The sequence below is a fragment of the Diabrotica virgifera genome, chromosome 9, assembly GCF_917563875.1.
Source record: "Diabrotica virgifera virgifera chromosome 9, PGI_DIABVI_V3a".
Taxonomy (NCBI): Eukaryota; Metazoa; Arthropoda; class Insecta; order Coleoptera; family Chrysomelidae; genus Diabrotica; species Diabrotica virgifera.
Window position 1 is genome coordinate 223,413,750 of NC_065451.1, and position 144,179 is coordinate 223,557,928.

The window sequence follows — 144,179 nt, forward strand, 5'->3', positions numbered from 1 at the left end:
AGCTCTTATACAGTATGTCTGCGTAACTTGGAACCTATTGATAACTTTTTTATTGTCAGTTTTACGAAAAAAAGTTATTCCTTATAAAATACTCTGCATGGTATATTATCTAAGATGCAATCATCAAATATCAAATTTAATGAATTTTATACGAGGTATGTCAAAAAATATGAATTTCACTCAAGAGTAAAGTATCGTTAAAATTCACAATATCGAAAATTGTTATTAAGAAAAGTTGTTTGGAATTAAAAAATTTGTTTTAGTGTTCAATTACATCCTTCTAATTAAAATATTGTGAATAATAAAGCCACTTAACTCTTAAGAAAAATTCATATTTTTTACATACCTCGTATAAAATTAAAAAAGTTTAATATCTGATGTTTGTGTCTTAGATTTCAGACCAGGGAGAGCATTTTATGAAGAATAACTTTTCTTCGTAAAAGTGATAAAAAATAGTTATCATAATTATAATAAAATGGTGATGAGTATCCGTAATTTGAGAAAAATTTGAAAACAAAATTTCGATTAGAATAATGTAATTGTATACATACATAGTTTTTAATTTCAAACAACTTTTCATAATAGCATTTTTTGATATTCTGAAATATAAAGGTACTTTACTCTTTAACGAAATTCATATTTTTGACATAACTCGTATAAAATTGATAAAATTTGATATTTGATGGTTGAGTTTTAGATTTTTGTCTATCCAGAGCATTTTATGAAGAATAACTTTTTTCGTAAAATTGATAATAAAAAAGTTTTCCATGTGGTTCCTAGCTACGCAGACGTACTGTAAAAGAGCTTCTGTATAAGAATTTTCAAATTGCAATGCCATATTCGGATTCAGTATAATCAAAAACAAAATAGAATCATATTTGATCAAAGTAAAATGATGAATTTAACGATATTTTTAAAATTATTAATACAAAACAATTGTTATTGTTTAAACAATTAATAAACAATTAGCGGCCAAATCCGCGAATAGAACTTTTAACTTTAACAAGTATATAAACTAACAAAAAAAGTTTTAGAAAAATATAAGCTTGAATTTTTCCGAAACAATGCATGTTTTCGTTCTAATTGCACTCCCCTAATAGCTCTTTCCAGTTTCTCACTTTCAGGATTCTATATCTTATGACCTGCTTATCCAATCTCTCTCTGGGTCTTCCCCTTTGTCTTTTAGGTTCGAGCTTTTTTTTACCTTGTTTCTTTTGTCCCAGTTATTTCAGTTTCTGCACTTTAGTAAATGTAATTATATCTTTTCCCTTCATTAAGTCTCTTATTTCATGGTTAGTTCTTCTTCTTCTCATTTCTAAGTTTTCCATTCTTATCGGGTCCATAATTCTTGTGAGGATTTTCCTTTCGAATATTCTTAATTTTTCATCTTCTTTATCTGTGAGACACATTGTTTCAGCTGTGTATGTAAATACTGGTCTCTGTATATTTTCAGTTTTGTATTCCTGGATAAGTTCTTGTCCTTAATTAGCCCTTTGTATCTCCATCTCATGTTTTGTTGCGTGTTACGTCTCCATTACTTGTTACTCGTATTTTTGTCATTCAAAATTACTCCCCCAAGTAAGTAAACTGTTGAACTCTTTCAAAATGTAGATTTCTATATTGATTTCTCTCGTCGTGTTATTTTCTCTTCTGGAGCAGATTATTAGCAGATATTTTGTTTTTTCTTCTTTAATTTAACACCTCTTTTCCTTGGTTCATTTGCCAGGATTGTTAATGCTTCTTTTAATCTGTCCTTGTCTATTCCCACAAGAACTATGTCATGTCAACTTCATTTTTTTTAGGAAATCCCGGAAAAAGCGGAAAAACTCCCAGAAGCCCAACAATAAATTGAATTCCAACAAAATAAGTCGCAAGAGATCGTCAGTACTTCCAGTGAAGCTAGAAATACCTTTATCCTGCTCAAATTGCGACCTCAAGTTCCACACTAACATAGACTACGCTCTACATTCCATAAAACACAGTACCGATAATAAGTACTCGTGCCATTTCTGCGATTACACCAACATCTCGAAGTACCGAACAGAGGCCCATGTACGGGTGCACGAAGGGTCGTGCAAGTACCGATGTGATATTTGCCACAAGCCGTTTAATATTAGTACCCACGCGATTGAGCACAAGTACTATCACACTGGAGAGAAGCCCTTTCAATGTGAGATATGCGGGAACCATTTTATGTTTTCCAGGATTTTGACTAAGCACAGGAGGTCGGCGCACTATGAGGTTTTGTTTGGGAAGCCTTTAGCCAAGTACGATTGCAAGGTAAGCAGGTTTTACATTGTTTTTAAGTATTCTCCTTTTCATGAACATTTTTCAGTGCGTCACAAATTATAGAAAAAAAGGTAAGTCCGTGATAATACACATTTATGACATTTATTCTAACGTGACATTTTAGTTAAATCTGACAGTTGTCAAATTTTATTTTCAATTTGGAATAAAACCAAATCAATTGTGTCTATTGCATTTATAAAATGGTATTTTCTTTCATTTGTATAGTCTTATAAATTGTACAGATTATATTGATAATATTATTATTTTATTTAATAAATAATTCTTTTTTGATTATGGCGCCATCTATCGACAACTAGAATAATCACCGAACTAGAATAATTACCGAAGTATTCCCAGACGTGCCTTTTTTTCTGTCACATACAATTTAATGCGTTAGAGAGAAATCGAAAAACTGTGACGCACTGAAAGATGATCATGAGAAAAAGAATACCATTCTTTTTCTTCTTCCTTCTTGTATGTAGGCTTTAAAGCCTGTTTCTTCTTCAATATTAGCCTCCTAAATTGTTTAAATTATCGCACCATCTTTTTCTTGGTCTGCCAATACTTCTCCGTCCATTGGTGACTTATCTCGTGCTATTCGTACTATCCTATCCTCTGCCATTCTACTAATGTGTTCGTTCCACTCCTGTTTCCGTTTTGTCACCCATACATGTCTTTTACATTGCATGCTCTTCTTATGTTTTCGCTTCTCTCCCTATCCAACAGACTTTTCCCTGATATTCGTCGAAGTATTTTCATCTCTGTTGTTTCTAGTAGTCGTCTCGTTTTAGATGTGTCAGGTCTTGTCTCCGCCGTGTATGTCAATATAGGTCTAATTGCATGCTTTATAGATTCTTGCTTTTGTGTCTTGTCTTAGGTGTTTGTTCTTCCAGATTGTGTCATTAAGAGATCCGGCCGCTTTACTTGCTTTTAAGCTTTGTTGTCGTACTTTCTCTTCAACATCTCCGTAACTGGTTATATCTATTCCCAGATATCTAAACCTTGCTTCCTGCTTTATTCTTTTCCCATCAATTTCGATTTTACATCGTAGTGGGTATTTAGATGTTGTCATACATTTCGTTTTTTCTGCTGATATCATATTTTATTTCTTGGCTGTTGTATTGAAGATGTGTGTTAATCTTTGGAGATAGTCTTCTGTCCCCGCGATTAATGCGGCGCCGTCTGCATAACATAATATTTGGATTTCTTTGTTCCCCATTCTGTAACCATGACCTTTACGTACTGCTTCTATTATTTCGTCCATTATTATATTAAAGAACAGTGGGCTTAACGAGTCACCTTGTCTTACTCCGCTTTGTACTATGTAGTAGGTATAAACTGTGTTAGTTTTCCATTTATCTTTGCCAGTATTCGATTATGTAAGTAGATGTTTTCGATGGTTTGTATAATCTTGATTGTTATGTTTCTTCTATACAGTAAGTGTAAGATGTATCCGACTTGGATGCGATCGAAAGCCTTTGTTAGGTCTATAAAACATAGATTTAAGTACCTTAGACAGTATATTTATGATTATAGCTTTCCCATTTGCGTGACATGACAAGCAGAAGAAGGATATAGGCTCATCATCACAACTCGTTATGAGCCAAAGACTTCTTCAGAACAATCCTCCAATTACCCCTGCCTCTGGTAACTCTTTCTTCATGCTCTAACTCCAAAAGATTTTAGATCGTCCTCAAAGTTGTCTTGATACTACCTAAGTCTCGGTCTTTCTCTTGCTCGTTGTCCTATCGGCCTCTTCAGTCAATAACTTTTCTGACTGTTGCACATTATTTAAATGAAGAATATACGCTGTTAGGCAGGCCGCACATCAAAGAAACATGAAACGTACATCAGGTTTCATGGAAATAAAACACTGCTAAACAAATAGACGTCCGGCCATTTATGAAACTTTCCGAAAATATAAATGTGTTATGAGCATGAATCATACTCATTTCATTGGTAGGCGTACTTCAAGATTTGTTTAGCCGTATTTAATTTTCATGAAACGTGTTTTACGTTTCATGTTTCATGTTTTTCGTTTCATGTTTCGTTGGTGTGCGGCTTGCCTAAGGGATAGGAAAAACAAGATAATACATCTAAAGAAGAAATGTGAGAATATAACAAATAAACTCAGAGAGATGGGAAAATAAATAAACCCACAAAATTCAGAAAACTCTATCAAAAACTCAATAAAAGTAAAAAAAATTAAATTAAGAACAACGTGCAGAGTCAAAGAAGAAGGCATAATATGACAACAAAGAGAAATATTCACCAAATGGAGAGAAATCTTCAAAGAAAAGTCTGAAGAAAACAGGGAGATGCATTGATATGATGCACATCTGATCTATTTGCCAGAGAGATTCCATAAAATGTCATCAATCCTATCGTTTTTCATTTTTTTCTTATTTACTAAATTCGCTTTCCAGACTCCATTCCTATTTAAACCAGATATATAATTGTCTCTATATTCACGAATGCGTCTTGTTATATTTGGGTTTGTTTATGGTTCCCATTTCAGACTATTTCTCTCTTCTTCTTTTCTTTCAGTCCCTGTCCGATTATCGTACCTTGACGATTAGATTGGCAATAAATACTTGGTTTACGGCAACTGGAAACAGATTAGTGAATATCTCTTAATAGCAATCTTGGTGATTTCGTAGCCAGGATGTTCTTCTTCTGCCTGGGCCACTTCTTCCGGCGATGTTGCCATATACAGGGTCTAACAAAAATACAGGTCATAAATGAAAGTACATATTCTGGGACCAAAAATAGTTCGAATGAACCTGACTTACCTTAATAAAAAAAGTTACAGCCCTTTGAAGTTACAAAATGAAAATCGATTTTTTCGAATATATCGAAAACTATTAGAGATTTTTTATTAAAAATGGACATGTGGCATTTTTATGGCAGCAAAATCTTAAAGTAAAATTATAGTGAAATTTGTGAACCCCATAAAAATTTTATGGGGGTGTTGTTCCCTTAAACCCCCCAAACTTTTGTGCACGCCTCAATTAAATTATTATTGTGGTACCGTTAGTTAAATTCAATATTCTTAAAACTTTTTTGCCTCCTAGTATTTTTTCGATAAGGCAGTTTTTATCGAGTTAAGGCTTACTTTTTGATATGTTTACATAAAAATTTTATGGGGTTTTGTTCTTTTAAACCCCCCAAATGTTTGTGTACGTTCCAATTAAAATATTTCTGCGGTACCATTAGTTAAACACAGTGTTTTAAAACTTTTTTGCCTCTTTGTATTTTTTCGAGAAAGCACCTTTTATCGAGATGTGGCTTCTTTTTTAATATGGTTCAAAATATACCTAAAAATGTAAATCTAACATAAATTTTCATATTTATTACCAAGTCTCCATAATCGTACTTAACCATATACAAATATGTGGTGGATTTGACAAATATTCAAAATATCTCGAAAAAAATTGACTTTTCGAAATAGTACTAAGAGCCAAAAAAGTTTTAAAAACAATGTGTTTAACAATAATAATTTAATTGAAACGTACAAAAAAGTTTGGGGGGGTTTAAAGGAACAAAACTCCCATAAAATTTCTATGGGGTGTCCAAATTTCACTATAATTTTTTCTTAAGATGCTACTGCCATAAGAATGCCACATGTCCATTTTCAATAAAAAATCTCTAATAGTTTTCGAAATATTGAAAAAAATCGATTTTCATTTTGTAACTTCAAAGGGTTGTAACTTTTTTATATGCACATTTGTACTAAGGTAAGTTAGGTTCAATCAAACTATTTTTGGTCCCAGAATATGTGATTAAATTTATGACCTGTATTTTTGTTACACCCTGTATTATTAGGTATAGAAGGTGCTAACTCTCTGGATGTCTCACTATATGGCCGAAATACTCGTATTTCAAACTTTCGAATTTTGTCGAACCCAACTTGTCGGTAGATGCACATCTCAAAGGTCTCATATTTTTTCATTAGTGTCTTTGTAATGGTCCATGGCTTCTCCATGCAATACAACAATGTGGAGAATATTTAGCAGTGTATTAATCTAATTTTAAGGTTTAATATTTATAATATCTCTTTTAATGAGAATTTCTTTAGTTTATAGAGGGCGGCTCTGTCTTTTTCAATGCATATTCTTATTTCTTTATTCATATCCCAGTTATCGTTAACGTTGAAGCCCAAATAGATGATATTATTGACTATTACAGTAAAACCTGCCATATCCGGATCAATGTGGCGACAGACCGATCCGGATATGAAAAAATCCGGATATCAAGACCACTACTTCTTTTACAGTCTGAAACGTTTTCTTCTTCATACATTCCAGTAATCAACGCCGTCGATAACTTTCGTCGATAGACACGTTTTATAGATTCTATAATACATTATTTCGCCATCTTTTAGTGCGTTATTTAACAGCAGGACTGCCTTTCTCGGTAGATTTCGGTAGATCCGGACGGCGCAGAACCGTCCGGATATGGGGAGGTCCGCATATGGCAGGTCCGGATATGGCAGGTTGTACTGTACTAACTTTTTTTCCATACGCTCTGATGTTCTTTGTTTTGTTTACGTTTTGCTGATAACCAGTTTGCTAAGTTTTGTCTTAAAAGTATTAAGTTTTAGCCCACATTTAACTAATGTTTCAGTCACCCTGTCTATAAATCGTTTTAAATATTTTTCATTGGAAACAATTAGTACCGTGTCGTCTGCGTATGTGATATTGTTTACATTAATTCCGTTTGTTTTAATGCCTGCATATTTATCTAAAGTTTCTTTTAAAATCAGTTCGGAGTAGATATTAAAAATAAGAGGCGATAAAATACACCCTTGAATCACTTCTCGTCGTATTTCCGTGCTTCCGTAGTATTTTGACCAATTCGTCTGTTTGTACATTGATGCCATACAAATATTTGATAATACGGAGGTATATCTCTCTATGTATTTCTAATATAGGTACCTACAACACTTACAACAGTTGAATTATTCCTGGCTAAATTTTATAGTATAGTAGCCCTACTACGCCACTGGCACTTCCAGTCTTCAAAGCATTACAATATTCATATTTTGACCATTTTTATGGTTAAAATCCTATACAGTATATGTTATAGTCAGTATTTGTTACAATATTATGTTAGAGTTAGAATCCTTTAATCAATCAAAACATTACAACCCAGAAAATATCTTTGTGTAAAAACTGTCCTGCATCTTTCATATTGACTTCTCATATTCAGAGTTAAATAGAAATAAGTAGGTATGTAAAAAAGTAAAAAAAATATGACATTGTTGTCGATAACTAGATATATGCCTGTATATATGTCGAAAACAAATAATTTTCCAACAATTTTTCCATAATTTCACAACATATTTAACATAATATTGATTTTATTTCTAACCTCTGCTTCTGTCCCTTTTAGGTATGCAACAAACATTACGAATCACTCCCGGGCCTGCAGCGTCACATGTACAGCCAGCACAACGATTCTGGGGAGGATTGGTCCGTCATTTGTGACATTTGTGGTAAAAAAATCGCTTCAAAGGAAAAACTGAAGTACCATTTACGAACCCACACAGGAGACAGGCCTTTCGCATGTGTTTCCTGTCCGAGAAGATTCCCCAAGAAGGACCAGCTCAAGGAACACGAGAGAGTTCATACCGGGGAGAAACCCTTTAATTGTACTTATTGTGGGAAGAGTTTTGCACATAGGGCTCCGTTTAGGTACCATATCAAAACGCACACCGGAGAGAGACCCTATAGTTGTCCCATTTGTGGAAAGGGGTTCATTTCGAAGGCTGCACTATCTGGACATGCCTTAGTTTGTTCAAAAAAGTAGGTTAAATAGGCGAGGCAATGAATCATAGCATATTCGAATCCGGAAAGTGTCAGGAAAGTTTGTGAACAAAATTCTTGGTGGTAGTAAAATGAAAATTACAATTTGTGCATGAGGAAAATGCATTTCCAAAGTGCATAGAAAATGAAAAATTTGCAACTCGGAAGTATCGACAAAAATAACATAAAACTCTAGGAAACGAGATCCACCCTGGGCCCCAGGTAGCTAGAAGACCATCGATGTAATCCCCCTTGCCCCAGCCCTTTTAAAATCCATTTGCCTTATGCACCAGGGCCGGATTTAAGGGGGGCAGGCTGGGCAGGCTGGGCAGCTGACCGGGGCCCCCACAAAGCCCCAAACTTAAAAAAATCAGCACATTATTCACATAAAATAATTTGTCAATCAATTAACTGTAATATTTCGTTATATGGAAGGTTTCTCTCCTATTAAAAATGTATTTTTGGCAAATTACGGTCATAAAGCAGAAGATATATTTAATGTTTTAATGACATTCTTGCAAGAAGATGATATCGATTTGAAAAGCTGCAGGGGACAGTCCTACGACAATGCGTCAGTTATGAGTGGAAAATACAATGGTGTTCAGCTAAAATTTAGATAACATAATATCTTGACGTTGTAGATTCCATGTGTCGCCCACTCTCTAAATTTAGTTGCTAAAGCTGCAGCTAAGTGTTGTCCTGCTGCCATAGAATTATTTGATTTCTTGGAAGGACTGTATGAATGCTATGTATTTTTCACTTCCTCTATATATAGATACAACTTGTTAATCGAATGTTTAAAAACGTCTTTAAACGAGAGCAACGCCGACCGTGGCAGAAATATTATTGTTTTAAAAAAAAGAGTAAATACTACTAGATGGTCGTCTAGAAGTGATGCCGCAAAAGAACTAGTTAAAGGTTATAATCAGATTAAAGGAGTATTATCCAAAATTTCAAAAGACGATGAGCAACCATTTGAAACTCGTAGCGATACAAATGGTTTGTATAATCGAGTGTGTTTACTGAAAACAGGGATATTTGCAATATTTTGGAATGAAATCTTAGAAAGGACAAACAGCACAAGTCGTATTCTCCAAGATCCAAATATTGACCTTAATTCAGGAGTGGCGACACTAAAATCAATTAAAAAATTTATATTCTTTTAAGGAATATTTCAGAGACTGAAATGACAAAATCAGAGAAATTTAGGACTCAAAATTTTATAGCTATTATAGATCACTTCATTTCCTCTTCAAGTCATAGGCATTTCCAAAGTGCATAGAAAATGAAAAATTTGCAACTCGGAAATATCGACAAAAATAACATGAAATTCTAGGAAACGAGATCCACCCTGGGCCCCAGGTAGCTAGAAGACCTTCAGGTAATCCCTTTTGCCCCAGCCCTTTGGAAATCCATTTGCCTTATGCACATATGCACAAAATGCATGTTTCATTTTACTACAATGAATTTTGTTCGCAAACTTTCCTGACACTTTCCAGAATCGAATGCAAAAAATTGATTTAGTGCTGCATTGCCTCGCCAACAGAAGTGTTGGGTTTTAAATTATATCCACTTAAAAAAAAAAGTGTAAACGAAATTTTTCTAACGCTTAGAATGTAAATTCTGTTTCATTTCCGAGTTAGCTCATTGAAAGTGTTCGTTCTTTTCACTCTTTTATTATTACTAGGTTTTTTCTTATCAATAATATATCATTAAGAATGCTTTTTTCATCTAGCCTCATAATCAGAATTATCTTTACTTATATTTGGACCATCTATGATAAAGGCAGAAATTAATTTGATCTTTCTCTTTCTTGGTTTGTTGGTGACTGACTAAAAGTACTTATGCAAATGACGACAGAGCAGTCAGCTGCTGTAGAAAGTCTTATGTAAACTGATATTTACCTTCTTCATTCCAAAAACATATATGACGATAAAATGTCTGGATAAAAAAAATTGATAAAACTAATGTCAGAACCTATCGCGAGGCGAACTCTGACTCAGATCACTATCTTCTCAAGATAGTGATCAACAAATGTATCAAAGAAATGATTACCTAATAATATTAGGTATGGACCAAGGAACAGATGACAGAGGAATGGGCATTTGGCCTTATACAGCCCATATATTAGAAAGGGAGATAAGAGGGAATGCCAGAATTACAGGCAAATTACATTGCTAAATGTAGTATACAAAATTATTTCTGGTACTATCTATAATAGATGGTACACGACAATTAGACCGAAATCATTAGACCGAAAGCAGTAGACCGAACTTATTAGGCCGAAAAGCACTTTACCGAAAGCTCACTAGACCGAACAGCATTAGACCGAAATGGTAAATAAATTTAAAAAGTTTGCAGTAAATTATGCTAAGATTTTGTATATCTGTCTTTTTGTTTATTGTATTTTTTGTATTATTTTATATATAGCCTGTGTAAATTGTTACTATGTACAGTCTGATATAAAATAATTTTCATCCGTTAAACAAATTAGTGAAGGTAATAGTCCAGAGAAATAAGATTTTTCTCGTGACACATCCCCCTCCAGCCGAAACCAAATTTTTTGAGTAGTATGGACATCTATATTAACAACCTTTATGTTTCCTGCAGCCGATTTTGGTGATATACATAATTATAAACAAATGAAAATCAAAAAACGGTAAATTTTCGCTTTTTTCGTCTATAACCAAAAAGTTAAGCATTTTCAACAAATTTGAGAGTAAAAAACTCATAAATCGTCTAAAAAATTTCAATATGGCGTTCGCTGAATATGTCTATCCTTATTGGTTGCTTAGAAAATTGCAAAATAAATAATAAATTTTGAGTTTTTATAAATATTCATAACTTATGTAAAAATTAACTTAGAACCTTCTTATTACACGGAATGCTGAGACTTCTTGTGCTTAAATTATATTTTAAATTTCAAAGCAATTGGTCAAATAGTTAAAAAGTTATTTAATTTGTTTATCCCAAATTCATTTTTTTTGCAACACTATAAGTCAGAAAATTATGAGGCTACAGTAAGACTTCTGACAGTTTATGGAAGAAAAACATTTATACTATTGACTGAATTAAAAAAAATGACAAAACTAATTTTAAACGGTGTAAAATTATTTTGCAAAAACACGTCGATTTTTTGCTTACTTATAAACAATTAGAATAACTTTTTAACCCTTACCCGTAAAAAAATTATTTTTTCATATTTGGAAAGACTGAATTATTATACACATTTAGAAAGAAAAACAATTGTCATAGGACAATTAATAACGAAGTTAGCCCCCCTTTTTTTAATTTACATGTTTTTGAAAAATAATTTTGCGGTATTTAGAATTATTTTTTGGTATTTTTTTTTAATAAAATTAATAGTATAAATCCTCTTCTTTCATAAACTATCCAAAGTATTAGTGTAACTTCATCATTTTCTGACTTATAGCGTTGCAAAAAAAATTAATTTGGGATAAACAAATTAAATACCTATTAAACTATTTGACCAATTGCTTTGCAATTTAGTGTATGATTTAAGTACAAGGTCTCAGCATTATGTGAAATAAGAACGTTCTAAGTTAATTTTTACATAAGTTATGAATATTTATAAAAACTCAAAATTTATGATTTATTTTGCAATTTTCTAAGCAACCAATAAGGATAGACATATTCAGCGAACGCATATTAAAGTTTTTTTTATACGATTTAAGAGTTTCTCACTCTTAAATTTGTTTAAAATACTTAACTTTTTAGTTATAGACGAAAAAAAGCGAAAATTTACCGTTTTTTGATCTTCATTTGTTTATAACTATGTATATCATCAAAATCGGCTGCAGGAAACATAGGGTAGGTGGGGGCAAAGGTACGCACGGGGCAAAGGTACGCACTTACATTTTTCAGTAACTGCTTATATGTTAGCGACAGCATCTTGTGGCATATGTTGGTACTACTCAGTAGCATTGGATGAGAAACTTTGGCGCAACCAGGGAGAATACAACAACAAAAATGAGGTAAAAATTATTTTTGTACCTTTTGATCTAATTTTTCTTAAAAGTTGATTGATTCTAATTCTTAATCTTTCAAACTCAGATTATTATTGGTTAGGCATGTTGAAAGTTTATTGTTAGAAGACTTCTTCCACATGACAGTTTGAAGTTCACATGTGCATAGTTTTATATTGAGGTTCGATATATTATTAGTTGCCGGATGGGGCAAAAGTACTCCCACAAAATGCACACAAATGGGGCAAACGTCCGCAGTGCGTACCTTTGCCCCCAGTGGGGTAGACTTGGTAAATGCACGTTTCAAGTCGATCTTCAAAATGAATATCAAGTTGAGCTTGATATTCTATCAGCTACTTTCCTCTTAATTTCAAAATGTCTCAAATCCGCAAAAGTACGCGCATGCGTACTTTTGCCCCATTGAGTGGGGCAAAGGTGCGCATTTACATTTTTTTTCAAAAAGTTATCAACACTACTAAAATTATATTGAAGAATTTCCATTTGCCTAATATGATTACAAAATGTATCAATTTCACTTTTATCTATACTGTGTGCCAATTCAAGCATTAGGAGATTCACTAGAGATGAAAATTTAGAAAATGCGTACCTTTGCCCCCACCTACCGTATAGGTTATTATTATAGATGTCCATACTACTAAAAAAATTTGGTTTCGGTCTGGAGGGGGTTGTGTCACCAACAGGATATTTTTTTTCCTTATTTCTCTGAACTATAACAATAAATTAAGGGTAGAGTGACGTTAACACCATTTTAACTGTTTATAATAACCATCCAAATAACATTTAGTTGTAATTACATTAGTCTTTCTCTTTTACTGCGACAAGTAAAAAGAACTGCTTTTCGGTCTTCTGCTGTTCGGTCTAGTGAGGTTTCGGTAAAGTGCTTTTCGGTCTAATGAGTTCGGTCTACTGCTTTCGGTCTAATGATTTCGGTCTCTTTACAGTAAACCATAATAGATTGTTATAATACTCTAATCGGTCATTATCAAAATGTATTCAGCTCTATTTGGTCTGCAGACAATACTTATAATCATACTAAAAACAATTCAAGAAATAGCTTATGAATTCGACATCATCATCATCATGGCATCCACACTCCTAGCGGAGTGATTGCCGCCCTCTTTGGGCTTTTCCGATTCGTTTGTCGCGGTGAATCAATCCGCATTAATATTTTTGTTTTGCAATTGGTTGTATGACTCAGTTTGGGTTGAGGCAAGGTTCAGGAACAAGAGAAGCAATAGTAGCAACACAGGTGTTGGTCCAAAATTATTACGATCAGAGAAAGGACGTATTCCTGTGCTTTTTAGATTCCGAGAAAGCGTTTGATCGTGTCCAACATCACAAGTTAATGCAGATCCTCAAGAAGCTTGATATAGACCAAAAAAACATAAGATGCATTGAAAACTTGTACCAGGCAGCACAATTAAAAATAGACAATTCTATATCCAAACCCATACATATAAGAAGGGGTGTTCGGTAGGGATGTGTGCTTTCTCCTTTTTTATTTAACATTAATAGTCCATTCTTTCACGGTTTTTGCTCTAAATTTTAAAGAACCGCTTGGATTGACATGAAATTTGGCATACGTATAGCTTACATGTCAAAGAAAAAAAGTGATATTGTGTCGATGTGTGCTTTTTCCCTGGGGGTGACTTTCACCCCCTCTTGGGGGTGAAAAAATATATGTCCAAAATAAGTGCGGAAATGGGTAAACTGACTAATTTGAAGTAACTTTTGTTCTATAGAGCTTTTTCGTCAAGTCAACACTTTTCGAGTTATTTGCGAGTGAGTATGTTCATTTTTCAACAAAATAAACACGTTTTTAGACGGTTTTTCGCAAATAACTCAAAAAGTAAGTATTTTGTCGAAAAAAAAAAACGTTCTTAGCAAAAATATAGCCTATAAAAAAGTAAAAAAAATGATGTACGCGTTAGGTCTCTGGATCTCGTAGAACCAGAGTTATAGCCAATGAAAAATAGATTCATATTCACCAAATTTCAAATAGAATATTTCGACGTAAAATATCCAAAAAATTAAGAACTTTTTGGGAAAAACCCATTATAACTTTTTTAAAATGTTTAAAAAAGCTTTATTTCTGTTTTTGTAAAAAGTTTGTAGCTTTAAATTTAAGCAAGTTACGCTCAAAATAAAGAAGGTCCCTTTTGTTTTTGCAAAAAAAAAAATCGGGAAGACCACCCCCTAATTAGCAACTTAAATGAAATTAATCGTTACCGCTCCACAAATTATTTTACTTATGTTGTGTTTATATGATCTGTAAGTTTCATCGATTTAAAGTGCTTATTTTTGAAAAAATTTGGTTTCAAAGTAAAATGTTTAAAAATTTAAATTTTGAAAAATATCCTTTTTTTCAAAATAACTTAAAAATTGTTAGAGATACCAAAAATCTCGAAAAACAAAAAAAGTCAGATTTGCTTTTCTGAATATCATGTATTTTTTTGTTTTTCTGTTAGACAAAAATTGATTAAGATTTGGTGTTTCTAAATTTGCATACATTCGTGATCAGTGACTCGTTCAACCCTTTTAACTACAGCCCTTTCAATAATAAGGTCTTTGAACCGATGAAACTTACAGATCATATAAACAATATACAACACGAGTCAAGAAACTTGTGAAGTTTTAACGATTAAGTTCATTTAAGATACTAATTAGGGGGTGATTTTCTCGATTTTTTTACCAAAACCGACTAACTTTATTTTGAGCGTAACTTGTTTAATTTTGATGCTAGAATTTTTTTTTTATAAAACAAAAATGAAGCTTTTTTTAAATACTTTAAATAAGTTGTAATGAGTTTTCCCCGAAATGTGCTTCATTTTTGGTTATTTCACGTTAAAGTATTCCATTTGGAATTTGACGAATATGAACCTATTTTTCATTAGCTATAACTCTGCTTCTACTAGGTGTAGAGACGTGATATATACACCATTTTTTTAAATTTTTTACACGCTATATTTTTGCTAAGAAAGTTTTTTCGACAAAATACTTACTATTTGAGTTATTTGCGAAAAGCCGTCTAAAAGCGTGGTTATTTTGTTGAAAAAATGAACATATTAACTGCCAAATAACTCGAAAAGTATTGACTTAGTGAAAAAACTCTATAGAGCAAAAGTTACTTAAAATTAGCCAGTTAATCGATTTCCTGACTTTCTTTGGACGAATATTTTTTCACCCACAAGAGCGGGTGAAAACCACCCCCAGGGCAAAAGCACATATCGGCACAATATCACTTTTTTTCTCTGACTTATTAGCTATGTGTATGCCAAATTTCATGTCAATCCAAGTGGTTCTTTAAAATTTAGAGGTTTTGCAATATTCTACCGTTAAAGAACGGACTATAATTCGGAAGCCATATTTCAAGAGTATTTGGAAGATGCAGAGATGGGAATCAAAGTGAATGGAGTATTGATCAACAACATACGATATGCTGATGGTGCTGTCTTAATTTGTGACAACATAGCAGATCTTCAACAACTTGTCACTATAATCGGAGAATACAGTAAGCGAATGGGATTAGAGATTAATACCAAAAAGACCAAATTCATGATCATCTCCAGAAACTTGGATGCATTTGAAAACTCCACCATAACACTGAATACTAAGTCCATTGAAAGAGTGAGCAAATTTAAATACCTGGGAACGAGGTTTTTTGAAGACTGGGCATCGGACAGGGAAGTAAAATGTCGCATTGAGTAAGCTCGACAAGCTTTCGTAAAATTCAGGAAGGTATATACTGACCTGCTCAGAGTTCGACTTTACACTGAGACTAAGGTTTACTAAATGCTACGTGTGGTCGGTGCTGCTATATAGCATAGAGGGCTGGCCACTCAAAACGAGGGATATAAACAGATTAGAAGCCTTCGAAATGTGGCTTTATCGCCGTATCCTAAAGATACCATGGACGGCGAAAGTCACAAATATAGATGTCCTTAAAAGAATCAACCAAGAACGCCAGCTTTTCGAAAACATCAAGAAAAGAAAAACGGTGTACTTGGATCACATCATGCGAAACGAAAAATACCAGTTCCTTCAACTTATAATCCAGGGTAAAATTGAAGGCAAGAGAGGAATAGGACGCAAGAAAATGTCCTGGCTCCGAAACATAAGGCAATGGACAGGGATTAACGACATACAATCTCTGACACGCATTGCAAGAAACAGAGTTAATGGAAAATGTGATCGCTAACATCCATTAGTAAATTTGCATTTGAAGAAGAAGAAGTGTGACTTGGCATCTTCTACAATTTTCCTCCATTCGTTCCTGTTTTTGCTTGTGGTTACCTATTCTCTGACTCTCATCTACTTAAGGCCCTCGACTATCTGGTTCTCCCATCTAGTTTTGAATACAACATGAATTCGACATAATTTGAATACAACAAAAATTATTCGAATATAAAATGTCGGCCCTCGAGAATTTTGTCAATATCTTCCGTCATAAAGATACATGACCACCTCTATCTTCTATTGCTGTATACAAAATTCTTAGTCCTTTTAAACACACTTCAGACCTTTTCACAATTACCTCTAACATAATACTTTAAAAACACCGCTTAGGGCAGGGCACTTTGTAACAAAACTCAAAATCCTTGACAATACACAAACTGATTACATTTTTGTAATCAGTATGTGATTTTCTGCCAAACACATCACGTTTTCTATACTCTTGTAAATCTTTGAACGTCTTCTCATGCTCAAACTCCGTGAAATTAGCTGCTTAAAGATTCAAAATTAGCGGTTTGCCTCTCTTTTAGGACATGCGCAATTATTGCAGCATAATATCACCAAAGAAAAGATCTTAAACGTACTAGCGCCTTAATTTAGGCAACGCACACTGTCACTTATATACACTTCAATTTCAAAAAGTTTTTAGCTCAAAATTAGAAAAAGTATCTCAACTATGGTATCTATAGTTTCCTCTCATTTTTAACTTGTATATTTGTGTGGTACTTTTCTGTTTTTAATTTATTTTTATAAATTTCTATTTTTGCAATACAATACAATGACCAAGTCTATATGTATAGGTATTTAAAATATAATATTTTTGTATGTTTTATATTAAACAATTTGAAAACAAAATATGATCTTATTATTAATTGTTTTTGTAAGTCTATCCATGATTTGAATGTTTTAATATTTAATGACGGGGCGTGTACGGCACGGGTCGTGGTGCGCAATAGACAGCGCACGTCCCCATTGTCGCTCCGTCCCGTTGTACTATAAACTAGCCAATGTCTTGCATATCACACGATCCTTCAACTTGCCCCGCAAGAAAACCGTGACATCCACGCCCCGTCCACATCCCTTCCTAAGATAAATCAGTCTTAATAGGGCTTTTCATCGATTGTCATTTCTTTCGAGCTTCTGTCATATGTTGTATAATCTGTGTATAATATTAATATACACGGGTTATACGACACATGGCAGAAGCTCGAAACAAATGACTGTGAATGAAAAGCCCTATACAGTAAGGTGACGTGATTTAAAGTGAGGTAAGAGGTAAGTATGACCATCGTTTCATTTAAATCACTAACATAAACACTTTTTAGAGTAACAACCAAGCCAGACGAAGCAAAATGTGAAATGGAAGAGTACGACTTCGAATCCGAAACTGAGTGGATCCCAGAAGAAGAAAAACTAAAGAAAAGCAAATTACTAAAAGAAAAACTGAGAAGAGAACGAAAAGAACTTAAAGAGAAGTTAAAGAAAGAGAAGAGAATCACAAAAGACGGAACAAAAATCAAAAAGTTGAAGAAAGAAAAGAAGGAGAAGAAAGAGAAGAGAGAGAAGAAGGAGAAGAAACGCAAAAAACGGAACACGGACAATCATCCACCGCCTGCTGAACTAGACGAGCCTATTATATGTGACATATGTGACCAAACTTATAAAAATAATGTTGCCTTTGCCTTACATTCCATTGTTCATAGCGAAGATGGTAAATATCACTGCCATTTGTGCTCTTATCGAAACGCTTCAAAGTACCATCTCGAGATGCACGTGCGTGCTCACGAGGGAGCCACCAAATACAAATGTGAGATTTGTAACAAAGCTTTCACAGTTAGCACGCATGCGCTAGAGCATAAGTATTTTCACACAGGGGAAAAACCATTTCAATGTGAAATATGTGGTAAGCATTTCATGTTCTCGTGGTTTTTGGCTTCACATAGACGCACTTCACATTACGAAATTCTCACAGGCAGCCCTTTGGTCAAATTCGACTGTACTATTTGTAATAAGCACTATGCTTCAGCTTCAGGCCTCAGACGGCATAACCTTAAAAATCACAACGAAACAGGCGTAGATCTTTCTGTCCTTTGCGATATATGTGGAAAACAGTTATCCAGTAGGGAGAAACTTAAGTTTCACCATCGTACACACACAGGTTACAAACCGTATGGTTGCCAAACCTGCCCCAAACATTTTTCTAAAAAAGAGCAGCTTATTGAGCACACTAGGGTCCATACGGGAGAAAAGCCTTACGTTTGTAAATACTGTGGTAAAGCCTTTACTCAAAGAACTCCCCTAAGAATCCACGAAAGAACACACACAGGAGAGCGACCAAATATTTGCCCGATTTGCAGCAAAGGATTCATTTCCAAAACTGCTCTGGAAAGCCATATTAGGAGTTGTTACAACAACTCGCAGATTATTATACCTGAAGTCATGCAATTGCCGTATCATTCGTTTTATGGATCAAACTCTACTCCTATGACTCCGATGACTCCTATGACCCCTTCTTCGGAAGTTTCGGAGTTGGAGCATAAGTTTTCTCTTTCAGATGCTTTTCTTGATCCTCGACAACATATCGATGTAATTGGACACATGACTCCCATGTAAATTTACGAACAAAATGGCAACTAGACGATTTTTGACAGACTTTGTTAAGTTTTCATATGTTAAGTTGCAACTGCTTAGTCATAAGTTGGAGCTTAACATCTATCCAAGTTAAGTTGTTGTGAAACATGTTTTGTGAAGTAAATACAGTGAAAAGTTTTCAAAGTACTTATTTGCTTCCATATATTACCATTATTCACCCAGTACAACACACAAGCATCCGGTATGTCTTCATTCCTTGTTTGTTTCGGGTTATATTGATCTACCTTGGGCTTAAGGGTTTTTTGAGATCATCTGCTCATCTCATTTTTGGTTTTACGTATGTCCTACAAATGTCCTTTCAGCATCTATGGCTTTAGTTTCCCTTGTTTTCTTCTATCATATTTCTTCTATCTGAAAACACGTGTCCTATAAAAACAATTCAGCCTTAGTTTTACATTCCATAGTCCATAGCGATGATGCTAAATATCACTGCCATTTGTGCTCTTATCGAAACGCTTCAAAGTACCATCTCGAGATGCACGTGCGTGCTCACGAGGGAGCCACCAAATACAAATTTGAGATTTGCAACAAAGCTTTCACAGTTAGCACGCATGCGCTAGAGCATAAGTATTTTCACACAGGGGAAAAACCGTTTCAATGTGAAATATGTGGTAAGCATTTCATGTTTTCGTGGTTTTTGGCTTCACATAGACGCACTTCACATTACGAAATTCTCACAATTTAGTCAAATTCGACTGTACTATTTGTAATAAGCACTATGCTTCAGCTTCAGGCCTCAGACGACATAACCTTAAAAATCACAACGAAACAGGCGTAGATCTTTCTGTCCTATGCGATATATGTGGGAAGCAATTATCCAGTAGGGAAAAACTTAAGTTTTACCACCGAACACACACAGTTTACTAATCGTATGGTTGCCAAACCTGCCCCAAACACTTTTCCAAAAAAGAGCAGCTTATTGAGCACACTAGGGTCCATACGGGAGAAAAACCCTTCGTTTGTAAATACTGTGGTAAAGCCTTTACTCAAAGAACTCCCCTAAGAATCCACGAAAGAACACACACAGGAGAGCGACCAAATATTTGCCTTATTTGCAGCAAAGGGTTCATTTCCAAAACTGCTCTGGAAAGCCATATTAGGAGTTGTTACAACAACTCGCAGATTATTATACCAGAGCTCGTGCAATTGCCGTATCATTCGTTTTATGGATCAAACTCTATTCCTATGACTCCGATGACTCCTATGACCCCTTCTTCGGAAGTTTCGGAGTTGGAACATAAGTTTTCTCTTTCAGATGCTTTTCTTGATCCTCGACAACATGTCGATGTGATTGGACACATGACTCCCATGTAAATTTACGAACAAAATGGCAACTAGACGATTTTTGACAGACTTATGTTAAGTTTTCATATGTTAAGTTGCAACTGCTTAGTCATAAGTTGGAGCTTAACATCTATCCAAGTTAAGTTGTTGTGAAACATGTTTTGTGAAGTAAATACAGTGAAAAGTTTTCAAAAGTACTTATTTGCTTCCATATATTACCATTATTCACCCAGTACAACACACAAGCATCCGGTATGTCTTCATTCCTTGTTTGTTTCGGGTTATATTGATCTACCTTGGCCTTGAGGGTTTTTTGATATCGTCTGCTCATCTCATTTTTGGTTTTACGTATGTCCTACAAATGTCCTTTCAGCATCTATGGCTTTAGTTTCTCTTGTTTTCTTCTATCATCTTTCTTCTATCTAAAAACACGTGTCCTATAAAAACAATGCAGCCTTAGTTTTACATTCCATAGTCCATAGCGATGATGGTAAATATCACTGCCATTTGTGCTCTTATCGAAACGCTTCGAAGTACCATCTCGAGATGCACGTGCGCGCAGGAGCCACCAAATAAAAATGTGATATCCGCAATAAAGCTTTCACAGTTAGCACTCACGCGCTAGAGCATAAGTACTCTCACACAGGGGAAAAACCATTTCAATGTGAAATATGTGGTACGCATTTCATGTTCTCGTGGTTCTTGGCTTCACATAGACTCACGTCACATTATGAGATCCTTACAGGCAGCCCTTTAGTCAAATTCGACTGTACCATTTGTAATAAGCACTATGATTCAGCTTCAGGTCTGAAGAGGCATAACCTTAAAAACCACAACGAAACAGGCGTGAATCTTTCTGTCCTATACGATATATGTGGAAAGCAATATTATCTAGCAGAGAGGAACGTAAGCTTCTCCACCGAACATACACAGGTTACAAACCGTATGGTTGTCAAACCTGCCCCAAACACTTTCCTAAGAAAGAGCAGCTTATTGAGCATATTAGTGTCAATACGGGAGAAAAGCCATACGTGTGCAAATACTGTGGTAAAGCCTTTACTCAAAGAACTCCCCTAAGAATCCACGAAAGAACACACACAGGAGAGCGACCAAATATTTGCCCGATTTGCAGCAAAGGATTCATTTCCAAAACTGCTTTGGAAAGCCATATTAGGAGTTGTTACAACAACTCGCAGATTATTATACCTGAAGCCATGCAATTGCCGTATCATTCGTTTTATGGATCAAACTCTATTCCTATGACTCCGATGACTCCTATGACCCCTTCTTCGGAAGTTTCGGAGTTGGAGCATAAGTTTTCTCTTTCAGATGCTTTTCTTGATCCTCGACAACACATCGATGTGATTGGACACATGACTCCCATGTAAATTTACGAACAAAATGGCAACTAGACGATTTTTGACAGACTTATGTTAAGTTTTCATTTGTTAAGTTGCAACTGCTTAGTCATAAGTTGGAGCTTAACATCTATCCAAGTTAAGTTGTTGTGAAACATGTTTTGTGAAGTAAATACAGTGAAAAGTTTTCTAAAGTACGTATTTGCTTCCATATATTACCTTTATTCACCCAGCACAACACACAAGCATCCGGTATGTCTTCATTCCTTGTTTGTTTCGGGCTAGATTCATCTATCTTGGGCTTACGGATTTTTTGAGATCGTCTGCTCATCTCATTTTTGGTTTTACGTATGTCCTACAAATGTCCCTTGGCTTCTTGGTTCTTGGCTTCACATAGACGCACGTCACATTATGAGATCCTTACAGGCAGCCCTTTAGTCAAATTCGACTGTACCATTTGTAATAAGCACTATGCTTCAGCTTCAGGTCTGAAGCGGCATAACATTAAAAACCACAACGAAACAGGCGTGGATCGTTTTGTCCTATACGATATATTATGTGGAAAGCGATTATCTAGCAGGGAGAAACTTAAGTTTCACCACCGAACACACACAGGTTACAAACCGTATGTTAGCCAAACCTGCCCTAAACGCTTTTCTAAGAAAGAGCAGCTTATTGAGGATACTATAGGGTCCATACGGGAGAAAAGCCATACGTGTGTAAATAGATAATATCCTAAATCGCCAGCTACGACAAAGATCAGGAGTGGCTGATGCAGTAGAGAGAATAGCAACACTGAACTGTAACTGGGCAGGTCACGTGGATCGAATGACAGATAACAGATGGACAAAGCGGACACTGGAAAGGGTACCAAGGGATGATGCCTACCGATGAAGAGGTCGTCCACCAACAAGTTGGACTCATGATCTAAAACGTTGTCATAGGAATTGGATGCAAAAGGCATAATATCGCGACAGATAGAAAATTATGAGGGAGATCTATGTCCAGCAGTAGACAAGTGACGATTGAATGATGATTTGCATCTATATTATCCCCTTTATACCCAATATAGCACATAAGCATCCTTAATATCTTCTCCCCTTGTCTCCCCTTGTTTCTTGCAATCTAGTTGCTTCTATAAAATCCAGATTGCACTAGTCTGTGAATGACTGCATTGTTGTGAATTAACAATCGATATACGAAAAAGATATTCTCTCTGTCTCGTCTTTCAACTAAAGAAGAGCTTATGACCTGAAGAGCTTAAAATGGTGAAACACGTTTCGCAGGATGGCGGGTTATACGAGGCTTCAAAAGTGTTTCATTTACGATTTTATATACAACGAAGTTCATAATAAACAAACAATAGATAAAACTGGTTGCAAAAATCGTCTAGATTATCACATAACTACTAAGATATCTGTATATACTTGAAAATATTTTTTATATATATATTTTTTGGTTTTAAATTTAAGCAAACTATATAATTTTACATACAAGTTTGGGTAGAGCACTGTGATTTTATAACAATTATATACCTAGATAAATGACCACAATTGTTCAAAACTGTTGTGCAGCTATATGGGCCAAGAAGTTTAAGGGTATTGAATCAAAAAATGTTGAATCAAATTCTATGTTTGTAGAAATTTAAATAGCGATGAAATCTTTAATAGGTTCTAGCTGGGTAATAATATTACCAATTCACGTTTCTTTTTTTAATATTTCACATCTCTTTTTGAACATATTCGTCTTGTTCATTTCTTCTATGTACTTTAAAACTGTGAAGGCACCCAAGTCCAACAGTTAATGAATAGGATCAAAGAAGTCAATTAGAGATATGGACTTTTACTAAACGCTAAGAAAACAAAATGTATGATGATCTCTAAAAAACAGCAATTTGGACGAATCAGTGTGAATGGCCAACTAATAGAAAGAGCAAAAACATACATGTACTTTGGTACGAACGTCAATTAAAATTGGGACCATTTCTTAGAAATCAAATAGTCCAGGGCGCATCTGTTTTGAGATGGACGTTGAGAGGTGACTCAAATTTTTTTGCAGAAATTGCTTGAAAATAAATCAGATAATAATATTTGAGTTATCCTCCCTCTCAAAAAGGTCCGGAACATTATTTAAATAATCAAAATGTCAAAAAATGAAGGAAAAATTCGATTTTTGTCTTTGTTTTTTGATTATAACTTTAAAACTATTCATTTCTGAGAAAAGTTGTACTGGCATAAAAGTTGCGTAATTAAATTTTCTACAATATAGAATTGGTTAAAAATTTAAATAATAGTCACCCTAGTTGCAAAATAGCAATAATTGCGAAAAAACCATACAAAAACAAGTATTCGTATTTTACGTTTTTCAACCATTTATGCTACACTTAGGACCTTCACATTTCACCCAGAAAAACTTTATGATACAGTAAAACAATACTATAAATTTCATTAAGATCGGTTTAATAGATTTTGCAAAATAAATTTTGCAATCCAGCTTTCGCAAAAAAAATTCATTTTTTCAAAATGTTACAGGACTGAAAATAAAGCAGATAGCAAGTTGAATTTTTTTTGCTTATAGAAGTGTACTGTACCTTTCATTTGCAATTTACAAAATTAAAACCGATTAATTACCACGGCGTCAGAAAATTTTTTAAATAAACATTAGTTTTTGGAGCTACGCGCAAGACAGCGGTGTTCGATTCACACAAGTTGATTTCCACCAAAATTTCTTCCAATCTTTATCTAATATATTATTTTCTTACTCTATATTTTATTGTATTTTAATATTTTAATTCCACAAAAATCAAACTAATTTTATTATTGTTTGTGAAATATTGTTTAAACAATTGCATATTATGTTTAAAAATAATAAACTTTTATTCTCTTAGTTAAAATATATGAACAAAGAAAGTTTTTGCTAATTAAAGTGTTATTTCAAAGGATAGAGTATGTGTTTTTATTTTGCAATAAACAAATTTATTTATTTATATCGAAATGTAATAAAAATTAAAATGTATTAATCATTATCAAAGGTCATTGGAATCTTCAATCAGAGCAAACTATCCGCTGTCCTGCGCGTAGCACCAATATTTAATGTTTATTTAAAAAAAATCCTGACGCCGTGGCCTTGATCGATTTAAATTTTGAAAAATTGCAGATGAAAAGTACAGTACACTTCTATAGGCAAAAAAATTTCAACTTGCTATCTGCTTTATTTTCAGTCCTGTAACATTTTGAATTTTTTTTGCGAAAGCTGGATTGGAAAATTTATTTTGCAAAATCTATGAAACCGATCTTAACGAAATTTACAATTTTGTTTTACTGTATCATAAAGTTTTTCTGGGTGAAATATGAAGGTCCTAAGTGTAGCATAAATGGTTGAAAAACGTAAAATGCGAATACTTGTTTTTGTATGGATTTTTCGCAATTATTGCTATTTTGCAAAAAGAGTGACTATTTTTTAAATTTTTAACCAACTCTATATTGTAGGAAATTTAATTACGCAACTTTTATGTTTATACAACTTTTCTCGAAAATGAATATTCAAAAATGAATGAAGTTATAATTAAAAAACCAAGATAAAAATCGAATTTTTCCTTCGTTTTTTAACAATTTGATTATTTAAACAATGTTCCGGACCTTTTTGAGAGGGAGGATAACTCAAATATTATTATTTGATTTATTTTTAAGCAATTTCTGCAAAAAGTCACCTCTCAACGTCCAAATGTACTAATATTTTTATAAATGCGCCTTGGTCTAAAATGTAGGATAGAAAAAGTAAGATCTGCATTTCAAAAAATGGCTAAGCTATTCAAATGTTATGATTTATCAATACCCATAAAAATCAGGTTACTACAATGTTGTATCTTCCATATACGGTTGTACGGAGTTGGGTAGTGGATTCTCACAGACGCTACCTGCAAGAAAGTTGAGGCTTTCGAAATGTGGCTTTTTCGTCGAATCCTGAAGATATCATATACCGACCACGTTACTAATCAGAACGTCTTATTAGCCCGGGAGCAGTTGCGCCCTTAGAAAAAATCTAACATTGTATCCTTTTCCGTGATAACTCGATGAAAAATTTTGCAACATAACTTTCCATTCGTAAGTGCGTCGAAGAAGGGTGTAGTAATGCAATTTCTTCTTCTTCTTCTTTTTTTTTTGTGGGATTTATGGCTTTGGTGTGAACCAATTAGCTTTAATAATTGTTAGAAATAATATTTCTAACATAACAAGTAAATAAAAATACTATAAAATAAAAATGTGTTGTAAAATCGTATTTAAATTCATATTGTTAGATAAAATCTGTGTTGAATCGAGATAACCCTCACGACATTTTTAAAAATGAGGTCATTTTTCTGTAATGATAACTTGCAACTTCAACTTCGAAAGCGCATGATTAAATGTTACATTTGGTCAGTCCTCTTGTATGGTATCGAAGCATGGACATTAAAAATATCCACCATTAATCGTTTGGAGGCCTTTGAAATGTGACTACACAGACGTACACTGAAAATACCAAGTACGGCTATGCTGACAAATGTGGCAGTCCTTAAGAGGGCAAGTGCTGCAACTAATTTTACAAGGAAAAGCAGAAGGAAAACGCGGACCAGGAAGGCGAAGGATTTCCCGGCTGAAAAATCTACGAACTTGGTTCAACCGAACAACCATAAATCTTTTCAGAGCAGTAGTATGCAAAGTACAGATTGCATTGATGGTCGCCAATATCCCAAAAGGATAGGCACTACAAGAAGAACAAGAAATGCTACAGTATCTGAAGTTTCTTTATTTGCACTAAGTCTTTTTGAACGTTTCATTATGTTTCTCTCTTCATATTATCATCTATATCATGATACTTTCTTATTTTATGTCATACAATGGTTTAAATTTTTCCAGCTAGAACACTAAAGATACAAGTTTGTCGAGAAACTCAAGCGGTACGAAAGCTTGCGCAGTTTTTTAAGTAAAATATTTTGACCAATATACATATGTTATTGTTCGGTATATTAAAGTATAGATCAACGTCTGAGACGTTTGTTAAAGAGTTATATTTTAAGCTGTATGTTTGTGTTGTTTACATATGTTTGTTAAACATATCCGTTAGTTGCTAGTTCAGAAGAAGAGGACATTTTGCTTCATCAAAAACGCCATTATTGAGCAGTGGCGTAATCAGGAGGGGTTTGGGAGTTATAACCCCCTATTGGGATGCACTTTGTGCTCTATACGCTTGATATCATACCTGTAGATCCCCAGAGACTCTCCAACAGTTGAACCCCCCCTTTAACTTTAGTTACTCCTTTATTGAGTAAAGATAACGAAAACTAAATCATGTCCATTGAACACTATGTGCCATTGGAGTCTGTGTTGTATATATTTCTGAGATGCTCCTTTGATGTGGAGAGATCGATGTTGTGCCTATTTTGGTTTTGTTTAGATTGTTTTAGACTGAACACAATCCAGTGGTTGCTCAATGAATTCAGCAACGACTTGAAAGCTGGTTAAAGCAAGAGCACTTTAAAGAGCAGTCCTTTAAAATGTGGTGTTACAGAGGGATGCTTAGAATAGCATGGACACAGAAGAAAACAAACACGGAAGTAAGTATTGTGAGAAATGAGCAAAGAATACGAAATAATAAATAGAATAAACATAAGAAAGTTGCAATATGTGGGACACGTAATGAGGGGACTGCGATATGAACTGCTAAGACTAATAATAAGGGAAAGATTAGAGGAGGAAGGAGTATAGGAAGAAGGAGAGTGTCATGGTTGAAGAATTTAAGAGACTGGTTTAAATGCAGTTCCATATAACTCTTCAGAGCAGCGGTAGATAGAGTAAAGATAGTGATGATGATATCCAACCTCCGATTGGGAGACGGCACACAAAGAAGACTATGTATCACGAAAAAAAGGAAACCTTTTAATGCATACATACATGTAATGCATATATGTAATAGGTCTGGATCCCGCGTATAAAAAAAAAGTTGATTAATAGCAAGCTGAAAATTTGTTAATAGCTTAAGGGTGTCTAGTCGAATAAACTTTGATATGTGTGAACACTGGAACAGGGGTAGTTTTAATTGTGGAACAGGTTAAAAATTTTGAACGGTCACAGCACGAAAACGGCACATTTATTTTGTCCGACAGAACAGACTTAAACTCTTCGAACAGAGATTAAACTCTCATGCAAAAATCAGACTGCTATTTATCACCAAATGGGCGCTTTAATGAGTGGAACATGTAGAATATGTCAAATGACAGGAATTATGACAGGTAATAAATAGCAGTCTGATTTTTTCATGAGAGTTTAATCTCTGTTCGGAGAGTTTAAGTCTGTTCTGTCGGACAAAATAAATGTGCCGTTTTCGTGCTGTGACCGTTCCAAATTTTTAACCTGTTCCACAATTAAAACTACCCCTGTTTCAGTGTTCCCATATATCAAAGTTTATTCGACTAGACACCCTTAAGCTATTAACAAATTTTCAGCTTGCTATTAATCAACTTTTTTTTTTTCATACGCGGGATCCAGACCTATAATGCATATACTTGTACAGAATATTTTCCCATTTATTTAAATCAAATATTATACTGAAAGAGTAAAAAGTAATTTTTGATGAAGCAAAAATGGACGATTTTATATATTTAAACAAATTTTTTGCCTATTGTTCTAAAAATTCTAATACAGATTTTACTATTTTGTTGTATTGCATTACTATTTGAAATACACATATTATAAAGTTACTTATTTTACTATAGATAGATATAAATGGAAATATTTTAAACATATCTGAAAATAAAGAAATTTTATTAAAATTGTAGTGTTTTTTAAAATATACAGTATGGTGCAAATGTTTGGGATAAATTCGTTATTTCGCAAGCCAGCGACTTTAAGGAAAAATACTGAAACAGGTCAATTTTTATTTTTGAATTATGATTTCTTGACATACCTATATATCATACTAGTGACGTCATCCATCTGGGCTTGATAACGTAATCGATGATTTTTTTAAATGAGAGTCGTGTTGTAGCTCATTTGAAAGGTTATTCAATTCTTTACTCAGAAATATACATTGACATAATTATTTATACAGGGTGTCCAAGAAAAATTATTTTAAATTAAATTAATTGACTGACACAAAAAGAATACTGTATGCAATTTATTTAATTCAAAATACATTCTACTGCTGTCAGAAAGCAGAAAAAATGTTTACTTCATAAATAAACATTGCTTTTCGCTTAAATTCAATGTTTAAACAGCCAGGAGGCAGATGGGTGGCAGCTTGAACATTAAAATTGAGCGAAAAGCAATGTTTATTTATCAAGTAAACATTTTTTTCTTTTTTCTGACAGCAGTAGAATGTATTTTGAATTAAATAAATTACATACAGTCTTCTTTTTGTGTCAATTAATTTAATTCAAAAAAATTGTTCTTCTGTACATAATAATTATGTTAATGTTTATATTACTAAATAGATAAGTGAATAACCTTTCAAATGAGCTAGCACACGACCCCTATTCTCATTAAAAAAAATCTTCGATTACGTCATCACGCCCAGATGGATGACGTCACTAGTAGGTTTGATTTATACTTCAAAAAATCATATTTCAAAAATAAAAATCAACCTGGTTTCAGTATTATTCCTTAAAGACACTGGCCTACGAAATAATGAATTTATTCCAAACATTTGCACCATACTGTATATTCTCCTACCACCAATACTCTGCCACTGAATCTCTAAAAATCGTAGAAACAAGCTGACTTTTGCTGAGAATGTTAAGGGTTAATCGTAGGTTATCAAGAATATGTACGCCGTAGAAAAAAATGTACAAACAAGAAATGTAGCTGAGATAATTTTGAATAAAAATGTTTATCAGAACTTTTTGTGTAGAATGAACCGTTCTCTCAGAAATAATGCTTGAAGTTACCGGCGATTTTGAATGTCAATTTTTTAAATAAAATTTGTATTACCTCGGCGGTAAAAATTCGAATTTTTGATCAAAGTGTTCTATCGATAAAAATCGAGATGCGTTTTAAAGAAAGAATGTAGCAATTTTTATATTTTGCCGTTATTTAGGATCTGCCGTTTAGATTTTTAAATTGTTGACAATTATAACATTTATTCCAGTTGTCAATAGATGGCGCTATAATCGAAAAAATATTATTTACTAATTATACAGGGTGTCTGCGTAACTTGGAACCATATGGGAAACTTTTTTAATATCAATTTTACGAAAAAAGTCATTCTTTATAAAGTGCTCTGCATAGTCTAAAACCTAAGATGCAATCATCAGATATCAAATTTTGTCAACAGTATACGAGGTATGTCAAAAAATATGAATTTCGCTCAAGAGCAAACTACCTTTATATTTCAAAATATCAAAAAATTTTATTATAAAAAGTTATTTGTAATTAAAAACCATATTCAAATATGCAATAACAGCCTTCCACTTGAAAAAAAAAAATTCTGAAATTTTCCTAAATTACCGATTCCGAACATCATTTTTATTTATTAGACATGTAATAACTCTTTTATTAATAATTTTAGGAAAAAAAGTTATTCTTCATAAAAATCTGTGCATGGTCTAAACCTCGAGATGCAACCATCAGTTATCCAAGTTTGTTAAGGTGTGTCAAATAATATGAATTTAGGAAGAATTCTAATAAATAAAAATGATGTTCGGAATCGGTAATTTAGGAAAATTTCAGAATTTTTTTTTTTCAAGTAGAAGGCTGTTATTGCATATTTGAATATGGTTTTAAATTACAAATAACTTTTCATAATAAAATTTTTTGATATTTTGAAATATAAAGGTAGTTTGCTCTTGAGCGAAATTCATATTTTTTGACATACCTCGTATACTGTTGACAAAATTTGATATCTGATTATTGCATCTTAGGTTTTAGACTATGCAGAGCACTTTATAAAAAATGACGTTTTTTCGTAAAATTGATATTAAAAATGTTTCCCATATGGTTCCAAGTTACGCGAGTTACGCAGACACCCTGTATAATTATTTAATTAAATAATTAATAAGTAAATAATTTTTTTTCGATTATAGCGCCATCTATTGACAACTGGAATAAATGTTATAAATGTCACCGACGGAAGTTAATCACCAACGTGCGTTTTTTTCTGTCACATGCAATTTAATGCGTTAGAAAGAAATCGAAAAACTGTTGACGCACTGAAAGATCCTCATGAGAAAAAGCATACCTATAATATTAATATACACGAATTATACGACATATGACAGAAGCTCGAAACAAATGACTGTGAATGAAAAGCCCTATTCTTAACATTTATTTAGTACGCCCCTTGTACATAAATAATATACAGAATGAATTGAATTCTTCATAGTTGGAGTTTTTCAGTTTTATATAACAGTAGATACTCTAATAATATACCTTAATATATTAATATTAATAATAAACATTTAACACTGCAAAAACCCTTTTTTAATAGACTAATTTTTGACAATTTAAAATTATTGTTTATCCGTGTGACGTCAGCGCAGTGAAATTGTGACGTATCCGCTAATCAACCCACCCTTCCTCATAAATCTTGTACGGAGTGTGACCAAACTTTCTCCAGCGCATGCTTAGTGCGGCCGTGAAGCGCTTGTGCGAACCATTAAAAAAGATGACGCGTTTCAAGATGGCGATACACAGGGTGTTGCGTTGTTTGTGTGTGTGAAAAAACAATATTTACAATTTTGTGAGTTTCAATCAAAAGCATTCTCGGTGGTGGCATTTTTTCGGCGGCAAAAAACGACAGGATTTTTTCCATGGCTGATCAAGACGAAAAAGAGTGAGTTTTTGCTCAATTGATTAAGTTTATTTAAATTTTCTCTAGTCTCATATGAACGATAATAAAGAATTACCGATTGTATGTCCATGTGTGCGTTGAGCTCATGCGCACTGTCTTCGATCTTTTAAAAAATAGCGATCCAAAACAATTGGGACACCCATATTAAACAATTTAATTGAATGTTACGTTTATTTAATGCTTACAATCGCCCATATCCCACAATTGACATAGTTTACAATTTACACTTGACATTACAACACAAAAAATATCTACAATATTATCCCAAAGTTTGTTTCCCTGATTTAGGTAATAATCTTGACATTTGTATTGATTTTTTATGGTTCCAAATTGGTTTAGTCTTTAAGAAATGTCAAATTAATTGTCTGTTTATTTTCTGTCCCCATTTAGTAAATAGATGTAATAATTTAATAGGAATGCATTTGCTTATTCAACAAACAAATCTTGTCTTCACAAAAACATCAACTACATCTTTAAGTATTTGTTTCCTGTGATTATTGAATGCTCTAAATAAATACATCTACCAATAAGCAATACAAAAATAATAATAATAATAATAATTAGCACACCAAGCCTAGTAACCCCCCATGGCTTGATTGACCAGTCTACTCCATCCGTTTTGTCCTTTGCTTTCATCCTCGAATTTGTGACGAGTCTTTTTAGATCATCTTCTACATCCATTTTCCACCTTGTCCTGGGTTGATCTCTTCTTTGACTTCCTCCAATTGTATTTGACAGTAGCATTTTCGGTAGTCTACCCTCTGGCACCCTGTGTATGTGTTCTAGTCTAGCCATCTTAGTTTTTAGGTTCTTATTGCTCCTAGTATGCTTGGCTCCCCATATAACTCTCTCAAATCTTCAGTTGTCCTTATCCAAATGCCATGTTCTGTTTTTCCTCCAAATATTTTCATTAGTACTTTTCGTTCCAAGGCGAATGGATGAGAATAGACTCCCAAAAATTGCCCTAGAAAACAACCCGCCTGGTTCAAGACCACCTAAAAGATGGAGGGATAGTTGGCAATCTACCTCCCAGGAAAATAACCAGAGGCAGCTTCAGAATTAAACAAAGATCTCCAAGAAGTAAAAGAAGAAGACTTTTCGTTCCCAAATCTGCACCATTTCTTATTGCTTTTTATTTAATGTCAATGTCTTGTATACATAAGTTACAGCAGGCCTAATAACGGTTCTGTATATTCTTAATTTGACACCTCTTGATATGGATTTATTTTTTAATAACCTATTCAGTACCATTTGGTCAAACGGTGCTAACTGCATTTTTAGTCATTTTGTGTTTAGTGCACATAAATAATCAAAACAACATTCTTTATCGTTTAGGCAGAGGCTGCTAAATGCACAACGGATATATTTTGATTGGAAGCATTGGTTATTCAATGATAAGTGCAATTTTTTTTGTTTATGCATGATCAGATTATCATAAGTATTGTTATCACACAATGATCAAAATACATTTTTCATTTTTTATAGTCAAATAGTGATAAGTGGTACAAGTCACTTGTGCATAAGTCACAAATTAGTATTTTTGTGGAATCAAGTTGTATTAATTCATTGTTAAATGCATTCAATAACATGAAACAAATATTTTGTAGTAGAGACCTCAGCCTAAATCTTAGAAAACGAGTAATAAATTATTGTTCTGCATTTTCTATTCTTGTGTATGTTGTGGAGACATGGACTCAGGGCCGGCGATAACGGGCCTGCAAGGGATGCACTGCAGGCGGGCGCCCCTGTTTGGGGGGCGCCAAAATGATCTTTTTTCTATCGGTGCTATACAAAATACCAATTTTTAAACGTCACCGAAGGGCGCCTATGCTTCTTTTGCAGGCGGGCGCCTTATACCCTACCGCCGGTACTGCATGGACTCTTGTTAAACAATGTAATAATAGATTGGAACCATTTGAAATGTGGACATATTGAAGATTGCTGAGAATCTCCTGGGCAGACAGAATAACCAATGAAAAGTACTAAGAAAAATAGAGCACAACAGGGAGATACTGGATTCCACCAAAATAAAAAAACCACAGTATCTGGATCATATGACACGTAGCAGCATCTGGATCATAAGGCGCAGCATAGGTAGAAGAAAAATATCTTGGTGTGTATGCAGCTCAACTGAACTCTTTTGAGCTGTAGTGTCAAAAGTTAGAATAGCAGTGATGATTGCCAACCTTCATCGCAGATGAAGACATAGTGAAGACATAAAGATGACATACAGAAGAAGAGGAAGAAGAAATTCCACAAAAAAGTCAAATAATTCCAGAATAGGAAGATAATAAGTGATATTCTTTAACAATAATCATTTGGTCAAAACATGATAATTTGCAATTTTTTCAAATTTCTTTTTTATTTTCAAACTCTTGTTCCACTTTTTCGAGTCTGTAAAAAATTGTAACATATCGCATAGATTCACATATCTATTTCTTCTGAAAATTGCTAATTCCTAGGTAAAACCTTAAACACAAACTCCCATAAACTGTTTTTTTGTCTCTCCTATAAAGTAGTAAAAATGGACATAACATCATCTGATCAAATGGTACAGTATTTAATGCATAAACACACTTGTTCACTTTCATTAGTCTATTTTGGATTTCTTCTTTTATATTTGGTTTTCGTGTTAGAATAAAATTATTCTTAAATAGTCGAACCTCTCAACTTCCTCGAATCCATATGCATTATTCTTTGTTTGTACTGTTAAATAGGTACTTTCTTCTTACATATTCTTGGTCTATGCATTCCATGTATTTTGTTTTTATGTCATTAATATAGTCCTTTTTTCTTCTAATTTTTTAGTTATCTCTCTAGTTATCTTCTAAGTCTTTAACAACATGGAATGAAGTAAACACTTCTGTTGTATGTAGGCATATGAATTTATTAAAATTCTTAAAATTTATCCACAAGGGAGTGGAAGTACAAACCGTTTTCGGTCAAACTGACCATCATCAGTTTAAACGTCCAGTGTACAAGTAATTGTAACTAGCCACTTCAATAGGTGTAAAAACCTCTAAATTACATTATTGTTACATTCTATATTAAAAAGTAGTCGACATAAAGTTGATGTCTTAAGATTTTAAAGATCACATGTGAATGTATTTCATCCTTACTCGAAAATTGCACAAGGTACTTGTGTTCTAGTGAGAGGTTAATGACCAATACTTCCACTCCCTTGTGGATAAATTTTAAGAATCTTAATAAATTCATATGCCTACATACAACAGAAGTGTTTACTTCATTCCATGTTGTTATATTGATGGTATACAGCCAACTACAGGGTCACAGTATATAAAGGTTCCACAGTAAAATCACTCCTCTGTCGGTGCTTTGATCTCAAGAAGTAATACCGGCAGTACGCAATTGGTAATTCACCAGTGGTGGATGCGGGTTTTCCCTGTTAAAATCCGTACGTTTCTATGCGACTAGCAATGCGAGAGTGGGGCAAAAGCGACTAAGAACATTGCGCAGTCGCCATGCGCGACTACAGATTTTACTTCCAATTTTTCGGAAAGTGGTTCTGCTGTCCCTCTTTATACTGTGACAGGGTTTTTACCCCCTTTTTAAAGTTCTAATTCTTTAGTTATCTGTATCAGTTCTATATCATCAGTGCACTCTAGGCATTGATGCTCTTTATGATGTATAATTTGTTTTATATTTATATTGGCTTTTTGCAGCACGTTTTCCAGAGGGGAGCAAAGAGCATAGATGAAAGTGGGTCACCTTGCCTTGCTCCTTCATGTACTAAGAGACTGCCTGACATTTCATTATTTATTTCTACTTGGTTTTCAGTTCTTAGTGTTAGTTGTATCATTTTAATAATTTTTCTGCTTATTTCTAGTTCTTTAAGTGATTTATAAAATTTCTTCTCTTTTACTTTATTAAATGCTTGTTTAAAGTCTATAAATAATATCATGGTCAGTTTTTGATGATTTAATGCTCAATGGGATAAGTTTATTTAAATTTTTTGTGGTCTCATATGAACAATAAATAATAATACCGATTCTATATCCATGGGTTGTCAAAAATAGGTAATAAAACAAAAATAAAGTGAAGTAAAATTTTCCATTTAAGGGACTTTACATTTTTTAATATAATTTTCCATTTCCAACAATCGTTTTTTTCGATTATTGCACCATCTATCCATAATTCGAAAACATGTCTCGAATAAAAGTTACTTATTTTTAAGTAAGGAATCCAAATCTGCAATCAAAAATGGGGACTTCTATTTAATATTTCAAAGTAACCCCCCACCCCACCTCCGTGGGGGGCGTCATTCGATAGATTTTTCAAAAATATTGAATACGTGTAGGTTGCAATTTTTAGATTTGATGTTCTTTTCACAAAACATCTCGGGATTCCTATTTAAAATTTTAAATTTACCCCCGTATCATTCGATAGATTTTTGAAAAATATTGAAAAAATATTTTTTAGATTTTCGATCTGACGTTTATTTTTTGAAATAATCGCTTTTTTCTTGTGAAATTTTGTGACCCACCCATTTCCTTATGCCCCGCTCAAACTGTCAGATTTTTGAAATATACACTCTTTTGCAAGTACTTAACTTACCTTATCTTAATCTGACGATTTTTTTTCGGGCACCCGTTAACGGGCTCCCCTGTATTTAGATCCAATATATGTTAGGGGTACAAGGTTTCTCCCCATATGATAATCTGACGCTCTCGAGTAACAGCAAAAATCCCCGCTTTTGCTCCCCTACCATTATGTTTATTTAATACTAGAAATCTCCCAGATATCCCAGAATTGACATTGTTATGAATTACACTTGACGTTATGACACAAAAAATATCTACAATAACTATATTATACCGTTGATTGAATACCTCAATCAACGATTATACCAAAGTTTCTTCCTTGATTTAGCTAATAATCTTGACATTTGTATGGATTTTTTATGGTTTTAAATTAGTTTAGTCTTTAAGAAATGTCATTTTAATTGTCTCTGTATTTTCCCTCCCCATTTAGTAAACAGGTATAATTTGGTAGTGATGCATTTGCTTATTCAACAAACTCCTGTCTGATTACATTCATAAGTTTTTGTGACTTCACAAAAACATTAAGTACATCTCTAATTACTTGTTTCCTGTGATTATTGAATGCTCTACATACATCTACCAATAAATAATACAAAAATACATAAGTTTAAACTGAATATGATTGAATTAGTTACCTTTAATATATTAATTTGAACACTCTAATCTGAACACGAAGATGAAATTAGTGTTCAATTAACATAAATAACTATATAAATAGTATTCTTTTCAAGAGATTGAGACCAATTCTCCCTGTTTATTGACATCTATCTAATACCTAATTACTCTATTAAAGCTATAAATAATAAGATTTTCCAGCATTATTATTTGATCACTTCTGCATTGAAAGTTTTATCTAGGTTCTTAAAACATGTTTATACACTAAGTTCTTAGTTTAGCATCTCTGTAAAAGACGAGTTCCGAATAGTGATTCACGTATATAATGACTTTTATGAAGATGTAGTGGTTTTCAGATATACTAGAAAAGTTCTCTTAGTTGAGGAATCAACCCCTTACGTTAGGTTCAATATGAGTGAGCACTTAACCACCCTTTCACTCGACTTAAGAGATCTATTATTGTGACTCATCGCTAGATAAAAGTCTATATCCCTTATGTTACACTTTTACGAAGTCATAGGACTCAAGTTGATAGTGCTCAAATGTTTTGAGCCTAATCATATAATCGTACACAGCCCTGGGCAATTGCGTAGAATATGTTCCTGAGTTTGCTAATAAGCCCATTGAGTTATTAAGTTTCCTGTTATAGGATTTTTAAACTGAGTTCATTCCATCGCCATTGTTCTGTTTCGCTTACTTTTTAGATGGTATCACCATTTCTCACTTATTTTGTCTATATTTTTTAAGGTAGGTACACTGTTGACAAAACAAAATGTTGCTCAAAATGTATGAGTTCAGTTTAATTCAATAGATAAACAATATAGTTATTGAATCGTTCATATGAAATTATCGAGTTATATTATGTCTCTTAGAGATTTTTTGGTGGGCGTATGTTAGTTTGAGAATATGTATTAAAAAATATTCTTTATTAAATACTCAATTTATTTTATAGAATACTAATAACTTTAAGAGACATTATCGTTATTGTAGATGTACTTTATCCTGGAAAAATTGATGTTATATATTTTATAATATCAACATGAGGATACAAGTGCCAACTACCCAAATGTATACTACAGTTTCCATTTTTAAATTATTCCCAAATCAAAAAATTATAAAAAATATTTGTCATACTATATTAACCATAATTTGTGAATGCGTGACATAAGATACACTTATATTGAATAATTATAACTTAACTTATTTGTTGTGATGTTGAGAGTACTATATTTTACAGTTTAAGAAAAGGATTATAATGAATAACACTTCATCTTTAAGTACTGTCTCCCACTCCCAATCAGAGGTTGGATATCAGCATCTCTCTCCGTACTCTATCTACCTCTTCTCTGAAGCTATGGAACTGCATTTAAACCAGTCTCTTAAATTTTTCAAACATGACACAAAATTATTGGTGCATATTTATTGATTTTCTGTAACCTATGAATATCATATGACCTCAGATATAAGAACTTATTGAGTGGCCAAAGAAATTGACTATAACAAAGTATCTAGTAGTGTTGAAATCTTTTTATTTAAGTAATTTCTTATTTAGAGGGAGAAAATGCGTTCCCACTCAATCCCGCATGTGTTATTATATTTTTTCTTGCTATTACAGTTCATCAATAAACCTTGGATGGTTTGTCCAATGAAATATTCAAGTAAAGTTTTTGAAAACTCATCACTCACATACTTTCTTATTGCGAGGGAGAAAATGTGTTCACACTCTAACCATAACGCTAACATTCGGTGTTTTAGCCCCATTTTTGATTTCGGTGTTTTAGCCAAATTGCTGTAGCCTGTTTGATAGTCCGTAGGTCTATTTGCTGAGCACATCCTAAATCTACCCAGAGTGAGAATGCCTGCTCATTACAAAATTGGGCGTTTGATAAGTTCAAAATTTTCCCTCTGAATAGCTAATTGTAGGCGTTCTCCCTCTGGATAAGTGATGTGGTTCGTGAATAGACCTAGTGAATTCACATACAATATACATACACAAGATTTAGCTGTGCGGCTCACACTTCCTCTAAGAAAATTTACTCATCCCTGATACCAGATCAAATGCATTAATGGTAGGACTCTTTCCATGTTATCGAGCCCTAGTTGACTTGATACATCAGTGTATCTTCTGAAAATTTTCATACTCATCTGGACATCAAAAGTAGCACAGCTTTCTTCATGGTCTTATGCAGGTGTTCACTTAGACCCAGCTGTTTTATGTTTTCTAGGAGGATTTTCTGAATATGCAAGTAATTATTATTAAATAGAATTATTATTATTAATGTACTTACCAATTTTAAACTATTTTGTCAACAAACATGCAGTAATTTAGACCACTTAAATACTGTTGTGCTATAATCTGCCCCATGAATTGTAACAATTGTAATGAAGCTGTATTATACATATGTGTACAGTTTGTCAAATATATGGTGATATTTGGCCATATTGATATTAGATGTCACCTACGATGCACAGTCAACGCCAACACAATTCACTGAATGTGTTCCAACTTATTTTTGCATACTACGCATATGGACAAAATTGCCAAGTATCACCATATATTTGACAAATTGTAATTATATTTTTTAATGACTTTAAGGCACCAGATGTTTTTAGAAAAGAACTGTTTTGTGATTAGGTATATTGTTATTTTGTCATTTGTGTATGCGTTGACCTATTCACCAGTGAAATATTTAATGCAATTTATAAGATATTTTGTTCTTTGGGTATTAATATTGTTGGTTAATGTTTTTATACTGAAATAAACAATATTTGTTGATAGTGTTGGTTGATACAACGAGTACAGGAAGAATGTTTAAGTGCGTTTATTTTTAAAGTGTTTGGTTTAAAGATACAGGAATTTTATGAAAAAGGTTAGAATTCATTTTGGTAGAAGTGTTTTTCAAGAAGGGGTATATATTATAACACTTATTTTTGTCTACAGTGGGTATATAAATCAGAAATTGACTTCTTACTATTATTAAATCTTATAGAATTAGTAGCAATAGCTAAGCTAATCGGTTAGTTCATATATCAATATTACATTTGCTATAAGTTGCATTTGATACCTATGTGGCATTATGTAGGTTTATTGGAGAGTTTTCTCTTATAAACAATAATATTAAAGTTTTTTTATTATTATTGCCTTTATTAACCACATCAAATTTGACTGTATAAAACTTTCTACTTCGTCTGTGGAGTCATCTTCAGGACTTCTGTGTCTTAATAATCTGTAAATAATTAAACAGGTTTATGAAACGTTTTCTTTCATGTTCGTGTGAATTTTATTTGTTTATGAATATTTTGCTCTCGGACTTGGATCATATTTTAAAAAAATACATCAACAGATATTTAATATTGTTGTTGATACAATTAGTTCGGTACATTGTATGATTTTTATTAATGATTGATACTTATATTTTTATGGACAAATTATCAGTTGTTATAATAAATTGTATGATTATGTACTTATTTACTATGTAGTACGATTATGGTTTGTTAAGGACCATAATACACAGTTTTGGGTGACATAACAAATATCTAGGTTGATTTTTGCAATACTTAAAAACAATAATTAACGATTTTGCATTATTTTGCAGATTTCAAGGCAAGAACTTAATTTTACTACCTTTAGCAATCGCCATTTTAAAGCTTTGTTTATGTTTTAAAAGATAAAGTCTTGTAATTCACTTCAAATATTAGGTTTTTTAATAGTAAGCAAAAAATCAAAAAAATTACACAGGGCCGGTTGTTCGAACGCTAATCAATAATGATCATTATCAAATAATTAATTACTGTCAATGTCAACTTTAAAAACATAATTAATTACAATTCTGAGACTATAATCAATTAATATAACAATAATTATTAACATAATTAATAATAAATCTCATAATTGTAATTAATTATGTTTTCAGCAACCCAAACAAAGTTGACATTGACAGTTTTGGTGACAGTAATTAAATATTTGATAATGATCATTGTTGATTAGCGTTCGAACAACCGGCCCTACGTAAATGGCTAATAAATAAAAAAAGACGCTGAAATCTCTGTAGAAAACTTATAATAGGTTTCTTTATATACAGTGCGTCCATAAAGTAACGCATAAATTCATTATTTCGTAAACCGGCGATATTAAGGAAAAATCCCGAAACCGGTCGATTTTTATTTTTAAATTCCGATTCTTTGGCATATATATCATACTAGTGACGTCATCCATCTGGGCATGATGACGTAATCGATGATTTTTTTAAATGAGAATAGGGGACATATGATAGCTCATTTGAAAGGGTATTCAATTCTCCATTCACTAATATAAACATTAACATACTTATTTATACAAGGTGTTCAAAAAACATTTTTTTAATTAAAATAATTGAGACAAAAAGAAGAATATATATAGAAGAATGTAATTTATTTAATTCAAAATACGTTTTACTGTTGTCAGAAAACAGGAAAAAAATGTTTATTTGACAAATAAATATTGTTTTTCGCTTAAATTCAATGTTAAAGCTGCCACCCACCTGTCTCTTGGCAGTTTGAACATTTCTTTTAAACGAAAATCCATGTTTATTTGTCAAATAAAATTTTTTTCTCTTTACTGACAGTAGTAAAATGCATTTTGATTTAAAATAAATTACATATATTCTTCTTTTTGTCTCACTTATTTTAATTTAAAAAATGTGTTTTGAACACCCTGTATAAATAATTATGTTATTGTTTATATTATTGGATAGAGAATTAAATACCCTTTCAAATGAGCTATCACATGACCCCTGTTCCCATTTAAAAAATCCTCGATTACGTCATCACGCCCAGATGGATGACATATATGCCAAATGACGAGGATAATATATACGCCAAAAAATCGTAATTTAAATATAAAAATCGACCTGTTTCGGGATTTTTCCTTAAAGTCGCCGGTTTATGAAATAACGAATTTATGCGTTACTTTATGGACGCACTGTAGAACTACAGGGTGTCCAGAAACTCTACCGACAAACGAAGACAGGAGATTCCTCAGATAATTTTAAGATAATTTAACCCAATTCACCTAGTCCGAAAATGCTTCCTAAGGGAGCTAGAGCTCTTTGAAGATGGCGTCATGTAATTAGTTTTTCTTAAATACCTCCAGAACGCTTCTATTTAGAAAAACGAAAATTGGTATACATATTTACTTTCCAGAAATGAATCGATTCCATCCATTGCGAATTTCTAGTACAACTCATAGGCGTCCGTTTTGGGTAGGGCAACGGTTATTTTATCGCCTAACTTTTTTGTCTTTAATTTTTAAGCATTTCTGACTCTGAATTATTTAATTGTGAGTTATTCTAGTACTAAAAGTTACTCTTAGTTTAAGTCGATAGGATACACCGTTTGCTAGAAAAATCGATTTGAAAATTTTTCGTTCCTTGAATTAAAAAAAAAAGATACAAAAAAAACTATTTAGAAAGATGAAAACTGGTACATTTATTTATATTCCAGAGATTAATCGATTTCATTAATGGCGAATTTCTAGTACCGGTCATAGGCGTCCGTTTTGGGTAGGTCAACAGTTATTTTATAGCATACCTTTATTGTCTTTAATTTTTAAGTATTTTTGACACTAGATTATTCAATTATGAGATATTCGAGTACTAAAAGTTACTCTTGCTTTAAGTTGGTAAAATACATCGGTTTTTTTTTTAATTTTTTTTAACTTTTTTTTTCAAATTCCCAAAACAAAACTTTCAAATCGATTTTTCTAGAAAACGGTGTATCCTATCGACTTAAAGTAAGAGTACCTTTTAGTACTAGAATACCTCACAATTTAATAATCCAGTATCAAAAATGCTTAAAAGTTGAAGACAAAAAAGTTATGCGATAAAATAACCGTTGCCCTACCCAAAACGTACGCCTATGACCGGTACTAGAAATTCGCAATAGATGGAATCGATTCATTTCAGGAAAGTAAATATGTATACCAATTTTCGTTTTTCTAAATAGAAGCGTTCTGGAGGTATTTAAGAAAAACTAATTACATGGCGCCATCTTCAAAGACCTCTAGCTCCCTTAGGAAGCATTTTCGGACTAGGTGAATTGGGTTAAATTGTCATAAAATTATCTGAGGAATCTTCTATCTTCGTTTGTCGGTAGAGTTTCTGGACACCCTGTATAATAACCGAAAAATATTTTCAAATATGTACCTGGATTTGTCAGTCCCGAAAGAAATCGTATTTTCCGTAGCTATAATTAATAGAATTGTACTACACTAAATTTCAATAAGACATGCAGTTCATAGAAACAATGATTTTAGTTGTTAAATGTGTTAAAAATTTATCTACCCGTTCCATAGTAACAGTATATTAAAATCACTTTTTCTCTTTTCTTCGATTATTAGTTTTTAGTGCATAGTATATAAATTATTGTAATCACTGAATACATAGTAAGTGAAAAAATAATCCTATTAATTAAATGAATGAATAATTTACGCAATTATTCAAGTAACTGTTGTCCAAAAGTATTCAAAAACTGAAAAGCCATCTCTATGTTCCTGATGATGACATCCTTGTCAACTAATGTTTACATCTATACTAAATTTACAATCAAGATGCAGTAGAAATAAACAAATCAAGACATGTTAAATTCTACTAGGAGCACTCCCGAAACATAATTTACAATTACAATGTATCTATAAACTTTGGAAATCATGATTTGAGATTTACAATGTATATTCATTGTAAATTATGATTTGGGAGTGTCCTAGTAGTATTTAACGTATCTTGGTTTGTCTATTTTTACTGCATCTTGATTGTAAACAATATAGTGCATAGCTTATGCGAATAAACTGTAGGTATTTAGGCAGTGGCGTGCGGTGACATTTTCGGAAGAGGAAGCGATTCATTTAGGGTTTAACAGATATTTTCTTACGAGGGTCGAGATCAAAATATATACCTACTTAATAGGTATATACCTAATGTATTACCTGTTAACTTATATCGACTAAAAACAAGAACTACAAAAAATTAGGTATAGTGTTTAACCCAGTCTGAGAGACATGCACACGCCTTGGGAATGAGATTCGGGTGATACAAATTCATTGAGGCAAGGAGGATTTACTCTTATAAGCGGGCGTCACTCCATCCCGCCCCAATGCTTCATACTATCCACTTCCCCTCCGATAGCACTCTGATGCGCTATATGGGCTCTCTATCAGCAAAGTGCTTATTATGTGGGAGTCCTGGATACAAGGACTCACAAACGAAATCCTACCCCGATCAATGCAGGTTAGTGACTCTAGTGACTTAGTATATCGTATATCTAGTGACTTATCATCGATCTGTACTGCTTGCTCAGGGTCGAGTCCCTGCTCCAGGCTTGGTTTCTTTAAACTTAAAAAGAAGAGTTCTATTCAAAATTATTTTTATATTCCAATTTCGAATCACCTTCCATAACACACAACTTTCAACAATATGACACTTATTTACTTATACTTGAGTCCTATTCTCTTATCAACTAATGCAAATTTTTTGTCGATAACATCGTCGTAAAATTTTGGATTTGCTGATAATTGTTTAATAAATGCACTCTTTTTCAATGGATAATAGGGCTAACTTGGAAAGTCTGTCTTCACTTGTAAAATTTATTGTAAAACTTTTGATGCGTTTTAATACTGAAAAACTTCGTTCAACTGATGCACTTGTAGCTGGGATAGTTAGTACCTACTACTTAATTCACACAACTTGCCCACTTCACACAGAGACTGATTTAAACCAGTAGTATTCAAAAAATTCAACCGATTCCTAAGTATTTCTTTTTATCACTAATTTCAGGTGTTTTATAAATGACATTTAACTGACAATGCAAAGCTAGATTATCAAAAAAATCATACTTTAATCGTACTGAATTAAATAGGTACATAACCTCTGTGGGAGATTTTAATGAATTATAATTAGACATATTAAAATTACATAATTCTACATATTTTATTTCTTTAAAATTTTCAAAGTGATAATTCATTTGTTGTAGAATATTATCAAAAATTTCGATGTATAATCGTCGATAGGTCTCTCTTTCGCCGACAATATACTTTATCCCAAATATTTTTAAACAGCTCATTTTTTAATCATCATAAGTCATCAAATTGTCTTATACAAAATGCAATGTCACTTGACTTCGTCTGTAAAATTTCGTAGGTACTATAAAATATCAGTAAAAGGAAAAATCTCAAAATGTCAAATAAAATATTAGTAAAAATATTAAGCAAAAAATTGAAATCGAGCCATTTGTACCTAAATACCTACCCCTTATAGCAGCAGTAACAGACTCCGCTTCTCGTTTTCGGAATCGGAAGCGGTCGGACGAGCGCTTCCAGGCGTATCAAAATTCGCGTGAAAGGAACATGACTAGCGGGTGAGGTTATTAAACACTGACCAATTTTTAAACGGGACAAATGCATGACAAGCAGCGATTTTGAGATGCGCTTCCGTCAGGACCGGACTGAATCGTTGAATTGTGTGCTTATTTGAGACCGTTCGTATGCGATCAATTTTTAATAATGTTTCAATGCCTATTAGTTACATAATAGATTACTTAGATTAGGGAAACGCTGTTGATAATTAAATACTAATTAATAATATATGTATTTTCTTATATGGAAGTACAATAGGGAAGCGGTGCTTCCCCCGCTTCCATGGACCGCACGCCTCTAGGTAACTTACTTTATTCAACATTTATTTTCATAGTGAACACTTTGATTTCTTGGTAATTATTTTATGAAGGGTCACGATGGATTCACATCGACACTTTATTCGGTATTGGGAGAGACAAACTTCAATTCTTTATGCAAATCACTTACAAATTGGGCAAAATAGTTTAATACCTTTCGGTAAACAATTACATTGAACCTTCGGCTTTCTTCAATTTAGGCCCGGATCTCGCTTACAAAAAAAAGTTAATTAATAGCAAGCTGAAAATTTGTTAATAGCTTAACGGTGTCTAATTATACAAACTTTGATATACAGGAACACTGGAACAGGGGAAGTTTTAATTGTGGAAAATTTTTTCATATATTATATAAAGCTTGCTATTGAATAAACTTAAAAACAACCTGCTAGTTTTCACAATCATAAACTTGTCAGGATGACAAGTTCCACAATTAAAATTACGTTCCACAATTAATACTTCCCCTGTTCCAGTGTTTCCATTCATCAAAGTTGGTCCGACTAGACACCGTTAAGCTATTAACAAGAATTCAGCTTGCTATTAATCAACTTTTTTTGGTACGCGGGATCCAGGCCTGTTTGCCTTTAAATGGTTCGAAAATTATCTTATAAATGGTTCGAAAACAATAGAAATGGGTTTCTAATTTTTTTATTATCGGCAGACATGCTAAATCACCAATTTATGGTTTATGAGGTCTATTAGATATTCTTTAATTTCCTTATAGTTAAGTGTAAAAAAATGTTAATTTTTTAATTTTGGAGATAATATTAAGACTATACGTGTTTTTTATGTTTAACAATAATTCATATGCATTATAAATGTTTGTACATCAAATGTTTGTAAAAAAAAAATCATAAGAAACCAGGGTTTTGACTTTATTTTTGAACGATATTAAGATCCGATTTTATAATCATTTGGAAGTTGACTTTAAGCCGTCTAAAGTTGAAGCCAAATTTAAAACGATTATGAAATCGGGCGTAATGCTTTTATTATATGGCGATAACAAAGTGGAAGGACAGAAAATCAATATAAGGATGACTGCGCTTTTCTTAAGTATCCATTGAAGTCCATACGGCTTATAGACCAGGACATTTAGCACTAAAAACACCCAAATAAATCGATTTGTAAATACATCACCTAGAGACTTACAACATTTTGCATTGTCTTCAGGATGATATTAGGAAAAGTCTCAAATAGAATAATGGGTGGAAATGCATAGTTGAATTTTAAACAACGTTAAATGCATCCAAAAGTGCATAAATATGTTAAAATAAGTATATTAACGGCCAGATTTTGTTTGTCGGGATTTTTTGGAGTCGCTGAACACGAATATGCCATCAGGGGCCTGATTCTAATTCATTTCGAGGTCGCAATTTAATTTAGACTCCGCCATGACAGTCGCAATTTATAGCGATTCTTATTCATTTCGATATTAGTTCCAACTGGGGATATTAACGTTATCATTTTGACACTGCTCAGAATTTGAGTTGGTTCTCCTGTTTATTGGATTTATTGGCTATGCAACCACCGCAACGTTTGTTGATAGTCTGGGCAAATTATCGAAAAAATGTCATTTTTGGGAAAAGTTGTTTACCAGTTATTTTATTGCTAAAATCGAATCTTAAGATTACATATATTAGTAATATGGGGTATAACAAGTCCGCAGAAAGTCCGTTATTTTATTTATAAACAAATGAGCACTTCTAAATCTTCTTTTTATTTTTCAATTAGTGCTCTGTGATTCCAGATTTTTCCTTTAAACCAAAAACACTCAAATAAAAATTCACCGTAATTTAGTTTCAAGGTTTTTTTTATTTCCTTCAACAAAAATTTTACTCGGAAAATCCGAGTTTTCCCAAAAAAATCTGCAATTTTCAATTAAAATTTTAGGAAAGTAATTATTTATCAATAATTAAATAAATTGGTTACATGAGAGATTTTTTATAGTAGATTATACAGGAGGCCGGCGACAATCTAACCAATAGTTTAGCAATAATTAAAATGTTAATTAAAAAATTTCGGTCGAAATAATAACCAGAAAGATTATCACAGGCCTACAGAAAAAAAAATTGTTTTGGTGCCGTGAATCCTTAAGCTGATTTTTACTATATTAGGGGCGATAAATCGAAATATGGATTTCGTTTTTTTGTATCAGCTCTAGTTTTATGGATATGGCAAAATCCGAAATTAGAGCTTTAATATTTGAGATAATGAAGAATGTGCTATTCAAAGGAATGAACATTGTTAATTAAACTTATTCCTCAGTATATATTTGTTGTCCTCACTGTATTATGCCTTACTTATGCAAGAAATAATACTTTATTATCGTTACATTACTATTTTATAAGGAAATAAAACAGCTTGGAGAGTATTTTTAAACTTTTAAAATGATACATTTACCACTTGTAAACCCATTCAGCCTCCATCTAATAATGGCTCATAGCCCATGGACCATGCTTCGCCTACATAGGAAGGAAGCTTCCCCAGATAAGTATGGAAAAACTTAAAGCTGGAATCTTTGATGGACCACAGATCAGACTTCTTACAGAGGATCCGGCTTTTGTGGGGTCAATGAATGAAGTAGAGAAAAAAGCTCGGCTTTCATTTGTGGATATTATGAAAAATTTTCTGGGAAATCACAAAAGTGAAAACTATGCTGAGCTGGTAAACCGTTTGCTGAATGACTTCCAATCACTTGGATGGAATATGAACATCAAATTCAACTATCTTCACAGCTACCTGTACCGTATTGCTGAAAACTTAGATGACATAAGTAATGAGCAAGGTGAGAGACTTCACCAAGTGATAAAAACCATTGAGGACCGCTACCAAGGGAGACGGGGCATGGGCAGCCTATGGAAAACTCAAAGACATCTTCAAAAGCGATATACCAATTTCTTTAAAACGTAAAACATGTGACCAATGTGTGTTGCCTGTGGTGACTTATGGTGCCGAAACTTTGACATTGATAGCTACAACTTCTAAAGTGCTGCAAATAGTTCAGAGGAAACTGGAAAGGTCAATGCTGAGTATATCGCTTCGTGACCGAGTTGGAAATTAAGACTTAGACTAAGAACATGGGTTACTGATGTAATTTCCTGAATTGCCACCCTGAAATGGAACTGGGCCGGGCACGTCCCCCGAATCAGTGATTGGAGGTAGACGAAGAGATTACTTGAGTGGAGGCCGAAATTAGACAGAAAAAAGTAGAGGAAGACCCCCTACTCGTTGGACTGACGATCTCAAGAAAATGTCAAGAAATTGGATGCAAAGTGCTCAAAATGGAGCACAATGGACAAAAATGAGGGAGGCCCATGTCCAGCAGTGGACGCAAAGGACTGGATGATGATGATGAAATGGCTTAAAATATACGTATTTTTTAATTGTTTGGTTTTTATTTTAATTTAGTATATTCATATCAGCATATTATTCGAATTTTAATGCATAAAAGCTGGCATGATCTACGTTATCTTGAAAACTAGAGCTGATAGAGCAAAACTAAGGCCATATTCGGAATCAGCACCCCAAATATACCCAAAATCAGCTTTAAATACTTCGGCACCAAAAACACTGTAGGCCTGTGTTATGATACACCAGAATAAATATGATTTTCGTATAAAAAAGCACTATACCTATTCAACGTACTTTACAGAATTGAAATTGGACTATTTGAGCGGTCTCAGGAATGTTATAAAGAAACAATTTTTTGGCTTATAAACAAATAGAACCCCTCAGAAAATATTAGATTGAATTAAATTAAGTTAACGCTGTTGAAAAGGGCACGGCTTCTGTGCCCTTCTCGAAAAAAAAAAAATTGAATTGCGAGGAGTGGTTCCAGGTATAACCGCTCAAATTTGACCGGCATTTGCGACAGAGTTATAAACAACAGGATTTCAATCTTTGAACCATTACCCTTTTATTCCGGACCTCTTTGTACATTGTTTTTGGTCTCACTGCAAGGCAATTACCAGCACGATTTATAGGCAATCTTGATGTAGTTTGGCTCTAAGCCATATCAAAACCGCTGACTATGTTCTTGTAAAAAGTTTTTGATGAGGTGTGATATAATGAATATGAGTTTAATTATATTTAATTTATTTTATTTTGAAGGATAAATACTTATTATTTACATACTGTCACTGTCACTGCCAAATCTTAAAATTTGTCAGATAACTTCAACCTCAAAAATGGCTGTTTGTTTTTTTATTTTATTATTTGTCTGTCATAATAAACATAATATAATGTCAGATCAATCATACACTGCTCAAAATGATCAAATCTTACTAAGAGTCGTATCAGTTTTTTTAGGAACCAGCTGTACATATAAATTTTCATATATTCAAGACACTCACAACAAAAAGGATTTATGTCACCAAGTTATTTAATTATTGATAAATGATTACTACTCTAAAATTTTAGTTGAAAATTAAAGATTTTGTTTGGAAAACCCAAAATTTCCGAGGAAAATTTCCGCCAAAGGAAATCGGAAAAAATATGTGCAGAATTAAATTACACTGAATTTTTATGTGAGTGTTTTTGGTTTAACGTTAAAATCTTCTGAGTTACAGAGCAATAATTGAAAAAAAGATTTCGGAGCGCTAATTTGTTTATAAACCAAATAGCACACTTTCTGCGGACTTTGCATAGCTATATTACTAATATATGAAATCTTATAATACAAAATTTTCCTTGTTTTATATTAATTTTCCCAAATTTCATGTTTCAACCCAGTTTCAACCTTATATCTTTCATTGCGTTGATAATTCACGTTGTGGACATTCTCAATTATTATATTTCTAATTTAATACTATTCTATCTAATTTCTAATTTTCACCTCGACACCTTACGGTATAAGAGGATAATCGATTATGTATGTATGTATCTAATTTCTCCAAAACCAGCAAATTTCCATAAAACTCAGCCATATTAATACCTTTTGCTTTAGTTTTCCTTGCAAGAAACAAAACACATCTAAACTAAACCTAATCTCGCTTTCGGCCATTCATTCATGTCCGTGTCACAATAATTTCGACTCGAAATTATAATTTTAACCGCTTTTGAGGAGTCGAAATTAATTGCGACCTATCGAAATTTAGTGACGTCCTTTAGTTAGTTCAACTGAAATTCACAAGGATCGCATAGTAGCATTTTAACGTCGCCATATTGATTGCGACCTGTTTTGAGTCGAAATTTGAATTAGAATCCGGGCCCAGAACAGACTCCCGGAGTACCTGGAGGCCAGGCATAGGTCACTGCAACTTCATCTCCTGAAATTTCGACGGGTTTCGGCATTATTACTCAGAAGTTTTTGGGGTTGTCAGAATTGACACCCAGAGCACCTGGTGTGTAGGACCACGTCGTCTTCTGGAGTTTCGAAGGAGTTCGGCACTAAATTGATGCAAACAGATTACACGTGGGGTTTTTGTGGTTGCTAAACATGAATACGCCATCAGAACCGACCCCTAGAGCACCTAGTGCCCACGGTCACTTCTAAGTGCTCACGTCATCTTCTGTTTCGAAGGTTTTCGTCACTGAATGCATGCAAATAAATTACTAGGCGGTCTTTGAGGTCTCTGAATACAAATACGCGATGAGAACTGACCCCTCGGAACACCTGATGCCCAAGGTCACTGCTAAGGCATGTTATATTCTGGAGTTTGGAGGGTTTTTGGGCGCCAGGTGCACCGTAGGTCGGTTCTAACGGCGTATTCTTGTTCAGCGACCCCAAAACCCTCTAGTAATCGGTTTGCATCAATTTAGAGCCGAAAACCCTTGAAACTCAATGTCTTTTTTGCGATGGTTTCAAAAGAAGATACCTATATAAAATGATGCAATGTATTAAGTTAAAAGTTATGACTAAATGGATAGTCATTAAAAAATAATATATTGTATTTTTTGAAAATATGGATTGACACGTCTTTTTAAACAAATGTATTGTTGTTAAATTCTCAAATTTAAGTTCAGTGGTATCGTGTATAATAGTGAAGGCTAAATCTGCTGAATTGTATGATTTCTTTAATCTGACGCCAGTTTCGCACATTTGCAATTTGGATTCTACATTTTAAGCGAAATTAATAAATTGTAAATGCAGTAATTCGTTCAGCAGGTTTGGTGTTAACTACTAGGTGATTAGTGATTATATTAGGAGCATAATATACTGCATTTCTACATATTTACACTTTACTATTATATTTATTTTTTTTGTAATTGTATATTTTTATAAATAGATATTATTAGATGATACTGCTTGATAACAACCGTAACAACCTAATGTTTTCATTTATAACAGTTGAAAGATGTTTCACAGCCTGAATTTGATCAAAAAAATAGTTCTTTTTTAAAAATTATCTGGCTATCTAGTCCGTAGAATGTTTGGCAAATGTTCACGTTAAGATCAAAACTGGTGAGTAGTTGTTCAAAAGAATGAGTAGAAGGGTTGTAATGTTGTCGATGTTGATTTAGGTTGTAGATTTGGCAGTTTTTAGCAAAATTAGCGAAACCTATGTTGTGTATTGCCTATATATAAAATGCAAAATGAGAAATATTTTGACCATTTTACCTACAATGGAATATTCTGTATCCTAGTATTCTGGGTAGGTCGAATCACACTTTTTATATACTAATCAAATATGACTAAAAGTAAATTACAAAAAAAAATAAAAACCTTATTTTGTAAAAGGTATATGTATTTAAAATCCCTAAAAAGGGCTGTATCACAAAACGTTTTCGGAATCAATATTCCATCATCACTGTTATCACAGGTTTACATGCTTTAAGCCACCAAAATGTACGGGTAAAAACCCTTAAATTGATTTTAAACAGTTGGGGTTACATTATATTATCTGATTTTTAAAGATGTTTAAAATATTTCCAGATTGACCCCTGGCATCATATAACATCAACCATGTTGGTTGGAAAAGTGAAGGTATAACCTTACATGGCAGAGTTTAGGTGACAACTACAGAGGTCTTACAAAAGGGGTTTTACAAAATAAGGTTTTTATTTTTTGTGATTTATGGTATACAGCCAGTACAGGAATTTTTTTCCTTGTGATAAAAGTTAATTACTACCACATAATCAGTTTTCTCGTTTCTTTGTTAGTTTCTGGTCAAAATGCTCGATTTATTTTTATTGGTAATGTACACTATTGGCCAAAAAACCTGGACACTTCAATTGTATTTGATTACCTGTTAATCCGAAAAATCTAACACAAAAGTAGTTCAAAAAGCTACACATTAACTATACATTACCAAAAAATATAATTTAACTCTAGAACGTGTTGAAATAGAAGAAAACAATTTACAAAATAAATTCTGAAATTCCAAAATGCCGCAAATGAAAATAATTTTCTGACTACACGCTGTGTATCAAAATTTTTACCTGCACATCTGTTACGTCAGCTGCCTGATATTCAGTTGACAAATGGTTCCAGTTTTGGCTAGGTTCATGTTTTAACAAAACTAAGCTAGCTAAGCATGTTTTGAATAAACTGAATTAATGTAGATGTAATGCTTAATAACATTGGCGCTATCTATGTCTGAGATGTTCGTCCCAAACATTTCATTCCATTAGGTTTTACGTCTTCATGTTCAACTAAACTGCAATTTCCAAAGATTGCTTCTGGTACTAGAGTTGCTTCTCAATTAGTCCTAGGCATGCTTCTAGGGGCAATAACAAGGAATACTCAGCTCAGGGTGGTCAATGCCCTTGGACTCTCAAAAACATCGATAGAAGTAAGATCAAAGCTTTCAAAATGTGGGTCTACAGAAGAACTCTACGCGTGCCCTGGACAGAACACAGAATCAACCTGTCAATCCTGGAAGAGCTTCATATAAAAGACAGGCTATAAAAAAATAAACGGAGCCTACCAAAATTACTTCGGCACTGCCAGAAGATCGGGGACCATAGAACCACTGGCATTAGAAGGAAACGTAGAAGGCAGATGACCAACACGATGGGCAGACCAAATGAAGACTTGTGGGAAAAATCGCAGCCAATGGAAACAGCAAACTAACAATGTGTAGAGACCAACTTTTTTAATGGGGGGGGGGGGGGGGGGGGGGGGGCACAAAATTCAAGAAATCCTATAGGAGGGCCAGAATTATAGAAAAAAATGCCTTTCGTATTAGAGCTCCATGTATAGTATCCATGTCGATGGATCATCGGCGGGCCGGATTAAATACTTTCGCGGGCCTTGCCCATCACTGGTTTAGAGTGTCACCACGACGTGACAAGGGTTCAAAGAATGGGAAGGATGTTCTAGATTTAGATTTGGGCTATCTTCTGACCAATTCATCATTTTAATTTCAAGTCAGTAAATTCCAAGAACCTTGTAATGTATCTCTTTCTATAGTTGACAATTTCCTCAGACAATATCAATTCTGCCTTTCGCATAGAAGAGATATTCAATCAAAAATATTTCTGACACATTCTTATATCTACTGCATATATTGCGCTAGAAATAAGGTTTCCACGATGATCAATGTTTCTACCGTTGTCATCTTCATAGTTTTCTTGCAGAAATCATTGATACTATGTCCAATTGTTATTCGTTTTTGCGCAATATTAGACGTCGTACTGTGATATCCTAAACGAAAATGGTATAGATCGATTCTACCGTTAATTGTCGAGAGAGGTGCTTCTAGCCTTTGATGAATTTTCTTCATTCTTTGTTGTTATTCGCTATTTGTGTTGCTTTTTGCCAAGATTTGCCCTTATTTTGTAATATCTCTGCTATGTCTTCCGTTTTTCTCTATTTTTAGTTTCCCACACTCTTTTCACTTGCCTTTTAATATCCATTCGTGCTAAATGACCGAATCGTGCTAATTTTTTCTCCTTGATTGTGTCAAGTAACGGTTTGATTTTAAGTCTGTTTCTTATTTCTTCATTTTTGAGTCTGTTTGTTCTTCTTGCCTCTATCGTTCTTCAAAGGTATCTCTGCTGCTTATATCCGACTCTGGTATCTTCTGTTTAAGACCCAGTTTTTTGCTCTGTATGTATATGTTGGCCTATATATTGTTTCATATATTGTCATCTTCGTTTTCCTTGATATTTCTTTGCTGTTGAGGAATCCTCTATTTAGTGCTTGGAATAGTTTTCCTGCACTCTCTATCTGTCTCTGTCTCTCTGTCACCATTTATTCGTTCAATACTACTTATAAACGAACAAAGAGCTCAAGGCGCAAGCATAAGCTTTAGAAAGCCGCATACCCTTTTTATATGCTATTGTTATGCATGGCGTCGTATGTTTCTTTCGATTTGAATCATAAATCCTAGGACAAAAGATCCATTGAACAATCACAGGGCAAAAAAAAAATTAACGCAAGAAATTTGATGACTCTTAATTCACGAGCTAACAACTGAAGTGAAATGAGTACAGTATATAACTGCGGAAAGTTTGAGTCATGCGCAACGAAGAAAAAAAAATTATTAATATATTGTAAACAAGAAAATTCTAAATATAGAGCATAGCAGTATGTATGAGAAGACCAAGTCAACGAAGGTACAGTTGAAACAAATTGAACTCAAGTTATGGAACGGATGAAATGATACAAAAAATTGCGATGAAAGAAGTCAATAAACATTAAGAAAGCGTTGTTGACTTTCGTCGACATTTGAGTATAAAAGCTCACAATGAATGAAAAATACTTCTCCACAAAATTGTCAGATCTATAGACGATTTTGATCATAATCTTTGGTTTTTTTTCTTTCGAATGAATAATATTTAGGCTGATTTTGATGGATTTTCTAATTCCAAGTAAATTCGAATAAGAATCCTGCTTTAGTCCAAATATCCTGCTTTAGGTAGTTTTTCTTTCCTTGTCTTCTTTCTGACGTTACTAGGACTATGCTTTTTTTTCATATCTTGTAGCCCAATTTGTTATTTTATGTTTGCCGAGAGATCTGAATTTGTGACCGTACTGTTACGTTAGCATTGCTACGCCACTGACTACCTTTAGCAAAATTTCACTATATAATAAATATATCGTTTCTAGATTCTAGATTCCTCAAGAAAGCAACGTTTCTGCTGGCATGTTACTCGTGACGTCAGTCCTTGTAAATTTTGCTAACGGTACGCAGTGGCGTAGCAATGCTATCGTAACATTTGGTGTCAAAAGGGGGATTTGCACATAATTATTGCTCTCATCCGTTTTGATCAAAACTGCTTGCTACCTTATGTTAACTAGAACCAGTTATAGCTTTCTAACATAGTATCTGTTGTGTTTGGTTGTTGTCAAGCAGGTATTTAAGAAATATTTTACACTACACTGTTATTTGCAGATTCCCTATGGCGTTTTTCACACCCATTGTTACCATAAACGAAACGCCACCAGAACCTACACCAAAACCACCAAAAGTCAAGAAGATAAAAATAAAGATCGATGGTAGCAAACAAGGTGAGATTTCTGGTGAAATAGTCAAAGCAAAAAGAGGTAGACCTCGGAAGACTGATAGTCATAAGGTAAAGGTAAAAGATGAGATAGACGACCCGCCATGGGCAAAATTAAAAGACTCCAAGAAGAAAAATAAGAACGGTGATACTGAACCAGAGACTGCGCAACGAAGATCTTCCAGGAAAAAAACACATATAATAATCAAAGAAGAAACGTCAGATGAAGAAACTGTTAAGATCAAAGAAGAACCCAAAGACGAGATCGCCTTGGTACCTAAAGTGGAGGCAGTAGAAATTAAAAAAGAGATCAAAGAAGAACCTACAGATTCAATTGAGTTACCTGTAATACTGCCTCTATCGGAAGAAGAATATAAAGCACTAATGACCGCTGATTCTGAAGAAGACAAGAAATTCAAATGTCCGTTATGTTTAAAAGAAAAACAGGATGAAACTGAAAGGTATCCCAAAGAATTGAAAATGCACTATAAAGAACACCATCCAGGAAAGAGACTAAGGCAGAGTCGATTTTCTAGTGAGGTATACCCTTGTGACATATGCGGAAAAGAGTTTAGAACCCCAAGTGCTGTTAAAGATCACATCGAAACACACAACAACTATTTTTACTGTGAAATGTGCAATGCGTCTCAGAAGAAGATATTGGAGCATGTCATACATTTGAGAATACATTCCGAAGAGGGGATCTTTAATTGTCTCATGTGTGACTTTCGTACTCCTGAAATCAATTCAATAACGAATCACATAAATAATCATGAGGATCTTTTGAAATATTGGTGCGACGCTTGTAAAAAGGGCTTCCAGATCTTACCTTGGTTCCAGGAACACGACAACTACCACACGGGGCTGAAACCCTTCGATTGTGAGTTTTGCGGCAAATGTTTCCTGTATTCCAGATACCTACATGCGCACAAAGTGAACCTTCACAAAGAAGACATGAACTGTCCAAGCTTGCACGAATGCGTCATCTGTAAAAAGCAGTACCAACACAAGAACAGCCTTAAGCTGCATATGAACTCTCACACTGGTAATTTCTCCATTTGTGACATTTGTGGTAAGATGCTGTCGAGCAAAGAGAAGCTCAAGTTCCATATCAGGATCCATACTGGATACAAACCATACAGTTGTTCCTACTGCGAGAAGTCTTTCACCAAGAAGCCTATCCTGGTGGAGCATACACGAATTCACACTGGGGAACGTCCCTACATCTGCGATTACTGCACCAAAGCATTCTCACAGCGGTCCAGTCTGGTGATACATATGCGAGGTCACACAGGTGAGAGACCATACGTATGTCAGTTCTGCACCAAAGCGTTCGTGGCGAAGGCTATGTTGAATATTCATCTCAAGACTTGCAAAGGTTTGCTGCTAAGGCATGATGACGTTTACTGAAGGTCAGTGGTATCCAATAACTAGTTACTTGACTGCTGTATCTGTATATTGGTAGTTACGTTAGTTTTAATAAACAGTGTATAGGTAATTATAATTTGAATTCAGAATTGTCTTTATAGCATTGCATTACAGTTTGCCGTTTTTGAACACTGGCATTCTACGGGTTTCATAGGTCTTTTATTTTCAAAAAATCTATTTTTTTAATATTCCATATGAAAGTATAGTGCTTTAAGAGTATTCACACCAAATTTGAAGTGAATTCGAGTAATATTACCGGAGTTTTGAGTAATATTACCAAATCGGAGATTTAAATACCGCAAAGATTTGAATGCCGCGCGTGTTAGGTACATTCGTTCTGCCTTCCCTATACGCATGCGGTGCGATTCTACCGCGTAAAATCAGCAACTTTAACCACGGTTTTCTCGCAACTTTGCTTTTCTGTGCCGTAGGCACGATTTCTCGAGTACGAATCGACCGATTTTGCTGAAACGTGGCACAGTTCATCTTTACAGGCGGGTTGACATTACTAGTGAATAACGAACGTGACTCACGCTTACGTATTTTGCCCGTGCTATTGTTAGATATTTTATTATCTATTTTCAAACTCGGGCAGTGCATTTGTTTTTATGCAATGCATAGATACAAATGTACTGCTCGAGTTTGAAAATAGATAATAAAATATCTAACAATAGCACGGGCAAAATACGTAAGCGTGAGTCACGTTCGTCATTCACTAGTAATGTCAACCCGCCTTTAAGTATTGATTCGTGATTGAACGAAGGGATTAAAAAATCGTTTTAAAAACGATGAAAATCGGAAAAATTCTCAAAATATGAGAGGAAAATTCATTCAAACTTATTTCAAAACTTTAAATTTATTTTTCTTTTAAATCCTTCGTTCAACCACGGGCCAAGGGCAACTATAAGAAAATTTTCAAATTTTTGATTATTGTGTCTACCGCAAAAATAGTCTGGGCGAGAAGTGCAGGAAAAATCGACAGTTTTCAATATTTTTAGCTGAAAATTTTCTTACGACTTATTCAAATGCTAAACTTTATTGTCTCTAAATTTTAAATGAAATATATTTTTCTTTAAAATACAATATATTTTTGAAAAAGTTGTTTTTTTGATTCAAGACCTATGTAACTTCCTAACGTAGTAAATACTGAATAATTTACTTTGCTTCAAGTTTTTCACTATTTACTGTTTTCTTGAATAACTAGTCCATGATTCATTAATGACTAGATTTCCGGTAAACGTTACCATGCTTAAAGATAATTCTTGAAACAATATGAACTATCTAGTCGTACTCAGGTTCATTTCGCTAGTCAATTTTAAGTAAAATAAGTCATATTTGGCGTTGCTACTTACTAATTTAAGTATAGTACTAGTGATGTAACGAATGTCGTTTTTTGAACATTCGCGAATACGAATGCGAATGCGAATATCTAATAACGACATTCGCGAATGCGGATGCGAATGCGAATGTTCAGTTTTTTTAATTTGTTTCTATTTTTGAAATGTTTTCTAAATTTATAATAAGAAGTTAATTGATATTTAGTGTAAATCAATCTGAATCTTAAACTTTATTACATTATACCAAATAATAAAACAACGTGAGGGCTGATAATCTGATTATACGAGGTCAAGTTACCTTTTTTTTAATAAAAAAAGATGAGAAAGAGAATAGATTTTGATTTTATTAATCTAACGTTATTTTCAAATTATTTTTTCTCTGATATTCATATTCGCAAAACATTCGCACAAATTTTGCGAATGCGAACGCGAATGCGAATATGCAAAAAGATGCGGATATTCGCGAATGCGAATGCGAATACGAATATTCGTTACATCACTATATAGTACTCTTCTGGCAAATGTGGTCAAGCGGTTGTCAATCTTTCAGAAATGTTTTTATGTTTTTTTGCATCTGACCAGACCCGGACTGACATACCCATAGGCGTCGCTAGCTTTTTTTAGTGGAGGATCCAATGCTGAAAATCGCCCCCCATATACTTTATTTTTTAATTTCTAGTCATATGGAAAACAGTTTACAATTTTTTGAAATACAGTGGAACCCCGTTAACTCGGATTAATTGGGACCGCGGCCGATCCGGGTTATCGAAAATCCGGGTTAGCCGGAGAAAATGGTAAAAATTAATAAAATATGGTATGCTTACAGATAAACTCCGTTATAATTGTCACACAGACACTGGTAAACCACGTTCGCATTCCACACAAAACCACACATACAAAGCGTCGTCAAAAGTCTCATTCTTAGCTTTATTAGCTTTGCACCGATTAAACTGTCTTTTGTTATCATTTTGAAAAAAAAAAATTCTTCGATTTTAGTTCTATTTTTCTTCCAATCCGATACTGTAGATGTACCGACACCATAATATAATGCTGCAAGATTCACCTTTATCAATTCTACTTAATGCTTCTAGTTTCTTTTCCATTGTCACTACAACATTTTTACGTTTTGTTGCCCTTATAGACAAAAGACACACAAACACAAAATCTGAATAAATTTACGAACGATTACAAAACGGAAGCGAACAATAATACGACTTTACTACACATAATACCGTCTCTGATGTTATGTTATTTAATAAAAGTGATGACTAAGACCATTGTTAAAAAAAGAATTTTAATAGTCTTTTCTAAACAATGCTAACACAGACAGTTTCAAAAAAATAAAGGATAATACAGGTGCATGTTGTTTTCGACAATGAATGTGGTGTACCATGAGTCATTTTTACTATGTTATATGTAGTTCAATCCGGTTCCATTATCTCTCAAATATTATATTACATAGAGTTGGTACAAAACCTCGTGAACCTTGAAAATGCGTATGTATAAACGAAATAAAATGAAGCCAAAAACATACGACTATTTTATTTGCTGCGAATTGCGCGACAGGGTCCCATCTGCACCCTGATTGCCCTGATATTTTCAGTAATGTCGGATTCATCAATCGTTTCGTTCGTATATTGACGTCACCAAATGAATGAATTAGGTTTACGAGATTTTGTAACAGCAATACATTTTTATTGTTGAAATGTTTGTCTGATAAAAATCGGTCCGGGTTAGCCGGAGTTCCGGGTTATCGGGGGCCGACTTATCGGGGTTCCACTGTACTTCTTTTTAATATAATGAGCATGTCATTGAATATAAAAAACTTCATATTTTACTTTTTATTTTTCATATGTTTCTCCATTTATCATTTCTGTACACCTGTAAAGTTTCCTGACATAGCTGAAGCTCCGTCAAATCATACAGCTTCAACATCCTCACATGAAACACATAAGTAGAATTACATTTTTGGGAGAATGTAAAATATTCAGGTTCTGAAACTGGTGTCTTGTGGCATGTTTAAGTTAAGTGTTATGTTTATCTGGGCCAGTGTTACATCAGCCACTGTTTGGTTGTAATGAGAATTACATTATCACCAAAAAATACTGACGTTTGTACAACAGAAAGCGGCATCGTTTGTTGGACTATACGAGGATAGATTAATATAAAACTAGCCTTTGACAGATGGCGTTACTTGATACCGAATTGCTCTCGGTTTTGACATTCGCCATTCATGACATGACGTCTGTCAAAATTTTAAGCCAAAAAGCTATTAGTTTGGTTTTTACAGCCGTCAGAAGCAAACAACTTTTATGTTTTCGGAACAATGGAAAAAATCGAGTATTGTTCTGTGATTAAGTTCCTTCACATAAAGGGGAAAACGAATCTGGAAATCAAAGCCGACCTTAACGAACTATATGGTGAGGCTGGACCTTCGGTCGCAACAGTAAAATTTTGGAAAGCTGAATTTGTTTGTGGTCGTACGAGTGTTTTTGATGAGAGTCCCGGGAGGTCAAATGAAGTCATCACGCCTTAAACGATCAACAAAGTATATTACATGATTATGGCAGATCGTCGAATCAAGCTCCGCTAGTTACTAGAGGCCCTAAACATTTCTTAGGAATGCGTACACAACATCAATCACCATCATTTTGACATGAAAAAGCTATCCGCGCGATGGGTGCCGCGTTTGCTGACAATCTATCAAATGCGAAAACGTGTGACCACTTCGGAGACGCTTTTGGCGATGATACGGCGTGATCCGAAGGATTTTTTTCACCGATTTATCACCGTTGATGAAACCTGGGTGCATTATTACACACCGGAAATCAAAGAAATTGATGGCGACTGTTTTCAGTGATGCGAAGGGCATCATCCACATCGATTACTTAAAAAAGGAACAACTATCAATGGCGAGTACTACGCAGCATTATTGTATTGATTCGATGCCGAATTGCGTCGAAAACGTCCCGGTTTGGCAAGCAAAAAAGTGTCCTTTCATCAAGACAACGCAACGGCTCACCGATCGGCCGTCGCCATGGCAAAATTACACGAATTGGGCTATGAATTGGTTGAACACCCATCGTATTCACCAGATCTTGCCGCCAGTGACTTTCCTGTTTCCAAACCTAAAAAAATTGCTCGGAGGACGTCGTTTCGCAACAAACGATGAAGTCGTCGCTGAAACTTCTGCCTATTTTGAAGAGCTCGAGCAAAAGTACTATTCGGATGGGATAAAAAAATTGAACATCGTCTTACTAAGTGTATCGAACTAAAAGGGGACTATGTTGAGAAATAAATCGATTTCATCCCAAAAAACTTGTTTTTTTCTATCAAAGGCTAGTTTTTTATCAATCCACCCTCGTATTCTAACCATTTGAAATTAGTTCGTGTCATGTTTTTACCTTTGCCTCGGCCTATTTTGGTTGGAAACTGTTATAGTTTTGCTTGGTAAAGACCTCTTACTATTCTAGAATATCTTTATAATCTTTGTTGTTAAACTTATAAACAAGGATCATCATAAATATAGGGCACAGTATAGGACACAGTATTTGGTTTGGACGTATGTTCCAGTATGTGTGTAAGAGTCCAACTCATCGGTCCATCTTATTATAGGACGTCCGTTATTTCTAGTTTACTGTATGTCTTGTGCATCTCAACCGCTTGATAAATTTGTTAACTTGTTCCTATTTCAAATCCAACGATTGAACGACTAGTCTAAGTAATGAAGCTTAAAATAGGAGAAAACCTCGCAATTTTTACAGAATAGATCGATTTGCTTGAAAATTTGAGAATAAGTAGTAGATAGTCCAGGGATCAAAATCTATATGATGCCGAAAGACGCTTTTACCATGGAAGTGGTTGCCACCCCATCTCGGGGGTGGAAGTTTTTTTATTATATTTTGACCACAAAAGTTGGTATAGACATTCATTCTAAGCAAAAAACGTTCTATACATTTTTTTGATAAAGTTAATAGTTTTCGATTTATTCGCTATCGAAAGTGTTAGTTTTATATCGAAAAAATCAATGTTTTTAATCAGTTTTCTGCTAATAACTCAAAAAGTGTTCGTTTTATCAACTTTCCTTAACAAAAATGTACCCTTTAAAAAAATAAACAAAACCGTTTTTTTAATTATCTTTAAGACCAATAGTAATCGAGCTATACTTTATTACATGTTAGCTCTTCTTCGTCAAATGCTAAATATTGTAGTTTCAAAGTCAAAAGACGGGAAACCTATGTACTTTTCGAGGATAACTTGTTCAAACTAATTTAAAGTAATTAAAAATATCTGGCTCCAGAAATAAAAAAAGTCTCTAGCTCAAAAATAAAGTTACTTATAATGAAAAGAGTGTCAGTCCCTATTTTTTTCAGCGAAAAAGTGATCGGAAGCAACCTTCTAATCACCACTATAATTAAAATTAAGCATTGACCTTATTTGGTCTTCTTTATTTATGTATTATTAATAGGTTCTAGAAGTTTGACCGACTTAAAATGATTAGTTTAAAAAAATGGAGTTAAAAGCGAATAGGTAACGAATTTTTGTAGTTTGGAAAAAATGGCCTCTTCTTCAGAATAGAAAGATTATCATCAGAGATACGAAAAAATGTTTAAATATGAAATTGTAGCTTATTTAATTCCAAGAATCTGGTTTACAAAAATTTTTTCTACAGCAAAAATTGAGTGAGCTATTGACAATTAAAACTTGTAATAACATGCAAAAACCACCTTTACCAACCTTTTCAAAGTCACCTCTTTTTGCGACTGAGGATTTTAAAAAGATTTAATATTAATAGACTTATAGATCTTGTAAAACCCTACAAAATTCTTTTTTACCAAACTTTCTAAGATAAAAAATAAAAAAGTTAGGGTTAAAAATCAATATATTTTTTTGAAAAAAAAAGGACAAATCCAATTGGAAGCATAATAATGTAAGTTAGCGGTGTTTTTAGTCATTGGCCTTATTTATTCTTCTTTATTTATGTATTATTAATAGATTCTAGAAGTTTGACAGGCATAGAACGATTAGTTTTAAAAAAACTGGAGTTACAAGCGAATAACAAATTTTTGTAGTTTGGTAAAAAATGCCATTTTCTTCAGAATAGAAAGATTATCATCAGAGATACGAAAAAATGTGTGTAAATATGAAATTGTGGGTTATTAAATTCCCAAGAACTCGGTTTGAAAATATTTTTTCTACGGCAAAAATTGAGTGAATCGTAAATGAGTACTGTAACAAACTAATTCCTTACGATACGCCCCTGGAGGGTGACTGTAGTTATGATCGTCAAACGACACATGCTTTTGCAAAAGTTCTGTGTTTTGGGAAGTGACCTGAATAGGGTGTGTGTGGTCTACTCTGACCGTAGTTTTTATCTTTGATATTTTAGCAGATGCTAAAAGGAGAGGGACAATATTATTTGGCGTCTGTTTTTGGTTTAGTTAGCATTGAGATTTTGTACCGTAAAGGCGAACATACACCATTTGTTCGATTATCGTGATTTTCATTGTAATAAACCCCAAAACCTGAGATAATTACCTTAATTTACCTTTACAGTACCTATTATAGAAAAACATTGATTTTTTTCGATACAAAACTAACATTTTCGATAGCGAATAAATCGAAAACTATTAATTTTATCAAAAAAATGTATAGAACGTTTTTTGCTTAGAATTAATGCTTTCACTAACTTTTGCGGTCAAAATATAATAACAAAATTCCACCCCCGAGATGGGGTGGCAACCACCACTATGGTAAAAGCGCCTTTCGGCATCATATAGATTTTGATCCTTGGAGTATCTACTACTTATTCTCAAATTTTCAAGCAAATCGATCCATTCTGTAAAAATTGCGAGGTGAAAAGCTTCGGTTCCTGGACTAGACAGGTATATACTGTCCTTTCCTAAATGTATGCGATGCATTTAACTTTCGAAGAGAGTCTTAAATCGTGAAGGTCTCTTGAGGTAGCAAATCAAGGAGAGGGGACTGCAGTCGAACGCGTTGTAAAGTAAATTTTGCTGTGAAACAGGTAACAAATAAAAAAACGAAAAACCTTTGAAATCAGATTGATCTGACAACGTCGCGTTTCCAAAATATTTGATTGGTTTGACCTTGGCGGTTCCAGATTTTCTGTCGACTTATATGTATTAACTTAAAAAATTTCTTTTATAATAAACAAAATCTAGTAGTAGTTGTTAGAAACTTTCGAAGAATCCATCTGAAGGATTACGAATTGTTTTGCAAATCAAACTAGCCAAGTAATTAGTTCATAAATTTCCTTTCCAGGTGTAAAAGTACCGTATTTCTATAGTTTACCTATACGCAATAATAGATTATTTTAAATAACCTGGTCTTCAACTTACAGAAGACAGAGTTGGTTTATATAGATAACTTAAATGTAATATTTGGTATACTTTTCTGATTTTCTTGAAGAATATAACGTATATCATATATAACATCATCAATGGTGCTACAGCCCTATGAAAGAGCCTCGACCTTCCTATCCATTGCCAACCGTTGCCAGTTTGCTGCGCCTATTTTTCTCCCATCCTTATCTACACCATCCTTCCATCTAAGTTTTGGCCTACCCCTATTTCTACTTCCCACAGGTTGTGACATAAGGATTCTTCTAGGAGGGTTGTTCTGCTGTGATCTTGCTAGATGTCCTGCTCATCTTAGTCTTCCTATTCTTATATACAGCTGCAGCAAGCTGTATTTCTCTCTACATGTAATATATCAGAGATATTCCAATTTTCTTGTTTTGATTGTGTTCAGAACTTTTCTGTACACCCTCAACTCGAATGTTTCGAGTTTTTTCAAAGAGTCCTGGCTTGAAAAGAAATTACTTTAGCTGGTGTTTTGCCAACTTATCAGCATCTTCATTACATTTCCCTTGATCTCTTTAGACTTTACTAAAATTAATATTGAAATAAATAATAATACTAAGCTTACTTAGTTCTCGTGTTGAATTGCTATCAATAGACGAAGCAACGAAGCACTAAAAAGTCCCAAACCTAGGAATTTTGTGCAGTAAGATGAATCATCATGCAACTTTTTGCATTCGATTCAAGAGAGTGTCAGGCAATTTTGTAAACTAAATTGATCTCCGGCAAAAATTTTTGTACATAAGAAAATGCATTTTCAAAGTGCATCTCTAAGAGATGGATAATGAAAAATTTAGAACTCAGGAAATATTGACGGAAATGAGTTCAATTTTTATACTTGGGGGTTTTGTAGGTCACTGTGCGGTGGTCTCCGAGGTACCTGGTGCCCAGAGTGGAACTCGTCGCCTGGGACGATCGAATAATTCGCGGGATTATCGAATAATTCGTTAAATGAAGATTGGATCGAAAAACTGAAAAATACGTGTTCAATATTTTTCAAAAATCTATCGAATGACACTATGTACTACCTCCCCACTCCACGCCCTGGGGGTGGGGTGTGGGTAACTTTAAAATCCTAAATAGAAACCCCCATTTGTTATTGCAGATTTGGATTGCTTACGTAAAAATAAGCAACTTTTGTTCGAGATATTTTTTCGAATTGTGGATAGATGGCGCTATAATCGGAAAAAACGATTTATCGTGATACCATAGGTAAATTATAGAAACGGTCTAATATCTCGAGAAACACACTTCCATATAAAAAACCAAAAAATATGTTTTTAATATTTTTCAAGAACCTATCGAATAACATCAAACACGACTCTCCACTCCAGCCCCTGAAGGTGGGGTGTGGGGTAATTTAAAATCTTAAATAGCCCATTTTAGAATCCCCCATTTTTTATTGGCAGATTTTAAAAAACACTATAAAACGCTAAACGGCTAAACGCTATATAAAATGTTTCGAATGAATGTTGCTTATTTTTTCATGAGGTACCCAAATCTGCAATAAAAATGGGGGCTCCTATTTAAGATTTTAAAGTTACCCCCCACCCCACCTCCAGGGGGTGGAGTGGTGGGTCGTGTTTGACGTTATTCGATAGGTTCTTGAAATATATTAAACACGTATTTTTTATTTTTTTATTTGGAAGTGAATTTCTCGAGATATTAGACCATTTCTATAATTTACCTAGGGTATTACGATAAATCGTTTTTTCCGATTATATCGCCGTCTATCCACAATTCGAAAAAATGTCTCGAATAAAAGTTGCTTATTTTTACGTAGGTAATCCAAATCTGCAATAAAAAATGGGAGTTTCTATTTAAGACTTTAAAGTTAGCCCCACCCCACTTCCAGGGATGGAGTGGGGGGTCTTGTTTAGACTCATTCCATTGAATTTTTAAAAATATTGAACACGTATTTTTCAGTTTTTCGATCCAACCTTCATTTCGAGAATTATTCGATCGTCCCGCGAATTATTCGATTGTCCAGGCAACGAGTTCCACCCTGGGCACCAGGTACCTCGGAGACCATCGCCGTCATGAAATTCGTGTTCAATGAACTCCAAAACCCTCAAATATAAAAACTGAACTCATTTCCGTCAATATTTCCTGAGTTCTAAATTTTTCATTTGTCGGAGATCAATTTAGTTCACAAAATTGCCTGGCACTCTCTCGAATCGAATGCAAAAAGTTGTATGAACATTCATCTTACTGCACAAAATTCCTAGGTTTAATGCTTCGTTGCCTCTTCTACAACTCGTGTATCGAGTTTTAGGCTCACATAGTGAATACATCTTTAGTACTTAAATGCAATTCTTTGCTTTTACAAACTTTTCTGCTTGGATATGCCTTCTACCAAAAGATAATGGTTTTTAGGATACAATTTCACTGCATCGGGTAAGAATCTTCAGGACTATCAATAAGTTCAAAATGATGACGTATGCTAGTCGAATTATGTATATTTATTGAAAATCAGAAAAGTATTTTAAGTTAAAATTTACTTAAACTACTTAAAATTTTCTATTATTTATTTATTAATATTTATTTTATATTTGTTTAAAGGACTTCTTAATTTGGTTATGTATCTATACGATGACTATTTCTCTAAAAAAAAAAGGAAAATGGAAAGTTTAACTGTGGATGTTATTTTTCCAAATACGAAGTTATATTAAAAGAAATAGATGCAGATATCATTCGGAAATATCCTTTAAACAAAATAATTCATTGTTCCTTATTATATTTAATATTTATAGTTCCTGTTATATTTAATATTTATTGTTTGGTATGACACTATTGCAGGAAGTTATTACAGGATAGAAAGTTATAGAAAAGGCTTAGATTCGTATTGCCTCCTTCAATTGGGCCAGTTAGTTCTTCTTCGACTTTTACTTTTATTGTACTATTCTGGTATATGTTTTCTATCGCTTTAGCCAACTTCAGCCAATATGGATCGAAAGTAATCTAAATACCCATGTTTCCTTCTGAAACTGTCTCGTTTTTATTAATCCGTTCGTCTCTTTTTTTAGCCACGAATTATTCTCCATATTTCTCTTTGTGTTTCATAGAAGTCGTATTCCGTCTGTTTCCAGAAGCTCTCCCGGTTTTCCATTTTTATTTGTCTGACTATTTATAGTGGTTGTATACCTGTTGTTTTCTGTATTATAAAAAGGCTTTCTTCTTTGTTTTACATTTTGTCTTCATTTCCTCTCTAAACCATGGGGTTTAGATTAGGTATTTCTTGATTTTAGTATTCGTTACTTTTCTCTCTCCAAGTGCTTCTCTTGCTGCGTTAATTATGTTATTTTTGAATTTTTACCAGTTTTTCTTAAATTGTAGTGTCTACAATTTTGAAACTATACCATATCTAGCTATGTGAAGTGTTATTTGAATGCATGACATTGGACATTTTAGTGTCACCAAAGGCAATTTTTACTATTTATTTTTAACCGATAAAGGGCCGGTTGTTCGAACGCTAATCAACAATGATCATTATCAAATAATTAATTACTGTCAATGTCAACTTTGTTTGGGTTGTTAAAAAGTCTGTGGAGTCTATAATCAATTAATATAACAATAATTATTAACATAATTAATAATAAATCTCATAATTGTAATTAATTATGTTTTCAGCAACCCAAACAAAGTTGACATTGACAGTTTTGGTGACAGTAATTAAATATTTGATAATGATCATTGTTGATTAGCGTTCGAACAACCGGCCCTTAGCCTAAGATCTTGCCTTCTAACAATTATATTGTTATTTGAGTATGTATTATGTATGTAGAGGCTTTATATATGTACATAACGACGCAGTACCTAATGTACCATAACTAGACCTACTTATTTATTGTGTGTTACTGTAGATAAAATTTTCCTAAGTACCCTTTCAGACTAAGACACTGGTGTCTGACACTGGTGTCTGACACTGGTGTCTGACACCGGTGCTGACAGCAAAGCATTGTTGAGCCACTAAAATCAGCCAGACACTCAAAGTGGCTCGTCTGTAGTCGTTCATTTAAAACAATGCTTTGCTGCAATTTGGCGCGGACACCGGTGTCAGACACCAGTGTCTTAGTCTCAAAGGGTACTAATAGTACTAAAATCTGTTCTCCAATAAACAATGATGGTTAGCTGATTGTTTAGTTATTTGTCATGTACGTACTTATACAAAAAAATAACTTTGATATTAGGATATAGGTTTTTATGATGATTTATTATGTATTTACATTTTTTGCAGTGTGTAATTTGTAGAAGGAAGTCATGCGATGAATTTTTCGACTGTTTTGTAAATTATTTAAACATTGTTTACATTCCAAAATGCAGTATATCCTTTTTTAACGCTGTACTACTTTTGATTTTAATAATTAATAGTATAAAACGGCGTGTACTGTAGATTTAATTGGGGATTATACAGGGTGATTCATTATGAATGTCCAATCTCTGAGTTGTAGATTCTAGACCACAAAATATTATGATTAAATCTTAAACACTCGGTATCTCGGGAACTGGCAATATTTGGATAAGGCATGTTGGGCAACATTTTTGAGGTCTAGAATAATATTACATTATATATTAAATATAGGTCTAATATTTTTAGGTCTAGAATCTACAACTCTAAGATTAGACGTTCTTAATGAATCACCCTCTATCGAAAATTCACGATAATTCAGCGGTGATGTACTTGATTTATAGAGGATCTATTTTAGTTTTATTATATTTTTTCCAAATTGCTGTTGCCATTTGTACAAAAGGAAATTGTCAGTGTATATTCTCTAACAAGTCTACTAAAAAAATTGTAAACACTTTATTTGATGTATCTTGAGGGGAAATAATAATAGAAACTGTATTTAAATATATTATAAATAGAGACCGGAATATACAACATGTACAACAGAAAACAGAGCAAATTTGCGCACATTTACGAACAAAATTGGCGCAAACATGCAAAAAATTTAAAGAATATGCCTAATAATATATGCAAATGTTATTCGAAAATCTTCTTTCAACATCTACAGAAGATATGCATCTTTAAACTTGTTTATGTAGGAAGGCAGTAGTTCAAATTATGGTACAGGATCACCTTGATGAATTTTCGCAATTTTGTCCAAAACAGAAAATCGTGAGCTGATTCATACAGCTACTTATTCCTAAAAGCTTCACGGACACTTCCGCCCCTTTTGGATTTCGGAAAACATGCCCCACTAAAGGTGTTTATGTATGTTTGTTTCATTTTGTTTGTATGTATATTAGGGTTGTTAATTGATTACCATTACAATATGCACAAAAAAGTTAAAGAAGCCGCAGGCTTATACAAACCTAGAAGAGTTGGGTGTTTGGCAGATAACCAAGGCAAACCACTGTTAAGTGTGGAAGAAAAACTAGATACGTGGAAGAAATATGTGGAAGTAACTTATGCAGATGAAAGGCAGAATACCATTGAAGGCACTGAATGCGAAACAGGACCCCCGATTACCACTGAAGAAGTCACGTCAGCTATTAAAACAACTAAAGATGGTAAAGCTGTAGGGCCTGACCAGTTTTATGTAGACTTCCTAAAACTTATGGATGAACAAGGAATAAAATGGATAACAACTGTATTCAACAAAATATACGTAACTGGAAAAATACCCCAAAGCTGGTTAAAGTCGAGCTTCAACTTTACCCAAAAAAGTAAATGCCAAAACATGTGAAGACTACAGAACAATTAGCCTAATGAGCCACTTACTCAAAACGTTTCTGAAAGTGATACACGGCAGAATATATAAAAAATGCGAAGAACAGGTATCATGGACGCAGTTTGGATTCCGCGATGCCTTAGGCACCCGAGAGGCTCTATTCGCTGTCCAAGTGCTTATGCAAAGATGCAGGGATGTTGACTGTGACGTGTATATTTGTTTTATCGACTACAAAAAGGCGTTTGATAGAGTGTAACGAGTAAGCGATGTACTACCCAGCTAATTGAAATAATATTCGAAAATATTACCCCAACTAACCAAGATAGCCATCGTTACACCCTTAGCTTAGCTCAATCACTCAGGTGTGTGTTCGTCTTGTCCTAACCTTAGATATGAACTATGAAAATTGGAATGGAAGCAAACAAAACAATAATTTTAACTAATTATGTTTATTGTTCATAAAGATATAATAAATAAAATGACTTAGTAAATTGCATTAACAAATATATTCAAATTCTCGCCAAAAACTAACAATTCTGGATTATACTTATGGCTTTTGGTAGCTGATGGTATCTTCTTGATGTTGAATGGTACTGCTGCTGGTTCTGCAACTGGCTCTGGAGACGTGGATGTTCTAGGCCACCAGGCCTACAGGTGTTGGTTGGTTGCAGTCAAGATGGAATGTGGTTGCAGTCTAGATGACATGTCCCTCGTTGTTATATCGCCGGCGATTGAGGATTCCTGAAGCTCCCGTAGGGAGGCCGTTGATTTTTATCCCAAAAATTAGAAGAGTAAAACACATATCAACGATCAAGAAGTTAATAACCAAAGTGTGCCAGTCTCCCATTCTTCAAGATATAATCAAAAAGAGTAGCAGATGACAAGAACAAATTACTTAAATGAAATTAGATGAGGAGAATAGTTAAAATTTGATTCACACGTGCAAAAAACCAAACACATGATAGAACATTTGAAGGTTAGATATAAAAAATGTTATAAGAAGGAATGGAATGGATGGAATATAATGACTGTAAGAAATTATTAAAAAAAAACTATATGTAACTCACCCCAAGAGGAAGATTTGTTGAAATAAAATGATTTATTTTTGAAGCTGCTCTGCCTTTTAAAACATTACCCCTCCATTTTGAGAATGAGATATAGGGGTTGTCACTGTCATTAAAATGACATGACAACGAACCTTGGACCGAAATTTGAAATAACGGAACATGGAACACAAGGGATGATACAATGTAAATAGGGTTGCCTATTATAGAACGGACGCCAACCAATTTTTAAAGGGGAAATGGGTAAACCAAATAGAAGAAAATAATTATTAATGAGGAAATTATTAAAGGAAATAAGGTAAAATAATTATTTAAAAATAAAATATCAAAGATATGACGTTTGCAACGTTACACACTCCTCTCACCCATCAGAAAAATTTTGAACAGTGAGAAATTTTTCTCAAAGAAAACAAGAATGTTACACACTCCCTCCACTCATCAGAAAAATTTCGAACACAGGTGAGAAATTTTTCTCAAGGAAAACAAGAAAACAAAGTTCTAACCAGAAATAAATATATGCAGTAGTAATCGTTCAGAACAAATCAAAAATAAATACTCATAATAAAGTAAATATTAAGTCAATGTATATAGTTAATTTAAATTATTAATCATAAAAATTTTTAAAGTACCAAAATAATTTTCAGATGTTACTCTGGGGAAAATAAAAATATTACCCAATGAACTGTAGTATTCATCACACTATAAAATATTTATTTATTATAAATAAATGACTACAGAGAATATCTATCTCTGGGAAAAAAATTAATGTACTTTAAAAAGTATGAAATCAATTTAAAATTATAAAGACATAGTATAAAGTGTAAGTATTAATCAAATTTAACTAATAATCTAAAAGTAAGTAATAATTAAAGTAAGTTAATCAAAGGCAAATAATGTTGGTATTTATGAAAATCAATTGCAAATATTCAGGTATCCATATAAAATAAAAGGCATATTATAACCAAATTTAAGTAAATAGGTATATCCTAAAAAAAATAAATAAATAGCTATTGGAGTTACTAACAGGCCCCACGTTGGGCGCCAAAAGTGGGGCGATAAACTACCCCAGATAATTGAAATAATATTCGAGAATAATATTTCAATCAACTATGATAGCTATCGTCTACCCTAGACTAGCTCAATCTCCCAAGTTGTGATTCCACCTTGTCCTAATTAAAAACATGAACAATGAAAATGCAGAATGGAGCAAATAAAACAATAATATTTAACTAATCATGTTTATTTTTCATAAAAGACATAATCAATGTATTAAAAAATAATTTACAAGACCTTGCCGAAACTTTACAGATCAGAGATTATACTTATCGATGGCACTTGGTATCTGTCTGCGGGTTCTTGGTGTCTTGCTGTTGTTCTGCAACGGGCTCTGGGGGCTTGTAGATGTTCTGTCCACCAGGCCTGAAGGTGTTAGTTGATGGTGTGGTGTCTATGCTATGTTACTGCAGCATCGCCGGCGATATTGGGGGCTCCAGGTTCAGGGAGTCCTCCCACGAGGTGAAGGGTTGTCCGGTGAAGATTATTGTTTGTCCAGAAAACCCAAATAATAACGTCTGTTTGAAAATGTGACTGTGAGGCCAGACATTGCCTTAAGTAGATTTTAAGATTAAAATAAAAAAATATTCTTCATTTTGACAAAGAGGAAGGGTTCACTTGACATTGACAGAGTTGGTGAGTGGGGGCTTAAAATTGGAAACGAGAAACGACAGTGCGAAGTCACTGTCATGAACCACAGAACGATTGAATAAGAATGTGAATTCTGAGATAGAACAAGAATGTTGAGATATGCCTATAAATACCGAAAGAGGGCGCCAACCAATTTTTAACGGGAAAAAAGGTAAAACAAATAGAAAAGGATTACTATTAAAGAATTATTAAAAAAAATAGGATTAAATTATTATTTGAAAATAAAATAGCAAAGATGTGACGTTTGTAACGTTACACATAAAACATGATAACTCATAAACATAAAAACATAAACATAAAAACTCATAAACATCTTGAAAGAAGCGGGAGTAGATGATAGAGACTTGAGAATCATATATAATTTATATTACAACCAAACTGCCAATATTAAAGTGGATGAACAATTGACAGAGGCAGATAGAGGAGTGAGGCAAGGATGCATCCTGTCCCCGGTGCTGTTTAATATATACTCTGAATGTATCTTCGAGCAAGCGCTGGGAGAACTACAGGAAGGCGTATTAGTCAATAGAGTGCGCCTGAACAACATTAGATATGCCGACGACGCTGTAGTTTTTGCAGACAGTCTAGATGGTTTGCAAAGAATAATGTCACGTATATCAGATATAAGTAGAAAATACGGACTTGATCTCAATACGAAAAAAACAAAGTACATGGTAGTGAGTAAGCGCGAAATATTAAATACACAGCTTTTGGTTAACCAACAACTAATTGACAGGGTCGACAGCTACACATACCTTGGTATCAACATAAACAGCCAGTGGGACCACTCAAGTGAAATAAAACAACGCATAGGAAAAGCGAGATCAGCGTTCATAATAATGAAGTCTCTTTTCAGAAGCCACGATTTACCTCTTGCTACCAAAATCTCTATCATCACATGATATGTATTTTCTACGTTGTTATACGGAGTAGAGGCCTGGACACTTTCCGAGGCTTCTTTGAGAAAACTCGAGACATTCGAGATGTGGTGTTACAGGCGCATTTTGAGAATTTCGTGGGTGGATCGTGTGACTAATGTTGAGGTTCTACGTAGAATAGGCAAGGAATGCGAGATTATTAACTCAATCAAAGAGCGCAAACTAGATATCTTGGCCATGTTATGAGGAATGAACAGAGATATGGCTTGTTGCAACTCATTCTTCAAGGCAAGGTATTTGGAAAGAGAGGACCAGGGAGAAGAAGAATATCTTGGCTTCAAAACCTGAGAAAGTGGTTTAATACGTCGACAACCGGACTATTCAGAATAGCAGCAAGCAAAGTTAGGATAGCCATGCTGATCGCCAACATCCGGAACGGATAGGCACCTTAAGAAGAAGAAGAAGAATTTATTACCAGTTTACTTAAAACCTTCCATTACAAGAGCAAGTACACCCAAAATGATTCAAAGAAATAGGTTTTATTACTCGGGGAATTTGAATGACCAATTTCAACAAAAGGTCGACATATTCAGAAAATATTGGCATTATACATTTTTTTTTGTAAAAATATGAAATTAATGTAAAATATGCCAGATATACATAAAATGTATTTTGCATATATACCGGTCTCTATTTATAACGTACAACGTAATTTGAAGGAAAAATATAAATGTTTACCAAATGATAGATAGATAGATATATAGATAGAAGTAGTACTCTGATATACTTGTATCCATTGATTATACGTACTAAGATGAATGTACTACTACTAGTAACACCACAGATTAGGAATTAGAATTTGTAGAAAGTGGTATACAGAAATTTGTTGGTAAACTTATACAAAATCTACAAACATTATGAGTCGAACATTTTTTTAGCCAAGCCATTGTATTAAACTTCTTAAGTAGGGATCCAACGGCGCGTGGAGTGTCACTCCTCGCTCCAATCTTGCCAGTTCACGCGCCTTTGATTAGAGCGAAATTGGCGATCTTCATTTGTTGGTAAATCAACACAGTTCAAAGGAGCTCGAAAACTAAACTAAACTAAAACCTCGATACTCCACGCTCCACATTTCGAGACGAGTCAACCGTGTTTGGGCGAGGACTGGCACTCCACGCGCCATTTGATCCCGGCTTTATAAGTTGTTGATGGCTGCATTCATGTACTTTTTGGCGTCTTTTTAGTTGATTATTCGTCCGCTGTTGTTTCTTAATGTATATTTCCGAATGGATTTTAGGACTGTAAAAAATGCGGCAAAAACTCGTACTTAAATTAGTAGAAATGAAATATATTTCCAATTGTCTCCTTCCTTAATATTTAAAACTATAAAATTGGCCTTTGGTCAAAGTTTAAATAGTTCCTTTTAATGTAGCTATGATCTCAAACCTTGTTTTAATAAGGTTTAGTAATAGGAGCAACTTAGAAATACTTGCCTACGAAAGGTCTGCCTACATGTATTCATAACATGAATTAAAGGTTCGAAAAATATTAGTAATAATTTTAAAAAGTTGGAAAAAACTATTTCCGACATAACTTGATTGCAATTTTTTGCTCATAAACAATTTTAATTTTTTTTCCTATTGCCCGTCGAAGATTTTTTTTCATATTCGAAAAGCTGGCAAGTCGTTTAAAAAGAGTCGATCTACGATTATTCTGGACGAAGTTAGTCCTTTTTTGAAATAGGCTATATCGATAAATATATATGAACTTTTCAAACTCGAGCTATTAAATACCTCTGGTTATTATTGATGGATTTTGACGTTTCTTTTTATAACTTTTATGTACTCTTTGCGTACATTACGAATCATGTATGTAGTCAGACCTTTATTGTTGTATTTGTGTCCGTGAATGTATAGGAGCGAATTGTGAATAGTCCGTCGCAAATTTAGATTTGCCTATTATATACAAAGTCTGTATTAATTTTTTTTAATTGACTAATTTATTAGATTGAATAAAACATTTAAAAACCATCAATGTGTTTTATTGCGTTTTTTTATTTACTGTTTCTTTTTAGTTATAGCGCGATATCTTTTTCGGTCAAAGCTATGAACAAAGCCTTTTTACTTGTACATTTCGCAAAGGGTGTACCCCGTTAAGATAGGCCCAATGCTCATATTCCCAGAATTCGATTTTTTAATTTTTTACGTTCTATACGATCAAAAATTGGACGGGATTCTGCAGAAAGGAACCAAACCACAAATATGTATTTTTCCTATTAACAGTCTCATAGGTTGTAAAATACCCCGTAGATACTTGTGCAGAAAAGAACCAAGCCACATATGATATATACCGTCCTCTGTGAGCGAAAAAACCAACCAACATTATCGTTGCAGCATGACAGCGTTCTGCAGAAAAGATCCATGTGGGTTGGTTCCCTTCTGCAAAATAACAAGTGAATTTGCATAAAAATTTTAAAACAACTGTTTTCTTGAATTCACGGGACTTACAGAACAACTGATTAAATCCCAGTAATTTCATATTAACATTTTTTTTAAATTCGACTAATTATGTAACTCAATAATGGAAAATAAATGTTTGTTATCTTTGAATTCGCTTAAGTTGTTTTGCAGAAGGGAACCAAGCCACAAAATTGGATTTTTTTAAAACAACTATTTTCTTGAATTCACGGGACTTCCAGATTTCGAAATCAAACAAATTATTAAATCCCAGTAATTTCATATTAACATTTTTTATATTATACGCCTCATTATGTAATTCAATAATGGAAAATAAAAAATGTTTGTTAACTTTGAATTCACTTAAGTTGTTTTGCAGAAGGGAACCAAGCGACAAAAGTTGATTTTTTGTTTAAAACAACTGTTTTCTTGAATCAAACAGTGTGTGAAATCAAATCTAATGCATATATTGACGATTTTAATGTTAAACCATGATTATTTTTAATAGAGAATTTTAAATTTTATCGTAAAGTTTTTGGCTAATATCTCAGATTTAACAAAGTGTGGTTTGGATCCTTTCTGCAGAATCCCGTCCAACTGAGACTCAGCGAAATTTTAGCCCACCATACCTCCCTTACCGCCCAAACATCATTTTTTCATTTTCTTTTGCGGCAATCAATTTAAAAAAAATTCAAAAAATTTACACCCATATCTAGTTGAGATTTACACAATTTGCCTATTTTTATAGACCTTTAAGTTGAGTGTACCTAGCCTAGAGATTCATTTTTCTTTTTTAGAAAAAACGTATAACTTTTTTTTGGAGATGGCTGTCTATTTTTTTTATTTCATATACATACTTATTTTATCAAAAAATATATATTTATGATTTTTTTCAAATTTTTTGTAATTTGCGCCACTTTCAAAAATACCAAAAACTTGTTTTTTAGTGATTTTGGGAGATACAGATTTTGAAGTAACTGAGTCCTTTAGGACATTCAAAAATGGGGCAAAACACCTTTAAACCCCCAAAAATCATGTTTCAAATTGTAAAATTTCATGTTATACCTAGGTTTTCAGGGTTTTTGCGAGTTTAAAAAAACATGTTTTTTGGGGGGTTTAAAGGTGTTTCTCCCAATTTATGAATGTTCTTAAGTATTCAGTTACTTCAAATTATACATAACCTATAAAAAAAACCGTAATTTGATCTATTTTAAAGTCTATAAAAGGGAGAAAATCCCCATAAATCCCTAAAAAAAAGTTTTTCGTGTTTTTCGAAGGTAGCGCACCTTACGAAAAAATATGAAATAGTCATAAGTATATTTTTTGATAAAATATACGAAATAAAAAAAATTAGACCTACAGGCATATTCAAAAAAAGTTATACCCCAGGCTGTGGGTGGAAAATAGGTCGATTTCAGGATATAATTCAGGAATTTTTGAAACCTATCAGGTGTTGTAAAGGACGATGCCAGGAATAACTTCTACTAAAATGTAACCAAAAATATGGTGCGCTTTTTTTTCTATTGCGATTTTCATTTGTTAAATTTGCAATTTTTAATGATTTTTAATTTTGCAGCTTAGGATATTGATTTTAGAGAAAAACGTTTTAATATAAAGTTGTAGTAGATTAAAAAACCTACAATTTGAGCTATGGTAAGTTTAATTTCGTTAATTGGTTATTGCAAAACAGCCTGCGAAAGGTCCAAAATGGCCGTTTTTTACAATTGCATTATTTATTGTTTGAATAAATTTTTTTTATTTTTTAAAGCTTTAAAATGAAGATCTTTCAATTCCAAACATAAAAAAAATTGTAAAGCCAGATTTACGAATTTGTTGCTTAGATATTATAAATTGTTTATCCCAAGAGGTCAAATGTCGAAGGCTATAACTTTTTGAAAAAAAAATCGTAGAGAGTTGGTGAAACATCTAGTCTCCTTCTAAAGAGTTATGTTTTCATATTCTGATGTAAATAAAAGCGTATAACATTTTTAAACCTCTAATTTTCGGGTTTGAAAATAAGGGGGCAAATTTCGTTATAAACATTTAGAGCTGAAGCGGCCCTGTACATCCTATGAGTTTTTAACTTACAGATTATTGTTGCTGAAGATGTAACGAAGATTTATAAAAAAATAAAAAATTTCTACGACCAACTGAAGCCGAGATAATTTTTGGGTTTGAAAATAAGGGGGCAAATTTCGTTAAAAACATTTAGAGCTGAAGCGGCCCTGTACATCCTATGAGTTTCTAACTTACAGATTATTGTTGCTGAAGATAAATCGAAGATTTATAAAAAAATAAAAATTTTCTACAACCAACTGAAGCCGAGATAATTGTTTTTTTTTTCTTAAGTCGTAGTTCCTTTATTTATAACAATTAAGAAATTATTTTACAGTCATTGACTAAAGAAAGACTTATATGATCTTAAAATAAAAATTATTATAAAATATAATTACATTTAATTATTAAAAATTATTTTTAAAATCGGTGCTTTTGCGAGCGGCCGAATTTTGCAATTCGCCCGGCTCGCTTCATATCCGCGCGGTCGAAAAATTTTTACGTAACTTGTATTAAATTTTGACAGAAAACAATTTAATAATATTATCACTAGTAATACCACTAGAGGTCAAATTATTTCCGGAAATTTTTTTGAGATCATGAATATTTTGAAAATTTCCCGAGTCGCAGACGAGGGAAATTTTCTAAAAATATTCATGATCAAAAAAAAATTTCCGGATATTAATTTGACTTCGCGTGGTATTCGGTAAGAAAATTCCACACCAAATTTGCATTTGAAAATCCAAAGCTGCATGAACAGATTAATAGCGCGCCATAGCTTTGTCAGCAATTATTTAGGCTTTCAAATTCGTAATTTCTACTCATTGTAGTTGCATGCGAATACCATTTCAAGATAGAAAATAGTATATTCTTCAATTTTACATAAGTTTTGAGTAACTACAAGTGATAGAAAATGAATCAAAACTAAATTATGTAAACAAATAAAAACCAGTCTGTCAAAAATGTTCTGTTATTGTAAACGTCAAAAAATTTCCACTATAATTCGTTGTTGGGTACCCCACGAGCAAAAAATTTCCGATAAAATACCTCCGTTGCCATGGTGATCTGTCAAAATAACGTATTTTGATTGGTTCAAAATTACAGGTGTGGAATTTTCATTATACTTAATATACAGTCTATACCTCGTCCGCCAATTTACTTACCGTTGCACTTCATCCGCGCCATAGCCTGTGACACGATACCAACACGAAATATCTAGGCGGTGGGTGCGTTCTTTTTTAGAATCAAAATGATTCTAAAGGGGAACACACCCACCGCTCAGATATTTTGTGTTGGTATCGTGTCACAGGCTATAGCGCGGATGACGTGCAACGGTAAGTAAATTGGACGAGGTATATTTACCACTGTATTTGTTTTTCTTGATAAACTTTTATGTGAAATTTCATTTCTGAAAAAATAATATTACAAAAATGATACATATATATGAAATATATAAGTATATTTTTAATTTTTTCATTGTTATATAAATATAATAATAATAATGTTACTTCTTACTATAATATACAATATAAAACTTTTTCTTCTTGTAGTGACTATTCTTTTTGGATTTCACATATAAAAGTTTATCAAGAAAAACAGATACAGTGGTAAATAGACTGTATATTATAATGGTAATATTATTAAATTGTTTCCTGTCAAAATTTAATACAAGCTACGTAAACATTTTCCGAGCGCGCGGATTTGAAGCGAGCCGGGCGATTTGCAAAATTCGGCCGCTTGCAAAAGCACCGATTTAAAAAATAATTTTTAATAATTAAATGTAATTATATTTTATAATAATTTCTATTTTAAGACAACATAAGTCTTTCTTTAGCCAATGACTGTAAAATAATTTCTTAATTTTTATAAATAAAGGCACTACGATTTAAGAAAAAAAAACAATTATCTCTTTTTATTTTTTTATAAATCTTCGTTTCGTCTTCAGCAACAATAATCTGTAAGTTAGAAACTCATAGGATGTACAGGGCCGCTTCAGCTCTAAATGTTTATAACGAAATTTGCCCCCTTATTTTCAAACCCAAAAATTATCTCGGCTTCAGTTGGTCGTAGAATTTTTTTATTTTTTTATAAATCTTCGTTTCATCTTCAGCAACAATAATCTGTAAGTTAAAAACTCATAGGATGTACAGGGCCGCTTCAGCTCTAAATGTTTTTAACGAAATTTGCCCCCTTATTTTCAAACCCAAAAATTAGAGGTTTAAAAATGTTTTACGCATTTATTTACATCATAATATGAAAATATAATTCTTTAGAAGGAGATTGGATGTTTCACTAACTCTCTACGATTTTTTTTTCAAAAAGTTATAGCCTTCGACATTTGACCTCTTGGGATAAAAATTTATAATATCTAAGCAACAAATTCGTTAATCTGGCTTTACAATTTTTTTTATGTTTGGAATTAAAAGATCTTAATTTTAAAGCTTTAAAAAATAAAAAAAATTGTTCGTACAATAAATAATGCAATTGTAAAAAACGGCCATTTAGGACCTTTCGCAGGCTGTTTTGCAATAACCAATTAACGAAATTAAACTTACCATAGCTCAAATTGTAGGTTTTTTAATTTACTACAACTTTATATTAAAACGTTTTTTTCTAAAATCAATATCCTAAGCTGCAAAATTAAAAATCATTAAAAATTGCAAATTTAACAAATGAAAATCGCAATAGAAAAAAAAGCGCACCATATTTTTGGTTACATTTTAGTAGAAGTTATTCCTGGCATCGTCCTTTACAACACCTGATAGGTTTCAAAAATTCCTGAATTATATCACGTTTTTTCACCCACAGCCTGGGGTATTAGTGCAGTCACTGAAGGTGGATATACTATTTCCTCCGATTTCGTTGAACCTCCATCGATTTGTATGAAAATTGGTAAGTGGTTAGAGGATATCTCAAGGAACAAAGGTGACATGGGGCCAACTTGCGCTTTTGCCCTGGGGGTCGATGCCACCCCTACTCGGGGGTGAAAATTATTTTATTAAAAATAACCCCATAATTCGATAGAGAGACTAACTAAGCAAAATTTGTTATATAAAGTTATTGAAATAAATCAAAACTTTTTGAGTTATTGAAGATTAAATATTTTAATTAAAAACTATAAGTTTTTACAAAAAAATTATTACGAAAATTGAAGCTAATAAAAAATGAAATAAATTCCTTACTAGAAAAACCTTTCAATGTTAACCAAAAGTGAGTTATAGGTAATTGAATGTATATTTCTTTCGGTGACTACCCAAATCTAAGTATTCAAGCTGAAATAACGGGAAGATGGTGCATTTTATAACGTAAACTTATTAATCATTTGTGAAGTATTTAAAATTATCTATCAAATGAGCCTCCGAGCAAATTGATCGCATTAAAATTTATGCTCCAAAAACTTTTCAAAAGTTATCTTTTAAAAATTTTCCAAAAAATGTTATTGCTTTTTTTTTAAATAACTCCGTTAGTTTTGAGATATCAGATTTACCTAAAAACCATTTGAAAGCTAAAACTAAGGGCTTTTAAACCACGTTGAATTTAATCTTTTAAACCCCTTACTTTTTTAAAAATTGGTTACATGGTTCTCGCAGCAAAATTTAAGCTTTAAACGTTTATATCTCGGTTATTTTGTACCCTACAGAAATATTAAAAAAGGTAAAATATTTGATACAGAAAAACTAAAATTTGGTTATATATCATTTTTTCTTCTTAAATTGAGTATTTTTGGAGTTATTATTACCTAAAAGGAAATGAAAATTACGATAATTTGAAAAATTCTGATTTTTTAAAATTATATCTTTTTTAATATGCATTCTAAACCGGTCAAAATTGTTGAAATTATTACTTATTATAATATAAAGAAATTCTTGTAATGATTTCTATAAATTTTAATATTTGTGGAAATGGCGTATGTTTTATTTTTCACTTTTTCCAAAAAAATTCGAAAGGGTTCTCTTACTTTCATCATAACTTGCTTAATTTTGATGCTATTAACTTCTTCTGGAGCTTATTTGATAGGTATTCCGAAGTACTTTGACAAGTGCTTAATAGGTATATTTTATAAAATGCATTTCCCGTTATTAAGCTTGAATACTTAGATTTGCGTACTCGTCGAACAAAATACATATGCAATTACCCATAACTCACTTTGAATTAACATTAATGTAGTTCTTTAAATGAGGAGTGTATTTAATTTTTTATTATCTTTAATTTTGGTAATAATAACTTTTTTGTAAAAGGTTATAGTTTTTGAGTTATACGTAAAAAACCGCTTTAAAACATGCATTTTTTTACGAAAAAATAAAATCTTTGATCTGTAATAACTCAAAAAGTGTTGATTTATATAATAATTACTTTAAAGAAATTTTGTTTAGAACTTGTTCCTTTATCGATTTATGGTATTATTTTTAATGAAATAATTTTCACCCCCGAGAAGGGGTGGCATCCACCCCCAGGGTAAAAGCGCAAGTTGCAAAGTGCAAATATTGCGATTCCATCTTTCCTTCCGTGAGTTTAAAGAGTAATTACAACATTGCACTCAACAGGGTTGTCAAACTGAACAGTTTTGTGATTGCGTTGTTCTTCACACGAAATTTTAAATTTATATTGTGTTTCTTCTCCCCTTTAAGTTAATTTGTTAAGATTAATTGAAACAATAAAATATTTATCTCTTTTTTTTCTCTCGGACTTCTTAGTGCTATTTTATTATAAAAACCTTAAATTTCTCTTGTAAAAATAAAAAGTGCTTTCTTCATACGTTGATCCAAAAAGAAAACGAATTTTTTAGTTTTATTTGAATTTTATTTATTAATATAGTGTACTTTTAGGAACGGTTTAGAATCAGATACAGAAGAAATTATAATAGTTGTATACGACGATTATGAAACTAGTACGAACGAAGATAATAATTGGTCGTGTATAGACGATATACCTTTACCAACGAATATTGAAAAAATACTTGATGATCCCGAAGTTTTATTCATAAATTTTGATGGTGACAATCTAGAAGACGATGATGATCAAAACCTAATCAAATGGGAGGATGACAGTCCAGAAGTACTTCAAGAGGAATCTGTTGACTGTAAACGGGAAGAACAGAAGGAATGTGAAGAGACCATAGAAGAAGGACTTCAAGAGGAATCTGTTGACTGTAAACAGGAAGAACAGGAGGAATGTGAAGAGGCCATAGAAGACTATAAGGAATTTGAGGAAGAAGGCGACTTTGACCAGCCGGAACATATTTATATCGATGGAGGTCTCCTATATGTAGAACCAATTTATAAATCAGAACGAACAAGTTCTGCTTCTGAACTGGCTCTGTGTAGTGTTTGTGGCAAACGCGTCAAAATCAGAAGTATGTCCAAACACATGGCCTTCCATGGAAAACACAGTTGTGATATTTGCTCAAAATCGTTCAAAACTTTCGAAGAATTTGAAAAACACAAACTGGAACATTTGGAAAATGATCATGCTTGTACCAGATGTAACATGAAGTTCAATGATACTCTAGAATATGTCTACCATTGCTATAAACACGACCATGTGTATAGTTGTGTGATATGTTCGTTTACAACTCATAACAAGTCTTCTATTAAGGGTCATATTCTGCGCCACGAAAAGAAATACACTCATTACTGCGACATTTGTGGAAAAGGGTTTTTGGGCAAGACCTTGCTAGATTCCCACAAAGAAGTTCATCTGGATATCAAGAGGTACAGCTGTAGTATATGCGACAAAAAATTCGCCGTGAAGAGATACCTTCAATCACACGTAAACCTTAACCATCGGAAAGAGCTCTACGGAGACGACCAGCTCTTCCAATGTGAGGTTTGCGGAAGAGAGTTTACTTTCTTGAAGAGTCTTCTTCGTCACCAAAGCATCATCCATCACATAGGCGAAGATCGTACCGTGGAGTGCCCTGTCTGTCACAAGATGATTGCTAACGCTTATAATCTTAAGATGCACATGAGGATTCATACAGGGGAGAAAAATTTCTGTTGTGATCTTTGCGGGAAAGCTTTTTCGGCCCATAAGTACTGGAAGAAGCATAAGCAGCTCCACGAGATGCAGAGTTCGAAAGATCCAGGCGATATTGAAAAGATCGAGGATTTGGTGGATTTCGGTGCTCTTTCAGATATGGATGATTTGGAAATCGATCATGCTGACTTTATCATGGACATTGAACAGTTAGACTAATTTTACTTAACACAGATTAAGAAATATCTAATATATACAACTTGTTTGAATAAAAGACATAGCTTATCAGTACTTATTTTTTCGTATCCACTCTACACATTAATATAATTTTACCATTATGTGGCACTGGCACTTATATCTTCCATTGAGTACACCATCAAACAGCCTCATGGTATGCAGGTGTTCCTTGATTGGCGCATGTTCAGTAAGGAAGCATGTTATGACTCAGCTGATTCCTGCTTGTTTTCCAGTACTTCGCCCTATTGATCGGGTATATTTTCTCAGTGAGATCTATGTTGTGTTCAAATTCAGGATTTTTCCGCTCTGGACCGAAGTATTTTGTAGCAGATGTTCTCGCAAGCTCATGAGCTCTTACTTGTTATATATTCCCCTATGACCTGGAACCATTACCAGTGTAACACCGTTATGTTCCTCACCTGTCTGTCGAGAGTTCTTTTGGACATTCCCACACTAGCCTAGGGTTCACTTTAGGGCTTATAAGGCCCTTATGGCCACAACTGTGTTTCCATCTCTTTATTGGTCTTACTAGAACCCCTCTTCCGTTTGGTTTCCCATCTTCTACAATTTTTGTAGTTGTATCTTCTATTTTTGTTACATGTTGATCCGAATTTCTTCTTCGATCTCCTCTCCATCTCACTGCATCTTGGTGGACACTGGTAACTTGATTTCACCGCCTAGTTTTTTTTTACTATAAAGATTTTAATGTCTCCATTTCATCTGTTCTTAGGGCCTTAAACACTCTGGATCCGAAATATGTCAGTTATGAGTAAGTTGGTAAGAGTTAAAATTACTGATACACAATAATCTTGAGTGCGAACATGTTCTGCATGACTTAAAAGTAAAATTGATATCTTCTGTTGTTTCTTCTACACAGAAACATATGTTTGATTATGTTTCTGTCAATACTTTTAAAATTTTCTGCTGGTTTATGGTATCGAATGCTTTCTCGTAGTCCACGAATATCAGTGCCAATGGTTTGTTGTATTCTGCAGACTTCTCTATCAGATTCTTTATCCCTAGTAAGTGGTCGTTCTCGTTAGTGCTGTATTCGGATCTAAATCCAGCTTATTCTTTAGGCTGATAGAAGTCTAACTTAGCCTCCAGTCTTTTTTTGATAATTTTTGTGAAAAGTTTATAATATGTGCGATAGCAAAATGTTAGGACGGTAGATTTTTTAGATCTGTTGCCTCCTTTCTTGTGTAATAAAATAATGGCTGCATGGATCTATTGAGAAGGGGTTTTTATTCCCTAAGGATAATTTTATTTCCACCTTGTTTGATCATCTCGATAACTTGGGATCTAGTCATCCGTCATCGTCAAGGGATCTGTTATTTTTCATTCCTAAAAGTATCATTTTGACATCGTGTGGTGTTCTGACATTAATTCTGATCTCGAGTTTGTTATTTTGGGATCTTTCCTTTCGTTGGTGCTCTCGTACATTTCGCGATAAAAGAATTCGACAATCTCGACGATTTCGGTGCCATCCCTAGTAACGTTTTCTTGAATTATTTTAGTTTTTTCTTTTCTATGTATTGGTTTCTTATGACTTTTCGGATTGATAGGTCTTTATTTAATTTCTTCAGTGTTGTGTAGTTGGAGTCGTATTTTTTCACAAACTGTCTTCTTTTACCTATTAGTTCTATGGTCTTCTGGCTTAGTTTTTCTTTATAGGTCTGAAAGAATATAAAAAAATTTTCAATGATAAAAGATGAAAGTACCTACAATAAATATATATATGTATGTTTTTTTCCTTATTAAAGATATCAGAATGTATGTTTATAGTTAATTTTATGTTACCAAATAAAGTGATACAAATACAAGCCTTTTTATTAAAATAGAACTGGTTTTTCTTTTCACATTTATAGTTAAATAAATTGTTCCAACCAGACACAACATTTTTAATTTTTTAGGATAGTAAACTATATAAAAACTGAGCTAGCCGACGACTGGGCAGCACCGACAAGGAAGAGGAAAGCGAAGAAGGTGTTAAAATCAAAATCCACTGCAAAATCAAAAAGAGTGAAGAAGGATCCACCCAAGTATGTTCCAAAGCAGAAGCCGAATCATAAAGCTCGTGCCTGGGTCTGCAAGATCTGTTTCGAAGAGTTCGACACCAGAAAAAACATGTTCGACCATAGGAAGTTGTTCCACGAAGACATGGAGGAGAAGTTTAGTAAAGAAGACGACGAAAAGTATTCTTACGACCCAATACTCGAATGCTACACTTGCAACAACTGTTCGGCGGAGTTTCAGACGAAGGAGGAAGTGACGAAGCATATTGAAACTCACGAAGAGACTTACGATTGTCTTGAGTGTCAAATAAGTATTTCAGGTGCCTTGAACTTCTCCGCCCATATGCAGCAACATAGGACAGACAGGTTCTTTCCTTGTCCGATGTGCACCCACACTGCGAGTAGAAAGTCTGCGATGCTGACCCATATAACTCGCATGCATTTTAGGAAATACGACTTCCAATGTCGCACATGCGGCAAATGCTTCAACGATGCAACTACTTTTAAAGAACACGAGAATTACCACTTGGGGGTGAAACCTTTCTCGTGCATAGTCTGCAGTAGGGAGTTCATATACTCTCGGTACCTTGTGGCGCATCAAATCCGTAATCATAGAGTGAGGGTTCTGGATAAAGACTCCAAGACTCAATGTCACATGTGCCCTAAAATGTACGCTAGAAGTGAGACCTTGGTTAAGCACGTGCTAACCAAGCATCTTACCTTTCACGAAGGTCCACACGAGAAGAAGCATTTGTGTGACGTGTGCGGTCAAGGCTTCTCCAGAACAGACAAGCTGAAGATACATTACCGCAAGCATACAGGAGAGAAACCATATTCCTGCGTGTACTGCAGCAAGAGCTTTATTAAGAAAGATTATCTAATCATGCACGAAAGAATACATAATGGTGAAAAGCCGTATGTTTGTGATCATTGCGGAAGGTCGTTTAATCAAGGAGCTCCTTTGAGGATTCACTTGAGATCGCATACGGGCGAGAGGCCCTATAAGTGCCCTCATTGTAGCACCGGGTGCGTTTCGAAGGGATCGCTTAACGCGCATATTAGAAGCTGCTTGAATTCCGCAATGTAATATAGACATTAACAAATGGATATAACACCGTTGAAATACGATAAATTATGTTACAATTATATGATTTAGTGAGGTATTGTGTTTGTGGAGGGTTCTTAGTTAAGATTATTTTATGTCCCCGAATGATATCTATATTCCAAATTCTTAAGCTCTATCGCTAAACACAATGTAGATATAACAGGTTTCTTCGATAATTACGTAATTTATTCGAGAGATATTTCAGAAGTGATGGGCAGATGTGTATTATTCAAAGCAAAAGTTTTGTATTCCTTCAATGCAGTCTTCTTGCTTCTGATTCACCGATTCCCAACGTCTTGGAAGGTTTCCTTGACAGCTTTATTCCGTTGACTCTTGCGATGAATAACGCATCAGGACACTCTTTTAAAGACGAAAAGCTCACCCATGCTAGGTTTCTTTAACCTAGGGAATAAGAACTGCGATCAAGTCAGACCATAACCCACTGATTGGCAAAATTAAGCTCAGGCTAAAGAAGGTTAGACGTAGTGTCAATCCAAAATTCGACATCGGGCTATTAAAAGACCAAAACACAGAACAGAGTGTAAAACGGTATATACAGAACAACCTGAATACCGTTATTCAATCGGATGTAATGGACCAGGAGATAGAAAAGTTGCATACAGTTTCACAAGACATACGTGAGAAATTCCTCAAACCACCAAAAATAAAGAAAATAAACGATATTTTAAATATGATGGAAGAGAGGGGAAAGTCCAAAGATCAGGACATGTCATTATACAAAAGAATAGATAAAGAGATCAAAAAAGCAATTAGAATAGCTAAGGATACACGACTAAGAGAACAGTGTGCGGAAATCCAGCAATTGCAACATAAACACGATTCATTCAATATGCACAAAAAAGTTAAAGAAGCTCAGGCTTATACACACCTAGAAGAGTTGGGTGTTTGGCAGATAACCAAGGCAAACCACTGTTAAGTGTGGAAGAAAAACTAGACACGTGGAAGAAATATGTGGAAGTAACTTTAGCAGATGAAAGGCAGAATACCATTGAAGACACTGAATGCCAAACAGGACCCCCGATTACCATTGAAGAAGTCACGTCAGCTATTAAAACAACTAAAGATGGTAAAGCTGTAGGGCCTGACCAGTTTTATTTAGAATTCCTAAAACTTATGGACGAACAAGGAATAAAATGGATAACAACTGTATTCAACAAAATATACGTAACTGGAAAAATACCCCAAAGCTGGTTAAAGTCGACCTTCGTAACTTTACCCAAAAAAGTAAATACCAAAACATGTGAAGACTACAGAACAATTAGCCTAATGAGCCACTTACTCAAAACGTTTCTGAAAGTGATACACGGCAGAATATATAAAAAATGCGAAGAACAGGTATCATGGACGCAGTTTGGATTCCGCGATGCCTTAGGCACCCGAGAGGCTCTATTCGCTGTCCAAGTGCTTATGAAAAGATGCAGTGATGTTGACTGTGACGTGTATATTTGTTTTATCGACTACAAAAAGGCGTTTGATAGAGTAAAACATGATGAATTCATAAACATCTTGAAAGAAGCGGGAGTAGATGATAGAGACTTGAGAATTATATATAATTTGTATTACAACCAAACTGCCAATATTAAAGTGGATGACCAATTGACAGAGGCAGTCTCCATAGATAGAGGAGTAAGGCAAGGATGCATCCTGTCCCCGGTGCTGTTTAATATATACTCTGAATGTATCTTCGAGCAAGCGCTGGGAGAACTACAGGAAGGCGTATTAGTCAATGGAGTGCGTCTGAACAACATTAGATATGTCGACGGCGCTGTAGTTTTTGCAGACAGTCTAGATGGTTTGCAAAGAATAATGTGGCGAATATCAGATATAAGTAGAGAATACGGACTTGATCTCAATACGAAAAAAACAAAGTACATGGTAGTCAGTAAGCGCGAAATATTAAATACATACACAGCTTTTGGTTAACCAACAACTAATTGACAGGGTCGACAGCTACACATACCTTGGTACCAACATAAATAGCCAGTGGGACCACTCAAGTGAAATAAAACAACGCATAGGAAAAGCGAGATCATCGTTCATAATGATGAAGTCTCTTTTCAGAAGCCACGGTTTACCTCTTGCTACCAAAATCTCTATCATCAGATGCTATGTATTTTCTACGTTATTATACGGAGTAGAGGCCTGGACACTTTCCGAGGCTTCTTTGAGAAAACTCGAGGCATTCGAGATGTGGTGTTACAGGCGCATTTTGAGAATGGGTGGATAGTGTGCCTAATGTTGAGGTTCTACGTAGAATATGCAAGGAATGCGAGATTATTAACACAATCAAAGAGCGCAAACTAGAATATCTTGGCCATGTTATGCGGAATGAACAGAGAGAGATATGGCTTGTTGCAATTCATTCTTCAAGGCAAGGTATTTGGAAAGAGAGGACCAGGGAGAAGAATATCTTGGCTTCACAACCTGAGAAAGTGGTTTAATACGTCGACAACCGGACTATTCAGAATAGCAGCAAGCAAAGTTAGGATAGCCATGCTGATCGCCAACATCCGGAACGGATAGGCACCTTAAGAAGAAGAAGGGAATAAGTCGGAAGTCTGGTGAGCTTGTGTCCGGGCTATAGGGTGCATGAGGCAAGATTGTTCAGTCCTATTTCCGCAATAAATCAACCGCAATGTTTCATTGCCTGTGGGCGTACATTATCATGCAAAAGAGTGGTATTACCCACTCTTTTTTGGAAAGCTAGCCGTTTTTAAGTATTGTCCTGTAAAAATTTTGCAAGAAGTCACATGAGATATAATACGCAGCCACACTTGTTGAACATGGACCACGTTTCATAAATTGCGGCAGCTTGAAAAAGACATGCAGTGCCTTCAGTGAATCTTTGCTTTAATAATGTTACAATCTCCAACCGGTGTTTCTTCTGTTGACAAGTAAACAGTGATTCCTCAACCAACGATTTGAATTTTTCCTCATCCCAACCAGATGAAATTGTTCCCTACGGGGATTGATCCCTATGGTATATCCCTGACTAGTAATAATACTGACAAGGAAATGTACACCTTTATTTTTTAACATAGTCCCCTCTCAACATTTCGATAGAGTCCTGGGAAAGAGTTGTTCGACTGTGTCAAACCAGCCATTGGTCAAAAACAAGTTTGCCCTAGGTTTTCTTTGAATTTTGGGAATAGTCTCTAGTCACTAGGACCAGATCTGGAGAATATGGTCTGCTCTACATTTCGAAACCTGCATTACATATAGCGGCCAGTCATTGTAACAAAAGACTTGTGTGTTTATGCTTTGTCCTGACAGAAGAGCAATCTTTTAAGTTTCTCCGACTTGTATGGCTTCTCACAATGTTGAATTTGTTGTGTGTAGTAAGAGCCTGCTGTAGTAGCTCTGTTTTCTAAATGATCAATTAACAATACACCTTGTGCATCCCCGAATACTGAGACCATAACCTTGTTGGCTGATGCCACAAGTCCGAACTTGTGAGGTGGATGTAAGGTCCCATGTTCCCACTGCTTGCTCTGAACATTTGTCCCTGGATGATAGGGGTATACTCATGTTTAGTCAGTTGTCACGTACCAACCAATAAAACTCATATCTGTGAAACGTCTCCAAAAACCGTTGAAAAATGACTTCTCTGACGTGCTTCTGATCAGCTGAAAGCACTCAGGGATCCAGCCTTGCCGTAAGTTTCTTCATTGCTGAAACATGTTAAGTACTTAGGTAAATCGAAAGCTTCTTTCCTCCATGATTTGATGCAAAGAGACCATTCGATCTTTCAGAATGATATCGTATCGACATATTCTTCGGTTATGATGGCGACTAAAGGACCTCCGTCATGTTCATCTTCACAGGTTTCTCTTCCACACTTAAACGTTCACCTTAATTCCTTCCTGTGATATTCTGTTGCAGTTATCTTCAATACATTCCGTCCATTTTTGAACCTTTACCTCTGATTCCCATATGGTTTTTCATCTTTTGTTTATTATTATTAAACATAATAACAGATAAAGTAAGGTAATCGTAGAATGCTTATTTTAGACAGTGCATAGGTACCCTTCAAAAATTTCTCAACCTTATAACAATAACCTTCCATTAATACATATCCTTCACGTAAAAAATCAAGCTGTGAGCAGGCCTCATGTTTTACTAATCCAGTACGTACTGGTGAGGAGAGGGTATGTGTTCAGTGTCATAAAAAACCAACTGAAATATTTTAAAAATGTATAAACATTCTCAATTTCTTTGCAACACGAAAATGCAGCAGCTGCATAATACTATGGTCAAATCTGAGAGTGCAGGAAGAGTCTATACCGGTTTCGGGGGTTGTTTCCCCCTCATCAGTAGTCCCATATCCTCTTCTCTCAGATTCTTCTCCGTACCACACTTTAGGCCCTTCCGAATTGCAAAGAAAGAAATGTCACGGATGAACTAAGGCCATCTACCAAAAAACAAAGTAAGTTATCAATCGAAGTAGCACAGAAAACGATAAAAAATATCGTCTCCATACCACCAGATTGACAACAGGTGGAATACTTTCTTTGGTTACACCTCCTGAGATTTTCAAAATTTATAACATGCAGGGTGCCGAGGAAATTAAGATGAGACAATTTTAAATAATTCACAACTCATCTGCTCAGCGTGGTAAAAGCTCCAACAAGAAAGATTCCTTAATACTCAAACAAAAGAGTAAATGAATTAAAAATGTATAAAATTCTCAATTTCTTTGCAACACGAAAATGCAGCAGCTGCATAATACTATGGTCAAATCTGAGAGTGCAGGAAGAGTCTATACCGGTTTCGGGGGTTGTTTCCCCGAAACAACCCCCGAAGAGGATATGGGACTACTGATGAGGGGGAAACAACCCCCGAAACCGGTATAGACTCTTCCTGTACTCTCAGATTTGACCATAGTATTATGCAGCTGCTGCATGTTCGTGTTGCAAAGAAATTGAGAATGTTTATACATTTTTAATTCATTTACTCTTTTGTTTGAGTATTAAAGAATCTTTCTTGTTGGAGCTTTTACCACGCTGATCAGATGAGTTGTGAATTATTTAAAATTCTCTCATCTTAATCTCCTCGGCATCCTGCATGATTTATAAATTTTGAAAATCTCAGGAGGTGTAACCAAAGAAAGTATTCCACCTGTTGTCAATCTGGTGGTACGGAGACGATATTTATTGTCGTTTTCTGTGCTACTTCGATTGATAACTTACTTTGAAATATTTTACTTTGCACCATTAACTTGACAACGGTTTATTATTGCTGTGCTATACTGCTGTACAGTATGCCCAGCATAGCAATAGACGTGAGCTGCTCGCAAATCGGAGGAGGGATTGAGCATTCAAATTTTTTCGCTTTCATTCTTACTGTTGATCCATTTTTAGATTAAACGAGAGAAAAATGATTAAAATTGTGAATTTGCACAAAACTTTCAACGTCACCAATCGTTTCTATAGTGAAAGTATCCACAACAATCTCTGTGCTGTAATTTGAAATCAGCCAGCGCGCACATTATGTTCATGTCTATTCGCATTCTGGTTCACCTGTTCTATAACATTCGCCAATACTTTTGGAACCGATACCATTATCTTCACGAAGCTTACGAACTATTCCGAATAGTAACGAACTATCTGTCCCTCCTCGAGCCATTTTACGATCGATGAAATCGACTTCAGTGGCGTAGACAGAAGAGTATCAAAACTATATTATAAAATACTGATTTTACTCACATCTTTACTTCTTCACCGAAATGGTTCAAAGCAGTGGCGGATCTACGGGGGAGAATAGGGAAAATTCCCCCCAAGCAACGTCTGAAATTAAAGAAAAAACATGAAAATAAATTAGTAGACATGAAATTTAAACCATAGACAGACAAATTCGGCCCAATAAACCAGCTAGTTAAGAAAATTAAGGAAACTGAATGCATATAAGTTATTATTTCTGTATTTTATGTACCCCAAGGCAAATGTCTAGATCCGCCACTGGTCCAGCGTTGCCAATTCGTTACTGTAGAACCATTCCTTAAGTTACAGGTTTTATGTTTATATTAACACTTTATATTACTATAACCATAGATATTTTAATTGTTTAGGTGACTAAAAAATATATTACTTATTATTATTTTTTTGTATAATTTATTTAGATGTAATCATATATCTGCATATTTTTTTAGAATCTATTTTTATTTCGGCTGCTGTGTATGCATCACAATTATTACAGTAAAACTTTAGTTATATGTATATTTATTTTGAATAAACTATATCCAATATATTTATTTATTTATTTTACTCTCAATATTTTTATTTCTAACGTTACATGTCGGGAAATTACTTTATAACTCACTTTAGTTCCTCGTTTAATTGAAAAAGTTACATATAGCATATGTAAATATTACTCCGAACAATATTCACATAGTTGCTTGGGCAATAAACGGTTTCCGATTTTGACTGAAAATACTAGGGTGGTCTTAAGTCTTAACGGGATATTTTTCGGTAAATTCATTAAAGGGATTATTTAGAATAAACAAACCCTAACAGCATTTTAGCTACTTGGACAAAATGTGACGTATCGGATTTTTGACACTATCAACCTTACATTTTAATGGTTTTGCATTGTGTACGTTTAAATAGATACACCAACGTTGTTTTACACTATGATTGATTTAGAAGAAAAATATATAAAAATGAAATTTATTTATAATGAGAAGTATTTTAAACATACTAATACTCTGAAAGTTAATTATTGTAGTTTTAGAATACATTTTTCAAAATTCTTATACGTTACAAAAAAAAATTAAAGAAATTAAAGAGTTAAAGAAATTCGAAAAATTATACAAGTTAAACGATTGTGTGACGATATCTTCTTTTACAGAGGAATGTGTGACATAATTCGTGGCGAAAATGATAAATTGAATATGTTTATTCAATGTCACATAATGTTTGGATGTAAAATCTTAAGCCTGCGCTAAAACTGATTGTTTTTTAGGATTTACTTTAGAAACTTTAGATATACGCAGCGTTAAATAAGAGTTATTTAATAAATAGGTAAGAAAAGAAAAGAAGACTTGAGTTCTGGTCACGAGTGAATAGGTGCATAAATTATTAATTATGTTTTAAAAAAGATTATTTCTATGTATCAACAGTCGTCGTATGGTGATCATGTTATATATTAACAATTTTGTTATAAGAGTTTTTTGTAAAACTTCTGGTGCCAAATTTATTGAAAACATGTGTGCATATTTGTGAGTATGCATTTTAAATGTATTCAAATAATAACCATTTATGTACAGCGTATTACTTTACAGGAGAGACTACAGTCAATTAAGTTCAACAAAAAATGTGAGATTTGAAGCAGTGTTTGTCTACTCTGTTTTCATCCAGAGTTCTTTAAAATCAATTCATTTAAACACCAACAATATTACAGTACTTAATACAACTCAATGACAACTATTCACTTCAAAAATTGCTGTTCCTTAAACTGTCAACTTCTGTGTTTATATAGCTACATCTTCTGGCATTCCAGACATTTCGGGATCTTTCCATAACAACTCGAACATTATAGATTTTTTAACACTTTTCCTTTTTCGCCAAAGGACTTTTTCTATATGGAATAAATCCCACTAAACTGTCGTATTAACATTGCTCCCTCCTTTATAGTTATTCGAATAACATGTTTTTCAGCGTCGATTGAAACCAACAAGGTGGATTAATCTCTGGATATGAACTGCCCTGGGTTTACTTCTAGCTGAAAACTGGATTTGGTAGATTAGCGTTTATTTTTTGCAGAACGGTGTACGGGTCTTTCCAGTTTCGTTGAAGTTTCGAGCAAAGTCCTTTTTTACGATTGGAATTGTATAACCATACTGGGTCATCTCTTTAGAAAGTTGTTCCAGTAGCATACATATAGAGCTTGGCCTTGGCTTTATCACTTTGAAGCCTTAAAATTTTACGAGCAAATTCGTAGACTTTTTTCAATTTTTCTTTCAACTTTTTGATATACGTCAGGAATGAAAGTTCTTCTTCGCAGAGAGGCATTCTTCCGAAAATAAGATCTTGAGGAAGCTTCATTTCTCTTCGGGTGATCGAAACTTCTATAGGCTAACAGGAATAGAGGAATTAAAAGTAGCCAAATCTTCTTGGGTTCCAAATCAAATGGGTTCCTTCAAATCGTCCATGTCAAATCACTCAGGCAAAAAATTTTGGATTTCCGATTTGTCTGAAAATTGGTATATAGCTTCTGCGGGACGTAAAAATAAGATATTTAAAGTCAAAAAATCTTCTTCTTTTTCTCTCAAAATGTTATTGTATGCGATTTTACAGTGATTTGGTGTTTATTTAAACAAATTTGCATTTTCTATCGTAAAGTATCAATGAAAAACATAATATTTTAATAGAAGAGACTCAAAAATGTCATTATATGGCATTATAACAAGTTATTCTGATTCAAAACAAGTTTTTGATCAAATTTTATAGTGTAGAAAACTTTAAAATACCGTTTTTTACATTTTCTTCCATTACCAAAATACATCATCATCGATTTGGCTGAAAATTTGCCCACATATAGCCAAAATATAGGACTTTAAGTGGTTAGAAGGATTTGAATTATATTACAATACCAAAAAAGTTACATGCAGTAATATCAGACTCAAAAGTATATTAGTCCAATCGGGATAGCATTTGACCTTGCATGCCGAGATGCCCAAAATTTTATTTTTCTAATCTTTAGGGGAATCAATAGTAGTCTAAATTTAAAATCACGAATGAATTCCTCCGTTACGTTAGCCGCCATCTTGATTTTAAAGGAGAACCTGTTTTGCTCAATATATCCGCCATTTTTAACTTTTCGACAAAAATGTTAGGAACTGAAATTGTTCCAAATAAATCGTATTTACAATTATTACCATTTTTTTAAAACAGTTTTTGTCGTGAGGTCGATATTTTCGAGTTAATTGTACTTACAGTAGACGCCTATATTTTTGACTATGATATTGCATGTAACTTTTTTGGTATTGTAATATAATTTAAATCCTTCTCACCACTTAAAGTCCTATGTTTTGGCTATCTGTGGGCAAATTTTCAGCCAAATCGATTATGATGTATTTTGGGAATGGAGAAAAATGTAAAAATATTTCAACGTTTTCGACACTATAAAATTTGATCAAAAACTTGTTTTGAATCAAAGTAACTTATTATAATGCCATATTATGACATTTTTGAGTCCCTTCTATTAAAATATTACATCTTGCATCTCTGTCGTATATCTGTAATAGCTCTGTCCCATAGTGTCTTACCATCGATTTTTCGAAGGGTTTTCATCTTCGCTGTTTCGAGCATTCTTTTTGTCCTCTCTGTGCCAGGTGGTGTTTCTGCCGCGTATATAATTATTGGTCTGATGACTGTTTTGTAAATACTGCATTTCATTTCTTTTCCGATATTTTTATTTCTCCATATTGTGTCATTCAGGCAACCTGCGGCTTTGTTTGCTCTATTCACCTGATATTCCACTTCTGTTTCACAAGCTTTCCTTAGCTAGATAGTGTGATCCCTAGATATTTAAACTCCATCACTTGTTCTGTTATTTGGTCCTCCAGCTCTAATTTATATCTTATTGGATTTGCTGTTATAACCATGCATTTGGTCTTTTTTATATTAAGTTATATTAAATTGGTGAAGTGTCCGTTGTGTCATCTTCACTTTGAGAGATTAGTTAGTATTATATCTTATTCATATTTTAACTTGTTTTTCTCCTATCTGGTACCCTTTTTTAGTTCATACCTTTTTTATTATTTCATCCATGAACACACAACAATATAGGACTCAGGGAGTCATCCCATTGCTAGATGCTTGACTTCAGTTGGGTCAATTAGTTCATCTTCTACATTTACTTTTATTGTGTTGTTCTTGAAGATGTTTTCCATCGTTTATAATTACTCCTAGAGGTACTTCTCGTGAGTATAACAAATGTATAACGTCTTTTAATTTGACCCTGTCAAATGCCTTCTTAAGGTCCACAAAACATAAATATGCCGGTTTGTTGTATTGTAATAATCTATAATAGTAAAGTAATAAATAAAATAAATGGTATTATTTGAGTACTAAGCTGAAAACAACCCATACAATAACTATCAATCTTATCTTTTAGGATTTTTCCCGAGGTGGAAGTGGAGGTAAAAGTAGAAGAAGAAGATTTTGTCTTCAACGAGGGAGGCGTCCCGTCTCCTCCAAGGAAGTTACGATTCAGTGATTCACCGTTCGGTAACATAACGATCAAAGAAGAAGAAGACGGAGACGAATCCTTCGAAGACAACAGCGATGAAGAATACACACCTCCGGGATACAAAAAGAAAAAAGGTAGACTTCCCAAAGAAAAATCACCGCCGAAAGAAAAACGAGAAAGAGTCAAAAGACAAGAACACAAAATCTGGACGTGCAGGAGGTGTCTGGAGGAGTTTATCTCCAGGCGGGAGCTCACCGATCACACGAAGACGTACCACCCTGAAGAAAAGAAAGATGTACATACCTATAAATTCGACGAAGAACAAGACATTTACACTTGTTCTACGTGTTCAGCAGAGTACCAAAGTAAAAAAGAAGTGGAAGAGCATATTTCGAAAATCCATGAAGAGTTCTACACTTGCGAAGTGTGCAAGCAAACATCAACTAAAGCGTACAATTTTGCTGTGCACATGCAGATCCACAGTTCTGATGCTATGTACACTTGCCCCTTATGCAGCTATAACACACCTAGAAGAACATGTTTACAAACTCACATAAACAGGGTCCACTATCATAAGTTCTATTACACCTGCTCGACCTGTGGGAAGGGTTTCAATGACTCGGTCATCTTCAAAGAACACAACAACGAACATCTAGGAATTAAGCCTTTTATTTGCGTAGTTTGCAATAAGTGCTTTGTTTATTCTAGGTACATGCTTATCCACCAAACGAGGTACCATACGGTGCATATCGAAGGTACCTTGCACAAGACTCAGTGCAGTATATGCTTGAAGGTCTTTAGTAAAATCGCCACGCTTTTAAAACACATCACTACGAAACATAATGCAAATCCGGCTGATAAGGTGGAGAAACGTCATCTATGTGATATGTGCGGGAAGGGTTTTGGTACGTCAGATAAACTCAAAATCCACTATAGAATACATACTGGCGACAAGCCTTTTGGTTGTCATTACTGCGAAAAGAGGTTCACCAAAAAAGACTATCTCATCATGCACGAAAGAGTCCACACAGGTGAAAAACCATACCCTTGTGAGTATTGTGGAAAATGCTTTAATCAGGCAGCTTCTTTGAGGATCCATGTAAGGGGGCACACTGGCGAGAGGCCGTATATCTGCCAGTTGTGTAACGGGGGGTATATTTCAAGGGGATCTCTCAATTTACATTTGAAAATTTGTAGTGGTATGGCTATCATGTAGATATTTTGATAGGACATAATTTTTGAAATGTTATGTTTGTGTTTTGTAACAAGATTCTATGAATTTTGTAGGTTAATTGCAACCTACTGTGGGATAGAGGGACTGAGTACCGGTGCAATATTTCGTAATTAATTGAAAATACGAGGATCCTTAAGACTGGAGGGGGTATGGTTTGAAATTTTGAAGTTTTCGATTTTTTTATTATATTAAACGAAAGTTGGTACGTAACTTTCAGATTTATCGGAACAAAATAACCGAAAATACCGCATGTTTACTCGTTTTGCAGCAGCTTCGCGCCAGTACGCTTAAGCGTAGCGAGAACAGTTCAACATCTGCTGTTCCCCTTCTCTTTTATAGATTACTCCGCGATTCAAAAACATATTCCGGTGTGTATCACTCTACGATTTGACAGATAAAAAGAAATTGAAAATAAAAGGAATTAACAAAACACCTTCAGCAATCCAGAAATACCCACAAGACGGGATGTAGAGACGACTACAATACCAAAGAATTTTGTAATTCTTATGTAAGAGAAAATTCTTTTTTTGTGAAAGAAAATTTATATAGACAATTACAAGCAATTTTGATATATTTTACATTTAATTATGAAGTAAGGTATACAATTTAAGATCTTATACAATAAGATATTGAAGGGAGTCTAAGGTGCAAATCTATTAAAAAGCTTAATAAACAATAAACATTTTGTTACAAAATACAAACTGTATTTCTTATAAGACCACCAAAGGGACAAAAATACTGTAATTAAACATAGATGACATTTAAGTAGGTGCAAACAATTTCGATATAATTACTCTCTTTGACTTCTGTTTAGGCATTTGTATTAAATAACCATTGTTTTATACCCATTGTCAGTTTACAGTAGAACCCCGCAAATCCGAACCAACGGAAAGTGAAAAAAATTTAAAAATTCAAGATAAAAACTTAAAATCATGTTTATTATACAAAGTAAAGCCAGAAAATTGAATAATGTACGATTAATAGGACTTTGACTTTTAAAATGTCTTAAAAATGAATGCGTACTTTAGACGTAGTGCTTATAAAGGTTAAACATAAATTTACGTTGGTTCTCTTGTAGTCAACTTAAGTCCAAAAATATTGCCCACACTCTTACGAGAACATTTGCAGCCCTAAGGCGCATTATTGAAGAAGTCGGTCAGTTTCTTCTGATGCATGGACTTGTAGCAACTTGACACAGCGATGTTGAACCATTTACGCATAAACATTATATCCACCGGTAACGCAGCAGAGTGCTGCTCCACGTAACATAGAGCCACATCCAGAGCTTTAGTGGCATCTGAGTGTGTCACTCGATCTGACAGGGAAACTTCTTCCTCGCTTTCTTCATCTTCATTAGGGCTGCTTTGAGGTTAAGCCAAGTCTAAAATGTCTTCATTCGTAAATTCTTAATGCCCATTGTCGCCAGCTTTAATCCATTCTGTAATTGCACTTTCTTCTGCGTTTTCACATCCTGGAAATTGTTGTACGACTTCTAGGAGGTCATCTTGTAATGGGGCTTGGAAAAATGAAAGACCTTCAAATTGTAAATCTGGCCACAACTTTTTTCACGATTTTCTAGTTAAAGTCTCAGGGCATTTGTCCCAGGCCTCTCAGGCACCCCCAATAAATGACATATTTTACGGTGTTTTTTTAGGCTGTCAGTAATGAAACTTTCCTCGCCTTCTAATACAGTCCGTACCAAAATTTTTGTATAGAAGAGTTTTATAAACTGCAGATCACCCTGGTCCATGAGTTGTAAAAACGGGACACATTTGGTGCTAGGAAAACAGCTTTAATTTCATCACATATAAGCTTCATTACTTCAGGGTGTGATGTAGCATTGTCTAAGAAACGTAGGTCTCGTTTGGGAAGCACCACTTCCTTATTGAATTTCGAAATGGATGATACAACTTGTTTTTCAAACCATTCCTTAACAAGTGCACTATTCATCCATGCTTTCATTTGGGTCCTATAATAAACAGGCAATGTGTTCATGTTATTCAAAGCTAGAGGTTTTTTAGATTTGCCAATGACCATTAACAGTGACATCAATCTGAGATGGGTGGGAGAGGAAGGGAGTGAGACAGGGCAGAGACTCAAAATCAATGAGAACGAAAGCTTTGAATTAAAATTTAACTTTCGGATAATCCGAACTTTTTGGAATCCGAACAGACTGTCCCCCCAATTAGTTCGGATTTGAGGGGTTCTACTGTATTTCAATTGGTTCTGGATTATCTTTATAAATTCCAGTTCCTGGCATGTACTTTGGTGTTTTGTGAGAAACAAAATACAGTGTGGGCCAAAGAAAACAGTTTACCCCGATATTTGACAGTATTTATTAGATTTTAGGGAAATAAAGAAACAGGTCGATTTTTAATCTAAGGGGGACACATTTTTACGGTACATACATCTGTCATTTGTCAACCCCTTATTTTTAAATAGGGAGTAGGGGTCGTGTGCTAGCTCATTTGAAAGGTTATTCAATTCTCTATTCAGTAATATTAACATTGACATAATTATTTATACAGAGTGTCCAAGAAAAATTATTTTCAATTAAATTAATTAATACAAAAAGAAGAATGTATGTAATTTATTGAACTCAGAATACCTTCTACTGCTGACATAAAACAGAAAAAAAATGTTTATTCGATAAATAAACAGCCCCACCAAAGGCGATTCTATGAAGAATGTTGCAGCTTCACGTAAATATCTTGCCTTTTGCAAGGTACGCGCGATTTTCTAGAAGTTGGCTGTCCTTCTACTATTAAAAAATGGAAGAGCAGCCTTGAGTAAATTACTGAAGGATCAGTTTGAGTTCATCATTAGTTCTACATCACAAGAAGTAAATACTGAAAAATGTCAAGACCACAGAACTATCAACCCAACAAGCCTTGTACTGAAAGTCTTTATCCGGATAATTCAGAACCTGATTTATTAGAAAACAGGAAGAAAGAATACCTAGCGATGTACATGTTTTTCTGGAACTTCTATAAATGTAGCAAAAGGCGTTAAGGAGATAAATGGACCAATAATATTGCAATAAGAAGAATATTCTGCAATAACACAGCTAACGGATGGTAAAACAGCAGGCTGTGATAATATACAAGCAGAACTACTCAAACTAACAGACGACGCCGACGTATCAATAGCAATAATCACAAAGATACTCAACAAAATCTTCAACTCTAGACAAATACCAACAAAATGGTTGAAGTTTATTACACTTAAAAAAAAAACAGGAGGTAAGAAATGTGAAGAATACCGCAAGATATGCCTCATAAAATAAATCTTCAAAAATTGTTCCTAAACATAATCCATAAGTATATTTATTATTTATTTGATATATTTCGATATTATTATTTATTTTATATATTTTCATATTATTATTTATTTTATATATTTATTATTTATATATTTCCATATTTATGAAAGTCAAATTTCCTCAACCAGTTAGGTTCATAAAATGCTGTTGGTACGAAAGAGGTTTTTGTCTGGTTGATTACGAGAAAGCGTTTGATCGAGTACAGCACACCAAGATAACGCAAATCTCAAAAGAAGCAAGAATTAATAACCAAGATTTGAAAATAATTGGAAACTTTTACTGGAATCAGAATTCGAATATGAAGAAATAAGAAGACAATCAAAAGTAAAAGATGCAATCCAAAATATTGTCATGTTAAAATGGAGTTGGGCAGGGCACATAGCAAGAATGGAAGACAACCGTTGGACGAAGCGAGTTGTTAAATGGAGACCAGGAACAAATAAGAGAAGTAGAGGCAGGCCTCACACCAGATGGAGAAATGAATGGACACATCTAAGGGGGCTTACATTCGACAATGGATGGAATAGATGTTGATCATGATAACTGGAAACACACTGCAAATCTCAGAATTGAAGGTGGACATAAAATATGTGATAATTATGCGTGGAGTGAGGCAAGGCAGTATTTTGTCTCCTCTCATCTTCAATCTGTGGCGACACGTTCCAATTACTACTTTTTAAATGCTAATTTTAATTCTTAATAACTTTTTCAAAATGAAATAATGCGTCCCATTTAAAATTCACATTTAATATACAAACCATATGCATAGAAGGGCCTGTTAAATTTTAAGAAACGAAATATATCCCTATTCAGGTAAAATGCCTTTGCAGTTTTTAAAACACCAGATCTAATAAATTGTCGCCTGTCTGGCCATATGGTAGAACCACATAATGACAGATTAGTGTTTGTGGTCTAGTTCAGTAGAGCCACAGCGGACACCCCGTGCGGTCACACCCTCGCTAAAATAACACACCCTCTTTCGAGACATTGTCACGTTCTTTTACAGAGACAGCACGGTACTTTGTCTTTTACATTTTCATCACCAGGCTCATTCCCACTACGTTAAATGACTGTCCATAGCCAATTGATGCCTGGACTGACTTGCAATTTGATTATACGTCGTATAATACTACACCTCTACTACCTATGTGTATCAAAAGCTTAAAATATAAAATCCACGAAAACAGAGCCGCGATCTCTGTGACAGACTAACAATTGATCATATCGCCTTATTATTATCACGTAGTCCTTTAAACTTTTGAGGAATTTATTGCACCTACGTCGTATCTATTGGCATCCATATCATTATGATATATATCACTACACATTTGAATCAAAATAACCTGCATTTGTCATCTATGATTAACACTATACTACATTCATTTCCAAGATAAGTTCAGAAACTAAATTCTAACCAATGACAAGCTGCGCCGTCACGACACACCTACTGATCACTGTGACCTCGAACTTATCTTAGGAATGAACTTGGTATAGTAGTTGTCTCTTGTAAAAAATGAATTCCCAAACATTGAATGAAGTAAATAAGACGAAAATTTCATATTAACGGCAGCTTAGTGGCATGAAATTATTAAATTAATTCGTTTTATTTGCTTGTTTTATACAACTATGTATAGTAATAGCAACAAATATATTTTAGCAAATTTGTGATATTTATTTTATCACATTCGTATTGTATACTATGTATGTTATGAACTTGTGCAAAAACGGTCCCAAATAATTTAAATTATTTGAAAAAAAATATTAGTTGCAATTCTGTGAAAAAAGCACTTTTTATAAAGTATATATTTCAACGTACAGATAATTTCATTTATGGTATAAGGTTTCGTTGCACAGATTTCAAAAGGCTACGTGTTAGCTACTCACTACGCTAATGGTGGTCAAAAATTCTCCGTCTCCTCCCATTCTGTGCAACACCATTTTGTTCGTAATGTCATCGGTTCATGATATTTTCACAATTCTCCTAAAAAGCCACATCTTAAAAGCTTTCAGCTTTCTCATTAAGTCAACATTAACAGTCTAAACTTCGTTGCCGCAAATAAGAATAAAGTGGATATAACATTTTACCATCCGATATCGGATTTGCAGGTTGAGTCTTTGGTTACTCAGAAATTTCCTCATCTTCAAAAATGCTGCTCTTGATTGCTCTATTCTTGATCGAATTTCTGATTTCGTATTTAGATCTTCCGCAATCCAGACTTCTTAGTTTTTCATTTTGTCCACTTATTCAATATCTTCTATTTTTATCTGGATCCTTGTTATGACTTTACCCCTCTTACTGATAACCATGGTTTTTGTTTTATTTATGTTTATTGTTAAACCAAACTGTTACCCAGTATCACAATTTGTGTTTAGTAGCAGCTCTTTTTTACTTTCAGCGATAATGACTATATCGTTGTACTGGACTGTTGTTCATTCTTGCCACATTTCCAGTCCAGTTCCACTTCATGTTTGCTATTCTTGCTACAGCATCTTTGATTTTTGTTATCCCCTTTGATTACATTTGGGACTTTATCTGTTTACAGATCTATAAGTAACAGGAGAAAAAAACCTACTAACAAAGGTTTTAACAAAAAATGATTACCCATTGTCATTTATAAACAAAGAATTTCACAAGATTGTGAACAAGATGGATATTAGCCAAATGAGTTGCTGGTATCAATCGTCGGACGATCTGTTCATTTTTCGAGCAGATACCTGTATGTTTCCTTAAAATGAACCCTTTAACATCGACTCACTGTCATCACAATTTTATATTTGAATACAAGGTTTTTCCAACCAAAAATGTAGCTAGTTTCAACTACTGTCAAGATGTTTCACTGATGATGGTCCGACCAGGCCGAAAATGGTTTGAAGATATTTATAATTATCGCCATCTTCGTGAGTCTTTGCCGCGTTTACTATTGTCTTCCATTGGTTACGATCGTGTGCTACTATCTCCCATAGTCACCTACTCACTTCTCTGACTGTACCTCTTCACCTTTTTCTAGACCGTCTTGCCAGTCTTCTACCGTCTGGTCTTTCCCAAAACACATTGCTAATCAGTATGTTGCCATCTTTCTGTACCACTTGGCCCGCCCATCTTAATCTATTGGCTTTTATGTATCTCACCATGTTTCTCTGTCCGAAAAGAGTGTCTAATTTCTAATTCATTGTTGTATCTGCCCCTCCATTCATTTGTCACACTATCCCTGCAAGGACCATATTATAACTCGCAGGATTTTCCGTTCCCTTACTAATAGTGAAGATGAATTTCTTTCTCAATATCCATGTTTCACTTCCGTATGTCACCGCTGGTCGTATTATGGTTTTGTACATTTGAAATTGGGGCGTCGTGAGAGAAGTTTTGGCCTCATTAGATGTTGAACGGCAAAGAAAGATTTATTCCCCGCCAGTATTCGCATTTCAACCTCCTGTTCTCCTGTGTTGTCACTGGTAATTGTTTTTCCTAGGTATTTGAATTCTTTGACCACCTCAAAAGTATGATCGTTTTTGGTAATGTTTTTTCTAAGATATTTGTAATCAAATTGATAGTTTAAAAAATATATAATAACAGATACACCATTATAGGTAGGTACATCAGAAGTTTTTTACTTCATTCTAGGTATATTTTGTAGTAGTTAACCTAAGCTAACCTACATGTTGAAATACTTCCTTTATAAAAAGTTGCTAACTGCAATGTTATAATTTATTCTATTTATTTTTCAAAATTATATTAAATATATGTAGAGGTAATGGGAGCAAAAAATTAAATCAAAAAGACATTACTACTCTTACACTGCTGCCAGCCCTAGCAATGTTTGTTGAAGCCGATTTAACTGAGCGACAATATGAAATTTGTATGAAATCCATGCTACGACTTTTGTTGAAGGATTCTTAAAGGAAAACAATTATGCTACCCGTCCACGAATTTGCTAAAGGTTACAAGTACTTGCGCAGAAGTTCACAAAGTTTGATAGACATCACCGTTCACCGCTTGTTATTGGCGTTAGAAGAAATAATTTGTTCTTTAAATGACAATGAAAGGAATTCTTTGAAAATTATTTGTAAATGAGGTTGTGACGGATCTCAACAAGTTATATATAAACAGAAATTTGACGATGACGCTGCATTGGATGTGCATATATTTCTAGCTGCTTTTTTTCCACTTCCAATAATATGTGGTAAAAAGAAAAAGGTAAAAAGAAAGCTTTGAGATTTAGGTTGGTGAAAGAAATTGTTGATGTAACGAACAAAGAGATCAGTTACGTTGAAGAATGTGCCAAAAACTTAACTCGTACTTAAGTTGTTTTGAACGGTAACACATTCATGTTTGAACATGTCTTCAAGATGTCCATGATTGATGGCAAGGTCTGTACTGCTGCAACCAATACAAGATCTACAAGTTAGTGTTATATATGTGGAGCTGCATCTAAAAACTTTAACCATATGACTAAAAAATTGAGTACTTAGTAAAAAATTGAGTACTGTAGTTATACGGCTGTTGAATTTGGTCTGTCTGTATTACAATGCAAGAATCCGAATGCTTGAAAACGTTTTTCATTTGGCATATAAGTTACCCATAAAAAAGTATGGAGAGAAGAGAACTAATGAAGAAAAGAAGATGGAAGTACTCACAAAAAAAAACACATTCAGGAAAGATTGAGAAAAAAAGATTGCTAGTCGAGATTCGAAAAGCCAATTTCGAGAACAATAATGAAGAATCAACTCTTTGCAAAAAGGGAGGTGCAGTAGTATTGTTTTTTTTTACTTTTTCTTGTATGATAAGAGACATCCATCTACCTATTACCAAATTTTCTTAGGTACCTCCTTTATGTTTTTTTTTGAGATTTTCAGAAACAAGATTTATTTAGAATTTGTTTTATGGTGTACCTACAGCTGGTTTAAAAAAATTTAACTAGCAAATTTGTGACGTTTTCCAAAATAACAAAAAGAAAATTACACATTTTACGTTACATCGCATATAGGCATGGATCCCGCATACAAAAAAAAGTTGATTAAATGCAAGCTGAACATTTGTTAATAGCTTAACGGTGTCTAATCGGACAAACTTTGATGTACGGGAACACTGGAACGCCAGATTACGAAAACGCCCATGTATTTTGTCGTACAAAACTTCCAATTGATTTGTTAGCGTTTTATTAAACTCTCATGCAAAAATCGAACTGCTATTTGTCACCAATATAATTCCTGTCATTTGACATGTTCTTCATGTCATTTGACATATTCTGTAGATTCCGCCATGAACGACCAATACCTGTTCCTTTTTATCATTATCGTGCTCCGAAAACAAGGTAATACGCATAAATCAAGAACGATCGGCCATAAAGGAGCACGGTTCCCAGTTCATCGAACTTCTGCCACAGTTTCTACATCTCCAACGGTTTGGCAACGCAGCACACCTTGTTGGCTTTCCTCGTGTCACCTTCTATTCTCTTGTGCACTCTCTTTACAGAATATGTCAAATGACAGGAATTATGACAGGTGATAAATAGCAGTCTGATTTTTTCATGAGAGTTTAATCTCTGTTCGGAGAGTTTAAGTCTATTCTGTCGGACAAAATAAATGTGCCGTTTTCGTAGTCTGACGTTCCAAATTTTTAACCTGTTCCACAATTAAAACTTCCCCTGTTCTAGTGTTCCCATACATTAAAGTTTGTCCGAGTAGACACCGTTAAGCTATTAACAAATTATCAACTTGTTATTAATCAACTTTTTTTTGGTACGCGGGATCCAGGCTTAATAACCTATTGAACAAATAGATCGACTGAATTGTAGTTTGTTGATAAATCACATTAATAAAAGATAATGATAAAATATATATCTACGATAGAATTCTTTCCAACGAAGACCAACCAAAATATCGTCCTACTGTCTGTTAATATTAGAATATTGTCCTGATGTAGGTCTGGTTAGTTAGTGTACAGTTGTACAGAAAAATCTGAAACCGCGAAGGTCACTCAGGTAGCAAATCAAGGAGAGGGAAATTCAGTCGAACGCGTTGGTGCAGAGTAAACATTCTTTTAGAATGCATTGCGCCCGAAATCCGTGGTTTTGCGACATTGCCAGGTAAAATCGTCGAATAGTTGTTTATTTAGAATACATTTTATATTTTTTTAATAATCATAAACATTACAAGTGCCGTGAAAAATAGGACACTAAGTGCATAATCCCGTGAAATTATACACAATGTTTTAAAATTTCCACAGAAAGAAATTTTACTGTAAAACAGAAAATTTACCGAAAAACCTTTGAAATCCGATTGATCTGACAACGTCGCGTAACCACAGTTTTTGATCGGTACTACCTTGGCAGTTTCAGATGTTTCTATCGACTTTAGATAATAAATCGCCTCGCCATTCACCTGCTAATTCTCGAAGATATTTTGACTGGTCTATGTTGGAACACCCCAAATTTTATATCTAATCGACAAGGTATAGTAGTACCAATTATCTACGAGACTCATATTTACCTCAGCGGGGTGCTATCGTTCGAGGTGTGGAATTCCATAAACAAGGGATCTACCTATTTTATGAAATGATTTCTTGTTTATGTAATTCAGGGGCGTCATTTGAAATTTTGATTGGAGGGGCAAGCTTTATATAATATACAATACATTATACATGCAAACATAATACAAATAGATCAGTATAGTAATAAATTTTATGTATTTTTTGTAAATTTTGGTCATTTTCAGTTCAAATGCCCCCCTGACCCTATCAAATGACGCCCCTGATGTAATTTCACACCTACAACAATTGTATCCCGCTGAGCTGAATAATATTGAGTCTATTAGATAGCTGGTACTAATATAAGCGTGTAAATATTTCTCGCGTCTTTGTTTACCGTACTGATTTTAAGTTTACTATTAGTGACTTTAAAAGTAGCGTACTACATAAATAATTATAAATTATCAAACAGATACTTTTAAATAGAAATTATATATATTAGATTTATAAAAAAAAAATGATACGTTTAGGTTTTTAGTTTATTTGTTAAATATATTGTAAAACAAATATATATTTCAAAACTTTGAATTTGTGTTTTTTTTTAATCCTAAACAGAGCAAAGAACCCGATACTTGAAAATCAAGGAATCTTGCAATGCATCCATAGGTTACCTACATCAATTCAGAAGGTCACGAGATTAATTACGTACTTCTCTTCTATCGTGTCGTAGGTTGATTGCCGCTCTAGATAGTTCTGCAGTACTGCTTCAATCCATTGCCTCAAGTTCTTAAACCAGGATATGCTTCGTCTTCTGAGATTTAGTTTACCTCTATTTTTGTGGCTTTTGGCACTTTTCTTAATGAATATATCCTTAATTCGACGACTAAGGCCAAATCCGGCTCGAAGGACCAAAATGTTAGGTTTATCTCTGATATGGACTGTAATTATTTGCGCTGGAACGGATATATTGCATTAAGAAAACTATATTTATATCTGAAGTTTATTCTGACAACTTCAAATTCAATTCTTATTTCTATATTCTTTATCAAGGTGCATGCATCACCATGCAAACGTGCATCTTCTTTTTATTTTATTTTCATCTTCTACGAAACTGTCACATAACAATGAAAAGTTCCTAACACCTTGCATAATAAGTTGCAATGATGGGTTTTTTTGGCCCTCTTATCACATATTATGTCATAAGTACTCGAGTTTTCGCTATAAATAAGTTTCGAATATTATTTTCGCTTCATTTCATATGTCTAGTTACTTCCACGTTTGATATTCTTTGAATTCATGATATTCATATGATTCTTCTGTAACATCAAAATTTTAAGGCAACCAATTTATTCAGATGCACTTGTTTTATTGTCCGCGCTTCCAAGTCAGAAAGAAGGGTAGAGATTACGTAATACAGAGTCGTCCTTAGGCGTAGTTGTAACTTTTGTAACCTTATATCCCGACAACAAATAACTTCTATTAGTGAATGATGCACGTGCTATTGCAATACGTGTCTTAATTTTTTTGGATTGATCTACATTTGATGTTATCCATGTTCCTAACTATTTGTAGGTATCCACACTGTCAGTTACAGTATCTTCAATAATCAATTGGATGTTGGCATCTGCTAATTTGGACATGATTATGCATTTAGTTTTCTTGAAATTCATCTTCAGTCCATCTTCGTGACAACATTCATTAAGGCGTTGCATAACGTTCTGTAAATCATTCTTGTTATCCGTCGTGATTACTATGTTGTCTAAACGTAAGTTATTCAGAACTTCCTGAGAGCGCTTCTTTAAATACCGCTTCACTGGAGACATTGAAGAGTAGTGGGGACACCACGCTTCCCTGGCGGACTCTTCTCTGTATTTTAATATCTCGTGTGTTCAACTCTTACCTTGGCAGTTTGATTCCAATATAAATTATATAATTTTCTTATCACCACCTGCAATATTTTTGCGTTTTAATAAATCTACAGGCTTTTTATGTTGAACCTTATCGAATGTCTTATTCAAAAGTCTACAAAACATACTTAAGTGCATGCCCATGCATCTCTGGCCAGCACATTCAAGCCGAACAGACCATTTCTAAAGCCAAACACTACGCTGTGTATAATTTCAAAAATGTGTGACTCATTAAAGCTGTTGGTCTGCGATCTGAGCAGGTTGTTGCACTTGACTTTTTGGGAATTGACTCTTTTGTCTTGTTGATGGCATAGGTAATTTGTTCTAGTAATATTGGTGGTGCGGTATTCTCTGTGGTTTGCAATGACAGTTCTCTTTCATCATTAGATAGTTGTTGAATGTAATTGGTAAAGTGACATAACCTCTCCTTCACATAAGTAATAATATCCCCTTTATCATTTAAGGATATTCGTTCGTGTACTTTTTCTAGAACGTGTCGTTTCTTTAATTGTTTTGTGTAAACTAAAGCTATCATACTTTTATCCGGATCTTCTATTTCCTTGCAACTGTCAGAGAGCCGAAACATCATAGATTGGACCCACACAACAGGAAATGACTTAATTCATCAAGCCCAGAACAGAAAGAAATTTACCATTTTTAGCCACCTCTCTTTTGCATTTCCAATTTTGTTTCTGTTTCTCTGATACCTGGTTGCACCAACAAATCTTAAACTTCAGCTCAGCTTATAGATAGGACCGTCTTAAGTGTCACTTACGTTGCACCATAATTTTTGATTCTTATCTAAGCACGTCTTAACTGAGACGAAGTTTAAGATGCAATCCACGTGGCAAGCTGAAGATTGATCTAAGACTCAATGGTGCAACGCGTATCTTTCGTGAGCTGAACTTAAGGCATATCTTAAGCTTAAGATCTGTTGGTGCAACCAGGCATGAGTTTCTTTACATTTATTCAGGCCTTTGGCTTTAGCTTTCTTCGTTCTTAGATAATATTAAGAATTTTTACTGTCATCCAAGGTTTTCTTTTGTCTCCAAGTGATTTGATGGTTTGTTTTCCAACTGACGCAAGGGCATGTTGAAATTTTTCCCATCTTTGGTCAATAGTTAGAGTTTCCGCATATGTGTTGTCTTGTTTGAGCCGCCTTGTATACTTGATTTTCTTGACCCAAGCAGTGCTTAAATTTGCACGAATCAACTTGTTTTTTTGGAAGTGTAATGCTCAGACAGTGCTAGAATGACAACCGAATCAGCTCGGTTAAAAGTAAGCAGTAACCAAAACTATAAGCGCAATTGGAGAGCGCCCTTAAAGTGAGTATCACAGATTTTTTTTCAAGCTACGAATTTTGAAATTTTGCTTTAGTAATAAATGCAAATGAAGAACTGCAGAGGTAAGAGTTAGTTTAATGCTAAAGAATCAGTTATTCACTCTCTAATTTTGACGGTTCCAATTTTGCAATCCACTTCTGAGATAAAATTTTGAATGCGCGACCAATCGCGGCAAACGTAGGATGCCCTTAGCTGTCATTCATCTGCGCGAAGGACTAAAATTTTTGATGCGCCGTCAACAAAATGGAACATAGACAACAAAGGATTTTTGCGAAGTGACCCTACTGATTCTTTAGCGTTTACTGTGGTTAGGGCTTACCTATGACTAACTAATAATGACTAAATGACTAACTAATAATGTTTTCTAATTTTATCCTTCAAATGAATACGTTAAATAAATTAATTGTAATAGTCTAGTAATCCATACTGTTCATAGTTGCGTAGCGCCGTTTAATACGTAACAGAAAACTGAAATATGTTGTCACATAGCTTGAAGGAGTCCATTTCAGTTAATTTGTTACTTTGTTTTGTTTGAAACAAGTGAAGTATGTTTGCACTAGTTTGTAATTTCCCTAATAAATGATACTGCAATCAACGCCGTCTTAATTTTTTAATCCCTAAATCTTTTTTTGTAACAAACTTACACATCTTTTATTTTAGACGAAAATCCAAACGATCTATAAAAGAACCCAAAGAAATACCCAACACCAATACCAGACCAACCAGGACTCGAAAACCTAAGAAAGAAATATTTGTCACAGAATCCGAAGAAGAAATCACAGATGATGACGAGTTCCAACCATATACAAAACGGAACAAACGCAGCGCGAAAAGAGTCACCGCAGATGACAAACCCAAAAAACCAAGAAAACCATACAATATTCTCAGACAATGGCCTTGCAAGAAATGTGGCGAGATCTTCTCCACCAAGCGGGAGCTTAGTGGGCATAGGAAAGAAGAGCACGGATCTGAAGAACCTGAGCACACGTATGAGTATGATATGATTCAAGATCTGTACGTCTGTAACACATGTTCTGCTGAGTTCACGGATACTAAGGAAGTGGAGGAACATATAAAACAACACGACGAGCACTACGAATGTAGCATTTGTAATCTCAAATTTAAAAAGTTGTATGATTTCGGTACCCACAACTACAGCCATGATCCGGATAAACTATTTCGTTGTCCTATTTGTCCTTATAACACACCTAAACGTACTGGTTTCTTAGTACATGTCAATTATACCCATCTGAAAAAGTTTAGTTATGTTTGTATGACTTGTGGTAAAGGCTTCAATGATCTGGTACTGTACAAAGAGCACGACAATGAACACTTAGGTATAAAACCTTTCGCTTGCGTTGTCTGTTCAAAAATGTTTACCTACTCCAGGTATTTATTCACTCACCAATTACGTTCACACCGAGTGGGGATCGAAGGTCAATTGCTGCCCAATCAATGTTCAATATGTAACAAAGTGTTTAGTAAGAGCGTTACGTTGGAGAAGCATCTGGAAGAGAAGCATACGAAGAGCAATCTTCCTCACGCTAAAAAACACCTTTGCGACACTTGCGGTAAAGGATTTGCTCAGAAGAACAAGCTGAGGATCCATTACAGAGTCCACACTGGCTTTAAGCCTTACACATGTACTTACTGCGAGAAAAGCTTTACTAAGAAAGATTATTTGGTGATGCATGAAAGAGTACATAGCGGTGAGAAACCGTATTCTTGTGAGTATTGTGGTAAATGCTTCAGTCAAGGAGCTCCTCTAAGGATTCATCTGAGGACGCACACTGGGGAAAGACCATATGTCTGTTTAATCTGCAGTGCTGGGTTTACCTCTAGAGGGGCCTTAAACATGCACTGCAGGCACTGTGTTGGAGGGTAGAATCTGGAGATATTTATTAATATATTTTTTTATATGTGCTACAAATAAGTTTGTAATAATAGCTTTTTTTACTTATTTCCAGTGTATAAGCTTAACCAGTCTTCTTCTTCTTCTAATAGCGCTACAACCATTTGTGGGTCTTGGCTTGCTTAACAATAATCTCATTAAAAGATAAAGATGGAAAAGAAACAAGAGAAAAGAACAAAATCCTAAAAGTTACACAAACATTTTACCGTGATTTATATTCCTCAAACAAAGACCCAGACAACACTGCAAAGGAAAATCTTAAGAAAAAGATAATAAATGTCACCTCAGAAGTACTCCCTAATATAGAATCCTTCGAAATAAAACGAGCTATGGCACAACTAAAGAACAATAAGGCTCCGGGCCCAGATGGAATACTTGCCGAAATGTTAAAGGAGGGGAGTGAAATTATTCTCGAAGAATTGAAAAATCTTTTCAAAGAATGCCTTCACAAAGGAGAAGACCCAGATGATTGGAAAGAAAGCTTGACAATAATTCTCTTCAAAAAAGGAGGCAGGGGAGATCTGAAGAACTATAGGCCAATTTCCCTGTTGTCCCAAATGTACAAACTGTTTATGAGAGTAATAACTAATAGACTATCGTCGAAGCTTGATAGCTATCAACCGGTAGAGCAGGCAGGATTCCGAAAGGGTTACATTACAGCGGAACATCTTCTTACAGTCAGAACGCTAATAAAGCCAATGAATATCACTTGAACTTATACATTGGCTTCGTTGATTATGAAAAGGCATTCGACTCCATAGAAATTTGGGCAATAGAGAGAGCTATGAACAACTGCAGGATAGATTCTCGATACAGAATGCTCATACATAATATTTATAAGAAAGCTACAATGAAAATACAAATAGATGAGAAAACCAAAGATATGCTAATCAACAGAGGAGTTCGGCAGGGACACGTTATTTCACCAAAGCTGTTCACACTGGGACTTGAAGACGTGTTCAAAGACATTAACTGGGTAGATAAAGGAATAAATGTTAATGGAAGAAAACTGAGTCATTTGAGATATGCTGACGGCATTGTAATATTCGCTACAAGTTTCGAAGAATAACAGACCATGATGACGCAACTATTTCAAGCTTCGGAAAAAGTAGGTCTTAAGATGAACTTGGAAAAAACAAAAGTAATGACGAATACACCGAACATTACAAAAATAACGTTGAATGACATAGATTTAGAAACAGTAAGCGAATACATTTACCTGGGACAGATAATGAAAGTTAACAAAGAAAATCAAACTGCCGAAATTACTAGAAGAATAAGGTTAGCGTGGGCAGGATTTGGAAAACTGAGTTGGATCTTGAAAAACACTAAAATAGAACAATATTTGAGAACCAAAGTTTACGATCGGTGTATCCTCCCTATACTTACGTATGGTTCACAGACGTGGACACTCACCAATGCCAATATGGATAAAATAGTAAAGGCACAGAGAGCGATGGAAAGATCAATGCTCGGGGTGAGGCTCATAGACAAAAAAACAAATACATGGATTAGAAGCAAAGTAAAAGACGCAGGAGAACATGTTGCCAAATTAAAATGGAGCTTCGCAGAACACAATGCCCGACTGAAGGATAAAAGATGGAGTCACGAAATACAACAATGGAGACCGTGGTTAGGAAGATGAAGTAGAGGAAGGCCACAAATGAGATGGGCCGATGACATAAAGAAGTTTGGAGGACACAACTGGAAACAGGTGGCGCAAAATAGACAACACTGGATTGAATTGGGGGAGGCCTATGTCCAAAGTTGGATTACTGAAGGCTGAAGAAGAAGAAGAGCTTTACTGTATACTTAGGGCACATATTATGAAGAGTTGTTAATGGGTAGTCATCAATTATGTTAGCACCTGAAGAACGTGGATTTGTAACGTTTAAGTTTTGGCAGTTAGGGGAGTGCATTTAGATTTTCACTTCGGAAAAAATCAAACAAGATAAAACTTTTTGTAATTTCATTAAGAAATGTTTAATAAACAACATATCAAAAAGTTCTACTCGAGAAGTGGGTGCTTCATTTTTTATTAAACAAATGAACTACGAAATTGGATGTTTTTTTAAATAACTACAAAAATATAATTTTTAGAAAAAAACTGACTTGACCATTGAAAAATTCTGAAAATTTTACAAAAAAACCTTATATAAAGATTTTTCTAAAATTAAATCTCTAGCTTCTGTAATTTTTTATTTATAACGCTAAAGTCACCCTTCTCACACACATTGGCGCACTGTAAACTAGCGTTGGAAAAATTGCACGGTTGAGTTTTTTTAATGTAATTCTTTAACTAATGGATCAAAAGAAATTTTACAAATTGGACATGAAAGAAGATGAAATAAGCTATCTTATGGTTGTAATATAAAGAAATAAAATCTATGGACATAAGTACGGTGTGGGCGGAAAGTGAGCCTTACATGAATTTTGTTTAAAAATGATTTAAAAATGTGTAACTAATACAATTTTACTTATAAAACTCTCAAATTTGCACAACTTACCTCTGAATCATCTTGCTAAACGATGTTTTATTCAAAAAAAATCTCAAAAATTTAATTCAAATAATACGACGTCTCAAAAAATGTAATTTTTGAAAACTTCGTAGTTTTACAGAATTCCCACCAATTTAAGACAGTATTACTCAAGTTTAAATAAATCAAATAAATTTTTTTTGCTATTTTTTTAAAGCTTGGGATGTAATCTTTAAAAATCATTAAATTATTTTAGTTTAAAAATGAAATAAACAATTTCCTTTTGAGAAAACTAAGAAAGATAACAAAAATGTAATACAAAAACCGAGAATTACCAGCTGAAAAAATGTATATACAGAGTGATCAAAACTTTTCTGTGAAACTTACCTAAAATACATTTAATAATAAGCTTCAACAATAATAAATCTTCAACAAAAAAAATTTTTTTTTAGCTCTTATACAGTATGTCTGCGTAACTTGGAACCTATTGGTAACTTTTTTAATATCAGTTTTACGAAAAAAAGTTATTCTTTATAAAATACTCTGCATCGTATATAACATCAGAAGCAACCATCACATATCAAATTTTGTTAATTTTGTACGAGGTATGTCAAAAAATATGAATTTCACTCAAGAGTAAAGTACCTTTATATTTCACAATATCGAAAATTTTTAAAAAGAAAAGTTGTTTGGAATTAAAAACTATGTTCCAATATGTAATTATATCCTTCTAATCGAAAGTTTGTTTTTTTTTAATATTCTTTCTAATACATTTTAATTTTTAATAATATTGTGAAAATTATTTGTTATATCCTCCATTTTGGATCCGCCATTTTGAAATTTAAATTTTTAATCTTTAATTCAGATTCAACAACCTGTTAAAAATAAAGACAATAAATGTTTTAGAAAAATGTTCTTTTTTATGTTCTTTTTAGAAAATCCGCATTTTGGATCCGCCATTTTATAGTTTATAATGTTAACATTTAAGTTAGGTTTATCAAAGCTCTCAAAAATAAATATATGTAGAAATAAATACATTTTGTAAAGAAATTATGATTTTACAACTATTTTTTAAGTTATCCGCCATTTTGGATCTGTCATTTTATAATTTAAATTATCAAAATTTGATTCAGGTTCAGCAACCTCTCAAAAATATCCACATATATGTAAACAAACACGTTTTATAAAAAAATCGGATTTTACAACTACTTTTTAAGGATTTTTAGGAAAAAATCTGCCATTTTGAATCCGCCATTTTGAATTTGCAAATTGTAATGTCAGATTCGGGTTCAGCATAATCAAAACTAAAATAAAAACATTTTAATCAAAATGAAATGTTGAATTCACCTATATTCTTAACATTATTTATACAAAACAATTGTTATTGTCTAAACAATTAATAAACAATTAGCGGCGAAATTTGTGAGTAGAACTTTTTACTTTAACATATTTATAAACTAACAAAAAAAGTTTTAGGAAAATATAACCTTGTTTGATTTTTTCCGAAACATTGTATCTTTTCGTTCTAATTGCACTCCCCTAAGTATTTTAACTGATTTTTATGTTCTTCCCACTCCAACCACATATAAACATTTTATGCGGAGAAGTCACTGAAATAAAACGTATTTTATATGTAGGAAATAGAGAATAGTCCTACTGTATGTTGTTACGTGTCACGTTCAGTGCTATCAATCTTATGATACTCACACTACAAGTGCTAGGTTTATATTCGATAGGGCATATGACGCACCGGTGCGTCATAAGTACTGAACGTGACACACAGGTAGAAATTCAAATGGTATAATATCGACTGGTCAAATTTCCAGTCTAATTTAAAACAAAAATTGTACATATTTACAACTTGTTATTTGATTTAATATACCAGAGCGTTTAGGAAAAAATAAATCGATTTTTAAATCCAGTAAAATGGATGAAAATGCATAATTACGTTTAAAGTGCATAAATATGCATCCAAAAGTGCATAAGCATGCCAAGATCAGTATATTAAGGGCCAGATTTTGTTACTTGGACGTTTTTGATGTCACTAAACATGAATACGTCATCAGAACCACCCTCCGGAGCCCCTGGTGCCCAGGGTTGCTGCTAAGGCACATCACCTGGAGTTTCGAGGGGTTTCGGCACTAAATTGATGCAAATAGATTATCCAGGTGGTTTTGGGGTCGCTGAACACTAATACGTCATAAGAACCGACTTTGGCCCAGGCAACCAAATAACGTTTACAAAACGTTGAAAAGACGTCATAATTATCACCAAACCACGTTAGTTTATCACGTTTTTTTGACGTTGAAATTCATGTGAATTTGTCCCTCCTTAATTGACGTCATTTTTATTACGTTTTAAATACGTGATATCAAAAACGTAGTTTTTATGTCGTTTTTTTAGATTATTTTTCATATTATTCGTATAGGCATTGTTGGTATTGCAATTTTTCATTTACCTGCTTTAAATTTAGCCCATAGGATAAAAGTAAAACCAAATGGAAGACTTTCTAAAATGTATAGAATTACAATAAACTTAATGCAACATAGAATTTTCACTTTTATAATATAGGCCTACTTACTTTGTCAAAACTGAAACAAGATATTAACTAATAAATAATTTATTAACAAATTCATCATCATCATCAGCCTCTCTCAATCCACTGCTGAACATAGGCCTCCCCTGTTTGTCTCCAAAGTGTTCTATCTTGTGCTTTCTGTATCCAGTTTTTTGTTGTCTTTCGTAAGTCGTCTTGCCATCGTATTGGTGGTCTCCATTCAACTAGTTTGCGAGTCAATCTTCCGTCCTTCATTCTGACAACGTGTCCAGCCCATTTCCATTTTAAGTTACAGCTTCTTTCAATGACGTCTATGACTTTGGTCTTAGCTCTTAGATCTTCGTTTCTAATCCTGTCTCGCAGAGTGGCCCCTATCACTGATCGCTCCATTCTTCTCTGCGCTACTCTTAGTTTTTGTGCGTTTTTCTTTGTGAGCGATAATGTTTCTGCACCATAGGTCATCACCGGTAGCACGCATTGGTCGAAAACTTTTTTCTTCATGTTAGTTGGAATGTCACTCTTAAAAATGTCCCTAGGGACATTAACAAATTATCCAGAATAATATATTATTTTAACGCTGTCCATTAAATCAAAAAGAATCGTGAACCACACATAATTATTTCATAACATAAAATAAACACCAAACATAACCTTAAACAGTTTTCAAGAAGAATTATTGCATTGAACTAACTCACTTGAGAAAAACGAATAAAATCTCTTAATTAACAAGTTTCTTCAACTAAATATCTAAATGAAAAGTCTTATTTTACCACACAGAGCACGTAAACAATAAATCAGGGGTGGCCAAACTGCGGCTCGTGAACCACATGCGGCTCTTTGAAGAATTGTGGCTCTCGATAAATGTAACCGCGATCCTTTTCAATTTTGTGTTATTATGTAAACAAATTATTATCGTTCCATATGTGTTTCAGAATGTCTTTTAAATTACTGACAACAAATATGAAAGACCAAATGCAACTTTGTAACAAATTCCATTTCCATCCAAGCTAAGAGTGATATGACAAATCGAAAATTGCGCGAAAGAATATTAAGAGTGGCACGACATAAAAGTCAGTAATGAACCCACTTCAGACCAATTTGTATATTTAGTCATTATATGTATATTAAAAAAATTTGTTACAATATTAAACTAGAAAAACTTCGAGTAAATAAAAAAGCCAGAAGGAATATTGACTGAAGTCTAAAATTTATTTCAAGACTTAAAATATTTTAAATCGTCTCTTTATTTTTTTCTGAATTTACTTGAAATAAATATAGCCCATAAGGTGAATTTTTTATTACCAATATATGACCCAAACAACATCTGGAGAATTAAAATTAATAGAGAGGCAAGATCAAGCTCGAAAATAAAATTATAAGTCGACGCCGATTATCGAATTATGGAAATTTGTACCAAAATCAAAGTACGTACTCTAAATTAAAAAAGGATGCTTGTCGAATTATTTCTCCGAAAACCTAACACATATCAGTATTAACCAACCAGAATCTGAAAGAATTACTGAGAAGTGCTACCACAAATTATTCACCAAATTTTAAAGACTTAACAAAAGAAGGAAAACAAATGTTGGACAGGGAAAGGAACGAAAACATTAGAAACATCCTAAGACAGGGACCAATAGAGAAAAAAATTTAAAAAAGAAACCTGGATTGATTTGAACATTTAATTAGAATGAACGAGAACATACTAGTAAAGAAGGCAAAAGATGCCAAGAGACAGGGGAAAAGAAGAAGGGGCAGACCTAGAAAGGGGCGAATGGAACAAATCCAGGAAATCGAAACCAAGAGACAGAAAACAGCGCAATAGGTGAAGGAAATGGGAAGAAGACCGGAAGGCGTGGAAGAAATGGGTAAAAGATGGATAGGTGATAGGCGATAGCAAAGTTCGACTATCTTATTGGGCATAAGGACAACGAGAAGAAGAATAAGGAAAACAAATGTAATTCAGTTTTAAGATTTCGTAATTTTATTTGTTTTCAATAAATAAAAGTCCTGTTAAAAAACATTGTACATACCTACCTTCTTTTTCAATACGTCTTTAATTGCGGCTCGCGAAAAGTTTTAACTTGTGAAAAGTGGCTCTAGCTATCAAGGAGCTTGGCCACTCCTGCAATAAATGAAAAATTTCATCTTATAACCTTATAAAATAAACGAAATTGTTTGGAGTCGATATAAAGCAACAGGGTTGCCAGGTCGGATTTTACTTTTTCAGTAGTCTTGCTTTCAAAAAATCAGTGGATTTTTTAGACCATGCAAATACGCACAGTAAAACATGTGTTAACGGCCATCTGTCAAAATCGGCCACCTGTACTAACGGCCAGTTTCAAATATCTCCAAACCAATTATATATGTAGATTTCCTTATTTATGACCTGGTATTTACGGCCATCTTTATAATACGGACGCGCCCAAATAATCTCATATTTTTAAAGACCATTTCATAGAAATTTACCTGTTAATATCGGCCATTAGGTTGATAGATTTCAGTAGGTCAGGATAAGTTTTTCAGAGAGTTAAAATCAGTAGATTTACTGAAAAATCAGTAAAACTGGTAACCCTGATAAGCAATAAGCATTAAGTCTTTAAGCTCCTCCCAATTTTGTGACGTCAGACTTGGGCTGTCTGAAATGAAAACGTGTTTTTAAATGTATTTTAACGTCATTAATCTTGCGTATTTAAAATCATTTAAAAAAGACGTCTATATGACGTAACGTTCAAACATGTGTATATATTCAAACAAAAACTGACGTTTCCTGGACGTTATTGTCGTCACTTGGTTGCCTGGGGATCACCTGGTGCCTAGGGTCACTACTGAGGAACGTCATCTTCTGGAGTTTTGGCAATAAATTGATGAAAACAGATTACTCGGGAAGTTTTGGGATTGCTGAACACGAATATGACATCAGAACTGTCCCTAGGAGCACCTAGTGCTCTGAGTTACCGCTATGTACTACAGCACACCAGCTGTTTCGGAGGTCGGTTCTGATAGTGTATTCGTGTTCAGTGACCCAAAAGACCCTCGAGTAATATGTTTTCAAGAAATTAGTGAGGCTAAAGAAACCTACTTCTCTGAAAAATGTAAAGAAATAGAAGAACTGCAAAACAGATATGACAACTTCAACTTCAACCTACATAAAAAAAGTCAAAACACTAGCCGGAATAGGAAATAGAAGAACCTCAAATATATTGCTCGGCAAAAATGGAAATATTATAATGGAGACAGAACGAAAATACGACGATGGAAAGACTACATCTAGGAACTATTTCATGACCATAGAGAAGCTAGTACATCCGTAGATAGCCAAACCGGAGATGTGGGCCCAGAGATAACCAAATCAGAGGTTAGTCAGGCAATAGACTCTATGAAAACCAATAAATCTGCTGGTCAAGATGAATTACCTAGCGACCTAATAAAGTTGGTCAACGAGAAAAACCTGGACATAATAGTAGAACTGTGCAACGCTATCTATACTACGGGAATCATCCCTAGAGAAATGTTGACATCAACATTTGTGTGTTTGCCAAAGAAAGTGAATGCCAAAGAATGCAGTGACTACCGAACCATAAGCTTAATGTCACATACCTTGAAAATTCTGCTGAAAATTATCCACGCCAGAATACACTCTAAACTGGAGCTGGATATTCTGCCCTGCTTAGTAAAAACGTCCGATCTATAATTTTCGTGATAAGGTTAATAGGACGTTTATTCTAAGCACAACGGCTATTAGTTTTAGAAAGGACAAACAAATGTACGGTTTTGTACTATTTGAGATGGCAGAAAAGGACTTTCTGACTAAGCAATAAGATGCTAAATGTCTAATAGTAGTGGATTTATAACCTTATCACGAAAAAATGAAAATTGTGGATCGGACGTTTTTATTAAGCAGGGCAGTATTAGTGACACTCTATATGGGTTCCTCAATGGTATGGGTACCAGAGAGGCATTATTCTCCTTCAGCGTGCTAACACAGAGATGTTTGGAAGTTAACCATCCTCTTTACGTCTGTTTTATAGACTACAATAAAGCGTTTGATAAAGTAAAACATGATCGACTCATGGAAATTCTGAAAACTAAAAACCTAGATGAAAGAGATTTAAGACTAATAACACACCTCTATTACAATCAGCGAGCAATAGTAAGAATTGAAAAATAAACATCTGAAGAAATGGAAATAACGAGAGGAGTCAGGCAAGGCTGCATACTATCTCTATTATTTAACGCTTATTCTGAAGAGGTAATGCGAGAAACTCTGGAAGATGAAACAGTCGGCATAAGAGTAAATGGAGTGTTAGTTAACGACATCAGATATGCAGATGATACAGTAATAATAGCCGATATTTTACAAGACTCATGAGTAAAATAGTAAGGTGTAGTAGGGAGTACGGACTCTCTCAATATCAAAAAGACGAAGTTTATGAAAATTAGTAAAAACAACTATAATTCTAACGAAATCTTGATAGTAGAGGACCAGCAGATCGAAAGAGTAAAAAAGTACACTTACCTAGGAACACTTATAACAGAAAATAATGACTATACTGCAGAAATCAAAGTCAGAATCGAAAAAGCACGTTCTAATTTTATGAAAATGAAAAAGATCCTATGTAGCAAAGATTTAACATTAGCTCTTAAAGTACGCCTAACAAAATGTTACGTATACAGTGTACTACTATGGAGTGGAATCATGGACGTTAAATGTAGAGACAATGAGACGACTTAACGCCTTTGAAATGTGGACCTATAGAAGAAGTATGAGGGTTTCCTGGGTAGATAGAGTCACGAACAACGAAGTACTGAGAAGAATAGGTAAAGGGAAGGAAGTTGAATTTATAGTTAAAGAAAGAAAACTACAGTATCTCGGACATGTGATGCGGGGCGAGAAGTATGGCATCCTGCGACTCATAATGCAAGGAAAGGTAGATGGCAGAAGCATCGGAAGAAGACGAATTTCATGGCTGAAGAACTTGAGAGAATGGTTTGGATGCAGCTTAAAACAACTATTTAGAGCTACTACCTCAAAAATTAAAATAGCTATGATGATTGCCAACCTCCGTAACGGAGATGGCACCTAAAGAAGAAGAAGAAGAAGAAATGAGTGCCGAAGACCCTCGAATCACCAGAAGATGTTTTTGAGTTCAGCCACCCCAAAAACTCCCCAGTAATCTGTTTGCATCAATTTTTGTGCCGAAAACTCCAGAAGATGACGGGTCTTAACAGTGACTCTGGGTATCAGGTGCTCGAGTGGTTCATGTTTAGCGACCCAAAAATCCCCCGAGTAACAAAATACTGGCCCTTAATGTACTTAATTTGACATGTTTATGCACTTTTGGATGCATTTTATACACAGTAAATAATGCAATTATGAATTTCGACCCATTTTCTATTGTAGACTTTTTCCTGACGGCATCCTGATTGCCTTGGTCTATAACCTAGTTTAGCGTTAAGCGAGATATACGTATATAATATTTTCTGTAATGCTTTTAAAATGTATATACATGCTCTCTTTATAATCTACAGTACCTACGTAAATATATCTGTCTGCTTATGAAAGTATCTTTCTCGAAAAACACATAACACAACAACTCACAACTCTGCAGTCTCGTTTGTACAGTTGTTCATGGAACAGTATTAAAAATAACACTTCTCTTGGATGCACTTTTTTTCGGCATCTTCAATAATTTTTGTATGAAATGCTTCTTGAAAGTCCACAAAGCACGTAAAAACATATTTCTTCCGACTCTGGAACTTTTGCAACCTGACGTTTAACACAAATAATGCCTCTAATGGATCCTGTATTTAGTGAATCCTGGGAATTTCTTCGACTTAATCTTAAGATATTCCTGGATATCCTGGATACCTGGATACCCTACCGTAGCAAACAAGACTGCGTCTGGCCTTACATACTTAAATGCTATTGCGAAAATACAAGTAAATAGCCCTCTGATCATGCCTTCATCCCTTCATCATCATTATCAATTAGAGATGTTGAAAAAGTATCTATTCGTTACAAAGTACTCGTTACTTACGAATATCGAAAGTAACGATTACTATACAGAGAGGCAAATCGTTACTTTGATTACTCTGATTACTTCGTTAGTTCGTACCAATCGTATCAGAGCGAGTAACGACTATTGTATCTACAACCAGTACTAAAAAAACTTTAGTACACTTGATTACTTTCTACCAATCGTATCCCAGCGAGTAACGGACGGGACCGGTATTTTACGAATCGGTATGAAGCATTTTAAGGGTGTAAAGGTGAAGAGAAGATAGAAGATGAAACAGAGGGAGGTATAATGGTATACGTAAAATATGTAATGTATGTCATTAACAAAGATCGAATGCGAGAACCTTATATTTTTATCTAGATCTACGCGATTTGCCGATGTAGGTTAGATAGTAGATAATTCACAGAATGAAAATAAAAACAAAGCCGGGCATATTAGATTTTAATATTTTAATAATAAATCACATTAAATTAATTTCTACTAAAATTTTTTCGGCCCGGTAAGATATTATTTTAAATTTTTTGGATCATTCGAAACAAAAAAGGTATTTTGTAATTTTTCTCTTAAGTTGGTCGTTTTCGAGTTATAAACAATTTAAAACTGAAAAAAAAAAACCAAAATGACGGTTTCCAAGACCCAAAAACACAAATATTATTTTTGTAATCATTAAGTATCTAAATTCAAGTTAAAACTTTCTTCTATCAGGTCTCAATAAGAATTTTTGGCATGCTTTATTCTAAAATATTTTTTTTAAGTGTTAATGAAGAAGCTGTCTTATGGAAAGCCGGCAATCGGGCTGCATTAATAACTAAAAGACAAAGTTTTAAAATGAAATAAGCCCAATATCCTTTCAAGAACTGATAGAAGAAGGTTTAAATTCAATTTAGGTACTGCGTAATTTCAAAAATGTTATTTATTTACTCGTCATATTATGTATAAGTTTTTAGTTTGTGTAAACTGTCATTATAGATAGCAGTGCGTGAAGGGTTTAAAGTGTGCGTGAAGTAACAATGTATTTTAAATGGCATTTACTTTTTCGCACTGTTTTTGACACACTTTCATATAATCAAATATCCTTAACTTTCGCGTTGTCATGGAGATGACATAATGAACAATACATTACAACAAAAGTTTTGACAGTTTTGTGGTTTGAAAGAAATTAGAATTTTTAAATGTCCAAAGTTCTAAAAATTGTAGAATAGAAATGAATTCCAGTGACGAAGAGTTACAGTTTTTTTATTTGTTTATCGTAGATAAAATATTGTATGAAACTGTGCGTGAAGTACTTTTTGCGAACTTACGCGATGTATAGCACTCGCTCCGTTGTCGCTCGTGCTCTAAACATCGCGTTTGTTCGCAAAAAGCATACTTCACGAACTGTTTCATAAATAACTATTTTTAACTATGTTTTTGAGCCTTAAAAATTGTAATTTTTCGTTTTTTTTTGTTTTAATTTTTTTCTAACTCGAAAATGATCAACTTAAGAGAAAAATTACAAAACACCTTTTTTGTTTCGAATGATCCAAAAATCTAGAATTCTAATAGATACCTGACGACCGAAAAAAGTTAATTAGAATTTATAAAAAAAAGTCATTTTTTAATTATTAACTAATTAGTCTGGTCAAAATTATATCGGGCGCCCCTTGTTTTTTGTAATTTTTAAAATAATAAATTACATATCAAATTTATGGAAATAAAAGGCAAATATCGAGCAACTAGGTACCTTCTGAGAAATACGATTCTCGATATGATTACCGGTACTTAAATACAAAAGTAACCAAAGTAATCATAGTAATCAAAGTAACCAATACTGTAAATAATTACTTTATACAAAATACCTACCGACTGAGAAATAAGATTCTCGATATGATTACCGGTACTCAAATACAAAAATAACAAAAGTGATCATAGTAATCCAAGTAACGAATACTGTAAATGATTCCTTTATACAAAAGTAACGATTTGTAACGAATACTCGAAAGTAACTATAATCAACATCACTATTATCAATGGCTCGACTACCCATTTTTTGTTTAACCTGTTCCAGGATACTTCTCCATTCTGATCTATCTCTCCATTTTCACTCTACTCTTTCTCAATTTTTTTTTTATTTTTGAAGTTAAGGTCTACGTTCCTTCTTTTTTATTGCCCTATCATGCAGTAAACTTTTAGTTTTGCCAACATGTAATTTTATGAATAAATTTGGTGTAAAATCGTAGGGCTATGTTAATTATGTATGACAAAAATATTTAAGGTCTGTATGTAATACCTACTATCTTAGATAAATGTTATAATATAAAAGAAAAAAGTGTTATTATATTCATAAAATAACTATTAAAATATTACCTATAAATTCTGTATTTTATTTTATAATTCAAAATCAATTTATCAAAGTTCGAGGGTTATTCGGAAGAAAATTTTTTACTTTTTTTGTAATAAATACAAACACAAAATTATTTGAAAGGTAAAGTTTTCAATCCTAATAGCAACATTAATAATATTGAAAAATATTAAAAATATTACTAAAAGATTTTTAAATTGAAAACTTATTGGTCCATTTCCCTGGTGACACCTCCAATGCTTCTAAAATTTGCAAGCCAGATAGATGCTGCAGTGAAGACAAAGGGAGGGAATTCTAAAAAGTTGCAATTCACAACCCCCGTCTGCAGCTTGGTAAAGTTCCAACGGAAAATGGACCTAGTTACTCTATAGGAGTAATACTAATATAAAATAAAATAAAAATGTATCCCATTTTTATTCAGTTGCAATGCGAAGGCAAAACAATCTTATTTTTCACTTAGAACAGGGAGCGCAGTCCAGCACTCTGATTCGACGATTTTCGACTCTTATTGGAGTCATCATCGGAGAGGCGTAGGCCTGCTGCTCTCTGCTCGAAGTGACCAAACCATGAAAGTTTATCCCCACATTGCAACTGAGGTGTATGGATTAGGTGACTAGCGTCATCTGGCAATTGAAAGGTAAAGTTTTCAATCCTAATAGCAACATTAATAATATTGAAAAATATTAAAAATATTACTAAAAGATTTTTAAATTGAAAACTTATTGGTTAATTTCCCTGGGAACGCCTCCAAGGCTTCTAAGATACAATTAGTAAATGAACAATTCGAAAAATTAAACGAAGGCCCAGAGGTGTTAGTTTAAATAACTGACGACGATGTATTTTCACGCATGCTGTTGATAATTATTAGGTTGTGATGTTCTTGGTCAATATTTAAGTAAGGTTTTATGGATTTGAACAACAAATCGTGGCATGTTGAATTTATATTAATTTATGCGAAACGTCAAAATTGGCATTCATGCGTATCTGTATTATTGTCCTTTTCATGATCATTTTTCAGTGCGTAACAAATGATAGGAAAAAGGGTAAGTCCGTGATAATACACATTTATGACATTTACTCTAACATGACATTTTAGTTAAATCTGACAGTTGTCACATTTTATTTTCAATTTGGAATAAAAACAAATCAAATGTGTTTCTTGCATTTATAAAATGGTATTTTCTTTGATTTGTATAGTCTTATAAATTATACAGATTATATTTCTAATATTATGATCTAATTAAAAAAAAATATTTTTTTATTATGGCGCCATCCATCGACAACTAGAATAACTAGAAGAAATGTTATAAAAATGTCACCGACGAAATGTAATCCACAAACCATACATACTTATAGACGTTTCACGACCATGTTAATCTTTTGGATCGAATTAACGCCATCTCTTGATTGGAATGGGAACTAAATTGACAAATTTTAGTTACGTGGGTATTTCATATTATAAATTTTGCGGGATTTTTGATGAAATTTCGCAGGAAATTAAAACAACAGAAAGACAATTCAATGTTTTACTGAAAACTTCAAATATTCCAATTTGTTTTGAAAATGCTAAACACTACTGCCATGTGTCACGTGAAAGCACTGATGTAATATTGAGTTGAATGAAAATTTTTGAAAGAATCTTGTAGGATGATTGTTTAGATAAATACCTTATAATCTTTTACAAACTTCCAAAAATATATAGGCCCGAAATGTTGATGACACACTTGTTTATTGGAATAAACTGTTTCAGGATCTATTATATTGTTTTTTTAAATGTGGAGAAACACAACACGGGATGATCAATCAATGTAAACTAAAAATTCTACTCATAAAAACGGAGGGGAGGTTAATACAATTGATTAAAATTGTGATTAAATCTAATTAAAAACGTAACACCACTATACACAATAAAATAATTAAGTCACAAACTGTAAAATAAAAATTAAATAACAAAACAAATTAATTTAATTGTCAACTGTCAGTTGTTAAATATGACAAGAGAATTGACTGACAGCGACATCTCTGGATTGGAATGGTAATTAATTTGCTGTCTTGACCACAAACCATACATACTCATAGACGTTTCACGTAAATTGTCAAGGTCAAGACAGCAAATTAGTTACCATTCCAATCCAGAGATGTCGCTGTCAGTCAATTCTCTTGTCATATTTAACAACTGACAGTTGACAATTAAATTAATTTGTTATTTACTTTTTATTTTACAGTTTGTGGCTTAATTATTTTATTATAATAGTGGTGTTACGTTTTAATTAGATTTAATCACAATTTTAATCAATTGTATTAACCTCCTCTCCGTTTTTATGAGTAGAATTTTTAGTTTACATTGATCATCCCGTGTTGTGTTTCTCCACATTAAAAAAAACAATATAATAGATCCTGAAACAATTTATTCCAATAGACAAGTGTGTCATAAACATTCCGGGCCTATATATTTTTGGAAGTTTGTAAAAGATTATAAGGTATTTATCTAAACAATCACCCTACAAGATTCTTTCAAAAATTTTCATTCAACTCAATATTAGATACACATCAGTGCTTTCACGTGATACATGGCAGTTAGTAGTGTTTAGCATTTTGAAAACAAATTGGAATATTTTGAAGTTTTCATTAAAATCGTAAAACTATGATTTTTGGTTATTATGATATTTCAGCCCAGATTACAATACTACCTACTAACAGAACTTTTAGACAATACTTTTAGTAGGTATTTTTTATTAAGATGGAACTTTTAAGGTAATTTTAACTCATAGTATAATAATAGAATAAAACATTGAATTGTCTTTCTGTTGTTTTAATTTCCTGCGAAATTTCATCAAAAATCCCGCAAAATTTATAATTTGAAATTCCCACGTAACTAAAATTTGTCAATTTAGTTCCCATTCCAATCAAGAGATGGCGTTAATTCGATCCGAAAGATTAACATGGTCGTGAAACGTCTAGAGTATGTATGGTTTGTGGTCTTGACCTTGACAATTTACGTGAAACGTCTATGAGTATGTATGGTTTGTGATGTAATCACCGACGTGCCTTTTTTTCTGTCACATACAATTTAATGAGTTAGAAAGAAATCGAAAAACTGTGACGCACTGAAAGATGATCATGAAAAATACTGTAGCAACGAAGTGAAAACAGCCCATGGAATCTGTTATCAGTAGAGTTCGGGAAATATCCAAAGTGCATATTAAGTGCATATTTGCATATTTTGGATAAATTTTGTAAGTGCATATGCATTTATTAAAATTGCATATTTTTAGACTTTTTTGCATTTTTTTGCATATATGCATTTTAAAGAGAAATGAGAAGTCTCAGATCTAAACAATAAATCTGAAAATTCTCGTGGAACCACTTTCTGGTAATATCCTTAATATCTGCCTTTTACAATTTATAAGACGATGAATAAAGGAGAGGAAGGAGACTCTAAAATATGCAGTCACATTTTGTTAGTGAAAACATTTTTTTATTGTTAAGTGATGCTGCGCCATATGACCAAAAGTGGAAAAAATTTTAAAATATTTTTTCAAATTTGTTACTTGTCTAGAGCAGGCTTAATTCTGCTACAAATAGAGTAGCAGGAGGCTACAAATTGTAAGGATGGAATTTCCAATGGTCAATACCCTTCTATCAAAAATAAAAACATATTTTTAAAAGCCCTTCTGCGAGTATAGTTGTATAAAGATCGTTTACCTAATGTGCCTTTACCACTTGAACCTGTGATAACTAGATGGAGAACATGGTTAAATAAATGGACATCGCACACATCTTATGGAAAATATGATGTCACTCAAATTCAATAAAATTTATACGATTAGATTCGTTTTAATATAACGATCAATTCTTATCATTGCGCCAACTCTTAATTATGATTAATTACGGCGCAAATTGCAATTAAAGTTTATCGAAATCACATTTTTGGAGTCCATAAAATGTTAGTTTACAATCATTATTGCTCTGAGTGCTATTCATAACAGCTTAAATCCCGCTGGGCCTAAGCGGATTAGTGAAACTATTCCGCTGATTTATGGAGTACCGAAAATCTGGGTATTTTAAAATATTTTTTCTCTCTCTAACTTATGTACAGCTGGTTCCAAAAAAACTGATACTACTCTTAAAGCTTATTTTATAGAAAATTGAGCAGTGTATTTTGAGGGATCAATACTTATTATTTACATACTGTCAATGTCACTGCCAAATCTTAAAATTTGTCAGATAACTTATTCTGTTCAACCTCAAAATATGGCTCCACATGCTGGCAAAGAACTAAAATCAAGAATTGTAACGAAATTAGAAGATGGTTGGTCACTATCTGATGTAGCGAACCATTTTAACGTAAGTAGAACAACCGTTTTTAATACTAATAAAAGATGGAGAGAACAAGAAACTCGCGAAAGAAAGCAAGGTTTGGGAAGAACTCTCTGAAGAAGACAATTTCATAGTTCCTTTCACGCAGATGAACCGAAGACTACAAGCTGTTATCACTGCTGATGGAGTTATTACAAAATATTAATTTTATTTTTACATACCTAAATTTAGTATAGTTTTGGTCTTCCAGACACTCGCTTTCTTTCGAGAGTTTCTTGTTTCCTCCATTTTTTATTATTAGAAAAACTGTGGTTCTGCTTATGTTAAAATGTTTTGTTGCCTCTGATAATGCCCAGTTATCTTTTAATTTGGTTACAATTCTTGCTTTAATATATTGCTGAGTTAAGTCGTTTGTTCTATTCCTTAATAATAATAAAAATGGTAACAACAACCCTATTTTATGTAAAAACTATCATTTATATTCTCTTTATAAAATGCAGAAATTCAAAATAATATAAAAATTTAGACCTTAATAATTATTACAATTTATTAACATAAATATGTAATCAGTTGTTTGTTTATTTATTTTAACTGACTTTGACAGTCTGTCATAATAAATATAATATAAAAAACTCTAACAAGAAGTAAAACCACTTCTATGTAAATTGGTATATTTATTAAAACTTAAAAATCCCAATGGATTGAATAAAATATGTCCAATTCAGAACGTTTTCAGACCTATCGGTCCATCATCAGTGAATCTACAATAAAATAAGTAATCCCACCATTAGAATTGAAAGATGGTTGAAATTTTTTTAAAAAGCTAAAAATGTGGTTAGATTACTTACGTGCATACTTGCTAAATAGCCCCAGAACCAAACAATGGTTGAATTTAAAATTCGATTTACATTATTTAAAAATAATATTCAACAGGCTAAACGCCGATGTTACAGGATATTGCCTATGGGAACATGGTGAAACCCTACCAAAACCTCAATCAACCATCTTAGGCCAACTTTGACTATAAAGTGACACTAGTGTGTATGGAATTGTTTGAAGTGACATTGACAGTAGAGAAAAAGGTAGTCGATTGTAAAGTTAATTAACCAATAGGTCATGACCCACAACAAATGATAAAAATTTTAATATCTGAAAATGTCTAACATTTTAAATCTATTGGTTATTGAAAAGAACTTGTGATATACAAAATTAATTTAGAATATAAGATTATTTATATTGACTGTATACCATAACATTAGATTGATCAAATTGATAGAAAGAAAGTTGAGCTGCTGTCAATAATGATAAAAAGATAAAAATAGATGAAGGTGAGAGAAGAGAAAGAATCAGTATTAGTTGGAATGTTATTGTACAAAATGAATAAATTGGTAGGCAATTTAATCTAGTCTATATTGTATTGGTGGTTGTATATGTAAAAGGAAAATATTGTTATTTAAAAAATAAATGTAAATTTTTGTAAATAATGGATTTGAGTTAGGATACAGTCAAATAATTAAAAGTGTGTAATATGTGAATGAAAAAAAAAAAATTGTAATTATTATGAGATGTTTTATTTTTTAATTTTATTTCAAAAGTTTTGAGAGAATTCTTGTGACAAAGTGAGGGTATGTGAAGTTAGAGATAAAGAAAAGTATGATTATAGCTGTTAAGTCCAGTTGATACACGAATGAAATTAAAATGAAAATAATATTGAAAGTGTACTGAATAAAATAAAACCAAAGTAAGAAAAAGAATATTGATATAATTTAATTGTAATGATAATGGATCTGAATGTGAGAACTGAAATTAAGTGATGTGATGTTAGTTGGAGAGGTAAAAATTTTTTCTTGGAAAAGTCAAAGACAAAAAGTAGAGGGCTGTGGTGTAGGGTATAAAGACAAGAATTTTAAGGGAAAGAGAGGGATAAAGAAAAGATAAGGTGTGGAATTAAACTGAACGAAGTAATGAAATGGAAAAGAAGTAAAAAGATAGTAGGGTGAATTAATGAGGTGATGGTTAATAGGGTTCAGTAGTTAATAATGTTAGTCGGGTAAAGGAGTTTGAAACAGTGAAGGATAGAGGAAATTTTGAAAAAGAAGGTAGAGAAAGTTGAAAGAGAAAGAATAGGATAAAAAGAGGAAGTTGAAAAATAGGAATTATGAGAATAATTGGCGGTGAATGGGGACAAAGTTGCGGTTAAGGGATGTTTGTCTATTGACACAGTTGGGACTCTTCTTCATGTCCTTGCCAATCTCCAAATCTTCGTATAAGTCTAAACGGAGTGTATTGTTTTGTTGAATATTGTGTATCAACTGGACACCTTCAGGAATCTTAAGTTCATGTTTATTGACTTTTAAATGGTGTGAAAAGGCAGAAGTGGTATCTCTCTTGCTGTGTTCAGCAGATCGGGTAGAAAGGGATCTGTAAGTTCTGCCGATGTAGGTGGCATCACAATCTGAACAAGAGAGTCTGTATACCCCACTCCGGTTCATATAATGGATAGGATCTTTGGTATTAGTTAAACTTTTGCTGAGAGTGTTATTAACTTTGAAAGATATTTTTATGTTGTCACAAGAATTGGAAATGATATGTTTGACTCTTTCAGATAATTTGGAGTTATTGAATGGTAAGGAGGCATAGATGGGAGTAGTTGTGGATGATGTAGAGAAAGCGGATTGTTGTAGTAATTTGAGTTCTCTTTTTTGTTGAAGTTTAGTGATGATGTCTGGGTCATAACCATTGTTGACTGCAATCTGTTTGATAATATTCAACTCATTGTTGAATTCAGTTACGGATAAAGGAATAGAGTTTAATCTATGTATAAAACTGCGAAAAGCTGAGAGTTTATATGATAAAGGGTGATTAGAAGTAGAATGGATAACATGATCTGTCTGTGTTGGTTTACGGTAGATACCAAAGTTGAAGTGGTCATGTAGTCTGGTAATAGATAAATCCAGAAAGTTAATGGAGTTAGAAGATTCTAGTTCCATGGTAAAGGTGATATTAGGATGGATTTGATTAATTTTGTGAAGTAAGTTGTGAGCTGAATCAGAGTTACCAGAAATGAGGACTAAAATGTCATCAACATAACGGAACCAGTGTAAGATCTCTGGATTTTTTATGATATAGCTGGATTCTAAGTGATCCATAAAAACATCAGCTAAGAAAGGGGATAAGCAACTACCCATTGCTAAACCGTCAGGTTGTTGATAAAAGTTGTTATTAAAAACAAAGTAATCTTGAGATAGACAAATTTTGAGAATGTTTATAATAGACGAACTGGTGGTGGAAGTGACAGAATTATTTAAGATGTTAGCAATTTATTTACTTCAGTACCAAAAAATGAATCGATTAGTCTGGTTAATTCACTCTCTTAAATAATTCTGTCACTTCCACCACCACTTCGTCTATTATAAACATTCTCAAAATTTGTCTATCTCAAGATTACTTTGTTTTTAATAACAACTTTTATCAACAACCTGACGGTTTAGCAATGGGTAGTTGCTTATCCCCTTTCTTAGCTGATGTTTTTATGGATCACTTAGAATCCAACTATATCATAAAAAATCCAGAGATCTTACACTGGTTCCGTTATGTTGATGACATTTTAGTCCTCATTTCTGGTAACTCTGATTCAGCTCACAACTTACTTCACAAAATTAATCAAATCCATCCTAATATCACCTTTACCATGGAACTAGAATCTTCTAACTCCATTAACTTTCTGGATTTATCTATTACCAGACTGCATGACCACTTCAACTTTGGTATCTACCGTAAACCAACACAGACAGATCATGTTATCCATTCTACTTCTAATCACCCTTTATCATATAAACTCTCAGCTTTTCGCAGTTTTATACATAGATTAAACTCTATTCCTTTATCCGTAACTGAATTCAACAATGAGTTGAATATTATCAAACAGATTGCAGTCAACAATGGTTATGACCCAGACATCATCACTAAACTTCAACAAAAAAGAGAACTCAAATTACTACAACAATCCGCTTTCTCTACATCATCCACAACTACTCCCATCTATGCCTCCTTACCATTCAATAACTCCAAATTATCTGAAAGAGTCAAACATATCATTTCCAATTCTTGTGACAACATAAAAATATCTTTCAAAGTTAATAACACTCTCAGCAAAAGTTTAACTAATACCAAAGATCCTATCCATTATATGAACCGGAGTGGGGTATACAGACTCTCTTGTTCAGATTGTGATGCCACCTACATCGGCAGAACTTACAGATCCCTTTCTACCCGATCTGCTGAACACAGCAAGAGAGATACCACTTCTGCCTTTTCACACCATTTAAAAGTCAATAAACATGAACTTAAGATTCCTGAAGGTGTCCAGTTGATACACAATATTCAACAAAACAATACACTCCGTTTAGACTTATACGAAGATTTGGAGATTGGCAAGGACATGAAGAAGAGTCCCAACTGTGTCAATAGACAAACATCCCTTAACCGCAACTTTGTCCCCATTCACCGCCAATTATTCTCATAATTCCTATTTTTCAACTTCCTCTTTTTATCCTATTCTTTCTCTTTCAACTTTCTCTCCCTTCTTTTTCAAAATTTCCTCTATCCTTCACTGTTTCAAACTCCTTACCCGACTAACATTATTAACTACTGAACCCTATTAACCATCACCTCATTAATTCACCCTACTATCTTTTTACTTCTTTTCCATTTCATTACTTCGTTCAGTTTAATTCCACACCTTATCTTTTCTTTATCCCTCTCTTTCCCTTAAAATTCTTGTCTTTATACCCTACACCACAGCCCTCTACTTTTTGTCTTTGACTTTTCCAAGAAAAAATTTTTACCTCTCCAACTAACATCACATCACTTAATTTCAGTTCTCACATTCAGATCCATTATCATTACAATTAAATTATATCAATATTCTTTTTCTTACTTTGGTTTTATTTTATTCAGTACACTTTCAATATTATTTTCATTTTAATTTCATTCGTGTATCAACTGGACTTAACAGCTATAATCATACTTTTCTTTATCTCTAACTTCACATACCCTCACTTTGTCACAAGAATTCTCTCAAAACTTTTGAAATAAAATTAAAAAATAAAACATCTCATAATAATTACAATTTTTTTTTTTTTTCATTCACATATTACACACTTTTAATTATTTGACTGTATCCTAACTCAAATCCATTATTTACAAAAATTTACATTTATTTTTTAAATAACAATATTTTCCTTTTACATATACAACCACCAATACAATATAGACTAGATTAAATTGCCTACCAATTTATTCATTTTGTACAATAACATTCCAACTAATACTGATTCTTTCTCTTCTCTCACCTTCATCTATTTTTATCTTTTTATCATTATTGACAGCAGCTCAACTTTCTTTCTATCAATTTGATCAATCTAATGTTATGGTATACAGTCAATATAAATAATCTTATATTCTAAATTAATTTTGTATATCACAAGTTCTTTTCAATAACCAATAGATTTAAAATGTTAGACATTTTCAGATATTAAAATTTTTATCATTTGTTGTGGGTCATGACCTATTGGTTAATTAACTTTACAATCGACTACCTTTTTCTCTACTGTCAATGTCACTTCAAACAGTTCCATACACACTAGTGTCACTTTATAGTCAAAGTTGGCCTAAGATGGTTGATTGAGGTTTTGGTAGGGTTTCACCATGTTCCCATAGGCAATATCCTGTAACATCGGCGTTTAGCCTGTTGAATATTATTTTTAAATAATGTAAATCGAATTTTAAATTCAACCATTGTTTGGTTCTGGGGCTATTTAGCAAGTATGCACGTAAGTAATCTAACCACATTTTTAGCTTTTAAAAAAAAAATTTCAACCATCTTTCAATTATAATGGTGGGATTACTTATTTTATTGTAGATTCACTGATGATGGACCGATAGGTCTGAAAACGTTCTGAATTGGACATATTTTATTCAATCCATTGGGATTTTTAAGTTTTAATAAATATACCAATTTACATAGAAGTGGTTTTACTTCTTGTTAGAGTTTTTTAACTATATGGTATACAGCCAACCTAGGGAACTTCCCTTTTAGTAAATATAATATAATGTCAGACCAATCAAATACACTGCTCAAAATAATAAAATCTTACTAAGAGTCGTATCAGTTTTTTTAGAAACCAGCTGTACCTACCCATTTGATTTCAGATTTATTTATATCAATTTCTGCTCTTATTTTTGAAAATAGAGAGTTGGCGCAATGATAAGATTTGATCGTTAAGTTAAAACGAATCTATTGGTATAAATTTTATTGAATTTGAGTGACATTATATTTTCCATAAGATGTGTGCGATGTCCTTTCATAACCGATATTTTGAGGAAATTAGAGACATCATTTGTAGTTTCGATGTAGACGTAACTCAGGTGCTATGAAAAGTGTGTGAATGTTTTTAAAAAAACCCTTATTAAAAAGTAATTTGACACATATCCAAACCAATTTTGTAAGTATTGCTTAGCCAATTACTAAATTAGAAAAGCGAAACATTTCTTTAGACTAAAGTATTGAAATTATCAATTCATTAAATGAAATAATTAAACACCTTGGTGAAACCAACAAAGTGTATCAAAAATTCTGCACGGCGACGTTAAAGAAAAAATGAGGAATATCACAAAATAATTAAAAAAAATATTATTAAGATGGGGAAATTTGAAGATAATTTAATTTTATAGGTAGAACCCTCAAACAATATTTTAAGTTTGCTTCTTTAACATCATGTGAAGTAGAAAGAAGTTTTTCCGTGTATGCTAAAACAATTACAATCAGATATAGCTACGGCTGTTGTTCTGTAGAAAATTTAGAAAAACGTTTAATAATGTACATTTTTAATAATAATTGTAATAATAAATAATAAAGAATGATGATAAATATAAAGAATAAATGAATATAATGATGTAGGTTATAGAAATTTCAATAAATATTATTTATGACTTAAGCATAAAATAAACATTTTTTTATTTAGCTTAAATGCCTCGACAGTCCATTGGCATCAAATAAATAAATAAATACCTTCAAAAAAGGATTACCTGTTGTTTATTTATATGCATTAAATGCATAAAAGCATATTTAAGTGCATATTTCCCGAGCTCTAGTTATCAGTGTAATGTTGCTGTAATTGGTTATTTTTATTCACATGACCTCAAATATATAAATTTCATTGGATTTATAAGTAAGCAAAACATTTTCATAAAAACGAACCCGGTTCAACTCTATTTTTTTTTGTTATCTAGAACAATAATATCGTTTATTTTTTAGATCTACCGGAGATGCTTTGGACTTAACAATTGACACGGTCCTGGTAATACAAACAAACTCTAATGCGAATAATGATAAAACAACGTCTACTGGAAAACAAAAGATGATAAAAGGTTCATTGAAAAATACAAAGACAGACAAAACAAAAAGGAAAAAGTCAATTACTATAAAGTCTAAAGCTATAAAGAATCCTGGTGTCATTAAAAATACCGAAAAATATAAAAATCCATTTGACTATTCCGTCCACTTCAAGAATCCAAAAAATCAGCCATCTACAGTAAAAGAGCGGCAAAATACAAAAAAATTTGTATGGGACTGTCAAATTTGTTGTAAGGAACATGAGAGCAAAGAGAGTTTACTCGAACACTACGAAATTCATAAAACAATAGCGGAACAATTAGAAGATTGTAGTGAGGATGAAGGAGACAAAACACTGTTGGATCCAGAAGAAGAGAAAGTTAGCTGCGACCTTTGTCTAGCAACGTTTACAGATAAGTGGAAGTACCATTCTCACCTTCAACAGCAGCACAGATCAAAAGACAACTACTGCGACATCTGTAAGCGGAACTATGCGAATCAGTACAGCTTGAGCATCCACAATGCCACACACAGTTCTGACCCTAAAACATACGTTTGTGTCATTTGTAAAAGTTTTAGTACTCAAGTTACAGATTCCTTATTCTCTCACATTCGCTCAGAGCACGTAAAAGAAGAATTATACTGCAGTGAATGCGACACTCATTTTTTCTCGAAAGATTGGCTTGAAGATCACAAAATGTTTCATAAAATGTATAAACAGTTCGAACCGAAGGGTTGCAAGGTTTGCTCTCGCGAATTTACAACTACCAAGCAATTGCTCGTCCACATACAAGAAAGCCATAGCGACAACTCTCTCATTCCATTCAAAAAATATAAATGTACGACGTGTAATTTGACTTTACCTTATAAAAAAAATCTGGATCAACACATGGAACATATGCATTCCAGCGAGGAGAAAAAGTCTTTCCTTTGCACTGACTGTGGACATTCATTTGCTTCTATATCACGGTTAACTGATCATATGAAAATCCATAAAGAAGGACAGTATGTATGTTCCTTTTGCGACAAAAAATTTAAAAAGAAACCGTATTTGAACATGCATCTTCGAACTCACACAGGGGAAAGACCTCATAAGTGTCATTTATGCGATCAAACCTTCTCCCAAAGATCACCCCTCACTATCCATCTACGAAAACATGTCGGGGAACGTCCTTACCCCTGCAGAAAGTGCCAAAAAGGTTGGTTTACTAAAACTACTAGAGACTACCATGAAAAAACTTGTAAGAAGTAGTATTAGGTATAGGAATTTTAAATTTAATAAAATATTGTTGAATAAATGTGTTAATTAATGGTGGGACTTTATTTCTATCTTTAATAATTGTTAAGAAAAACGTTATTTGAATGGTAAATAATCATTCCGTTGTGAATCGAAACAAGAGTAGTATTCTAACTAGGTTCTAGCCTTATTGCGGTTTCCTCAGAGAGAGCATATTTGATTCTATCTGAACAACTAAAATTCAGGCCGCCAGCCTCGGTCCACAAACGAAAGATCATGATGACATGCATGCCATGGCGACATCATGTCTATTAAGCTAGAATAGCCATTTCATAAGGGAGCCATGAGACTTGCCACATATTTTTGAAGTTATACTTCTTTACCGGCGATAGAGGGTGATTTTTTTATATGTTAAAACCTATCAGCCCGGCGCATGCGCATTATAACTTTGTTCTGATTGGATGTTCAAATGACATGTCAAAAATTATCCGATATGGCAGCTGTGGTTTGGAGGTAAAGGTAAAGGTAAACAAATGTATAATATATTAGTTTTATTGTTGTGAGGACAGAAACAAAAAAGTTTATAATATTGTAGTGACTTTTAAATAGTTTTTAAAAGCAACAGGTACGTAATAATTGTTAATGTATCATGAGTATAAACCTACCTATTTGATCTGCCAAAATACATAGTATGTAATACTTTTATTTATATAATTTGATTACCATCAAAATTTCTATCAATATTCAATTAATATATTGTTTTTTTACTCTATGTTTTGTTGTATTTTTTCAATTCTAAATCATTTCAATTCAAAATCAAAATAATTTGATCAATTTTCAAAATATCAAAATATCACAAGTTTAATCCGTTTAGTTAGTCGATCTTCGTAAATAATGACACGTAGTGTCCGTGGCTAAGCGGAGAAGGCGAATGAATTCCAATACCAACCGCTCTTATCAGCGCTGGTTCGAGTCCCAATAGAAACTTTCTTTTTTGTTTTTTTTTAATACATTTTATGATTGTAAGTATATTTATTATATAATTGTATTTTCAGAAAATACGTATTTAGTTAAAAAAATTTTCGACAATTAATGTTCAGACATCATTTGTGGCTTGTTTAATGTGTTTGTGTGTGTTTTATTCTTTTATTATTTTAATTTTTGGCACTGTTCTAATAAAAATGTTTGAGAAGTAGTAAGTATAAATTAGTTTAATATTTAAACAAAATATAAATAAAAAGTATATTAATTTCGTTTAAATCATATAATAGAAGTATAACTTCTTACGTGCGTACAAAGTACACACACATTCTTTTTTTTGCTATTTTATTGCTAATTTATTACTCAAATTAAAAATGTATTGCTTCAACCACTTCAGAGAAACAGGTGGCTATTCCAGCTGAATACTAAGCTAGGATAGCCAACATTCATATTTTCGGAACGAAATTAGATAGAGGGTCGCTTCCGGCGGCATATTTTATTGCTAATTAATTGCTGAAAGATGGGTTATACAAGAATTTACAAACTCACCCCATTCAACCTCTACCGTTATTATCATTCCTCGGAATCCACACAAAAAGGAAATAACCAGTTTAAAAACCTAAAAACAAGTGGTATTTTTTTGCTAATTAATTACTATAGGTCTACGCCAAAAATGTGGCTACTGCGGTTGAATACTTAAGCTACAATACCCAACACTCCTATTTCAGGAACGAAAGCAGATAGAGGGTCGCTTTCGGCGGAATATTTTATTGCTAATTAATTGCTGAAAGATGGGGTATACAATAATTTAAAAACTCACCCCCAACAACTTCTACCGTTATCATCGTTCCACGGATTTCACAAAGAGTGAAAATAACCAGTTTAAAGACTTAAAACCAAGTGGGTATTTTTTGCTAATTAATTGCTGCAGGTCTACGCCAAAAATTAATTTTTTACTTCATCCCCTAACGAGCAACAATGGCTATTACGTTTTAATACTTAAGCTACAATACCCAACACTCCTATTTCAGGAAGGAATGCAGATAGAGGGTCGCTTCCGGCGACATATTTTATTGCTTATTAATTGCTGAAAGATGAGGTATAGCAGAATTTACAAACTCACCTCCTCCAACCCCTTAAGTTATTTTCGAACCAGTTTAAAGACCTAATACCACGTGGGTATTGTTTGCTAATTAATTGCTGCAGGTCTACGCCAAAAATGAATTTTTTGCTTCATACCCTAACGAGCAACAATGGCTACTACGTTTTAATGCTTAAGCTACAATACCCAAGACTCATATTTCAGGAAGGAAAATAGATAAAGGGTCGCTTCTACAGATATTTGATAATGGATATCGACAATTTAACATGGGCTCTTGAGGGACGGTATAAAAAACTCTATAAATCAATATTGAACTGTACAGATATTCTTAATGGGCATTTAAGAAAATTATCAACGAAATAGGTGGCTTTAGTATAAAACTGCAGTAGCCACTGTTGCTCGTTAGGGGGACGAAGCAAAAAATTCATTTTTGGCGTAGACCTGCAGAAATTAATTAGCAAAAAATGCACACTTGGTTTAAACCTTTAAACTGGTTATTTTCACATTTTGTGAAATCAAGGGGATCAAAATAACAGTAGGGGTTGGAGAGGGAGTGTTTGTAAATGCTTCTATACCCCACCTTTCAGTAATTAATTGGCAATAAAATATAGCCCCGGAAGCGACCCTTTATCTACTACGTTCCTGAAATATTAGTGTTGGGTATTGTAGCTTAAGTATTAAACCGCAGTAGCCATTGTTGCTCGTTAGGGGTGAAGCAAACAATTCATTTTTGGCGTAGACCTGGAGCAATTAATTAGCAAAAAATACCCACTTGCTTTTAGGTTTTTAAACTGGTTATTTTCACTTTTTGTAAAATCCAGCGAATGATGATAACGGTAGGGTTGGAGGGGGTGAGTTTGTAAATTGTTGTATACCCTATCTTTCAGCAATTAACTAGCAATAAAATATGCCGCTGGAAGCGACCCTCTATCTGCTTTCGTTCCTGAAATAGAAGTGTTGGGTATCGTAGCATAAGTATTAAACTGCAGTAGCCATTGTTTCTCGTTAGGGGATGAAGCAAAAAAATCGTTTTTGGCGTAGACCTGCAGCAATTAATTAGCAAAAAATACCCACTTGGTTTTAAGTCTTTAAACTGGTTATTTTCACTCTTTGTGAAATCCAGGGAACTGGGGAACGATGATAACGGTAGGGGTTGGAGGCGGTGAGTTTGTAAATTCTGGTATACCCCATTTTTCAGCAATTAATTAGAAATAAAATATGCCGCCGGAAGCGACCCTCTATCTGCTTCCTTTCCTGAAATAGGAGTGTTGGGTATTGTAGCTTAAGTATTAAACCGCAGTAGCCATTGTTGCTCGTT

General features: G+C 33.6%; 8 protein-coding genes across 8 annotated transcripts; all 8 read left to right on the forward strand.

Moving 5' to 3' along the window:
• Positions 1 to 1,506: 1,506 nt before the first annotated feature.
• Positions 1,507 to 10,703, forward strand: LOC114325028 (gastrula zinc finger protein XlCGF7.1-like). The gene is made up of 2 exons (XM_028272952.2): positions 1,507 to 2,280; positions 7,684 to 10,703. The coding sequence occupies exons 1-2, from the start codon at positions 1,735 to 1,737 to the stop codon at positions 8,098 to 8,100; spliced, it is 963 nt and encodes a 320-aa protein (XP_028128753.2). The 5' UTR covers positions 1,507 to 1,734; the 3' UTR covers positions 8,101 to 10,703.
• A 6,964-nt stretch (positions 10,704 to 17,667) lies between these two features.
• LOC114325062 (zinc finger protein 879-like) lies at positions 17,668 to 18,956 on the forward strand. The gene has a single exon (XM_028272990.2). It carries the CDS (start codon positions 17,696 to 17,698, stop codon positions 18,947 to 18,949), a length of 1,254 nt encoding a protein of 417 aa, XP_028128791.2. The 5' UTR covers positions 17,668 to 17,695; the 3' UTR covers positions 18,950 to 18,956.
• Positions 18,957 to 21,144: 2,188 nt separating this feature from the next.
• LOC126891672 (endothelial zinc finger protein induced by tumor necrosis factor alpha-like) lies at positions 21,145 to 21,660 on the forward strand. The gene has a single exon (XM_050660910.1). It carries the CDS (start codon positions 21,145 to 21,147, stop codon positions 21,658 to 21,660), a length of 516 nt encoding a protein of 171 aa, XP_050516867.1.
• Positions 21,661 to 31,201: 9,541 nt separating this feature from the next.
• LOC114325064 (zinc finger protein 37) lies at positions 31,202 to 57,690 on the forward strand. Its single transcript, XM_028272991.2, has 2 exons — positions 31,202 to 31,434; positions 55,610 to 57,690. Exons 1-2 carry the CDS (start codon positions 31,412 to 31,414, stop codon positions 57,126 to 57,128), a joined length of 1,542 nt encoding a protein of 513 aa, XP_028128792.1. The 5' UTR covers positions 31,202 to 31,411; the 3' UTR covers positions 57,129 to 57,690.
• A 15,316-nt stretch (positions 57,691 to 73,006) lies between these two features.
• LOC126891673 (zinc finger protein 595-like) lies at positions 73,007 to 84,893 on the forward strand. The gene is made up of 2 exons (XM_050660911.1): positions 73,007 to 73,188; positions 83,525 to 84,893. Exons 1-2 carry the CDS (start codon positions 73,007 to 73,009, stop codon positions 84,891 to 84,893), a joined length of 1,551 nt encoding a protein of 516 aa, XP_050516868.1.
• A 348-nt stretch (positions 84,894 to 85,241) lies between these two features.
• Positions 85,242 to 88,022, forward strand: LOC114325065 (zinc finger protein 287-like). Its single transcript, XM_028272994.2, has one exon. It carries the CDS (start codon positions 87,039 to 87,041, stop codon positions 88,011 to 88,013), a length of 975 nt encoding a protein of 324 aa, XP_028128795.1. The 5' UTR covers positions 85,242 to 87,038; the 3' UTR covers positions 88,014 to 88,022.
• A 227-nt stretch (positions 88,023 to 88,249) lies between these two features.
• LOC126891674 (zinc finger protein 664-like) lies at positions 88,250 to 99,459 on the forward strand. Its single transcript, XM_050660912.1, has 2 exons — positions 88,250 to 88,422; positions 98,169 to 99,459. Exons 1-2 carry the CDS (start codon positions 88,250 to 88,252, stop codon positions 99,457 to 99,459), a joined length of 1,464 nt encoding a protein of 487 aa, XP_050516869.1.
• A 12,964-nt stretch (positions 99,460 to 112,423) lies between these two features.
• LOC114325029 (zinc finger protein 91-like) lies at positions 112,424 to 140,793 on the forward strand. Its single transcript, XM_028272953.2, has 3 exons — positions 112,424 to 112,497; positions 113,176 to 114,396; positions 139,464 to 140,793. Exons 1-3 carry the CDS (start codon positions 112,424 to 112,426, stop codon positions 140,791 to 140,793), a joined length of 2,625 nt encoding a protein of 874 aa, XP_028128754.2.
• The last annotated feature ends 3,386 nt before the right edge of the window (positions 140,794 to 144,179 follow it).

Bases quoted from the DNA above. Each gene is read 5' to 3' on its own strand.
- LOC114325028 (XM_028272952.2), top strand. From the start codon at position 1,735: ATGCTTCTTTTAATCTGTCCTTGTCTATTCCCACAAGAACTATGTCAT. The intron at 2,281-7,683 runs GTAAGCAGGTTT...TGTCCCTTTTAG, and splicing joins TAGCCAAGTACGATTGCAAG to GTATGCAACAAACATTACGA.
- LOC114325062 (XM_028272990.2), top strand. From the start codon at position 17,696: ATGGAAGAGTACGACTTCGAATCCGAAACTGAGTGGATCCCAGAAGAA.
- LOC126891672 (XM_050660910.1), top strand. From the start codon at position 21,145: ATGTGGAAAGCAATATTATCTAGCAGAGAGGAACGTAAGCTTCTCCAC.
- LOC114325064 (XM_028272991.2), top strand. From the start codon at position 31,412: ATGGCTGATCAAGACGAAAAAGA. The intron at 31,435-55,609 runs GTGAGTTTTTGC...TGTTATTTGCAG, and splicing joins GCTGATCAAGACGAAAAAGA to ATTCCCTATGGCGTTTTTCA.
- LOC126891673 (XM_050660911.1), top strand. From the start codon at position 73,007: ATGTTCTGTCCACCAGGCCTGAAGGTGTTAGTTGATGGTGTGGTGTCT. The intron at 73,189-83,524 runs GTGACTGTGAGG...GTGTACTTTTAG, and splicing joins AATAACGTCTGTTTGAAAAT to GAACGGTTTAGAATCAGATA.
- LOC114325065 (XM_028272994.2), top strand. From the start codon at position 87,039: ATGTTCGACCATAGGAAGTTGTTCCACGAAGACATGGAGGAGAAGTTT.
- LOC126891674 (XM_050660912.1), top strand. From the start codon at position 88,250: ATGTGTATTATTCAAAGCAAAAGTTTTGTATTCCTTCAATGCAGTCTT. The intron at 88,423-98,168 runs GTTTCTTTAACC...CTTATCTTTTAG, and splicing joins GAAAAGCTCACCCATGCTAG to GATTTTTCCCGAGGTGGAAG.
- LOC114325029 (XM_028272953.2), top strand. From the start codon at position 112,424: ATGACAACCGAATCAGCTCGGTTAAAAGTAAGCAGTAACCAAAACTAT. The intron at 112,498-113,175 runs GTGAGTATCACA...CTTTTATTTTAG, and splicing joins AATTGGAGAGCGCCCTTAAA to ACGAAAATCCAAACGATCTA. The intron at 114,397-139,463 runs GTAGAATCTGGA...TTTATTTTTTAG, and splicing joins TGCAGGCACTGTGTTGGAGG to ATCTACCGGAGATGCTTTGG.